The following is a 144,179-nucleotide window of genomic DNA, read 5'->3' as shown; positions in this document are numbered from 1 at the left end:
GGTGGAGTCTGCACTGAGGAAGGAGAACGCTCACATCAGGTTGGATGTTTTTGAAATTAATGGACCAGTGTGTAGGATTTAGTGGCATCTAGTGGTGAGTTTGCAGATTGGAACCAACTTGTCTCATCCTCCCCTTCCAAGCTTGTAGGGGAATTTGTGGTGGCCACAAAAATGTGAAAGGCCCTCTCTAGAGGCAGAGTTTGGTTCGTCTCAAGTGTGAACCAACTGTGATGTCACCGTAACATGGTTTATAGACTACCGCTTTGAAGCCTTGAGTTTGGCATTATATCATCTTGGTGTTTTGTGCAACCAGAGCATGCGCAGCAAAGTTGAGAGCATGGAGCTGGTGGGTGACATGCTGCAACTTGTTCGGCCTTTGGTTTTGGATCATCCAATTAGCTGGAAATAATTGATGCCTGCCTGGCAACAAAGTTTCTTGTATTACAGCTAAACAGTGCACTAAAATATGTTTCTGAAAACATTTTAGGTGAGGAATAGGCAATAAAGTAACAGAGTCTTGATTAATTTTGATGCACTCACAGAGTTTTTTGAGCCCTGAGAAATGACATGTCAGTCACACATTAGCCCCGCCCGAAAGCGTACCTTGCTTTGTCATCAGTTTTACTCTAAATGGAACCATAATTTACAAAATGAAGATCATGCTGTATTGAAGAAGACTTGAAACTAGCAATTGAAACCCTAAAGTCCTGAGGAAGTTATTTACTGAGGTCATGAAAAGTGAGTAGTAGGGCCATTTTGCCATAAGGGTATGGACAATCTGACGTCTTGTTGCAACCAGTTGCTCCCTGCTAACCATAAGACAGAATACAAGTTTAAGCCACTTCTGCATTGACTTCAGACTTTTCAGACCAGACATTCTATGGTTTGCCCACTCTGGTCTACTGTAGAAACATGGAGTTGCAACATGGTGGACACCATGGAAGAGGTTTGAGTTTTGAGCCCAATTCAAACTCTCAAGTCTCAACTCACAGTGTAGGCTCATTCTAAAACCAAAACTGCACTTTCACACTGCAAGTACAAGAGGGTCAGTGTGACCTAAATGTTGTCTTCAGAGTGTGTGTGTGTAGGCATGTGGATTTGCCCATGGTTTGCCCAGGCGTCCACTACGCAACAACAAGTTACAGAATACTGTCTGTGCATGTGTGGAACACGTCCTCCAAGACGAATCCAGAATGTAGCATAAACAAAACTGCTAGGTTCAGGGACTACCAAGGTGTCCAAAGCTGTTCGTGTACACGCCCATTCAGGAGTATATTCAGTGAATAACTTAACATAACAAGAACATGATTCTTATTTCCGGTGATTATACACTAATGAAAACACAATTATGAATTTTATATTCCATGTTTGTCATATTCTGCCAATAGATCCCTCTAAATCTTACACACTGGATCTTTAAAGTTCATTGGATGATGTTTGGATATAAGAATGGATTGATATTATTATCATTGGATGATCTCCATCAGGAGGCGGGCGGAGGAGGCCAGGGAGGCTCTGAGCTTGGGGCTACAGAGGGTACGGACGATCCAGGAGCAGGCTCAGTCTGTGCCGCACCTCCAGTCGAGGATCAGCCAGCTGGAGACTGAGCTGCACCAGTACAGGTACAAACACCATGTGTGGTCCAGAGTGGAGGAGAGCGCACGGGCATGTTTGTGCATCCATTTACACATGATTTGCCTCTGTGCTCTGCTGATTTGAAATTCAATGCACTAAAGCCAACAGCTAAAGTTACACTGAATCAACGTGTTGGGTAAAAGTAGATGGGTTAACATTGAACAAACACCACTGCATTAATGTTTAACAAAGACTCTCTCAAACTCTCCACAATGACTGGATTGTACTGAGATTCATTTCATTCTCACCCACAATGCATTAGAGATGGATCATGAAATGCGAAATGTGAAATGTGAAAGGTGTCACTTGTATTGACAAACCCTCAGAGAAGTATCACGTCTTCAGTTCCCCTCATCTCTGCAGCCTGTTATGGACGTCTTTCAGCTCATAGTTTTTATTATACTGCTGCCTTACTGCTCTCATCAGCTGTGTTTCCAGCAGCTGGGGGCAACTATCTGAAACCACTCTATACTACCTGCCCAAAACTAAACAGTGAAAACAATAGTGGAGCATTTAGCAGCTAAAGACTCAGATATTCCCCTCAGGAGAGGGTGGGGACCAAAGCAGAGCTGACAGGAGAGCGAGTGTTGTACTCATCATGTCTGCTGGATGTGCAAACAGGCAAATTTTTGCTAACACTTTATATGGTGATAATATATCAGTTTTGTGTTGAACATTGGTTCCAGGGACATGCACAGACATTTTAGGGGGGCAGGTGCTCAAGTAACATAAAGGGCATCTCTCTCATAATTATTTCTAAAAAATCATATTGATTTCGATACTCACAAACACTCAGTCAGATCTTTAATAGACGGTCTTTACCTTTCACTGTTTCTACATTTGTCATTGAAATGGGCAGTGACAAAGAAAACAGTGCCACATTGCTCATGGTTAGTGGTCTATGAAATAAGCAGTAAAGGTCAACAAATCTTCACTCAAAATTGAAAAAAGGCAGTTCTCTAAATAAATAAAATAATAAACCAGCCAACCAACCAACCTGCCCTCAAAACTACAAAGTAAGCCTAAGTTCAGTTACAACAATTTACACTGTAACACACTTTTAATGGAGAATTGATGCAATGGGCCACATTTAAAAACTAAAATATAAAATTCAAAAAGAAATAGTACAAAAATTTCTTTGCAAAAACAGCACCTATAAGTGCTTGAGCACCACCTGAGGTCTATCTGTGCCAGTACCAGACTCGTTTTGAACGGCCCCAAGTGGCCAGACACCCACTGAATTTGTATAACTCTGATGGCTGAAACTTCAGAATAACTTGAAAGTATTGCTTTGCCAAAACCAGAACTGTGGATTTTGTCCCCCAACTTTGAAGTAAGTCTCTCAGGGAAGGCAGAGATCTTTTAACTGTCAGTATGAACGATATGAAAGAATACAGAAAGCTAAAACTGTTTCAGTGTTCGTGTGGGCATCTGACTTAAGTTTCAAGATATATTTGAAAAATTTCGAATGTATCCTTTAAGGCCAGGTTTGAGTGCAATCTTTGTACTTCAGATCAGGACCTAATGACGTTAGCAGGTACATGCTAATGTGCAAAAGACAACACAGCTGCCTCCTCCCAACTACGTCAAGGACTCCTCATACTTCCCTGATGGAAAGGCTGGCACGTCATAATTTTTTGCCCTCTTGCACCAGGGGTTGACAGTGTCTAGAACATGCTGTAACACTTCAGACACCACGGTTGTTGATTTACGTGATCCCAGAAGTCTTTCTACGGCCTCTCCTATCTGATCATCTTTACACGTCATACAAACCCTGAAACACTGCAAGCTGTAACTGGTAAGAGGTTCCACATGTAGTCTGACATGTTTCTCAGTCAAGTCATTGTGTCACGACCATATAAATTTGATTTAGTGACCATCTCGGAAGACTTAAATGCCTTGTAGTTTGGTCCCAACATATCCCTGCTGCACTTTGATCTGAAGATCCATGTGACAGGCAGCTGGCAGAAAGAATAAAGCCGCGATGAGTTGTATAAAAACCTTTAGTCTGTGCTTGCAGAGTGGTAAGAGGAAAGCTTTCATCAGACAGGTCTAAGCCAGTGAAAAAATGCATAGCTGTTTCAATAACCCAAATACAAATGCACAAATGAGGGAACTTCTGTCCACAGTAGTGGCTGCTGGTATATTTGAGGTATGTTCTCTACCTTTACCACCCTCAGATCCCGCTGCACCTGCTTCTCTGACCCCACCCATCAACAAATGTACCCAGTGGGAGCAGAGGACGCCTGCAGCAAGACAGGTGAGTGATCACTGAGCAATCAGTTTTCCCTCAAATGATAAACAACATTTTGCAGCAGTGTTGTCAAGGGTTGGTGATATATTCAAAGCTTAGCAACAGACCTTTGTCGTGGCAGACATTCTCACCCCACCTGGCATTAAGAATGATTCTTGACACGGGATGACTAATGATTGGTTCTCATTTCCCTGCTCTACATGCAAATAAAGTCAAACGCAAAGTCATTTCCATTTGCAAAGACCAAGTACATTGTTGTTTTAACCTAAATATGATGATATGATTACTGCTCATCAGACCACAAATGAAACAAGAATTTGGTTGGAAAAACCATACAGTCTTTCTTGGGGCCAGGCTTTATTGATTGCTGTACAAAAAAACAACTTTATAACTTTACTTAGTGATTTTGGTGAAACTTGATAATATTTTATGCAGAAAATATTTTCCATTTTCCCTGATTTGCTCTGACTACGTCTTTTTACAGTTTCCTGATGGACTGATAGCTTTATTTGTTGCAAATGCTTAAGTAACTGTTAACTGATGCCAACTATAGCTGCTTTTAGCTAGATCACTCAATTAACCTTGCAGCCAGCAGTCCTATTAGCCTTAAAGCTGAAATAAAGTTTTATTAGCTTTATTAAGCAGCAGTCAGCTACTAATAGGACCACTAGTTGCATGGCTAATGAGCTAACAAGCTAACGGTGGCTACAGTTAGCAGCACATAGCAGCACACTTGCACTGGTATGCAAGTACATACTTCCACTCAAACAGAAGATGTCAATTAAAGGGGCCCAGGGGACATTAGCTTTTACACTACAAACAATATGTGGTCACATGTGTCCCTGACCACTTCAGCAAGTGGTTTTAGTAATGGGATCACTATGCATCTTGGTGGCCGTTTCCACTTGTATTTAGCACTGTTGGTTTGTGATCTGATATCATCCAAGACACATGTTAATGCCAGGTGTAAATAGGGTCTTTGGTTTAGCAGGAAAAACACAGGTGACAAAAAAAATATATTATTAATGGCTCAGTTCTATCAAGCGTATCAGTAATTATGACAGTGAGCAAATCTGTACAATACCAGGACCCTGGAAAGAGCTCACCTGAATGGAATGCAGTTGTTAATATTATCAGTCACACCTGTGAACACACAGACCATTATTCATTCACTAGTGCATTACAGAAAGTTAAAGATAACACAATTTTTAAAAAGCAAAATACCAATCTACACTGGTGCACATGTGTGGAGTCTTTACTGCTGACATGTCATTGTGCAAGTAAAGGAACTCCTTGTCCTGTTTGCAGATGCAGAGTGTCTGCAGAGAGCAGTGGAGGGGAAAGCTGCCTCTGATGAAGAGGAGGAGGACAGGGCCACAAGGGAGGAAGGACAGTGCAGCTTGCTGGAGGCGAAGAATAAGCACGTCAGCAGACTGCACAGCTGTGGCAAAGGGTTAGTTTGCATCCAACACACACACACCACCACCACTGTGTACACGTTTTCCCACTGCAAATGTCTACATATGTCACTCATTCTTCTTCCAGATGTCAGAACCATTCGGCCCATCAACTTCCCTCTCAGAGTCACCTGCAGGATAAAAACTTCATCAGCACTTTGAAGGACAGCAGGGGCTTCTGCAGCTGGAAGGGACAAAACCCAGAGCAGCTGGAAGGAAGCAGGGGGTCTGAAAAAGAAAAGGTAGGAGAGAAAGAGAGATGATAATGAGAAACTTAGAGAAGAATTAATCGTCAGGGAATCATTAACCACATGGGCCTGCTGCCAGTGTGGAAAGTGTCCACATTCGAGAAAAAGTACAGAAACTCAAATTTCCAGAAAATCTGAGACACTGGTTAGGCACATTGTACAACCCAAAAAGTTACACATTGTGTAAAAAGTAAAGTGATTGCATTTTCGGACTTGGGGTTGTAGTTTAGGAGCATGATTGAATTAATTTGTTCTTCCTCCTGTTTGCCAGAGGCCTGAGGAAGAGGAAGAGCAGAAAAGTCGTGAGGAGAAAGAAAAGACACGTCTCTCTATGCTGGAGGACAAACTGACAGATGCCCTCACACTGCTGCTGCAGCTACGCAACAAGGTTCACACACAACACACTCACACACCCTTCACCTCATACACACCTCTTCAGTGCCATCTAGTGGTTATCCATGTTGGATGTGCACTGTTTTAGTGTAGATAGCACATCACAGTGTTAATGTGGAGACAGAACAATCTGATTTTAGTTACCTTTTCTCTTGCAAAATGTTGTAAAACATCAAAAAGTTACTTATGATGAATACTGCCACCAGATTTAGCCAGTTAGTGCCTCATAATTGGAGCAACATTAGTGATAACGGTAGGCTTTAGGCCTCACAGCAGCCATGTTGACATGAAATAGTTGGGTAAACAGATGTTATCAGTGATGCTAATCAAGGTTCTGTTCCATTCAGGTCAAACAGAGTCATGGTGCTGCTTTTGTGCATGTTGGCTTATTGGAAAGTGTTAGATGGAACAGACTATAATAATCATTAGCATCATTTTTAACACAGTGACTAACCTCTTTAGCCTCTGAGCCTTAGCTTTACAAGGTGATGCTACCTATCTAGCCAGCTAGCTAGCTCAGCTAAACTTAGATTATTACCAAATATCAGAGGCAGTGTTAGCATTATTAGCTAGCACTGTTGCCTTTGTTCCTTTCACACCATTTCACTTTGATGCTGAGCCCCAAACCAGGCTTATAAACTAGTTAACCAGCTAGTTAGCTGTGCAGCCCTATTGAGTAAGTAAAATGTTTCTGTGACTGTATTGTGTTTATTTACAGTAGGAGCTAGATAGCTGATTCAGAATGACTTTAATGTTGTTGTTGCTCTAGATAACAGAAGCTAACTGGCTAAATTGAGTAGTAATGTAGTTGTGTTTGTCATGAAAAGTGATGCATTTTGGGATACTTTCAGTCCACTATGTAGGGTAATTAACTGCATGTGTTTTACAGTTTGTTGATGTTTCTTTCTAAAAAAAAAAAAAAAAAAAAAACATCAAAAAGTAGAGTAAAATATATTCCTTGCTTTCCAGAACGTGTCCCGCAGAGCCCTGGGGAAGATTGTGATGGACACTCTGGATGTGTGCAGCAGGAGCGGAGATGGTGGGTCTGTTCTACATCTTCCAGTTGTCCAAGTTTTCAGGTGTTAATGGTCTTTCTCGTCTGTGAAATTTACCTTGGTACTTCGCATTTTGCTCATCCAGGTCCGTCTCAGGTGCTGCAGGTAGCTGACGCCCTCTGTCTCCGGCTGTCGTCCAGGGATCTCCTTGGAAACGCAGGGGACGATGAAGCAGGAGAGAAACTCCTGATTCCATCTCCAGGGTGTCAAACCAGCAGCATCAACCCTCTGCTCATCTCCTGTTAAATAAACTACTACTGTGGTACTTAATGCCTTAATAGATCCTTTTCCTCTATTTTATCTTTGGCGTGTTTGCACCCATGTATGTTTCCTAGTTGTTTATCTCAGATTTAAAGCAGATTCAGTGTATTTAAAGATTAACTTTATTTACTTTATTCAATCTCTTTGAGTTATATTTTGTATCTATTTAATTTTAATGATTAAATATTTTTATCCAAACCCTTTGTTCCCTGTGTAAGACTTCATACAGAGAGCTCTGACATGATGAAACATAGTCTTGTGTTACTGATGAAGGTCAAACTTATATTTCACAAACAGGAGACTGAGCATAATCCGATGTTTGAAAAGCCATTTACTACTGGGTCTGGAAAGGAATTAATACGTGTTGCATTAGCCAAGGGGTGTCAAACTCAATCACAGAAGGGGCCAAAATTTAAAACACAGTCTAAGTTGCGGGCCAAACAGGATTAACACTCATTAAAATGTCTAAAGCTGACTATGTTTTATTCAGAAATATGAATTTGAACAGCCAGACTGCAACAACTTTTTCCTCAATAAAATAAATAAGATTTAAAATAAGTTTTTTTCTTCAACAATAACAAAGGAAAACGAGAATATTTCAGCTCAGAATATTTAAGCTCACATATCCAGGTGGGGGTTACATTTGAAAATGCTTATCACACACTTTAATCATGCAAACCCTCAATAGCACTGCATTTGACATAAAAATATGCTCATATAATAATATTACAAACCCATCAGTCCATCAGGTACAGATGAACATATTGACCTGCTCAATTTAACATTAGGGCCAAAACACACTGAAAACTTCAATAGAAAAGTCAACTGCAGGTGGAGCTGATATTAGATTAAAGAAATACTACTTTTGTCCAGGGGTGCCTCCAAAATCAACAAAATATTTTTTGTAGTACCTTTAACTTTCTTAGTCTTGAAATTTGGTGGAACATGATTTTAAGTTAAAGGGATAGTTCACCCAAAAATGAAAATTCTGTCATAATGTGCTCACTCTCATGCTAATTGAAGGTCTGGTTTAGTTTTTTAGTTCACAAAACACTGCTGGAGTTTCACAGGAAAAGTGTCTCTCAAACAATGGAAGTGAACCGTGACCAGTTTTCAAACATAAAAAAGACCCAACAGAAAAACATGCCTCCATACTGCTCGTCTGGTGTAATCCAAGTCTCCTAAAGCCCCAACATGCTAAGTTGACAAAAAATGTGATTTACATCATGTTTTGTAGCCTGAATCTTCACTATAGATCCTTAGACTGGAGCCACGTTCATGTGCACACACACACACTGTGTGAACTTGTGTGTTGTGACGGTGTGCAAACGGCATGTCAGGGAACAAAATAAACCCAACTCTCAGTCGGCATGGGGGTGAGTAGATAATGACTGACTTTTCATTTCTGTGTGAACTATCCCTTTTAACCATGATTCAATCATTTGAATCAGTTTAAAAATGAATCCCTGTGGGTGCACCCCAGCCAAAGTTGTAAAAGAAAAATATAGTTCAGTTTCATTTCTTCTAACTGTGGCTAAAACTTTACTATTAAAAAATATTCTGATTTAAAAAAGGAAAAATGAAACTAAGGCCAGGCTACAGCGAAGAGACAGTGAAGCAAACCATATATAGTTACCATAACCCTGATCACTGCAAGTATATTTTATTAAAAGCTCAAAAAGGAAGGTGTGTTTGTGGATGTGCTTTGTAGAGTTGAAATTAGTTTGTGCTTCTTTCCTGCTTCTGACCAGCAACATCTGTGCTCAGAAAAAATGACACATTTACAGTAAAAGCCGACAAAAACAGACAATTTAAGACGGAGGAATGGTATGAAATAATATAGTCCTTTATTTCCAGCAATTTACAAAGTCCTGCAGGGAGAAAAACGCCTTCCTCCAGCCTCACAGAGGGAGGGCTTTAAGAAGAACACACAGAGAACGCAAAGATCCCGGCCGCGGTAAGACTGTACACAATTTTTAAATCAGTTTCTCAAAGCTGACAGCCGAATCAAAGGCTCGATCTTGTTGCGGGCGCTGGCGGCCTGAGGATCAGTGTGGTTCCCTGTGAGTTCAGGGGTTTGAGGGTTTGAAGCACTGAGGTTAACAAGGCAGTAGGTGGGTGAAGGGTTTTAAAGGCCGGGTATTTTATTACACAGGGAGAAACATCTGGAATCAGGAGGAAGGAAGTGCATTTTGCCATGATGCACTGGTGTGTTTGGGGGTTCAGATCTCACTTCTTGACTCCAGATCTTTCAGATGCCCCCGTACCTCCAGCCTATTCCTTATTTTTGCAGATTCAAGTGACCAAAAGCTTCTAACTGCTGCTACCAGCCCTCCTCTCCACTGCTGCATCATATAAAGTCATTATTACATTACATTACACATCATAAATCAACTTACTGTACATCTTTTATTAATCAAAGCTAATTAAAGAGACGCTACTCTGTGGCGAACCTAGCTCCTGATTGGTTACTCTGAGTCGAGCTTGGCTCTGATAGGTTAAGGCCATTCATTCTATGTCTTATAAGTATGCTTTCCCCGCGTGAGACAGGGGTGTGTGCGCATGTGCGTGAGGTGTGTAAAGACTGGTAGTAGGCACTGTGCTAGTCATTAGCCTCACCGCCCTTCTATTGCGGCATGCACCAAAATAAAAGCTCTACTGGCCTTTTTTTTTGCAAAAAAGAAAAGAACATGAAAGAGAAGAGGAAAAAAATGACATCAACATGGTGACAACGAAACGGAGCCAAAATGAAATGACAAAATAAACAACCTTATATATAGAATAAATATAGTATGTACAATTTGCTTTGTGTGCTTCTAAAAATAAATAGACAAAGCATTACTTGCCCCCTTATAGAAGTATTCACAACTTTCCATTGACACAGAGGCAGAACGCTGGCACCTGCTCAGTACGAGAGTGGAGGACACGGACTGGAGGTGGACACATGGAAGGACGCAACTTTTACAACAAGTCAAACGCTGTAGAAAAGACGACAAAATCAATGTCACTGCGGTCGGACGCGCGTGGGTCTGAATTCAGAGGGACACACTGAGAAGATATACAGTTAAGAGAATCCCTGCGGTGCCCCCTGGTGTCCGTTTTTGCAGATTACAGTACTCTGTGCATTTGACCAGCGTGGAGAAGTTGCTTCATCTTTTACAGTGGTTGTGTTGTTCTGACGAAAATTCATGACACAAAACAATAATCGAGAAGAGTTAAAAAGATTAGGGAAAGGAGGAAAGGAATAGAAAATCACAATTTTAAACGTAATTGACATATTCTTAAAAATCAGTCAGACCCAAAATGAAACAAAAGAGAAAAAAAAACATTTTAACAGATAAAATAATCAAGTTTTTGCACATTCACACTTTGTGCCCTGCACATGCATTCTGCTGGCCCCTTCGAAACAGCACAGAAGTCTTACAATCGCCGGATAAGTCAAGCATCACATGCAAGTTTCTCCTAAGACACTGGGCTTTGCCTCTGGGCCGATGTCTGTACTCGGTACAGTCTGTCAAAATGGCTCACGACTTCCTTTTGCATTCTCCTCGACACCTGTAAGCCCTCAAAGAAAAAGAGTCAGCTCATGTTGGCTGAGTCTAAAGTCTGGTGGCAGTGTGTGTGTGTGTGTGTGTGTGTGTGTGTGTGTGTGTGTATGCACTAAGGTTAAAGCAACGTATGACTAAGATTTTGCCCTTTGATTAAAAAACTGTCCAGTCATTCAATTCTCCAAAGGTCAGGTTTTCCTTGACCAGAGAGATTATTATTAGTCATTCTATAATTTTTATGTGTGACAAGAGGAAAAAATACATTTTTTCCCAGGATTTTACTCGAACCAGCTCTACAGAATCAGACAAAAACAAGACAAAACAAACTGTAGGGAAATCTTCCACATTGCCTGCTCACACCAGACCCTCTGAGTTTCTTTCTATTTTCTCTGAACTGTCCCTCTTACTCCCCCAGGAATTTTGTTCTAAGGTTGTATCATTTGACTCAATAAAGATTTCTGAAGGGGGATAAAAGTTCTTCAAGCTAACGACACTCGCTAACTGACAGTAAGCTTGTTAGCTTAGAGAATGTTTGGTTTTGAAAGCCATGTACGTAAGGTTCTGCGTGGCGTAAAGTTTGTCATCAGATGGTGTTTGCGTAAGCTCTGTGTGGTCCGTGAGATACGACGCTACAACAAGCGACGGAACACCATCTGCACATGTGTGGAACATGTCGTCCCAGCGGACAGTAAACAGATAAACGAAACTACTATGCATCTGTATTGTCCACACCTGTCTGTGTACGTGTTGGTTTGAGAGTATATTCATGTTCCACAAATGTGCAGAAGATATTCCGTTGCTTGCTGTGTGTACTGGCCTCGTGAACAAGTCTGTGTTCAACAACAGGTTGAAGGCATGCAGATGTTTCCACAGAGCCTACGTGAACTCCCTCTGCTGACGACGCTTACGTAACATGGACCCTCCCTTGGGTCCCTTGACCCTCACTTCCGAAAGTATAATTTTGGCTTTATTGGACAATGTGTTCACAGAGTTAATATAAAAGATGTATCACTATTATCCGCTCCTGTATCACAGCTGTCTACAAATCATTCTTCTGTGGAACAGTTTATACAACACAGCTAATAAGCTACAAGCTCACATGAGTTGAACTCCACTGACCATGGTTCCACTGAAGTTAGGTAATTTAGCCACTAAATTTGACTGTTTTGTAAGCTGGTGTGAGCGGGCCTTTCTCAGCGCTGGTTTGACTGAACCGTCAGACAGCTTTATGAACTACCCTGACCGTCTAGTCTGAGTCTTAATCTTAAGACTACAGAATGAAAACTAAAAACCAACACTAAGATAAACATAAGCCGAGGACAGCTCTGCTTACAATTATTATTCTTTAATGCTGTTATCTCAACATCAAAAGTTAATAACTTCATTATCTCAAGAAAACAACTTGTGTTATCTCGGGATAACAAGATAATCAACCCCACGTCACACACCTGTTGATACTAAGAATGTTAATAAAAGTTTAAAAGTTTAAATACACTGTGCTGAAAACAGTTTAGCAAATATATCTGGCTAGTTGCTGTCAGTGAGTTTGACTAATTTTTAGTCCAACCGCACAAACCTACTACGAAAAAAGCTGTTTTTTAATTTTACTGTCAGATGTGAAAATGTCCCTTTTATTTTCTTGATTTAATGAGATAAATGAACCTCTTATCACAAAAACAGGCTTTGTTATTTTGAGATAATAAAAAGTTGCTTTCTCCTAATAAATCATGTTGTTATCTCAAGAAATTGGTCATTTGTTGTCTTGGGATAACAAGATAAATTAAACCATTAGCATGAGAAAGCAAGCATTGTTATCTCAAGATAACAAAATAATGAACCCGTTATCAAGAGCTTTTTTGTCTAGATAACAAAAGTTGTTTTCTGGTCATACATTTTTGCATAATCTCAAGAAATTGCCCTTTTGTTTTCTCAAAATAATGAGATAACTTAACCCATTATCATGAGAAAACAAGATCATGAAATAAGGTGTGATTTCAACAGCATTAAAAAAAAATAACTGCAAGCATAGCTGCTCTAGTCTTCCATAAAAATATTTAAAAAACGTTTGCCACGACTTCCTGTAGCCACTGTGACCTAACCGTTAAACTTCACTGGTCTGTCTTTCATCGATTCAGTGCTCCAACTACTTTGTTGGAATCAAAATGGTCAAATTACAGATCTAAAGATATCAAACATCCACATAAAATATCAGCAATCAGTATCTTTCATCTAGTATCGCACTGCGCCGGCTGACACCGGCTGGCGAGCACATCCCGGCTAAAGCAACTTGACGCACTTTCACACTCTGTACCATGTGTGAAGACGACGCTGTTCAGTTGGACGAGCTCTGCAGGCAGTGCGCTGCAGCATGTTGAGCCTCTTGTCACTTACTGTAAGCCTGACTCGGGTAACACAACAACAACAGCCAGCCTGCTCCAGTAGAGAGTTGGCAGATGGTTTCAGACAGGGGGACTGGTGCTATTCTCACCTGGAACAGCTCACTACACCTCTCTAACCTTTTGGCATCCGCACAAAAAACAAAACAAAAAAAAAAAACATTGTGGGCTGCAACACACAGCGAGGTGTGTGTTTTTGTGTGACACATTCCTAACTGACAGGTGCGCTGCCATTTTCCACATACTGTTTCCCACTGTTTCTCTGTGCTTGCTTAAACAAAGAAGAATCTGACTCAGGACATATTGCATAATGGCAGTTTTTAGTAGATTTGGCCCAAAATATTAAGTATTAAATACAGGCTATTGCGTGAGCGAACACACAATTCTCAACCTTTTAAAGAGGAATTAATTAGGACATTCTCACCCGCTAACAAAATCAAAGGTAAATCCGATCTGCTGGTGGCTGATGTAAGCGTTTGCTGGACTGTGAGCTGATCTGATATCACCGATTCACCAGCCAAGAATTGAGGGGAAGTAAGGGCAGGAATTACGATCCTGACTCAAATTAAGCCGTCCGCTGACGGGAGCGACGCCAAAAAAGGGATTTAGCTTGTTACGTTTGTGGTCCAGTCCCCTGTGGTAAAACTCCCCCAACCCTGTTCCCTACTGTCACAAGGCCAAAGCAAAACACAGAACAGCTAACCCTATGCACCCTACCACACTAAAATAGAGATGAGACACGTTAGATTCCCATTTTAAATAATATTCATTCTGCATGTGACGTAGCACTTGGTGAGTAAGCATTCTAGGCTTTTTTGGATAATTTTTTTTTTGCTGTGTTTTGTCATCTTCAAGTGTTAGAACTTGGATCTTTAAAAACGGGAGGTCCCCATTGAAAATAATGAGAACTGGCCCTGCACATAGATTCATATCAAATGCATTATTTAACAACAACAATAATCATTGTCAATAATAGCAAAAGTAGTAGGACTCAGTTATTAAGTAAAATACAGGAGGAATAGTGTAGTCTGTGGGGCTGGATCCATCAGGTGGAGTTTTGCTGAATGGCTGAGGTGGAGATACGTGTTTCCACAGATACTGTCTGTCTTGATATCCTGAAGATGAGACGCTACCACCCTACAAGTGCACTAAACCATCAGTCAGAGCCCTATAGAGATTAGCCCTTTCATCGTAGACAAAGTCCACTGTCAGATAAAGTTCAGGCATTCGGGTGATGTTCCTCGCTGTCCGTGCGTGAGTGCGTGCGCGCGAGCGTACAGTATGTGATTTTTTCTTTTCTTTTTTTTTTTCCTTCTTTTTGTTTGCGGTGTGCGTGTGTCCGTGCGTGCATTCAGTTGCCCGTGTTAGTGTCTCTGTCCCCGATGAACCAGCGCATGTGGAAGCATAGGGCGAGGAAGCCGGTCCCCAGCAGGTCACCCAGAGCGGTCAGGTAGGGGATGGAGAAGTTGTCGGGGTCCATGCCTCGGCCCCACATCCAGTGGACCATCCAGTCGGCCAGGTAGAGGAGGATCATCACCTGAAGACCAAGAAGAAATTAACCTTTTATTTTACAGAAACCACAGAGGCTTTAGTCTCAAAAAGCAACTACAGAATGTAGATTTTATTGACAGAATTAATTGTCTGAAGATGACTGAGCTGTTTATTAGCTTTTTTTTTAATAATTTGCATTTGGTGGCCTGGTGGCTCAGTTAGTAGAGCATTTGCCCCATGTGCTGAGGCTGAGTCCTCTGAAGCAGCCTACAGCTTTTTGCTGCATGTCATTCCCTCACTCTCTCTCCTCCTTTCCTGTCATACCTTCAGTGGTCCGATCAATTAAAGACATAAAAATCTCATTTCCTACTCCATTCTCTCGTCTCAAGTTGCTAACTGGACTGTTGACAATGACCAACACATGGAAGAGGAAGTCTTAGTCCAGATGTCAGTTAACCAGTTAACCGACTGGTTCCAAATCGGAGGTTTACTAAATTTTAGTTCTTCCTGAAATTCATGATCTTGCAATGACAAAAAGTTATGAAAATTCAGCCAAGTCCATAAAACGTACAGCATTTGTAGGATTTCTCTGCCATATTTCCACATAAACTCGTCAAACTGGAAGTTTGAACTGGAAGTTCCATTACTATTTGACAAGCTCCATGAACCAGCCCTACATGACATAGTAGGAAGCACTGAAGTTTAGGGCTAACTTCCCTATAAAATGTCAGAAAATGGTGAAAAATATTAATCAGGGTTTTCCAAAGTCCAAAATGACATCCTCAAATGTCTTGTTTTGTCCCCAAATCAAAAATATTCAGTTTACTGTCAGAGAGGAGTAATGAAACCAGAAAATATTCACAACTAAGAAGCTAAAATCAGAGAACTCTGACTGCAGATTTTTGCTTAATATTTTGGAGAAGCCACTGCAAAATCACTGCAACATTAGAAATCAGGCAAGATAACAAGACGGACTCCTGAAGACCTTCTGTGACACATTATTTAATGGTGTGGTCTGCTGGGGCAGCAGCATCTCGAGGCCTGATAGGAGGAGACTTGACACACTGATTGAGGAGATGCCCCCTCGATCTGGTGGAGGTTAGTGGGAGACAGACGGATGATGGCTGAGCTGTCATCCGTGATGGAGAATGATTCCCACTCCCTTCAGGACAATATCACAGCAGTGATGAGCTCCTCCAGTGACTCCACCAGCACTGCTCCCAGCAGAACACTTTTTTTTTTATATATATATATTTATATTATTTATCTATATTCATATATTTTTCTATATCCTCCTATCTGTATTGCTTGGTATTGGTAATATCTTATCTTAAATAATAAATGACTAAGTTATCCTGGGCAAAAAACAAAACCAAACAAAGAAAGAAAATCTGCATGTTCCTGGAGAGACTGATTTCTCATTTTAGCTCTGCTGGATGTTTATGACATGATGCGTGTGGCCACAGCTCTAACCAAAAGAAAAGAAAAACATGCTGGTGTTTATTCATAACGTAGCTATTTTCATAAAATCTAGCTTATTGTTTGCATGTGTGCGTCAGGACTGCCCATTGTGCCAACAGCCCATAATTCAAAACCCTATAAAAATGTCACATTGGACCGGAAACCCATTTGTCCAACAGACGGTGTTGTGCAAGTTCACAGTTAAAAAGAACCAGCTCAAAGTTAAGTTCATGCAGGGTAAAGTGAACTAGTTCACACTCATAGTTCACAATTTTGAATTCTGAAAAGTTCACAGTTCCAAAAATGGTTCATGTTCCTCTCTTTTCTTGAATCTAATTTTAAGTAGAACCTCCTCCTACCAGGGACACTGGAGTCTTTATTATGATGCCACACTAAGTGGTGCATTATATTCATATTTTAATTTGAAGTCCCACTATTACTCATATCTATAGTTACCAACAACAATTCACAACAGTTTGAGAATGTTTTACACCACAGCAAACTTGAACACCAACATATTTCCTACTAGGAACTCGAAATTCTGACTTTCCAGTGCAAGTTTGAACGCCCCATAACACACGCCCCATGAGAACTGCATGAAGATGAAGCGACAGATGAAGAGTGAATATAACATGGATCTATTGGTCTGGTTCTCGCTGTAACACAATCTCCACTCTTCAATGTTGTTAATACAACTCAGGCTGCAAGATCAACCAAACCTCCTTTCTGCAGGTCTGCTGTTCTGAAAATACACGCTGTCCCTGCACTTAAGAGTATGGTTAGGTTAGGGTTAACGCTCATTATTTGTAAGGGCAGAAAAATGGCCTATTAGGGGCAAAAAGGAAAACAGGCTGTCAAAAAAACAGGGAAATGGGCTTTTGGTCCAATAGGAGAGCTTTCATACTGTTGGAGTTTTGGAATAATGGACCATTAGAACAGCGTCATGACATTGGCACAATACTGGATGAATATGGACACACATACTAATAATACACTTGCATGTATTTGTGAAAATGTTAATGACTGTCTTGATTAAATGAGTATTCCACTGTTATTGTTACACCAACTAGAAGCAGCTACTTGATCCTACACACCTATAATAACTGGTTTTATCAAAGTTTAGCTCAGCAGACACCTGAAGAAATGTAGAAACAGAGAAAACTCAATTCTTGAACCTGTTCACCTCAGGGGCAGGATGGGTCCACATGACATGATGGAGAGATTTCGAGGTATGTGCTGTCATTTAGGCTTGCTAGGGTGTGTTTTGTATGTGTACCTGTAGTAGTGCAGCAGCCAGGTAGAAGGTGATGAAGATGGGTGTCAGGGTGGTGTGTCCGCCCCTCAGAGAGTTGATGGTGTAGAGGAAGACGAGGTGACCCGGGGCGACCAGGAGGAAGAGCACACGGGCCGACCGAGAGTTCACAGCTGGAGGAGAGAGAGAGGGGCAGAATTTAGGACAGGGTGGACCTCTACCAAACCCTGGTGACGACCCGTGATGGAAAGGTTTTTTTCTGTTTTCATGAGATAAAAAGCAGCGGAGAAACAGTGGAACGTTCCACGGCCGCCCGTCGACTTACAGGAGCCGAAGAAGGAGGTGCAGGGTGTGGGGCACTTCCTGGGCGTGGGGTTGGGATCCCCCATGGGCAGACCGTTCATGTGCAGATAGGTGGAGATTCGACTGGCCTGAACCGCCACCAGGTTACCTCCCACACCTGATAACACACACACACACACACACACACACACACACACACACACACACACACACACACACAAACATACAGGGTGGAAACAGAAAAAACAAGCTTAATATTAATCTGATAAGCCTGATATGAAAACAGATATAAAAAATAACAAAGTAATAAGGAAATAAATGTGGTAATAAATAAAATAATAAATAAATGTGTGCATATAAAGACAAATAAAAAAAAATATAAATGAATAATTCTAAGCATTTTCCTTTATTTTTCCATTTATTTGTTTGGCCCCAGAGCAGGATTCATATGTGCAGGATTTGAGCCTGAGCAGGAAGACCCGCCCAAAGCCACCTGATTGACAGCTTGGCCCTTCAAAGAACAGCAAAAGCAATAAAGAAAAGAATAGGAATAAGGAGTAAAAATAAATCTATTATATTATATAAAGATATTATAAATAAAATAAATATATGAATAAATATATTCAGATATAAATTAACAAATAAGTATGAAAATAATTATTCTTTTAGATTTTTTTGTCTTCATATATCCACTTTGATTTCTTCTTTTATTTATTCCTCTTCATATTTCCACATTTATTTTCTTATTCTGTTACAGATTAATTGTTTTTTGTGGCACTCCTATCTTATTTTTTTTAATATGAAACATGTCTAATATCATGTTTTTGTGTGACACCAACAGATTTACACACGTTTCAGTGCTAAACAGGTTTTTCTATATTTGTCCTCCATCTTTACCACTGCTTGCTTGTTGTTTTATTTAGTACCGTATTGTCTGTTGTTCTCTACCCCACCACTCGTCTTCATCTGTCTCTAGTTTAGTAACTTTCACCCTTTAGCTGTCATGACTCCTCACCGTTGATGACCGGCGTGAAGACCGCCATGCCGGCAAAGTTTGGGTTGGTGACGGTCTTGTCGAGGATCAAACCGCCAACACTGAAAAGGCACATGGACAGAAAAAAAGTCAAATACACAGAAAATGCTGGCTGCAAAACTAAAAACATTTTTTAAAAATCTGATTTACTGTAACTGTGATAATCTGACAGGCATGAAAATGCATGAATCACATGAATTGATGTGTGTGTTCTGTACCTGCTGATGGCCATGGCGATGATGACGGGCTCCCAGCCGGAGTAGAGCAGTTCTCTGGTGGAGGGGATCCTCCTGGCTATCAGCACCCATAGGGGGCACATGGCCACAAACACCGCACACACCAGCGGGTTGGCATAGTCGTTGTACTCTGTGTGAGAGGAAGAGAAGAGAACTTATACTGTATGTCTCGTATCTAACTATTAGACATTTTTTTTCAGTTTTTTAGTCAATACAGCAGTAAATCACAGTATTTTGCATGGAAATATTGTATCAATACACAGAGGTCAAGTTTTTTCTTTCTTATTTTACCTTTTTTTAAACCAGGTAAGTCATTAAGGGGAAATTCTTATTTATAATGGTGGCCTGGTAAGTTGAATTGCTGCATGAATAATAAAATCAGTTGCTCTTTCAGTCCACTAGATGGTGCTGAGTTTTTTTTTCTGCTGAGGTCAACAGAGGTCAGAGCAAAGGATTGTTGGGTTTGTATGAGAGTGTTAGTCAGTCTGACTGCTTGATAATCCCATTGTGCTGCAACAGAAACAACTGATGTGAGATGAACAAATGGAAAACTTGATCTTATTAGATAAAATATGAAAATATGCCTTGGCAAAATTTTCTGAGGGGGACATAATTTCACATTGAAAAAGGGTAATAATTAGGAATATATGTTGCTGTTTTTTTTTTTTTAAGTGATATTAAAGGCCAAAATTTTGCCATAAAATAAACATGTTAAGACATTTCTTAGGACATTGGCAATATATGTTCTTCTAATATTCAGCATATTACAAAATGTTTAAAATTTCTTAAATACTTACTGGTGTAATATAATATAAAATAATATTATATTATATTAAATCTAATAGTATGTAAATATATTATACTATATATACATACATGAGTTAATAGAGGAGAAGTGAGGGTTAGGGAAGGATAACTTTAACTGCTACCAACTTTTTTTTTTTCAAAATTTGTCTTGTTTTTATATGTTTTTTTTTTTATCTTATGTTTGAAATAAAGTCATTAATTAAACCATTCATTCAATATCTTCTTGTGACTTAAGTATCACAATAATATCAAATCCTAGGGGCTCTTGTGATTCTTACCCTCAGTTTTTCCAGTGTTTTATTTTCAGTAATACTATACCATTTGTAGTATTTTTAATGTATTCATATTTTAGTACCTGAAACAAGTTTTTGTTAAGAATAAAGTGAAAACATGGTGTTATTCACTGCAGGATGAAATGTGGAATATTATTGCAAAACAAAACAGCTGGTGTCCAGTGAGGTTTAGGTTAGGTTAGTTGTACTAATTTCTAAAGATTGTTAAATAAAACTTGCTGTTATGACTGTTATTAAAAGCATCTTAGACTTGAAAATACAACCCAGATCACAAAGTCATAGTTTTTGTAAAATGGCTTACATTAGATTATATTTAAATCAAATATTAAAGTAATAGCTACAAGTCAATTCAATCAGTTTCGATGATAATAAAAGAAAAAGTGAGTTTGACATTTAACTGATGAATAGAACAGAGCAGAAGATATTAAATACTGAGCCTGTGAGGATTATATCTGGAGGATTAGATCTGACAGGACAGGAAGTACTCGGTGTCGTCTCTAGGAGGCAGTGTTGATACTAAACTGACACTACAGGACGCAACACAACCACCACAAACACAACATTTAAGTAGACAGACCACCACTTACGTACACAAGGCCCAGACACCGGCTGTGTTTTTGTGCGTTTGAACCAAAATAACCCAAATAATCTCAGCACAGTGCCTGACTGCGGTATTTAAATTGTGTAAGACTCAGACGAGTTATGGGATTACACCACACTCTGGTCAGGACGGTTTTCTCTGCTCCTGTGTGTGTCAGTGTCTGTCTGTCTGTCTGTCAGCGGTGAAGACAGACACCATCACAGAGCTAACAATAGAGCCAAATAGCTGTGGAGTTTCTCGCCCTAAAAACACAGCGAGGTTAGGCGTGGGCGGCTTTCATCCTTATTTACAGCACGCAGCCAGACGCAGACTCACATTTCACACATTTCCACACACGCTGCTCCCCTCTATCATAACATCTTCAAAGGTAACACAGGCTTTTGATGTTGTATCACAACTTCACAACTGTGATGACGACATCAGTGAAATATCAGATCTGTAGAAATGATTCTGCTCCTTAGACTCGATTGGGAGTTACTTTTAGCACGTCATCACAGGATTGATTGTTGTGTGTTTTCTGTTTTTGACTGATTGATTTCCAACGTGGCCCCAAGGTTTTAGAAGACACATAAAACACAAAGCAAAGATATTCTATATAAATACTACACAACACAATATATATGATCTCTTAATAAAGCTGCAGGAGCTGCAGCATTTTGTACTGATTTCCCTTAAATTATTTAAAATTATATTTTTACATTCCATCTTCTCTGCATTTTTCTTGCTCACACTTGTCTCAGTAAAGTCTGCACTGTACACAAGGAGCAAACAAGTGAAGAGTACACTATGAAACAACAAACATGTTTAAAAACATTTTTAAAATTTTGCCTTTGGAGAAGAAAGCTGAGACGCCAAGAATAAGGTTGAAATGTGAAGAAGAAAGTCAAAAAGTTAAGAATAAAGTTGAGTTGTTGACGATATAGTCAAAAAGTTGAGAATAAAGTTGTTGACAGTACAGTTGACTTTTTGAGAAATGTTGAGAATAAAGTCAAAATGTTTGGAAAAACATTGAAATGTTGAAAATCAAAACGTTGAGAATAAATTTGTAATGCTGAGAGTCAAAATGTTGAGAATAAAGTTGAAATATTTAGAATAAAGTCAGAAACTTGAGAATAAAGTTGAAATTTTGAGTAATGTTTAGAATAAAGTCAAAATGTTTAGAAAAACGTTGAAATGTTGAAAATAAAGTTAAGATACTGACAATAAAGTTGAAAAGTTGAGAAAGAAGTCGGAATGACGAGAACAATGTCTAAATGTTGAAAATAAAATTGAAATGCTGAGAATTTTTGAGAATACAGTTAAAATGTTGAGAATAACATTGAAATATTGAGACTAATGTTGAAGAGTTGAGAAAAAAAACCCTCAAATGTTGTCTTTACTCTCGAAATCTCCCTCCACTGATTTATTTTCTTCTTCTTCTGCCTGGGGCTAATACAGTTATACTTTATTTTTGACATTTTAACTTTATTTTAAAAGTGCAAAATTTAAATAACACTCTTCCACAGAATAACCTCTGAAGTCCAAAGACATCTCATAGATTGGGACGTGTGACTCAGATGTGAGCACTGAGAAGCACCATTAACTGAACGTTTATATTATTAAACGTATCAGATGCACTATGTGACCCTTGTGTGTATTCATTACCTAGTTCCTTGTACAGTCCTGTCGAGACGCCTGCCAGCAGGGACAGGGTGATCAGGTCTCCCAGGCTAGCAGCGATGGGCGTGGCCACGTTGTCGGGGTTGATGCCAACTTTCCTGGACGCGATGATCACACCGATCATGATGAGCCCTGTGGGGGGGTTAGAGGTCAGAGATGTCACAACATGGAAGACATCTAATGCCACCGTCACACACAGCTTCACATGCTGATGTATATTGTTCTGATTAATAATGATGACGTTCAGTGTAACCATATGTCATCAGGGTTCTGGGCTCTTATTGGCTGCTTCATACAAGTGTGAGGAGCGAAAACAGAGTAGAACATGTTGACTTTAAGGGTGTAGTTTTTTTTTCCAGGAGTTTGATTTGGGATTCTGTTTTCCATCGGGACAGCTGATACTGGCAAAAACAAAACCTGAATGTTGGGTTAAAAACACAAAATGAGAAGATCTGCAGCATTAAAGAACTTATGAGAGAAACTGGTTTAAAAGGAATAGACCAGTTTAAACTAATTCAACAAAGCAAGATTAAACAGGGTGATCTCATGGCAAGGACAGTTAAGAATATGTCTTCTCTCATTGGACAGAGATCAAGTGGTAGAAGATTTAAGCCCCACCCCTTTTTTGCTCTGTCCTCCAGTAACAGTTGAGCAAGCTTGGTAGCCAGCAGAACCTTGAGCAACTTACTCTTTCCTGTTTCCTGTATTTATGTATGCTATGTGCTGGGCTTGCCTATGTTGAAAAGAAAGACAGATTTTTAAGTCGTTGTAAAATGCTAGCTAAGTAGTTAGCTAACCTACATAAATCATTAACTAGCCAGGTGGGTCCCTCAGCAACGCCACCTTCAAAAAGTGTTTTTCTTTTCAACATAGACGAGCCTAGCATATCTAAGTTCAGGAAACAAAAGAAGAAACTGACAGATGTGCTCAAAGGGGCGGGACTCTTAACTTTTCTTTTTTTGACACATCACTAGGTGAAATTTAATTGTGCAGTACTTTTGGTTTATTATTTTGGTTAATCACATATTCCTGCAGCTATAGCTCTAGTCTGTTTTATGCCAGTTAGCATGCTTACATGCTAAACTATGATGATGGACATAGTAAACATTCCCTGTTAAACATTAGCATATTAGTTTTGTCGTTGTGGACATGCTAGCTTGCTTTTGTTAGCATTTAGCTTTAGCTGCCTGAAAGTGCAGCAACGTCTTAATCTAATAAAAATTCACTTTGGACCATTTTTACATTGAAATTTAACACTGAAGCTAATGAGAAAACAACTGTGTTTGTGGCTAAAAGTAAATGTATCTAATTATTTAAGAGTAATATAGCTTTGATATTCACATAGCTAGTTGAATGCCACTTAATCTAACCTAGCTGTCTAAACATTCATGAGTTCAGTCAGTTACATAAACTAGCTTAGGTGGTATTTAGCGGAAACAGTAGTTGAGAATAGAACTTCACCACTGGCAAGGGCGTCTAATGTGACCCAGACATGCCTGATGATGAGTAGCTGTTTACTGTTCACTGTATATATAGATTGGACACATGACAGCGCCACAGACGTCTCAGTTTCCCCCTGGTGGCTGTATATGTATAGGTCATAAACCCCACCGCCTCCATATTGGCAGATATGACATGGGCCGAACTAAAACCTTACACAGTACACATCAAATACATTTTTCCCAAAGATGTTACCTGTCATTTTAAGTAGTTCTTATAGTATGACAATGCTTGTTCAAGTGTTCAAGTGAGATTTTTATTTTTTTATTTAGTTATCTCATGCCATTGGGTTTGCAGCTCCACATCTGATCACTGCTGCACAGATCTGGCTCCAGCAGCGCAAGATGGCAACACTGGTCGCCGTGATATTTTGGCCTCGTTTTTGTTCAATTGGGGGAAGATGCGGCATCCATTTTTGGTCACAGTCTATGGTTTACACTGTGAATATCCCTCATACCCTGTGTGCTGGTCATACCTAGCAGCAGAGAGGCGATGAAGGCCGTCGCCACGCTGGAGGCACACAGCAGCACGGCGTGGCCCAGCCTGAAGTGCCCCTCTGGGATCCAACCGAAGATCACAGCAGCTATGGAGGCCAGAAACCCGACCACCGTGGCCTGGACCTGAACACACGCACGTACACGTACACATTAAAATGGCTAATGTAGCTATCAATGGCAGTTATGTAAACTCCTGATGTATGTGAGACTATCTCATTACATGTGAGCGGCTTCCAGAATCTGCACACTGGCATTCAAACATACAGAGTCACAACTACCAAAATAAGTAAGAGATGAATCTCCAATTTAACTTGTTAATGGGGCACCATTGTGACCCAGTGTGAGTGCACAATGACCCTGTATATGAGGTTGTGTCAGCACCCGTCTGGCACCGCGTTCCAAGAACTATGGACTCGCCAAATATTACATAACTACAAGGCAACAAATGGCAGGAGAGGTGACTGACTCACGGACCAAATGTAGAGTTCATCTTGGAAAACACTGTTCAATATTTTCAGTATTTTATCTCTTCAATTCTCTTCAATTATTCTGGAAAAGTATATTTTAAAAGATCAAACTCTTGGCTATGAAACTTTGTAACAGGCCAACCTCATAGTGATTTTTTTATATTAAATGTAGACGTCAACTTGAGTTGACATCTGACAAAGTTGACATGTTAAATGTTTTCATTTCACTGCATAGTCGTAGTGAGCAGCCATTTTATTTTTTAAAGTTGCTCAGAGTTCTCTTCATGTTAATCAAAAGACACATTTTTTAACCATAATTATTATTTAGCTTTGATTTAGAAGGACTACGGAGTTGACATGTTAGTCAGTTAGTAATATTATTTATTGACTTTGTCAAAAAACAGAAAGTTTAGCAGTGCTTGAGCAGTATTCCTGCCGTTTTTAAACCAGGAAGTGAGACAGGGGTCCATAGGGTATAGCTAACCCTTTTTATGCCTGATTAAATCATGTTTTGTAAAAGGTGGATGGAGTTGACAGAAATCTGGGGGTTTAAAGGGCCAACATTTTCATTAAAAAATATATTTTAAAACAAAACTCATTATAATAACACATTTTTATACCTATGTTATCATTCAGTAGAGAGTTTTATATTTATAAAATATTATAAAAATATATCTGCATATGTCCAGTTTGACAGGGGTTGACATCTCAGTATATAAATATTGTTTGTTTACATTAGGGCCGCACAATGTGGTACAAAAAGTTATATTGTGATTATTTTGACTGAAATTGTGATTGTAATGAGCAATACCATTAGTAGGACTTTTGGCATGTTCCTGAGGACTAAATTCCCTGTTGATTAAATGCAAAATTTAATTTAGACTAGTTGACCAGTCTAACAGTAAATAAACACTCAGGACGCAGTTAAACTTGAGCAAAATTATTAATTGATAATGTTAGACACTGCCCGCAAAAATACTGTGTGCTATTAAGAGCCATTTGAAGCCGTTCATCGCAGTCTACAAATACCAAATCATATTTTAAATGAAATGCCCGCTACTTTGTGCTGTGCAATAAAAACATTGGATGTTAACCTACAACATATGGCAACTCACTGAATGCTTCAACCTTTCAGACCAAAGAGGATGACAGTGTCTGTGTGTGAACGACCTGGAGCTGACGTTTGCTGCCAGCCTGCTACACAGTGTGGCTAACGTTTGCAGTGCTAACAGCAGCAGCTGCTCTCCTGGGCACATGGTGCTCCAGTCAAGTGATTATATACCAGGGTTGGGGGCAGCCCTGACTGGTGGTGAGCGGCTGCATAACATCTTAAAGGCAGCAGGTAACTGGCATTGTGCATGAATAAAATATTGCTAAATAGTTGAACTGACTAGTGTTTCTGGTGCAGACTGGCGAGGATGGCAATGTTTAATCGTGTAGTCGACTAATCTAGCAGGAATGATCCTTTTTACATTACATTCCATTTTTTATTTTTATTGAATAAATGAATACAATAAAATCATGATTATGTGACAATCCAACATGTTTTCTTTCATCTGGCAAACAAGATTTTTAGGCCACATGTACGCAGCATTACAGTATTTCATTATAAGGCTGTTTTCTCATTTCTCATTCACGTTTTTCCCCAAAACATTGTGATTTGGTTCTGGTACTGCAATTTGGATATTGCACTTGGCCATATTTATTTATTTTTTAGGTCGTCGTTTAAGTACATTAATTTACATACTGGTTAATTTACAAGTTGTGGAATGCTGTCATTGTCACAATAGCTCTTGCAGTCCATAGTGACACACAGTTTGAATGAAAGCAGTCGTTCCACACCACTGCTACACCTGCACAGTGTGTTTCCACGTGTCTGATCTGACCATGCGCTCAGAATGAATGAAAGTTGTAAGACGTCCCGCCCTAACAGGTGCAACAAAACTGCCTGGAGAGTCACAGAGACGTCAGTCCAGCACGGTCTGAAAATAACTTGTGTCCTGGGGCAGAGAGCAGGTGGCACAGGGAGCAGCACGTGATTTCCATCGTACAGTACAAAAGTGTTGCTGGTGTGCCCCTGTAATGGTCAGAGACTGTGTTTACTCTACACACAGTGCACTTATGTAACCAGATTTTTCCCAGGTTTGGTAATACAGTGGAAACCGCTTAGTGATCACTGTTACAGCTCGTATGGATCGAAAAGCTTGGGACAGAATCATTCCTATATAAAGACTTTAAACGATTTACTTATAGCTCCCTAATCAAGTAGTGTTAAGGCTGATATTAGCCTTTCATGTACAGGCCCACTGCTCTTTTGTTTTTTTGTATTTTTTTTTTTTTACAGAACACACTTTTTTCTATTTGTGTTTTTTATTTAAAATTATTTATAATTATTTAAAAACATCAGTGAAACTTTACTGCTTTAGTGCCCTGATGCCATTAAAATAATAAAATAAAGTAATAGTAAGGTATAAGAATATTGGTATCTGCATTGGCCCCAAATATCCAGTATCAGTCAGGCTCAAATTTTCATGACAACATATAGAAAAAGTTGTGAAAAGCTGCAGTATTTATTAATTTTTTAAACTTTACTTCCATGTTTACATGGACTTTGTTTGTGAGTAACCCATCTGTTCCTGGCTGCTGCCTGAGGATTGTGAAAATCATGAAATCATGACAAGAAAAAGAAAGTCAGCAAGTCAGAAACTGCTATGAATGCAGCTGCTAGAGGGTTCATTTAGCATTTTAGATGTTAACTTAGCAGCTAACAACATTAGCTTTAGCATAGCTCACTTCAGAGCATTTTTTGCTTGAATGGAAATTTTGGTACTTTTATGTGGATGTCCACTCAATGCTGATGGTAAATGTGAAGCAATAAATACCTCAGTGTGTGATATATTGACCAAGCAAGCTGAGCTCTAATGCTGCAAAATCTGTAGTTCTTCCTGCACCCAGTGACGTCACTGGATGCAGGAAGAACTACAGGCTAGCCATGCTAGATGAGTATTTTTGTCACCAAATGCTATCTTGTGGCCAAGTTATAGCTAAATGGTTAAAGCGAAATTAATACGGTAAAAGATGGCAACATGGGTGTCGGAGTCAGAAGCTCGCCTGCAGTGCTTCAAGGAGAAAGAGAAGAATTCATTTTTCTTTGTCAATATAGCAGCACTGAGGAATTGAATGCTTCAGCTGACCACATTTACCAACAACACTGACCAGAAATCCACTTCAAAAGTGCCAAATCTTCCCTTTAATGTCAATTTACACAATGTTTGTGGTGTTTGGTGGTTTCTGACCATTTTAAGTATGGCTACTTAAATCATTTTTTGTTTGCTTGTCGTGTGCTCCACTCTTCAGAACACTACACAGTGTATGAAACAGTTTATAGAGTCTCCACTGTTATTTGATCCCTAGAAAGTCATCAGAAACTGGGTTTCCTTATTTGTGTCAGTTTAGGTTGAGAAAACCTGATTATTTGTTCATGAGAAACAGTAATCAGGTTTTTAAAGTGTTACCAAACGAAAGGAAACATCATTAGTAGTCGCTGTGCATCTCTAAAATCTTTGTCTGTCTCCTCTCTGCAGCGTCAGTCAAATTCAATTCAAAGTTTAAAAAAGGAAGAAAAAAAACGGCGTAGAGGAGAAATCTGATTACGGAGTAACTGCATGCAAACCCAGTTTTAGAGCGATCTTGCTTTAACTGGATTTTGCCCTGTAACCAGGTTTGTTAAGTGGATGTAAACATGGTCAGAGATGCTCCGTGGAGTCGGCAGATGTTTCATTTACCTGGATGAGGGCCAAGTTCCCCATGATCATCTTCCACATGTCCTTGGCTGTGTCCATCTGACCAATATTAGCCTGAAAAAGACAGACAAGAGTACACAAGCTCAATACATTATCGTGTGTGTGTGTGTGTGTGTGTGTGTGTGTGTGTGTGTGTGTGTGTGTGTGTGGGCGTACAGCGTGTGTGCATGCTGTTGCCTCTTGGTCCCATCAGAACAATCAGATGTCAGTTCTCAGGACAAAGACACTCTGATCGGATCCCCCACCCTGTGGCCGACTCCACTTATCTCATCTCCCCTCTATCTCTCTTCACACACACACACACACGCACACACAGACACACACACTGATGGTCTCAAGTGTCAAGTGGCTGTGGCTACAGTGGGCCACTGTGTGTCCAGAGCAATGATCCTAATGCTCATCCACAGTGAGAGGACACAAACAGAGGATCTCCTCTTCCTCCTGCTCCTCCAACATTTACATAATGCAGAGGGAAGGGAAACATCTGGAGACATCAAAACACATACAAGTCTGCTGTGAGAGTATCCGCTTCGTGTTTGGTTTGAATACAAACAAGACAGAGAGGAGGTGTTTCAGAGTTTATTTAGACAAAACTTTTGTCTTATTCTCCTAGTTTCAGCCATCATTTTTATCAGTCATGACAGCATTATACTAATCAGTTTTACAGCCTTTAGATGAAATAAAGCTTTTGTTACAACATGAGAGACAGTTTGACTGTGATTGCGTGTAGCTCCAGTTTGAGTTGGAGAGAGTTGGACTGCATTCTTCTTGGCTAGCTGCTAGCACTTTCTTAGCATGGATAGCTTCACAGCAGCAGTCAGCAGACTACATAGTAGGACTAATGATTATCTTCATCATCAATTAATCTGTTGATTACTTTCTGGAATAACTGATTATTAATCAGTTTGTGGTTTGGTCCATAAAATTTCAGAAATGGTGAAAAATGTTGATCACTGTTTTCCAAAGCCCAAGCTGACTTCTTCAAATGTCTTTTTTTGTCCAAAACACAAAATTTGACAAGCTGAAATCAGAGAATTTGGACATTTCTTAATTAGAAAATGACTCAAAATGGTCAATCAATTATTAAAATAGATGCTGATTAATTTAATAGTTGATTAACAGTTGATTAGTCAATTACTCATTGCAGCTCTACCAAATAGCAGACTTTATTTTTGCCACATTAATTGAATGTAAACATGTGCCACACTGATAGGTCACTACCAACCCTGGTAAAGACTTTGAACTTCTTTTTAGCAATGTCACTATGTTAGTAACACACTCGGTGAGCATGATCTTATGACTATTGATAGGAATGACTACCAAAAATAAGTAATAAGTCTCTATGCTAACAGCTATCCAAAAAGCTTGTTTAGAAAAAGTTAGATCTGCATTAATCAATATTTTGATATTGATATAAATAGTAATATAAAATCAAATTCATTATTGACAAAATTACTGCTAATTAACACCCAACTCATCAGCTTCTTTGTCTTGTTTTGTTTTTATGGATGTAAATTTATCATTTTGCCCTAAGAGAGCTCTAAACCTGCAGTACGCTGTGCAGCCCCAGACAGAAAGTTAGCAACTGGCTGGTGAAGAACATCAAACCTCGAGTACAGAGTCAAACATGTTTCTCAGGAGTTCTTGGTGAGAAAGAGTGTGATTAAGAAAAAGGAGAATGTGAATACTCCAAGCTGAATACATGTCTCCAAAGAAATGCTTATATTGCTCTGTGTCTGCAAACACATTGCAGCTGTGCATCTATTAGCTTGTATTGATTAATGCAGCTTTAATGAATCTCCCCTAAAATTCTGACCCCTATCAATTTTAATTTACTTATTTTTGAAGGATTTTGATTCTTTTTTCATCCACAGTGAAAAATGCAAATAATACAAAAACAACAAAATGATCAGAGACACTAAGTTAGGATAAAACAAAAAAGCTAAGCAGTGAAAAAAGCATGATTGAGGCTAGAACATGAGGTTTTTAAATGCTGACACAGCCTGGCAATAAGTTTACCTTAAAAGTATTTACATGTATAAAAAACTCCAGAGGTTACAGAACTGATTAATATCAAAGAACAGCCTCGATGTAGCAGCGACTGGCTGTTCATATTAGTTTTTTCTGATGGTGTGTGTGTGTGTGTGTGTGTGTGTGTGGCTTTTCTCTCCCTCTCAAATTTCTCACAATCTAGCACCATCCCTGCTCGCCGAACATATCTGGCAGCCTGACAGGGAAAACTCACAAGCCTGACTGACGTGACGATTATGTGTGTGGGACCGCATGTCATTATGACTTGTGTATCCGCCAGATTACAACCACGCAAACACGGTCCTCCTCACCCATCACCTCCATGTGAACCTGCGCCCGGACGCCTGTCGCTCAGAGGGGGCAGACCGCCACAAGCACTGCTAAGACGGTCTAAGGCGGAAAGAGACAAGAAAGCCTAACATCTGTGCAGAGCTTCGTAAAGTCACAGTGACCTCCATAAGCAAAGAAACGCTTCAGACAGAATTATTAGATAAGGAGCCTAATTTTTCTACAGTTTGAAAGCTTTTGCAGCTTCATTTTAGAACAACAAAATGCAAACTAATACGGTTCACAGATGAGACTCAGAAATTCGCAGAAGCGTCGCCTGGTGTTATGTTATGATTCGTGATGATGATGCCAAATCTTCAGTTTTGGCCGTGTGTGTGTGTGTGTGTGTGTGTGTGTGACCAGCTGGATTAGTGATGTTTGGATCATAGATCAGAGATGGAGCACGGCGGATGTTGTGAAAATGATTCATGGATGACATAACGGGCATGAGGTGCTGAAATACCCTGCATTTCAAAAGCACCTCTACATTTTACAGCTGAGTAACAATAATACCATTCATTTTCTACACAATAACTACAGAGGAAAGATTTTGTTTACAAGGTTGGAACCTGGACATACATGCAAAGAGTGTTGAAACATCTAATACACATAAAATGAGGATAAAGTGGGCTTTTGTAGTGGTTGTAATCTCTGATTATTGAGTGGTCAATGTTTTTTTGCAACTCGGAAACAATGTAGGTGCTGCCAAGTTCCAGTAATCCACCAAATATCATTATCCAAATACCCACGATCAATTAGGCTCAATAACATGAGAGGGGCTGAGACGGAACTGAGAGAAAAAGTGCTTACAATCCAAGAAATAAGGCTTCCAAAAGGGTTCTTCCTGAAGGATTGAGGTTCATCTGCTTCTGAGGAACTGAGAGAAGTTTGTCAAGGGTTCTTTGTAAGACTAAAGGTTCCATTAAGAAGCCTTTTTCATCCAAATAACCCTTGGTGCAAGAAAGATTCTTCAAGGATTGTTGAAATCCTGAAGAACTCTTTGGTCAAGGGTTATTTGCACCATAATATAAAAGGGTTCGTTATAGAACTTTGTGGATGGGCTCTAGATAAAACCCTTATAATATGAAAAGGTTCTCAATAAAACGCTTTGGGTGGGTTCTTGTTAGCACCCTTATAAGGTGGAATGGTTTCAGCTAGAACCGTCAGAGAGGTTTATTGGTGGAACCATTACACCATAGAAGGCCTCTGCATGTAGAACTATTTGCATCTGAAGAACCCCATTTTGAGGAAAGGGTTTGTCAAAGGTTCTTTGTAAGAGCAAAGCTTCCATTCAGAACCCTTTTCATCTAAATAACTCTTTTTGGAAGAAAGAGTTCTTCAGGGATTGTTGAAATCCTTGAGGAACTCTTTCATCAAGGGTTCTTTTAACTACAATATAAAAAAAATGTTGGTAAAATCCCATGGGTGGGTTCTAGATAAAAACTTTGTAATATAAAAAAGGTCCTCTGTAGAACCAACTCAGTGTGTGTGTTCTCAGTAAAACCCTTAAAATTTTAAAAGATTCTCAGTAGAACCCCCTAGGTCTGTTCTAGATAAAACTCTTGGTAGATAAACAAACATTGTCGATTCAAGGGTTCTTGATTGATTGAAAAGGTTCCCAGTGGAACCCTGTTGGCACCCTTAGAAGTTGGAAACATTCTGATTAGAGGTTCCTGGGTGGGACCATAGGGGGTTCTGAGTGTAACCTTTCACAGATGGTTTCAAGTATAACCCTTTATGCTGGGTTCTAGATACTACTCTCTGAAAGGGCTCCAAGTGGAACCTTTCTAAAAGGTTCTACCAGGAACGAAAAGGGTTCTCCTGTGGGGAAAAGCCAAAGAAGTCTTTACTGTTCCAGTTACTACCTTTATATCTAAGAGTGTAGAAGACAGGCAGCTGCTTGGTCACATAAGCAATGGTGAGAAAGTAGAAAGACGAGCCTCATTTCAGTGAGATATTCAAAGACAAAGTGGTTATGAAGACCAAAGAGAAAAAAATCAAAAAGGAAACACGGTCATGTGAACTGTAAACTCTTACAGCCAGCCAGTACGAGGGATTACATTATTTTTTTCAGTAATAAGCGCATTAGGAAACTTACAGTGGTCTTAATCTGCTCATAATTAGCGGCGGTGTGGAAAGAAACGTGGTCCTGCTGGGGCCAGCCAGCAGAGAGCTAACAGTAATGTCTCAGGACAAGCACCAGACTCTGGCCTACTTTGTGATGATGGATGTAAGAATCTTTTCATGCTCAACTGAAAACTGTGCAGACTGACAAATGGGACCAATGTAAGAAAATCTTTTAATATTTAAAATTCACTCTACTGCTGTAAGTCTTGAAATCTAATAATCCTGAAACACAAGTTGGGTCAAACAGTCCCATGTAAAACGAATTTGTATCATAATTTCTATGAGGTAGTTCTGTAATATATTTACTGTAATAAATCACAAAATGACCACAGTATATCATCAGAGATCAAGGAAACATGTTAAGTTGAAATACTTCTTCTGACAACAATACTCCAGCTGGGTTGTCCTGAGGCGTAATAACTGTTTGTTTGCCTATTTCACGTTAATTAGAGTTCAAACTGATGCTGAATGTTCAGCATGTGTCCGACATGTGTCTTTTTGTGTGGTGTAATAAAATTAAGTTAATAATTAAGTTAATAATCTTGCAGAGGGAGTAGCTCCTTAATTAATGGAGTCTGGCAGGCAGCGAGGCAGATAGTCACAGAGCACAGTGGGCAGGATTTCAAGGTAGGCTGATAAAACAAATTTTTAGCTAGCTATATTTTTAATAAGTTGTGAGCATGGTTTTAAGCTCATTTTACTGTAATTGGTCTGGCTAACTAGCTATAGCAATTTTTTTTTTACCAGACTCTAACTAGCTAACTTCAACAACTGCTTGTTAGCTAACAACCAGCCTATATACCAGGCTAGCTAGCTACAGTGTATCCATATATCCATATCCGCTACGTGATGTCACCGAATTAAGTGGGTTGCAGGGTGAAACATAAATTTAAAAATGCTTAGTCACTGTCGACACTTAACACTGAAGGGAAGCTCAATGTCCTGTATGTGTTTGTGTGGAGTGGTAACGGGTTAAGTGGTAAAACCCAACACTTACAGTAGGTCAAACCAGCCCAGTGCATGTTCAGTCCCATTACATGATCAGTGGTTGGATTAAGGTTGGGTTATTTTTTAAATCAGCTGTTTTTTTTGTATCCAGTACCGTTTCAGGATACTTAAAAAAGAGCCACACATTATTTCAGTTTTCCATAACATCTTAGCCAAACACCAACAACCATTGATAGCTTGTTTAATCATTGCTGGCTGGTGAAACATTGCTGAATCAACTTCCCAATTTAACACTGATTAACCATCATATCTACACTCTGAATTCACATGAAACAACATGAAAAGTTAAACAAAACACTAAAAAATCAACAGTAGTGACTACTGCACCATCTCCAGCAGTTTGTGAAATAGACAAAAAATTAAATCTATCAGATCTGTGTATATGGATGCAGTTTTTCAGTTTCTTTGTGACATTCAGCATGACTTTCAAACAATTTTATTATCCAGCATCATTCTCATGAATTCAGTAGTCAAGCTGATAATAATAAATATGCAACATCTGGTCACACTTGCAACATAAAGCAGTTTGGTGTGGTGTAGTCACCAAAACCGTGGTTTAGGAAATCATCATGGTTTGGGTTAAAATAAGAGCTTTTCTTAAAACAATCAACACTGACTGTGGGTCAGACACAGAATCCAAACCTGATCTCCTATGTGAAGTACTGAGTTTGACCCACCTGTCCATCCTATCCTCCCTATGAGGACAGTTTATACAATGTTCATCCAACTACAAATTACATTTTGTGTTGAACTGCTGTAATATGTAACAGCTGATCTATCTATCGATCTTTGCTCTACTTTGTTTGCAAAATGTCAAAAGTACCAGACAGTGGGAAGTACCAGCTGACTAAGGCAACTTAAGGGACTTAGGGGACTTAAGGCAAGACGGCTGCAAAAGGAACTATCCTTTTGCAACCGTCTCTCCTTAACCACATATTCCTTTGTTCTTTGACTTAATATCCTGGGCTGCTTAACAAATATTAAACTTGGGTGTGCGCAGACATAAAAGGGAGTATTCCATCATTAAATACATTACCATGAAGGTATTAGGTGGTGCTTATTTGTCCCAACAAAAGCTAACTTGGCTAGCCTTGACAAAGAGCTAAGATTACAACCGTACAGTTTTTCCTCACAACTCGTCTGTTGACATTAGCTACAGTTGTTGGGGTGAGTGTGGGAATATTTGATACTTGGCAACTAAAACTTAATGAACCAACTTTCTAAGCATTTGCTTTCTTGAAAGTAAGGGTAAGAGCTAAAGAGCTAATGATAAAGTTCAAAAGAAGTGCTCTAACATTACAAATATTAAGCATCATTTCTCATATCTTCTCATATCTTGTCAGAAGTTTATTAACCGGTGGGGAAATTTCCTTGCTGTAGCATTCCTACTACTGGCCATGACCAAATAATAAAAGTTTGTCATAATTACTGTACTATTACTAGATGTAATTCATTCTATAGGGGTAAAGAAAATTAGTGACAAATGTAGACTTGTGGTTGCTTGTAACAAGATTAGCGGACAACAGAAATTTTCTAAAACAAATTTGGGAAAACATAAATGCGCAGCACATGATCTTTGTTTGAAAACTGTCAGACTTATTCTAAATGTCTTGTAGAAAAGATTATTTTTGTAATGTGACTGACTTGAGCTTTCCATGCTAGGTGGGCCCCTGCTAGCTATGCTAATCAGCTTCGTCACGTTTCCCATATTTCAGTGGAAAGAATGTGAGGATTGGTGTGCTTAAGTTAAGAGCAATACTGGCCTAATTCTCTATGCCTTCATATCTGTAGTGTGTGCTGCTAACCTCTGGTTAGCAATACTGCTAGGTCATTGACCCAATCACACTATACAATGGACAATGTTAGCTCAGAGAGCAGCATTATAGTCAAGAGCTCAGCAGAGCTATAAGCCACACACAATAAATGTACTTTTAGCATCAAATGCTACTTGTAGAAACCCTGCAGCCAGACCAAAACAGCATTTAACTGTCTGAAATGTTAATATAGATAGACAGCACAATAGCTAGCTATAATTATGCACCATAATACAGACTTTTTTATTATTAAAAAAAAGCCAGTTAAAACATTTCAGGCCTATTATTGTATTTTCTATACATGTATGTATTGTCTTTTCAGCTGCATTCTGTTTAAATTGTTTTGTGCTGTGATGAAAAACTCCAGACAGGTGCTTTTAGTTCAGCTATAAACAGTGAACCCACCTGTGTGTCCAGGTGAACAGGCTGGGCAGGGTCAATGAAAAGGTCAAAAAACAGGGAATGGAGACAGGAATGTTGCTATCAGTTCATCCGAAACCCAGGTCCCGTTTGGCAACATGACCTCTGACTCCAAGAACAATCAGTTTTAATGGGTCTGACAGCGGTTGCCAGGCAATGAGACAGATTGGGCAAGTTTTGAGCAGGAAACCCTTCACACAACCATTATCAACTGACAGTTCTCCAGGCTAATATAAGACAATGTTACAGAATCAAAGAACGACAAAGAACCCAAGACACGGCTACTTTAAAGATAAGTAAACACTTAAAAATAAGGGTGCCTCCTGAATGGTCGAGGTTCTAGCCAGAAACATTTCTTCCGAAGAACCCTTTTTTGAAGAAAGGCTTCTTTCTAAGACTAAGGGTTGTATTAAGAACCCTTTCATTCAAAGAATCCTTTTTGGAAGAAAGAGTTCTTCAAGAATTGTTGAAATTCTTGAAGAACTTTTTGGACAAGGGTTCTTTGTACCATAACATGAAAGGGTTTCTGGTAGAACTCCCTGAACGGGTGCTAGATTAAATCATTTGAGTACAATAAGGTTCCCGGTAGAACCCACTGGGTTTTTTCTAGATAAAACCCCTCGCATATAAAAATGTTCCCAGTAGACCCCCCCGGGTGTGTTCATGATAAACCCCTTGGAAAATAAAAGGTTTCTTGGTAGGACCTCCCATGTGTGTTGTAGATAAAATCCTTGGAGAACATAAATGGTCCCAGTAGAATCCTCCGAACATGTTCTAGATAAAATGTGGAAACTTGGAATATAAAATGGTTCTCAGTAGAACCCCTTGAGTGTATTTTAGATAAAACCCTTGGAAAATAAAAAGGTTCTCAATAGAACCCTTTAGCTGGGTGCTTGTTAGCACCCTTAGAAGGTGGAAACATTCTGGATAAAACCCTCAGAGAGTGTTCTAGGTGGAAACATTACATCATAGAAGGGTTCTCTGTAGAACCTCTCACAGGGGGCTCAGGGTAAAGCCTTTTACAGATGCTTCTAAGTATCACCCTTTATGTTGGGTTCTAGGTAGAACTGAAAGGGTTCCAAGTGGAACCTTCATAAAAGATTCTATCATGAACCAAAAAGGGTTCTCCTATGGGAACAGGCCGAAGAACCCTTTATGGTTCTAGTTAGCACTTAAATTTGGTACTTCAGGATTACTAAAGTATTTATGATAAAAGTAACAACTCACCAAAACACACACTCACACACTCACACAAACACACAAAAGTCTTACCGCTGTGGACAGTCTAGAGGCCAGCGTCATCTCCAGGTTGCCTTTGAGCCCCAGCAGTGCTGGAACCAGGATGAACACCTCCGACACCTCCGTGAACACCGTCCAGTGCTGCAACGACCACCATGTAACATCAGTAACTCGTCATAATGAACACAGTGGACATATCAGAATTACAAATGACACGACACAATGTCACCTACACAGATAGAATTTGTCCTCCGCTGGGAACAGAATGTCTCTGTGACCTTGTTCTTTAATATTGATTTAGTGGTGAAACTGGAGCCGTATAAAGGACCAGATCGTGTGTCTGCACAGACCCTTTACACTCTGTATCATATCAGCTCACTGCTCTCCTTTACAAGAACAAGGTCACTGGGACTTTATGCTGAAATGATTTATCGTCCTCCTCTTTTGGCTTCCATTCTCCCTGTTCCCTTGTGACTCCACGCTCACCTTTACTCACCGATCTTAATCTGCTGCAGCTTAAACACAGCAAGACTGGGTTGCCTTATATCTCTATATCAGCAAAATGGTGCATTACAAATTACCAGCTGGGACAGGCGCATTATAATAGTCTTATTACTAATGGAAACACTAATATTTCTGTCAATACACATGGACAATTCACGCTAAACTCTACCTACATAAGTACAACTCAAATTTATACATCATGGCATTCCAAAAAGGAGGAATCTTTCATGTTAACGTAAAAATAAGTTAATGTCATGTATTGTTTTAGAGTATACTGCGCACCAATTTATATCTATCTATGCACCCATCCGTGACATCAGATGGGTGCATAGTCTTGTGTACCCGACCATTTAAGGCTGTACCAAGCTTTTCTAATACTGGTATCAGTATTGGAACAGCCCTTGTTTCTGGCATGATTCCAGAACTCTGTATTGCTGCTCACGCATTTAATATGTTCAGTGATTCAACAGTTTGGTGTTGTACCAGAAAGTCCAAAACATTGTATGGCTGTTTCCCCAACTAATCACAGACAACGAAACTTTAAGCTTTAAAAATGGGGACATCATCTTCCTACCTAGCTAGCTCACTGTCTTGAGACGGACGGAAATGCACATTTAGACATCTTTGGCATCATCTGTCTTTATCTATCGTTGGTTGCAGCGTTTTGGAGATATCAGCTGAAAAGATGTCTTCCTTCTATCGAATATAATGGAACAGGATGGTGCTTAGGTTGTAAGTTCTCAAAGCGCAAAAAAGATACATTTGAAAAACTCAACAGCAATGTTGCTTTCTAGAAATCATGACCTCAAGATAATCCACAGACCATGTTGTGGGCAGTTTCATGTATGAACTATTTTCTCTCTACCGAACTACACCTGCCTGGCAACCATGGCACTGTGCAGAATTAAGTGTGCATCTACTCATGGATGAGAGGCTTATGGTCATGATAGCACATGATGTAAACATTCAAAGCATCACATTAGTGGTGCTAATATGCTGTCGCATTAGCACCACTGAGCTAGCTAGTGTGGTGGAATGGGGGTGTATCTATCATGTTGTTCCATTATATACAGGTAAGAGGAAAAATATGCATTTTTGATTTTGGGGTGAACTGTCCATTTAAGTTAACTACTCCTAGCCACCACTACGGCAGCTCCTGTGTTGACTGGACGCCCCGCTCTCCAAAACAGAATTGAATCTCAGGCTGAATGAAGGAGGTGAAATGAAATGGCACGATGGTGTCACCATGGCAGAGAATCCAATATCATACCAGGTACCATGCTGGAAATAAAATAGCAAGTAACACTTTACTGGTAGGTAATTCAAAGCCTCAGAGCTAAGCACTACACCCACAACCAAAAAGACCTAGTGTGAAACGACGTCAGCCAGGAGCCTGACCAGCTGAATCTAAAGGCCAACTTGATCAGGTGATGAGCTTGCTTGAGAGAATCACAAATCGTGTTTAGCACATGCAAGAGAACGTGTCTGCTCGTCTGTGCAACCAGTTCCTCGAAGATGGCCTGCAATGAAATTTGTAGTTGCCATAATGAGACCTGACCCTCGATAACCTCCTTCCTGGCTGCCAGCCAGCCCTTGAGAAGTGGGTTCCCTGCGAGTCCCTAGGCCTGTCACTGTGGAAGTGGAGTGCCTCTCTCTCTCTCTCTCTCTCTCTCTCTCTCTCTCTCTCTCTCTCTCTCTCTCTGCTGTGCCTCCATTAGAGTTCATGCAGTGATAGCAGGTTTGTGGTCCACTGTGGCCAGAGACAGAGCTATTGCTGAGGCTGAGGCCATCGATCTATCTCCAGTAAAAGTGCTTATCTTAGGAGCCAGCCCCACAGGCCCCCCAGCACTTACAGTCCAGCCTGCCCAGAGCTGAATCAATATTCACCAAGGCTGACACAGAAAAGAAAAGAGGAGAGGAGAAAATAGACGAGGGGAGGAAAACAGAGGAGTAGCCGACGTTGAAGCTACATACAAACACTGTTGGCCCACATTTCTCACACTAAGCTTGTGTTTCTGTTTCACTGTGCGGCTCCCACTGCGCATCCAGATGTACAGCTCTGATAAGGGGGTGTCATCCACACTTCAGTTTGGGTTGTATCAGTAGGCGTGGCACCAAAACTTCAGTGTGGGTTAAACTTCTTCGGTCTATCCCCTTGCTGTCATCGAGCCAAGCAGAGCTCCTTTCCAACAGCCAGCCCCTGAGCTTGGCTCACTGCCGTCTGCCAACCCAGCAGCCTTGTGAGCACCTCTGTGAGCACTCCTCTCTTCTTTCACAGCCGCATGTTTTCAAGCTTTCTCCCTCTCTCCCTCTACTTCTGTCTCACTCCCCTATCTCCCTCTTTGCCTCCCCTGTGGTGATATATGTTGTTGTCTCCATGGAACACTGGCTCGGAGCCAAACAAGCCCTCCCTCCTCATGGCCACCTCCCCGGTTCTAGGAACTCTACTGGACGACTCCAGTACCTCAGTGCACAGACCTATAGGAGCTCTGGTATGCAAGCCCCACAAGGGTCGGGTTGCCCAGTTGAGTAACATGGCCCCATTTTATTTGTGATCACTGTACTTGCTGTACTGACCGGGAAGCTGAACCTGATGGTATGCAATGTCAACGCAACTCCGGCAGCGTCACAGAGCGTCACATCAGTTGGTGTCTGTTTCACTTTTATGGTTCTGCAGCATGGATGGTACACTGGCTTTGGCCTCATGTGCAAACACATGACATGGAGGGTAAAATTAACATAACTGCGGCCACAATTATTGGACATACTGGAGTTAAACCTTAAAGATTAGCTATGCAGCAAGACCTTACTGACATTAAATGGATAAGGGTTCCACATGATATTTAGCTTTGATTTCTGGGTTCGTAGCAATTTTTGTGTTTTATAGATATATATATGGTTTTGAAGCTTTGTTTTTTAGCATTGATACTAAGATTCTTGATGGTTTTTAGCATTGATACCTGGGTTCTTAATAATTTTTAGCATTGACTCATGCGTTCTGAACTATTTTTAGTGTTGATATCTGGGTTCTGAACAATTTATAGCATAGATACTGAGGTTCTAGATTGTTTTTCAGCATTGATATCTGGGTTCTTGATGACTTTTAGTGCTGCTATCTGATATCTGTTAATGTTAATATCTGTGTTCTTAGCCATTTTTGGCATTGATATCTGGGTCATTTGTGATTTTTCATGTTTATATCTGGGTTTTGACCAGTCTGGGTTCTTGATCATTTTATAACAAAGAAGAACCAGATTCAAGTGGAATTTCATCATGTGAAAACTGCTAAAGAGTACAGATCTTCCAAGCCATTTTTTCCTTCCTAATACCGATTACGATACCTGAACTTTGTGTGTTTTTCAGACAATACTGAATACCAATCCAAAACCAGTACCATTTGGTAGAGTTATATGATTACTGTCATTCTTGTCAGATTAAGTAGCGTACAAAACACTGCTGGGAAATAGAAGGGTCCCATTTTGGGGCTAATAAATTACATGATATCATATCAGAGCATAGTCTTCATCACATGAGGCTGTGTCAGAGGCATTTCCAAGTCTGGTATCAGAATCAGAACAACCCATCAAAGAGTTTTAAGGCACAAAGTTACAGTCATAATAAGAACTGAAGCTCCCACGTATGTACAAAAAAAAGCATGATCAGGCTTTAAGCTACGTCTGAAAGACTCCCGATATGTAGACTGTTGTCGTCCAAAGACCAGATGAAGGTGGACAGAGCCTGAACTGACCAGAGTGAGTGCAAATAAGCAACCTGGGACCTAGATTCCTGAGGATCCTGGACAGAGTGAAAGATTAGCCAAGGTTTGTGGCAACACAAAAGCATTCTAACCTACTAATCCTTTCAATCTCTATCACTCACATCCTAGCCAAGTAACTGTCTGGGGTATTGTCAGGTGTTAATAGCTGCAAGCTGATATGTTGTTAATGATTCTCTGGACATAGCATCTTTGGCTGACGGAAATGACTGACCAATATGAATAGAAATAAGCAGTCAAACAGTGCAAATAGAAATGTGAATCATGGGACACAACTGAAAGTTTACAAAAATGCACTTGACCCTTAGATCATAGGCTATCTTTTCTTTTTTTGTGCCATTATTCAGGAAAGTCCTGGAAGGAATGGAATACTGATGACGCATACATCAACTCCGTCCACTGACTGAAGCCGAGGTTGGAAGCCAGGAGTAGAAATGATGATTCAGTTTGAGGGAATAAGCCCACGCTCTGGTTTCCCGGCGGCTCCTGTGTGAAAACCAGGCAAGTGGATGTGGTTGGACCAAAATGGTGTCTGGTGGGCAGCGGGAGCTTGGCTGGTGTTAAACCATTGTGTTGACTACGATTTCCTGTTTACTGGTGCCTGTATTTTTAGACTGTTTGTTTTTGAGGCTCAAGCTGTGTCCCACTTCTTTGCTTTATTTTGCTGTATATGTCTTCAGACGCCACGGCGCAGGACAGATGGCTAGACACAGAGGCAGACATACACACACACATGATAGTGGCAATTTAAAATTTTTTTTTTTTTTGCAGCCTTCATTTGTAGTTTGTGCAGAGAAAAGAAACGTAGGTTTTTGTTTTTACTATGAGTGTTGTGATCATGGCCATTTATGTTTTAAAAAGGGAGCATGGCAGGAAAATTTTTATTTAATGTAAATGTGAAAGTGCCATTTCTTGCATTATAGAGTCTTCAATCATGATGATCATGATTCAACCATAATCAGTTGCTCTTTCATGATAAATTCCAGTTTATATTGCACTATTATATAATATAACTAATTAGTTTAGCAGTGAGTGATATGTAAATACACTCAAAGAGCAGCCATTTACTGCATACTGTTGTTAGATACTGATACATACTGAATCCTGATAATTAGCATGATCAGTCACCATCAGTAATCAATACACACATTATTAAACATTAATCAAACCAATAAGTAATGGTAGTTATCATCAGACAACCTTATTATTCTTTATCAGTTATCTTGTGTTTCTGTAATGGTGGCAAACCATTAAAAACATGCATGAAAGCAGTCTGAATTAAAGTAAAACTCTGCGCTCTCCAGGGAAAATATTATGCCAAACTCCCTTTAAAGGAGTAGTTCACCTACATATGAAAATTCAGTCATTATCTACTCTGGATCAGACACACGCTTGACACTGACAAGTTTTTTTTTTCAGTCATTAAAAAAAGAAACTACCTGGTTTGTTGAATTCCTGTTTGGGGCTGGAGAGAATGCACCCAACTTCAGACAATATCAGACATGTTTGATTTTATTCAAACATCAAGACATGAAAATGACTGACTTAAGACAAGTGAGACTGAGTTTTATGAGCACCTGTTTTTTTGGGGGGTGATTTTTTTTTTTGCTGTCTTTGCCATAAGATACATACATTTACAACCATACATTTCTTCTCCCATGTCTAATAGTGAGGGTGCAGCTGCACTGTTTGCTCCATTGCTCAGGCGCCTATGGTTACGACTTAAAAAAATGTGGGACAGGGGAGTAAAGTGGAGGGGCCAGTGCCCTACTTCCGCCACCATTGGTTTTAGTACATGGAACTGTGTCTTGTGATAGCAATTCACCCATTCCGCCTTTGACACTGGCATCCCCAGAAAAACTAGAACGACCTGACCTTTACAAACCATGTGCAACCTTTAGTCTAAGAGAGCTGGTCATCCTCAGAGTCCTAAGTTTCTGGCCCTGGTTGTGAGAGACTGACGGTTTTAGGTCATTCTGCTGCCAAGTCACTAAGCAAAACTATGCAGACGTCTCACTCCTCTATACCAGCCTGGACAGTCCTTTCTGGGCCAACCTCGAGTGGGAATGAGGCCATAAGCTCTGAGTGTGTGCGTAGGCTGTACATGGTCAAAGTAACAGACGTTAAAGAGGTCACATTTCAAAGAAGCCTTATAAAGAGTCACGCGAAAAGCCAAGTCGAGCCGCAACTTCTAAAGTCAGGCTGGGCAGACACATCATCTAAAGGTTATAGTTTTCAAGCATACTTTTAGCAGAGAGCTGCTTCAGTCTGACTAAACCAGAGAGAGAGAAAGAGAGACTGAGAGAGAGTTAGACAATTACCTTCCTGCAAGGGCAGGAGGGATTAGCTGAGTTAGCATTTCACGGTGTCATGGAGGGGGGAATTAGACAGCAAGACAACCTGCTAGATGCTCAGCTGAATTCAACATAGCGGCCGTTTAAGACTGACGATCAGGCCTCACACCTTGCATTTCACCGTGAGCGTTTCGTTAAGGTTTGGCAACTAGAAGGGAAAGATATACACCCTAGCTGTACCTTCCACTGTATGTCTCCTCTTTCCCAGCCTCACCTCTGAAGGAATGGTGCTCTGAGTGTTTTGGAAACTAGAGAGACCGCAGCAGCATGGTGCCTAAGTTGAGGCAGCATGAAAACTTTTTGACCTCAGACTTCTGCATTCCTGGTTTAGTGAGGATACCTAACCGCACGGTAATGGAGGCTTTGACGTTGTGTTTTGTTTTCACTCCGACTCGAGCCTCGACTGGAGTGCGCTGCCATTTCAGGTGCTCAAAGAAATGTATGCTTCCTCTTCCCCCTGCCTCTTCCCCTTCCTCTCTGTGCCGAGTTCCCGAGGTCCACCATGTTGGCATCAGTATGCGTGTACACAATGTGCCCGGACTGGTCTCCTGGCAGCCTGACACATCCAAGCTCTATCTGCATCACAAGCTGACTTTAAAGAAATATATGACCTGTCAGCATGACTTCGGCCTGCATTTCTACACTGCACATGCACAGTCAGAGCAACTACAGTGAGTCAACAGGAAAAGAAGGATGGAGAGTCATTATAAATTGAGTTATATCTTTTCTTGGGGGCAGAGTTGATCCAGCAACTCTCTGGTTACACACTGTACTGACTTCTATTCTTGTCTCTATTCTGAAGATTTCAAATAGAAGGGTATGTGACAGGTCATTAGATATACCCTGTCATATCTAGAAGGGAACCCCAGCCCATGAAAGATGTCGTGAGAGTGCCTAACCCTAAAAAAATGCTTTTTGTCTCTTAACCTAACCAAATTTTTACCACAGTGCTGTCACCTTCGAAATCATAATTAGCTTGCAGCCCCAACCCCAACCCTAACCCTAACAGACACAGGGTTTACCAGTTTGTGCCAGCCTTGGGGCCAGGCACGCAGGCCTTCGACCTTAGTAAAAGGTTATGTAAATACCCCCATGGAGTGACACGAATGCCTCGTCCACCCATCCTCAAAGCATGCCACCAGATAGGCCAGCAGCACAATGACAGACACATGCCAAGGCCAACAGGGCTCGCTAAACCAGTTCCAGTTCATTCAAATGCTTCAGGGGCAGGCCCAGCCCAGAGAGTGACTCAGAACACATGGTTTTGTCTGGAGCAGCAGGCCCTGCTCAGAAAAACAACTATGAAACTTTAAATTAACTTAACTGGGCTTTTGAATAAGACGGAGCTCCTGTTTCACAGATGACAGGATGGTAAGAAAAAGGACTAAAGTGGAGTCTGGTGTTCTGTTAGAAACCAGACTATAGTATGTGATCCTGATCCAGTCTTTTTGGACATTCGAACATTTCTGGACAGGCACTTCCATGGTGTTATTTTCCAAAAAAAGATTAAAGTATGCTGGCACAAATTTGGTTTATTCCCCATTTGCCACCATCTTCCAAAGTACCTAAAACAGTTAACTTCACACTACTGTTTCCAAACAAGTTCTTTAGGCTTTTGTAACAGTAGAACCCCATTTGTTGCAATTAACTTTTTCTGCATAGGGCAGACAAGAGAATTAATCACACATAACCAGTTTATTATACAAATCTTACTGAAACAAACACGTTTAATTTTTCGAATCCATCTCCTCCATCAAGTTGACTGATTTTCTGTTTCTCAATTGAAAAATGACCAATGACTGCAGCAAGGGGAATTGTCATTAGCTAATCAGCACCACAGGGTGGGAATAATGCCGACGTCAAGCTGTTGTTAAGGGTCATCAAGCTATGCACCAGTACCAAAGACGAGTAATAGCAACAACGCCACTATGGATAAGATTGTTGCTGCTATCAAGCATGTTTTAAGTCGACTTAAGAAGAGGAGTGTGCAGATAAACTCAGATTGCAGCATAATAGTTACCGAAAATGTGTTGTGTTTCCTGCCACAGAAACTAAATAAAAAGCTCCTACATATTCATGCAAAAGCAGAGCAACCTAATTAGCAGCAACAAGCAGAGATGGGGACTTCAGTCTGCAACTTGCACACATGAACAAGCTTTTATTTCATTTTTGGTGCAGAAACATTTAGGCAACAATGAGCGATGTGAATTTCCTCCTTTTATTATCACACATAACCTCACAGATGTAGTGCACAGGGACACAGATGACTGTATGCTGCAGCAACAACACATGGCGAGCTCACCTCCAGCTGCTGTGCCACTTATCACATCCTTTGGCTGTAATAACTTCACACAAAGGAACCACCAAATGCAACGTTTGCAGGGATTAAGGATGCTGGATCGACCACATCAAACTATATCCAGCACTTGAAGACACACCCAGATAGGTGAGTCACTTTGTAAATTCATCTAAATCTGTTAAGCTCAGCATCAGCCCCACCAAAAGAAAACTATATCAATCATCTGATCGCATTTGTTGCTCTACCCATGGCTTACAGCTCCACAGCTCTGAAGAGCTGAAGAACTGAAGAGCAGATGCTGTAGAAACATTACAGGGACTTGTTATTTCTTTTCTGTGGCAGCAAACATGACAGCTTATCTACACACTTTATGGCTGACTTAAATAATGAAACCATCCCCCCAAGGAAAATGGTTATAGCAGAGGCAATGCCAAGTGCTGATAATTTAGTCTGATATCAGGAAAAAATGTATGTAGTGTGTACATGCACAGTACAGAATATGTTGTGATCACTCACCTGGACGATGTCCAGCACCATTCCCGCTGCCACTGTCCCGAACCCGGCCAGCAGGAAGGGGAAGACCACCTGCAGGCCAATGGTGAAGGAGGTCTCCTTGAGGGGTGCCGGTGGCTCTGGGCTCTGGTCGGTGCTGGTGTCGTCGCTCTCGTTGCTCTGACTCGCGTTCTCCAAGAGAGCATCCTCCTCCCGCTGACCTTTGGCGTTGGCCCGGCAGTCCAACGCCACCACAATCTCCGACCTCTCCTCATCCTCCCCGGTCTCGCCGGCCCTCTCTGTGAAGGATGTGACCTCTGTGAGCTCGAACTCGCCCCCGGTGCCCGGGCTCACCTCCTCTGGGCCCTTGGTGAGGATCACCGGGGGAGCGGAGCAGTTGGAGTTGAGGAAGGCCGGGGTCAGGGGGCCTCCCTCCTTCTTCATCTCAATGGCCCCGGAGGACATGTCGATGTCGGGGAGTTTGTCTTGTTCTTTCGACCAAAGTACCATGCGGAAGCCTTTGGAAGACAGTGGGCTCGACAAGAAAAGGTGAGGTTGCCTCAGCCTAACAGTTCTGGGGAAGTCAGAATGGAATCGACCACCTGATCTGGTTTTGAACCTGATCAGTCCAACTGATTTATCCCATTAAAGAGGCTTACAGGGAGTGGGGGTCGCTATTAAAGACCAGGAGAAGACTGCTCTGTAGGAAAAAACCTGCAGCAAGGCACATGCAGCCGTGTGTCTGCAGAGCCCGTGTTCCTGTCGGTGCTTCGGGAGCAGAACCAGTATGTTCTCCATTCACTGCAAGGTGCTCAGGGTAGGCCGGCCAAAAAAAGAAGAAAGCATTACTGGTTCAAAACAGAAGAGGGAGGAAAACAACAGGCTTGGGGACTCACCACAGAAATCCCCTGCAGTCACTCGTAAACAGTCCTTTACTTTCAGTATGAGCCGAAGGAAAAATCAAATCAGAGGTGTGCAGTGGCCAGATCGCAGCGCAGACTGGTCATGCTCTCAGCCCACTGATCAGTGAGACTGTACCGGGCTGGGAATGTCTCACCTTACACCACGTGGTTGCTGGCAGGTTTTCACGGGAGATATTTAAAGATCTGCAGTATGAGGATTGAATTACCAGCTGCAAAAAAGTACCTCCACCCAGAGTGGATCGTCACCTGGGAAAAGAGCAAATTCAATGATTAGTCAGTTTTAAAAGTAAATATTCTCTAGTCCCATCCCAGGTTTATTTTCAAATTCAATCCTTTTTGTATAGGGCCTAATCATTGCATATTTCTCATATCATACTTCGCATTTAGAGCAGGCCTAGACCATAGGCTTTATAAACCTAACAGTTCCCACAAAGAGCAAGCACTGAGGCAACTGTGGTGTGGAAAAACTTCCTTTTCACAGGCAAAAATCTTGATTCAGACAGAAATATAAGTAGCAAGTAGACACAGGCTAAGAAATAGTGAGAAAACAACAAAATCACTTTTCATTCAGCTCTAAAGAGACATATTTTTGCTCTTACCTGTAGTTTTATCTAGATTTAACCCTCTAGATAGTTTTGATTGAGATACCGTCCATAGAGATGCCTGCCCTCCCTCCTGAACAGCAATGTCTCTTTCCAGAAATCATGACCCACTAAACCTTAATGGCGTCCTCATTACCTGAGCTGTAACCTCTCATCCATAAGTAGATGCACACTTGGTGGGTGTAGAAAGAAAACAGTCCCTATATGGAACTTCTCACAACAAGGTTTGTGGATTATCTTAAGTAACCATGTCATTATTTCTGAAAAGAGTCATTCAAATGTATTTTTTGGCGCTTTGAGCACCCCAAGCTTACTGCCATCTGGTTACATTTTATTGGAGAGAAGGCAGACATCCCTTTGGCTGATATCTCCAAAACTCTGCATCTCACACCAAAACTGTCTGGATGGATAAACAGCACTACAGGTATGAGGAAAAATATTTTTTTAATTGTGGGGTGAACAGTCCCTTTAAGAGCTGAAAAGTACGGTGGTATTCAAGCTTCCATCTTCAGAAAAATACTTGATTTTTTGAATTTTAATTATGAGCCAATTTCCCTTTCCAACAAAACAACAATTCTAAATAAATGTAGGTGAATGTTCACATTTACACAAAACAAAGAGCGTCTGAATGTTGTAGAAATATTATATAAATGAATTATATAAATGTAAAATACCAAATAAATATATAGTATAAACAAGGGCTGGCCAATATGGACAAAATCAAATATGATATTTTTTAACAAATAGCTCAATTTCAATATTTATTAATATTGCAACAAACTAAATCAACTAAATATTAACATGATGAGATTTTTGATAATGACAAGTAATGTCAATATAATGACTAAGTGGGTAAAGGCTACTGATGGACAAGCTAGAGAAACTCAACATGACATCACTTTACTGCAAAGCAGCCTTTAAAACAAGGAAAAGACAAGACTTATGACATGTCACAATATAATACAATTACTAGTCTCATATAAGAATATTGATAGAGTATTGATACACTGCCCAGCCCTAGTATAAACTTACCACCATCACAAAATTATAATTGAACTGCTAAAAACAAACACTCAATGGATGATAAAATGTCCATAAGAATCAAATTAGAAAAGTTTATCCCCAGCGCTCTTCCTTGCACTGACTTTTATAATATTTCAGCACAGCAAACACTTGACTCTGCACTGACGTTATGACAGCAGTGAGGAGAGACCAGCAGTGAGTTTAAAAACAGTTTCATCCAGCGCCAAATTTCCTCCCGGCGGCTAAAAATATTCTACCATTAACTGAGGTGCAGCATGCGTACATCCTCTGGAAACCGACTGTCACACCACCGTCAAGCTCGACCCAGTGCAAAAACACTTCCTGTCACACCTTTCAAAGTAAACACCCCCCACCCTAACATGAGTATAACATCTTCTTCAGTCTGAGTAAACCTCTCACTCTCAAATTAAAAGGAACAATATAAACAGAAAGAGTTAAGAGAGAGTTTCTTCACATATTATAATGTAATGAGAAAAAATAAAAAAGCTCCAACATTAGAAACATTTGAGAGACAGTTCAGAAGCAGGACTGTCAGATGAAGGATAATGTTTCACCTTGTCATGGGAAAACACGTGGAAATGCTTCATTTCATGCATCTTTCTTTGCGTTCATTCATAAGCTGTTAAAATAACGCAGCTGTTCACCACAAAACCCATGAATCTTATATCAACAGTTTGCTGATGAGAGGAGCTACAATTTACAAAATATTTAGAAATTGGAATTAGTCTAGTTGATCTGTAAAGATCCTGTAAACCTAAGTCAATATAAAGAGGAACTTTCTCAAAATGACTCAATATGTCAAAAATAAAGAGAAACTTAACTGAAACAACCTCTTAGAAACTAAGTCATTATTTTAAAAATACCAAGTCATTACTTCTGCAAAGTTTCTCATCATATAACTCATTAATTTGAGATAGTAGATCATTTTTTTTTAGATTTTTTTTTAAGTTTTGTTGTTATTTTACATATCAGCTCAGTTTTTAAAACAATTCTATGCCATTATTTCTTGATGTCTGTCATTATTTTAAATACTAACCTATTATTTTAGACACTAAATCATTATTTCTAGAAGTTTCTCGGTATTCTGATATACTATCATGATTTTGAAATACTAGGTCATTGTGTTTAGAAAGTTTCTTGTTATTTTAGATACCAGGTCATTATTTTGAGATGTTAAGTCATTATTTCAAGATAAGTTGCTCTTTAAAGGATTTTTTTCAATCACACTGTGGTCACAGCTACAAGATCAAATTCAAACTCAATAAACTCTGGTAATTCCCCCATACACGTTAATTGCCTGACAACAAACAGCTGACACAGACACGAGCTTACATTTGCCCAATAATGACACAACTAAATAATAAACACTTTTATTTTGAAGGCCGGTCTACTGTCTTCCCATCTAATCGCCGCTGTCTTGACGCAGCTTTCCTCCGCCTGCATGTTGCGACATCCGCACACAGACTTTGGCTTTCCCCGCTGAAACAATCCTCTGTTTAGTAGTCAGGACCAATACCACCCGAACCCAACATGGCAAAGGCGTAAATTAGTGCTCCCCTGGTCAGGACTGAATAGACTAGCCCTCCTTTTCTATTCTACTGCTCATTTAAACAAGGGCAGAGGGCTTTCTGTTCCAGCACCGGGCTGGAGCCCATGTCACTGCCACTATCACCACGAGTATTTAACTCAGGAAAATGAACGCAAAAGGCACCACAAACGTCCATCATCACCGCGCACACACACCTAGGAGTGGAAGCTTTTGCAGTTTGAGTCTCCACTAAGTGACACATTCCGTTAGATAAAAAGGCTTCACTTTCTCACAGCCTGTTAAATGAATAAAAAGCAGCTGAAACGTCCAGCAGGTAGTCAGATAAAAAAAAAAAAAAAGCTCCTCGGTGGTTACCTTACAGTGTCAGCGGTCCGGACGGAGAGCAGAAGCGGAGTGATGACCAGTGAGAGCACACGGACTCGTGTGGCTGGTTGGATGTATCCTCCACCTCCTGGTAACGCGCTCAAGCTGAGGCGTGGACGCCGGTGCGCACGCCTTATGTACGGTACCGGCTCCGCACAGCACAGCTGCCTTAATGGTTAATGGTGGTTAATGGTTAAACCCGCCCTCCCGCGCGGTTAAAGGCTGTGTCCCAGTCTCTCCCGACCCCGTCACATTGCACCCGTCCACTGGCCCCCGCCGCCCGGCTGCAGCTTGGATGCGCATCTATAATACACCCGTCCGGTGCAGGGGGCCAGGAAGCCACAAGGCGGGCCCTCCCTCCACACTCTGAGCTAACGATACTGACCCCCCTCTCCCCTCCCCGCAAGCGCAAGCACGTCCCCTCCCCTCCTCCCTCCACCCCCCGTGTGTGGAAATTTGTGCCCGTGCGGTGCCAGTCTCCTCCACAAGCCTACTAATTTACTACCAGGAGGCTGAGATAGAAGTTTTAATTTAACAATAGGCCTAGATTCCTGAATGAATGGGTGCGCACGCATGCCAGTACAGTCTAACTGAGCTGGCGTGGATTTTAGTCACTGATCCACCAACACGCAGAATGGATAGATGCAAGTGTTATATAAGTTTTGTCCCTTCAAAACTTTTACTTATGTAAGACTTGCATTACTACAGTGACACGACAGAAACAGGGATTCTGAATAGAAACTGTCACAATAATTTTAAACATTACTACAATATTCCTCTCTGGACGTATACTGTATCTCTATATTTGATCTAAGACAGCCTTTCCCAAAGACTGGGTTGGGTCTCACAGGTGGATCACAGGAAATTTAATTTGGGTCCTCCAAAAAAAATAAACCACTATGAAGGAAATTCTGAACATTTAAGGTTTATATCTGGAATACGCCTATTAAAATGTGTATATCATTTTACCGATGGGAGGAATAAACAAAAGACTGTTAATTCTGCCTAAAAGTGCTTATTTTGTCTGATTAAAGAAGAAGGCTAATTTATGCATGAATGAACTGTTCCCAAAGCATGTTGAGAAAACTTATTGTGACCTAAAAAAGTGGGTCCCTGGAAAAAAAAAAAGTTTGTGAAACGCTGATCTAAGAGACTCATAGTTACTTGATTTATTACCTCTGCCAAGTTTAAGCCTGGGGGAAACCAATCAATGCAACTGCAATACGGTAGTATATGTAATACATTGCCTGACTTATTACACTATGTTCTGTTTTCTTGTTCTTTTAATATTATTTCCCATAAATATCATATACAGACTTTTTGTCCCAAATAAATGGGTACCCTGCATATCAGTACAGTGCATAGATTTTGGTTACCATCCACCAACACGCAGAATGGATAGATGCATGTGTTATATAAGTTTTGTCATTTCCAAACTTTTACTAACATAAGACTTACATTACTACAGTGACACAAGAGAAAAACAAGCATTTCAAATAGAATTTGTCAAAGTAAGAAAGACTCAGTGAAAATAATCTGAATATTACTACAATATATTTTTTTGGATGTATATGTGTGCTTCTATATTCAGCAGTGAGCTAAGAGATTCATTGTTCCCTTACCTGATTTATTATCTCAGCCAGGCTTTAGCTTGAGGGAGACCAAGGAATGCAACTGAAATCCATTAGTTACTTTGAAAAAAACTGTAATAAATTGCCTGACTTATTACATGTTCCATTTTCTTGTTCTCTTAATTCCCATAATAATGATATACAGACATTGTGTTGCATCTGGTTACAGTGGGTTTATAGAACTACCTGTGGAGTTCCCCAAGGCTCAGTTCTTGTTCCTCTTTTTTTCCTGAATCAGTGGGTACATGTGCACATTAGATCAATCTAACTAAACTGGCGTGGATTTTAGTCACTGATCCACCAACATGGAGAATAGATAAATGTAAGGTTTATATAATTAAAGAGTAATTAAGTGATTTTCAAACTTTTGCTTATGTAAGACTTGCATTGCTGAAGTAACCTTAAACCACAAGAGAGTTTTTAAAATGGCAAAATATTCACATATTACAGCATGTTCTGTTTTCTTGTTCTCTTAATTCTCATAATAATCATGTAAGGACTTTGTGTTCTATCGGTGTGGTTACAGTGGGTTTATAGAGCTACCTGTGGAGTTCCCCAAGGCTCAGGTCTTGGTCTTCTTGTTTTTTCCTGAATCAATGGGTACACGGAGAACAGATAAATGTAAGTCTTACATAAGTTTAAAAAAATGCAATTTTAAAACTTTTAGATATGTAAGAATTGAAGTACTAAAGTGACTTTAAAACACAATAGAGATTTAGAGATTTTGCACAGAATTTAGTTTTTAAAATGACACTATTCATACTCAAAGGGAGAAAGCAATCTACTGAAATTTATTTTAATATTACTACAGTAGTTAATTCTGGATATGTACTGTATCTCTATATTCAGCAATGAGTTTATCCAAGAGATCATAGCGACCTTACCTGACATATTACAGCATGTTTTGTTCTATAATAATCATATCAGTCATTTTTCGTTGCGTCTGTGTGATAAAAGTTGGTTTACAGACCTACCTGTGGAGTTCCCCAAGGCTCCATTCTTGGTCCTCTTATTTAACACCGACATGCTTCCATTAGGTCAACTTTACCATTAGGTAAATCGGAATTAAGCACAACAGTCACGTCAACCTTGCTCTGTTATCAAGCCACTACAGTCCTGTAGATTTTCTCCACAGGTGTGCTGAACAAATCAGTGAATGGAAAGTGAAATGGCAATCTTTGGCACAGAATGACTGAGGCTGAGGGTAAATGCTCTTCTCAAGACTGTCCATGGAAATCAAAACCAAACTAGAAATGTTGATCTAATCATTGACTCAAGAGTTAAAATATAAACCTGATTTAATTTAGTTTTCGGCACGGTCTCACCAAAACGACTAACTTACCAATATCTTAAGTCATTTTGTGAGCATATGCATAGGAGGTGAGGAGGTGAGATCAATGGATGGGTCAAACCAACGAAGGACTTTCACCAAGGAGACTGCAGAAAACCAAGACTCAGTGTTTAACTTTAGTTTGCAAGTTAGTTAACTTATGTCACATATGTGACGTACTTAATGTGACTTATATATGCACTTATCTTACGTACGTAACTTAAATTATATAAGTAAAGTGCTTATTTCAACTCAAACCATGATCTTTTACCAAATCGAACCAATAGTTTTGGTGCCTAAACCTAAGCAAAGTGTGACAGTTTCACAATATTAACCACGTCGAAGATCACCACGATGACAAAATTCACCTGACTATTGTTACCACGTCTAAAACTCCTAAAATGCGCAGACTAAACATTGTTAACTGAGATTTGAAAAGCATAAAATGAGTAAATGTGCATATGAAATGATGAAGTACTGTGCTATTTATATGCTGTCCCATGAGATCACATTAAATGTTTTGGGCACTTGGGGGCAGTGGAGCTGTAAACACAGTATTTAATGTGCTAATGTGTTTAATGTTCTAGCAAAGAGTTACCATTAACACATTTGAGTTATGTGCCTTAGGACCTGAAGAATGCAAGTCCACTATTCACTCTCTTTTTAGGGCTACTTGGTTCTCCTGAGAAAAATATCTGACTCTCCTGTCCACCAGTTAGTTAACTGTGTTTGCATGCCATGTGGTGCTGGGTAGCCGTACGGTGGGTTTTGTTAGAGGTATTTTGCCGAAAACAACTTCTTACTGCTTAATGAGAGTCAAGTCATGTCAAATTATACAGCTCAATATCACACATCACAAATTTTCCTCTAGGGACTTCACAGTCTGCACAGCATACGACACCTTTAATCCTTTTGAGAGCTGGTGACACTGAACCAAAACATGGAAGCTGGTGGTGTTCATAGCACCAAAAAGTACATATCAGTACCAGCGTCTCTTTCCAAAAATCATGACAAGGTTACATCAGATTATCCACACACCTTGTTGTGAGCAGTTTCATGTAGGAACTATTTTCTTTCCAGTAGAGAGAAAGCAATTCCATTAGATTCTAATGAAATTCCAGTAGACTTTGCTGCAGAAAGAAAGCAGTTCTTCCATGAAACTGCTCACAACAAGGTGTGTTGATTATATTGGGTAATCGGGTCATGGGTTTTGGAAAGAGACGCTAGTTTTGAATTTTTGAATTTATTTTTTAATTGTGTTTTTGGTGTTTTCAGCACCACAAGCCGAGTGCCATTTATTCCCCTTATACTGGAGAGAAGGCAGACATCTCTACGGCACATCTAGATGAATAAATAGCACTACAGGCCAGAGGAAAAATATGGATTTTTGTGAAATGTCCCTTTATGCTCCCATTATTTTCATCTTGCATTTATATTTTGACCTACATTATTGTGGGCCCTGATTAGCTGTAATATTTGCATAATGTTATGTTCTATAGGAATACTGGAGCTGCTTTTATCAAGGGATTGCAGAGTATGTGTGTACGTTTTGTGTGTTATCTGACAGATAAATTGTATGCTGCCTCGGCCTCCCAATGCTGTTCCTAGGAGAGCAGCAGCTCTAACAACGTCCCCAGAGGACCTGCAGCTTTGTTGTGCTGTTTGCCTGTTGCTATACAGCCGCTCGGCTCAGTATCAGCAGCCCCAGCATCGCTCCGAGAGCAGAGGCTACGATCAATCCACACACACACACACACACACGCACACACACACACCCCTCCATGCTGGCAAAGTGGCAAGCCGGGCCAGTTTGCACACAGCGTAAACATCCAGTAATGACAGGGGAATGGGAGTCGGTCACACTGTGGTCTCTGGGTGGGTGGGTTTGTTTGGTGCCTTCACCCAGACTTGTAGGTGAAACGGGAAATTGTGATTTGCTCGCGCTCTGTGGCTGAATTACTCATACTGCAATCAGGCATTTATGATTTTGAGTATTTCTCTGACTAAGTGAAGTGAGAGTAAACAGTGTGGAAGAGGATGCGCTGCTGCAGCAGGTTGAGTGCAGTGTTTTACTCAGGGACTTTTACATATTGATGGATGTATCCTGTTGCTAATGCAGAGAGTGAGCACGGCATGTATCTTTCTTGTTAGTGACTATTCTGTGCAACTAACAGGGATCAAAAGATTTATTTCACTCATTACTGAAAATTTGAACAACTGTATTTTGTGGGCGTTCTGATTTTTACCCTTCAATTTTGCTGGGAAAAATATATTTGAAAAAACTCTTGGAGTTGATAAATTGTTACTTTTTTCATTTCTTTTTCAAAAGTTGCTCAGAGTTCTCTTAACGCTGATCAAAATACACATTTTTAAACCATCATTCTTATTTAATTTTGATTTAGAAGGGCTACAGAGTTGGCATGTCACGGCTAAGACATATCTGAAAGCAATCATGAATTTGTCAAAAATTTTACCAGTTCTTGAGCAGTGTTCCCGCCTTTTTAAAACCAGGAATTGAGACGGGGGTCCCTCGGATATAGCTAACCCTTTTTATTCCTGATTAAATCATGTTTTTGTAAAAAGAGTTGACAGAAATCTGGGACTCAACTGAACTGGGCCAACATTGCCATAAAAAATGTATTTTAAAAGTAAGATGATTATATTAACACATTTTATACCTTTCTTATTTTATTTTATAGTTTGAAGGCTTTTAACACATTTTTAAACAGTTTGAAGTGAATACTTGTCTTGTCATGTTTTCTGGCACAAATAAAGTTTAGAAAGTCAAAAAAAAAAATGAAAGCAAACCAAAACATTTCATAAATTACTTATATTTCATATATATCCTTAAAGAATACATTTTCACCAAAAAGTTGGAATTAGAGTGTTGGTACCAAGTTTTTTTTTTTAATAGTAGGACTTGATTTGTGCCACTTCTCAAGACTGGTTGATCTCCATTTGAATTTAAAGAAATACTTTGACATATTATGCAATATGCTTGATCGCCCTGTCTTTATGGTAAATATGAAACTACTATCAGAGGGCTGTACTACGGAGGAAACTCAACTCAGCCAGGCTTTCTTTGTATGAGCTGGCTTGACAAAACTTAAAACTTGAATAGAGATAACGGTGGTTATCAACTTTCTTTGTTAACACCCGGGCTTTCCTCTTCAGACATACGCTGCGTCATTTGACTTTTCTTCTGTTCGCGAGACATCTCTACAGCAGATATCTCCAAAACTCTGCAACTCTCGCCAAAGAAATCTAGGTGGATAAACAGCACCACAGGCCAGGAGGAAAACATGTATTTTTGATTTGGAGGTGAACTGTCCCTTTGAAGCCACTGTTCATATTAATATTTACTCTTGTTCCTTCCAAGACATAAGACAGAAAAGTCTGACTGTCTGTGAATTTATCGGGGCTTCTTTTCTCTGCAGCAGCCTGTTCCAAGAAGTATTTTTTTTCAGTTATCTGATCAGCTTTGAAGTCTGCAAAGCAGAGCAGCTCTTTATGTGTGAGTGGTTTAGATTTTTGAAGGGGGCTGCCCTGAGTTTGAACCACCAAAGACTTTCCAGATAACTCTTGCAACTTGCTTCCTGGAACAGATCTCTGTTTGCACGGTTCGTTAACAAATCATATCACAAATTCATTCAATCTTTTACTGTCAATCAAGCAGTTATAGGCCATGTAAAGTTTGTACATAAAGGACATAACTGATCAAAGTTGTTAGATTTATCATTTTCTCAGCTTCATGCTTTCTGTGGAGAACAACATGAGAGTCGAGATAAGACATACTGCAGTAAAAATATTTTTTATTTCAACCAGTAGCTAAAGATCTCATGGTTAAGGCTGTAGATTGACCTGTCTGTAATCTCATACACAATGTTACAATACACTGTAAAAATAACCTTATCTTAAAGTTAGGGGCTGGACTGCCTTAAAAATTAAAGTTGATCTCTTTTTTCTTTTTCTTTTTTTATGTTTAGTTCTTCCTTCCTCTCTTTAATTAATTATTTTCTCCTTCTTCTCACTCAAAATAAAAAGAGAGATTGAATCTGTAGAAGATGCTTATGTTTTGGCAGGTTCTTTGTCCTAATTTGAGTTATTTTACACAATGATATGAACTTGCAGCACAGTGAGCAAACTAGGTGCTTAAATGAAATATGTAAAGAAACAAAAAGCATTTAAAAAATTATGTTGACTGGTAATTTTGTAATGATTCAAAACAAATAAAACTTTTCTAGTCAAATAAACTTGAGATTTATTCAGTTGTACTTGAGCTTAAACAACCCTTCAGTCAAAGTGACGAACATTTATAACATTTAACATTCATTACAGTTTATTAACTATTGGTGAGTGAAGAGAAGAGAAGAAGCATCTCTTCCAGTTCAGCAGCTTTATCGAGGTTCATGGTCTCCAGAGAGTTTGAACCCTCAAATAATGCATGCTGGGAAATCTGCTGATACGCTGCAGAGCATGTTTCATTCAACTCATCATTTCAAGTCAAAAAACTTTGAGTTAGAAGAACTCATGTTTATAAATTCTGAAGAAGAAATAGAAATTTTTAGTTTAACTAATTTGAACAAAATAAAACTGAATATTTATGCATCTTTTCATTTTTCATGTTCAAAAGCAGATTAGAATTAAAAGAACAATAAACCATCATCCAGGTTAAAATCAGATTATAATCCCTGTGGTAAGGATCTAAGAATAGCAAAGATATTTCAACAATGTCTCTGTCTGTCTGTCTCTCCCTGTGTCTCTCTCATACACACACACACACACACACACACACACACACACACACACACACACACACACACACACACACACACACACAATCATTAAAGAAATATAAATGAAAAGTCACAGACACATCAGAGCTGAACAGCTCTGTCAATCATTGATGGGACAGGATACGGTTTTGACAGCATATCAGCTAAAATGTATTATTTAACCAAAATGTACATACTGTACTGTCCATCCACTGGCACTGATTCAAAGTCTAACTGCAGTTTAATGTCTTTTTAAAGTTTCCTTTCAAAACAGCAGTGGAACAGAACCACAGATGTGATCTGTCAAACTGCAGGTGGTATCTGTTATATTATATGTGCAAGATGATTTAAAGCAGTTCAGTTTCACTTTATTGTCTGTTCAGTTTATTACAGACTCAAAGTCCAGATAAAAAACAAGACATTTGTTATGAATTGCAAATAATAGATACAATAAAAGGTTGCGATTTCAAAGAGGTAAATAGGATGGGACTGTTAAAAAGTGGTGAATCCTGCAGATGCAAACATTTCACTTGCACCGTAACATCTCGTCTTTTGAGTCGTACTCTCCTTACATCATTACACACTACCTGAAGTCTCTGTTAGCTTTTTTTGCAGTTTGAGCACAAGCGTGCAGAATATAGTGGTGCACAACATGCTCTGAACAGAGACATCTTTAGTCCAGCTCTACTACGTCTATGCGATACGGTAAAAAAAAAAAAAAAAAAAAAAAAAAGGTAATAGAGCGATAATTTTAACCTGAGATTGTGATATGTGATACGATTAGTGGGAATGATGATTTTAGCATCACAATTTTTATTTTTACCAAATAAATTTAAAAAAAATAAAGTTGTGATGATGTGATATTTGTCTGTCTTTCATCTGGAGATAACAAGATTTTTGTGATTCATTGTGCAGCCCTAACATGAACACATATTGAACTTGCATGAGAGAATGTTTACTTGTGTGTACATATATCTATTAAATGTCTATTTAATCTGATATAATATAAAAATAATAAAAACCGTTACATGTGATGTGTGTGTTTCCTGTTGTGATGCTGATGTTTCTCTTATGCACACTCATGTTTGTTTTGTATCTTCTGTGGATCTGTAGGAATCCAGAACAAATATCCCAACAGGGACATTAAAATATCTTCTCTGTCTAAAACCAATGATAAATAACAATGATATTTATAGGCAGTGCTGCAACATTAGCCGAGTATTCAGCAGCTAAAGCGCCAGATATTTTTGTCCTGTGAGTTGCAGAGTTTTGGAGATATCAGCCGTGGAGATGTCTGCCTTCTCTCCAGTATAATGGGACTAAATGACACTCTGCTTGTTGTGCTCCGAGCAACAAAAAAATACATTTGAAAAATTCAAAAGCAGTTTCTTTTCCCAAAAATCATGATCTGATTAGTCAACATAATCCACAGACCTTGTGGTCAGCAGATTCACGTAGGAACTACTTTTTTTTCCTCCTAGACTGAAAGTAGTTCTGGTAGATTTTACTGCAGAAAGAAAATCTGTTGATTATCTTGAGTAGTCGGGGTCATGATTTCTGGGAAGACATGTTGCTGTTGAGTTTTTTAAAGTATTTTTTTGAGCTTTGAGCACCACAAGAGTGCACAAGAAAGTCCAATTATATTGGAGAGAAGGCAGAAATCTCTGGGGCTGATATCTCTAAAAATTACTAACTCACACCAAGACAGATGAATACGAGGAAAAATATTTACTTTTGATTTGGGGGTTAACTGCCCCTTTAAGACTAGACACTGTCAAAATTTAGAGTAGAAGGTGGCGAGCCATAGACGTAGACACAAGACACAAATTTTATTTGATGAAATAATAATTTTATTTACTTATTTATTATTATTTTTTAATTATTGTATAGGCTGCATATTTTTTTTTACAATTAGAGAATTTAATAATTTAATGAGAGGAGTATTTAACAGGACCTGCAGCAGACTGTAAGCCTTGTTTTTAGCCTAGCAGTTGTTAATGACTTTTCAAAAAGTATTATGCTGGTGGGTCCAGAAGTATGAGAGATTAGCCGCAGACAAACATCACACACTCTCTCACACTCACACATCACACTCCAGGCTCTCACTCGGTGGAGATAATGACTCTGTGACAGTGAGAGCAGTTTGCACAATGCCAGGACCCTGAAAGTGAAGCAGCTATTTTTAGCTGTTTAAACCTGTGCTCTTCATATTGTGACATGTCAGAATGTCCTTCTCACTTTGATAATGTCATTGCATGATTCCTGAGTAGAGACATCATTTGAAATTTCAGACATCAAGATTCAAACATCTTGTTGATACTTTATGCTGTAAGAAGAGGCAGCAAATGTACACACATTCTGTATTCGAGTAGAAGTACAGATACTTGTGTAAAAAAAAAAAAAAACTAAATGTACTCAAGTATAAAAGTAAAAACTACCGGCTACCAGCTTTTTCTGAGCAGAGCTAACTGAACCTCACTTTTTTTCCACAGTCAAGACTCCGTCTCTGCCTATTTTGCCTTTGTCATTGTTTTCGTCCTCTTATGTCTTCTTATGTCTTTTATGTCATTTTCATCTTGTTACATCTTTTATGTCATTTTTGTCTTTTTCATCTTTTTATGTCTGTTATGTAGTTTTCATCTTGTTACATCTTAAACATAATTTTTGTCTCATTATATCTTTTTCATTGTTATTGTCTTTTACACCATTTTTGTCTCGTTACATCTTTTATGTCATCTTTGTCTTTTTACATCTTTTTTTCGTTTTGTCATATCCTTTTCATTTTTTTACATGTAGTTTTTTCTTTGGTTTTGTCTTTTATTTCATTTTTGTCTTATGTCTTTTACGTTGTTGTTTTTCTTGCTCTGTCTTCTATGTTGTTTTCATCTTGATACATCTTTTTTAATCTTGTTACATATTTTTCATTGTTACTGTCTTTTGTCTTTCATGTCATTTTTGTCTTGTCACATCTTTCACATAATTTTGCATTATGTCTTTTACATAATTTTAATTTTGTTACATTTACTTGTCATTTTAGTCTTGTTACTTTGTTTTTCTTTCATTGTTACATCTTTTGTAAGGCTTTAGTCTGGTTAATTCCTCTACGTTGGTTTCGTCTTATTACATCTTATAGTTCATTTTGTCTTTTTATGTCATTTACACATTTACATTACATTGTGTTGATATACACTGAGGGATACAAAAAATGAAATTGGTCAGGATGTTGGGAAGGCAGCACGCAATGATGCAAAATAAAAGTAATCAATAATTCCCCTCAAATGCATTAAAACTAAAGAAGTCTGTTTTGAAAACATAATGTATACAAAGCACAGATATTTGTTTTGAAAAGTAGGAAAATGTTGTCAGAAAAATAAATACTCAGTATACTGTATGTTACTTCCTGTCTCTGACTGTTAATATGGAATTTCTCAGAGTGTTCCTGACTAAACAAAGTAAAATTGTTTTATTATGAAAGCAGCATGAAAGCATGAAACTTCTACCTTAATCACTTAATGGTCTTTGAGGAGTTGTTGTATTTGCATGTGATTTCTTCTGCTGATGTGATTTCAGGTGCCACCATGGCTCGGTGCTGCACGCTGACTGAGGTCCTGCAGGAATGCAGGCAGGCAGAGTGGAAACTCACGGGTTGTCCTTAAGAGGATTCAGGAGCTAAGAGGATTCATTCTCAGATTCAGTACACATGATACGGTATTTCATCAACGATAATACCAATAACATATTCTTTATATCTAGAGAGTGAGTAAGTGTCCTACAATGTGGTTCACTATAAATATAATAAGGGTTTTCAGTCAATTCTTGTGCTTGTGTGTACACATGGACTCAGCCCTGCACATTTTGTTGTGGCTCTGGCTCTGTTCATGGAGGTTAAACAGTTTCCAAAACAGCTAAAGAATCCTTGGACAATGCTCATTTCCAGTTCAAAGCATGAAAACTGGGCAGTTTAGTGTTTTTCAAAGATTTCCTGGGACACCACTCGGACAGCTGCCTACAAACCCGGGCAAAATAAAACAGTTTGAAGGGTTTCAGTGTAATCTATCAGTGACATTTCAGTGGAACTCAGACTGAATTTAGATTTAAAAGTATTGTAGCTATTGAGAAAACACATTGAATTTTCCTGGATGAGAGGTGGAAATTGGGTACATTTTACAAGTGGTCTCATTGGCACTTACTAAACTCGTGCAGCACACTCTTCTTTTTTTTTTTTTTCATTTTTTCCCTCCCCGTTTTTGGTTTTGTCTTTTAACCGCACGTTGCTACAGCTGCCTATAGTGAATACAAGTCAAAAGCCTCAGCCCCAGTCAGTTCAGACAGCCTGCTATGTCTGTCTCTTTAGTGCAGTACTGACTGCATTACCGTGTTTACAACTAGCTCACTTTGTGTTGCACATTTGCATGAGCTTGATGTTTCTATGGTGACAAAATTCAACAGGACTGATGGTTATCAATATGATAGAGGGAGGTTATTCTTCACAAATAATCACAACCAGCTGATTTTTGCTTTGTTGATCTGATTTATACATATGAATTAAATTGAAGTAATTTTTCACCAAATTATAATACCATAATTTATTGATGATTTTGAGTAATCAGCTTGTTACACAATAATAAGTCAATATCACTGTGTGCAATAGTGTAACTTCTGAGTCTCCACTGTGACTTTGGATAAAAAGATGTTGTATTAAGACCGTTACTCTGATGTGATGATTGCTGTCCCATAAACAAAATTAAAATTCTTCGATACAGCTTATAAGCTGAAAACATGCCTGTTTTGTCTGAGTTCGAGAAAACTTGACATTTTGGAAATAAGTGGTTTTCATCGGACAGCTATGATAGCTAGCGTTGTGAACACATAGTAAAACGCAAATACCGCAAAATGTTCTCACTCCCAACTCAACTAATGAAGTCCAGGTAGACTTTCAAGATGGAGACACAAAAACTACTTGGGTAGGTTTTGGGAAAAGAATGTAGTTTGGGTTAAAATAAATTTGTTACTTAGGTGAGTTTACTTACAAAATGTAATGTAGGCAAAAAAAAAAAAAAAAGTCAGTGTTGACTCGTTGTTTAATACGGGACATGAACCCCAGTTTCCCGGGTAAAAGTTTGGATTAGATTTTCAAAATAAAGACACAAAAACTACTACTAGGGCTGGTTTGAAAAAAAAAAACATGGTTTGTGTTTCATAATTTCATGTATATGTATACATAAGTTAGGTAACATCTTAAAAAGAAGTCAATGTTGATTATAGGTTTCAGATGGGACACAAACCCCTGGTTTCCTGGGTGAAAGTCTGGGTAGACTTTCAAAATAAAGGCACAAAAATTACTTACTCTTACTTACTTACTCTTAGTTTATGTATGTAATGTAATATACGTAAGTTACTATTCTATTATTTTTGTGTTTGTTTGACCCATCCATCCATCCATCCCACCTCTTCCATATGCAGAATTTATATATATATATATATATATATATATATATATATATATATATACATATATATGTATATATATGTATATGTATATATATATATACATATATGTATATATATATAGCACAGGACATTCATCCTGGAGACTGAGGTTTGTGACCCATGTAAAACCAAGGTACACAAAATGTGTCACATGACTATATATACATATATACATATATATGTATGTGTGTATATATATATATATATATATACATATATATATATATATATATATATATATATATATATATATATATATATATATATATATATATACATATATATATATGTATGTACATATATATATATATATATATATATATATATATATATATATATATATATATATATGTATATATATATATATATATATATATATATATATATATATATATATATATATATATATATGTATCACTAGACATTAATGCTAGAGGGGTACCACCAGACATGCCACTACCAGGGAACATACAGCACCAGAGCTTGAAGCACAGGGTGACTGACCTAACTGCTATATTTGATGCACTGACAGAAAGAACATGCTGAATATCAACACATTGTGAGCACTCAACATGGTTTTTATAATCAGCACACTGTCATCCCAACTACTGGCTGTAGCTGACGTGCCATTTTTAACGTGATTAACATGTTAAACTACTTGGTTGGATTTTGGATGTAGGCTTTGGGACCATGTTGAGGGTTACCATAACTATGTTACATTAGGTATGTAACTGAAGCAACTTGCAAATCTCACAACATAAAAGTCATGTGACACATTTTGTGTACCTTGGTTTTACATGGGTCACAAACCTCAGTCTCCAGGATGAATGTCCTGTGCTTGTTTGAGCCATCCATCCAGTTCACCTCCTCCATGTGTGGACTTCTCCCTCTTTATACTTCTACAGCACAGGGCGGGTCTATAGCCACGGATGGTTTGCACTTAAGTCTCTTGATAAGCCTGGTGTGTTAGTTTTAACCGAGAACAGGGATCATCTGCATCTAAGTTGTCGAGGGGTGGTGACAACACATCAGCATCTGACAAGTTGGGAGTGAGACCCATCACAATGCATGAAAACTGATCTAACTAACACTGATATCTAAATATCAGTCAGTCTTTGCGAGACTGCTGCAGAAGGAGAATTTTTTATTGTCTTCTTGTTCTGTTAGTCATTATTTTGTAAAACTGCTCAGGTATGATAAAATGTACATGCAAGGTGATCATAAATAAAAAATGTCAATCTGCTCACTGCAGACAGAAATATAAAGCAACTGAGCCGAAGCACTTCCTTTTTAGTGGAAACCCATAGCTCCACCAGTCCACACATCAAAGTGTCCCCAGGTCTTCACATGATGAGAAATTTGTCCCTGACTCACCGTGAGGTCTGGCGCAGAGAGGCAAAGCACAGCGCTAGAACCACTACATCCTGTCTGCCTGGTATACAAACAGCTGAGCTACCTTAAGTGCTGGATTTTACCTAAGTTCCTAAACTATATGGTTCACAAATCTTACAGCCCAATCTGACTGTTCGCATTTCGCCATGTGTTACGTTTACAAGCAAGATTGTAGTCTGGTTTTAATATTGTGTTGTAGAGTTTGGGGAACCCTGAAACACTTTTCTTCAGTCATATCTTGAAAGGAACCCTTGATTTGCAAAACTCTCACGAGCTTCTTGTAGGTTGCTCCTTCATTGTGACGTTGCACAAACGTTAAAATGATCGCTCTCGCGAGATGTTCCTCGGGTCTGGGGCTCCCTTCAGGACTCTGCCTTCAGTCTCTATCTCCTCTGCTTGTGTCACTTCCACACATCTGTGGTCTCTTCTGGCTGTGCCGTCACATACAGCTGTTATCTCATTGGTTGCGCTTTGAAAGGTCAGTGGCAAATAAAGTCAGACTTCAAATATTTTTAACTTTGAACACAGCGGTCAGTGGCAGATTCAAGTGGTGCGCCACACCGACGGTAGCAGTGTCGCTTAGTCGAGGCCACTGCTCTCTCCACAGGAAAACAATGGGTCAGCCAGCACAGAGTGTTTTTACCACCGATCATGTGTTGGGGCTTTAAGTTGCTCCTGGGGGATGGCTGATGACAGGGCAGTGCCTGTTACTACCGCTGTGTGTTTGAATGGGAGGCAAAATTGTTAGGCACTCTGTCTGTTAGGTAGACTTCTATTTACTTTAAGATCAATATGATAGTATTCATCCAATGAGAAGACATTCTGTGACATGTTTGATGTTATGTAAGCTGGTGAAACAGCACATGGAACCTTGTGAACCTGCTCATTTGTCAACTGGTCTGTGTAACAGCCTCAGATATGAATGATCTTTTCATTAGGTTAAGAAATCTACCTGACGACAATACTGGATGGCTGTTTGCTTTAGAGTGAAAAAAGGAAAACCTGTGCCACTGAGTGAAGACAGAAGTAGTTCACTGAATGAAGATTTGTCTTGAGGTCTGTTACATGTGGACATACAGCAAAGTATAGTATGGCGTCCTTCTGGTGGCTAATGATCCTCCAGCCTCATTTTCCAAACCAGGAAGTGAGGTGAGAACGGAAGACAAAACAGCATTGGGCCCCAGCAACGCCTCGGCAGAGTGGCTGTCCCTGGCAACGTCGAGGCGGTCTGTGCCAGTTTTGGGCCACTTCTGTCCCGGGGCTTCTTTGAGCCCAGAAGAATGTCAGGGGGGAGATTTGGAAACCTTCCCTCAGCTCAGGATGAATGGCTGTCCACCGAACACACTCCCCCGCTCAGTCTCTCTCCCATCCCCTCCAAACCTCTCTGCTCTACACACAGAGAAGCTGAAAACTGCGACAAGCCTGGGTTTGAGTGTTCACTTCTTCTTCAGAGAGTCATTACATCCCCTGGTGAGAGTGCTGTCACCAACACCATCCAATCACTTCATTCCTTCAGATAAATTAACTTTCTTAGGGTCTTATTTTTGTGGTTTGATCCCCAACTCAACAACTTAATTACTGAGAAGCAAAGCAAAATCACTAAAAGAAGTCAAGAAATACAGGAAATAAGACGATCAGTCAAGCTCCAAAAAAAAACTGTTCTGTACAGCGGCTTGCTCGGTGTCCCTAAATGCATCAAAATTTGACACTCTACCATGTGCTGTTGAAGTCAGGTGATGTAATATAAAGAGCGCAAAAGTCAACATATGGAGGGGTGGATGGATTCGTCAAGCAAACACAGAACTTTTACCCAGGAGACCAGGGTTTTTTATTGTTGTCAACTCAACAGTGTGAAGTTTGCATGTTCTTCCTGTGCTTTGTGCCACCATCAAAAATATGTAAACTACTGAGCAAGGTGTTGGCTAGGATGGGTTAAATGCAGAGACCGAATCTGACTGTATAACTGCACTCTTTATGATTGTATATGTCACAAACATAAAGTTTAGGATGAAATTGATATCTCTTTAGCAAATGACCTGTGCCCCCAATGTAAAGTAACATATTTGGGACATGATGATATATATTTTGGTGGGATGTTGACTTGCTACAAACGGATTGATGAATCAAAATTCCTTTGATAACTTTGGATCAGCAAAGTCTGCCGATGATACTGACTCATTTTCAGGAAAACTGGCCCAATGGATTAAGATGAAATCGCAAAAATAGGTTTTTGAGAAATATGAGATAAAGTCATAGAAGCTGACATGTTTAAAGCAGAAAACTAAGTGAGAAAACATGCAGATTAACTGAATGATTAAAATGGTTAAAGATTTTTTTAGGTAAAAGTGTAAACTTGTTTGTTACAGCACCACCTTGAGGTCAATGAGTGTCATTTTTTTAACATGAGTAACGGGTGGAATTCGCAACCCACCTGCCAATTTTGTTAGTTTTTGTTTTGAAGTTTTTGCTGCACAAACACTTTTAGCAGAGGAAAAAGAAGAAGAAGAAGAAGAAGGATAATCAGAACAAAAACAACAGATCTGCAGTGAGCAACGCTGCTTGGACCTCTAAAAATGTTTGAACTTTACTCTTAACAAGAACAATTTTTTTCAACTTTTCCTGTATAGTCTTACTTTTTTTCCCCTAACATATATTTTCACAACACAAATAGCATAGCTAGCTGGCAAGGGTGCCGAAAATAGCGCACCAATGTCTTCGTTTGTCTCTGTATGTTACGTGACCCTCACCTTGAAGGTCATGGGAAATTCTCTTCTGCTATGAGAGTCACATAACTGATGATGACAGCTGAAGGCATCAGTAGGCTAATTTCTGATAGCTTTGCTAGCTTGTCTGTTTTGTCTGCTCAGGTTGTAGCAATCCATTGAGTCACCTCTCTGAACTTAAATGTGCAGTGGATTATTAGCAACATTTTGGGTGTGCTTACTTTTGCTGTGCTAACTCTGAGTCGACCTTTGCTCAAGTTTATTTATTATGTCCATCTTCATATTGGGATTTATAGGATTTAGTGGAATTTAGCATGTTGTTGTAGATTACAGCCAACTGAATGCCACTCACCTCACCCTCCCCTTCCAAGAGTGTAGTAAAAGCTACGATAACTGCGTCAAACTTGCAAAAAACACAAACGTCATTTGGTTTGTTCATTTTTAGGTGATTATAAACTAATGAATGAATATTATACTCAGCCATGTTCTGTCAACAGATCCACCTAAATCTTACACACTGGACCTTCTTTAACTTCAGATAAAAAGTGGATGTCCTGACCTGTGACCCCAGGCTCTTGTGATGAATGAGCTATGACCTTTCAGTTGGCTCCACCTACAAATACAACACACTGCCAATGTTCCAGGAAGAAAGTTTCTGTCAAACATGGCATTGTGATGATTAAAATAGTTACTTATTCAGACAGAAACTCTGTGACATGGAGAACACACTGTAAATGGAAGAAAATTCATCTTGTGCGGCGTTAGGGAATAACCAACAGCTTTACCGATTAACTGCCTTGTCCTCATAGTGGAAGCTGTGCTGGAAGAATTGTGTGAGTGTGTGTGTGTGTGTGTGTGTGTGTGTGTGTGTGTGTGTGTGTGTGTGTGTGTGTGTGTGTGTATTTGGATGGGTGGGTGAAGAGTAACCTCCCGCAGGCAGCCCATGGTTCACCCATTAAAGGAAAACAGACATCATCATCACATTATGGAGGGATGGAAAATTGGAGAATGGAGGAAAAAATAGTTTGTTTCTGGTCAGAGAGGAGTGTGAAACAGGACCAGACCAGTATTTTAGCCTGTTGCCCAATTGCTACAGATCCTGTATACCTGTAGACTTGAGGAACCATTGCTTTTCATTAAAGATACTGTAAAGCAACAATAAATGTGTGTTCTGAGTTTGTCACAACACACAATTGTGTCATTAACCACCCTGCCAAATTTGAATGATTAAAAAATTACTAAGTATCCATCTAGCAGCTTTATTGGACATGTCCAGACATGTTTGAGCCACCAGAGCCAGAGGACAGTGACAGGACGGCTTTTTTTACTCTTCCGTGTTGGGCTGTTGGAACTGAAGTGAGCTGAAATGAACTGCTGGGCTGATTTGGACTGAGAGAGTGACTGAAATTGTTTGTAACTGACTATTATAGAGGTCGAGGGGAGAGGGACCATGGCTCCGGCATGTCACCAAGCCGTGTTTCAGGTTCTCCCAAAATTCCCGAAAAATAGTATAACAGTCTTACTCCACAATTCAGTACTACAACTATTTTCTAACATGTATAAATGCCCCTTTTCCTTTACATAGACTTAAATTCAATAACAGTAAGAAAACCTATATGCAAGGGCTTGCTTGGGTCAGGTTCTCCATAACAAATGTCATGCCTGCTTTTGTTATTTGGTTTTGTATAGTAGTACAACAGTACATGCAGCCTGATTTACGTGGTGCAAGTGCAAGAGTGAAGTTTGAAGTCACAGAACAGTGGAAATGGTTGCATGTAATGCAAACAAGACTATTTGAATGATGGCTGGAAGGAATGTAAATTTGCAAAAACATGACAAGAATCACTTAATAATATCAATACCTGGAGGCTGATGAAAGGGTGGAGGACAACATTACATCCTGCTGGGCATAGGTGTGTGCATACATGTGACTATACCTTATTTATTTTTGTGCATGTGTCTTTCCTCAGACTAGTCCATTTCCTCCAACAAAAGACGACAAATGTTTGCAGTCAGTCTGGTGTCTTTTGTTTAGGAAATCCTCTTTTCTGTCTTTATCATCTGTCTTCATATGCCAGAGGTGGAAAGTGACTACTGCAAGTAGATTTACTGGAGTACTGTACTGTCCATTTTTTGTTGCTTGGCTTTTTGCTGCAGAAAATGCTTCTGATGGAGCCTACAATGCTGGTATCAGTACAAGAGTCTCTGCACATAATTAATCAGTGCCAAAACAGGGCTTCCCAGCAGTGTTCCATACCCCACTCTTTTTTTTTTTTTTTTTTTTTTTTTTTGTACCTCTAACCAGGCCATACAACATGTCACATTCATACAGGGTTAGTGGTATACAGTCTTTGTCAAAATGTGACATGTCTTCACATTCCATTGAAATCTTTGTTATTTTTTCATTTTTTCAACTAATCTATTACACCTTGTGTAAGATTTTGACTAGAAATACAATATTTTTAAAGGCAAATAATGCTACTTCTATTTGAGCAAAGAATTTGCTGTGTTTGTATCTTCAGTTGTTCCGTGTGGGCAGGATGTTCTCGACTTGTGTTTGTCAAAAAAAACAAAAAAAAACAAAACAAAAACAAAACAATCACTGAAGTTATGAGCTGTCACAACATCTGTGAAGTGAGGTGCTCAGATATATATTAATAAATTATTACAAGTAATGTTACAAGTGCATTGAGTCTCGCTAGGTTCCAGCATTCACTGTGTACTTTGACCAGACAGGATACTTTCCGTTCCCCTGACGCCCACCACCATGCACCCATCCACACACACACACACACACACACACACACACACACACACACACACACACACACACACACACAGACTGGGACTTTTCTGCTAAAGGGAAAAAACTTTTGAATGTGTAAATACACCCACGAATTATGTAACACGTTGGGACAGCAAATATGACCTGTTAGCAGACAACCACATCACAATGAGTCACGACACCAGTCTGGACCGGAGCACTTCATCCCTCCCTGTGTGCTCCATGAAACTCACAGTAACGCACGCAGGTGTGTAACAGATACTCAGAGGTGACCTGAAGCAGGGACTGCAGTTATGTAAAGACTGGAGTGTCCAAGAAAACACAAAAAGACATGTAAGAACACTTATTACATATTATATTATATTATACATATTAACACAAAGCATTCTACCAATAATTATGTTTACTGATTGTTATTCACTAGGCTGGTAATCTTTAATGTAACAACCATTTATTGATATTTTGACTAACCTGACTACTTTACTTTCCTCAGTGTCATTTACTGTGCGTCAGGAGCAATACATTTTAATTTAGTTTAGAGTTTGATGCAAACAGGCAAATACTTCTGACTTGCTCATATTTGAAACATCCTCTGGTTATAGTCTGGAAGCATCTCATTTTTTTACTTCACACATTAATTGTAGTTTTTCTGTGCAATAAAGCAGTTGATTTAGATATTTTTGCCTGTTGGTTTTGGCAAAGTTTGCGGTCTGTAAGGATTCCCGAAAGACTCTTTCTATTTCGTGATTATTTATCATAATTTGTATTTAAATATTCATTTTTTGACATCAAGTTTTACATTTTGTTTTATTTAAAGTTAATGTTAACTTATTAATATCAAAGCATCATTTTAAAGTTTTAAATTTAGTTTCTACTGTATCCAGACTCTGCTACAAAACTTTAAGTAATAAAGTTGTATCATCAGCAAATAACTTTAGTGACTTAGAAACGTTGCAAATATCATTTACATACAATACAAACAACATGTGACTCTCAGCAATTCAGATTTGTGATAATCTGTGTGAACATACTGATACCAATTATTAAGATAGTTGCTGATTCATGAACGTCCTACCTCTCTAACACCACAACTCTAACCATAAATGCCTTTTTTACATTCTTTATTTTCTATTGATGTGGATATTTCTTCTAATAGTTCCATCACTACCATTGCAGTGGATCTATTGCATCTAAAACCATACTGATGGTCACTCAAGTTTTGTTTTTCCATGAAGTTGTCTAGTCTTTGAACAAAAGGTTTTTCCAAAATTTTTGAGAGCTGAGCAAGGAGATGATGATTCTCAAACTGTGGAGCATGTACCACTGATGTTACGCGAGCTCCCTCTAGTGGTACACAGAAGAATGTCAGAAACATTATTTTGATATAAATTCGTTTAAAAACACATAACACTAACAAAATAAAACAACATTTCAAATGAAAATATATTAAACACGAGATCACTGAAATGTAATTTAAAATAAGTTTGGTCTGTATTTTTGTTTCAATGTCAGCCTGCTATGTACTAGTGATAATATAGTGTTTACATTTGCCATCCATGATGAAGCTGAACTGTGATGGCAAGGTAGTAGAGGTAAAGTGAAGCACAATCGAGTAGCCATGTTAAAAATTAAGAAGATGACAGTAAATCAAGCACAAGTGCTCCTAGCAGCACCTGCGAGCATCACACAACATAAAACAGTAAGATGGTACTTGGAGAGTTTAATATTTCCTAAGGTGGTACACGATATAAAAAGTTTGAGAAACACTGCTCTGTAATGTTAATTACTAAAGTCATGTCAGTATCATTGATATGATAGCAGCAGTGTGACAGCAGCAGGTATGATCATAGGCCTCACTGTTTAAATCATGTGCTATCTTTCTCTTTTTAGATCAGTTTTTCCCATTGGAGGCAAAGACACCAAAGATAGATTGATTTTCTGTTTGTAAAAGTGAAAGTCATGCGCTGTACTTATCCTCCTGCTGTACCTGAACGCAAGTGTTACCAGTTCAGCCTAATAAGCGTCTCCCAGTGTGTCTCTCCGCTGCTTTGTCGAGGCAATTACTTTAAACGAGTTAATGTGGAAAAAACACAGAGAGGAATACAGCGGCCACAGAGAGCGGCCACAAACACGCAGCCACCGTCACTTGAATGCAATCAACCCGTTTTAGACTGGGTGATGTCTAAAACGAGTATGTGTGTGTGTGTGTGTGTGTGTGTGGGGCATGAGTCATTTACAGAGCAAATTTCGATCCTTAGTGGGCAGCGGAGAAAGCCTCGCAGAGGAAACCAGCAGAGGCAGTGAATAAGCATTACCCAGCAGCCATTACTAAAGCTGGTAGCAACATTGTGAGTGCAGCGGTTATTGCTATATTACATTACATAAAAACATTAGTGTATCAATCACTTGTGATGGTCAAGGACCTTTTAGTGTCAATTAACATTCAGGCTTTTCAGCATTTTTCCAGATATCTATCACAGATATAAATATGACACATTACCTTTCAAAATAAAATCCTTGTCCTAGAGAGATTTACAATTTGCAAAGAATTAATTTGCACTTGGAGAAAGTGGGTAGGAAACAGATTAACATGTCGTTATAGTAGCTCATATGTTGACATTTTCAGTGAATGGTGGAGGCAGAAAGTACAAATCATTTTGCTGATTTGTATCATTTTGATCAGTTCAGTTCAAAAGCTAAATAATTGCATCATTTAACACGTCCAGAATGTGTCTTGACATTGAAATAAGCGGGGACGTCTCTAAAAAAGATGCAGCATATGTTGCTTCAAAACCTGTATGTATCTTTCAGCATTAATGGAGCCTTCACAGGTCTGACAGTTACCCATGATGCCATGGGCACTAACACACAACACAGATGGCTTTTAAAGTTAGCGCTGGTAACAATTTTTAGCCTGGAGGACACAACATCTATGATTTCTAAAAACAATTAGTACTAAATCCAACACATTTTCACTGTTGCTTTAATTATCATGTACTCATTTTTTGTTTAAAAAAGTTGAACTTGTAGTTCTTACCTGTCACTTTGCCATGTGAATAGAACCTGGAGGCATTTTATTTTTGGGTTGTCCGCCTCTCTGTCCATTCGTCCATCTGTTTTATGAACACAGTATCTCAGGGTTGCCTCCTGGGAATTTTCTTCAAACTTGGTGTAGCATCCACTTGGATTCAAGGAAGAACTGATTAGATTTTTGGTGGTCAAAGGTCAAAGTCACTGTGACCTCACAAAACATGTTTTGGGCCATAACTGAAGAATACACGCTGCAATTACGACAAAATTTCACACAAATATCTAACAGGATGAAATGATGAAGTGATAACATTTTATATCCTACAGGTCAAAGGTCACTCTGACAGCATAATCGTCTACAAAAACACTTTTCTGGCCAATGCCATGACTCAGGAACAGAAAGGGAAGATTGAGCCCATTTGGTTGGACACTGATCATGAAGTGCAATGTTTGTAATATTCATTAAACATCCATGAACATACAGTAAATGTGTCAGTTGTTTGACCATGAACCTTATTAAAATCCAGGACTCTGACCAGACCACGATATGCTAACAGCTAAGCTAACAGGCTGCACATTTGGCTTGGGATGTTGAATATTTTACCATGCATTTATTTCGCAATGTGCAGTTTACTTCACAAAACTATTCCTCTCGCTGATATCTCCACAATATAAGAAAGCAAGAAAATAAGACCACACTCTCTAAATCTAATCTTCTGCAAGACATTATCTTTTTAGCTACTTATACAAACACAAGTACAAATTTCAGAAAGTAATAATTTATGCATTTTCATTCTCTTTCCCTATCTTATTATTGCTTATCATACTGTATTGTAAGTTTATAAATGCTTAAATTCAGCTAAAAAACTGTCATTTATTAAATAAAATGATCTCACTTGGAAAACATACCTGTAACAATATGCTGTCACTTTACTGTATCCTCCTCCACTGTTCAGGATCTATGACTGTATAATGAATCACTGGAGGCTTGTGTGGCTTCATGTGTGAAGTCACTGCCACCTAGTGGAAAATAAGGGCATAACAAACAATAAATCCAATTTATTCCACTGAACACGACTACTCATATGCTCAATCAATCATGGCACGATTGAGCGTGGGACACGTCAGAGATCGATCATGTTGTGGGATGAAATCAAACCAATTTCAAACACAATGGAATATTTCACAGCTTAGTCGCCTGTTGCACAACAGCCTGAGCCAAAGAGACAAGAGTTTGGCTTTGAAATGTACTTCCAGTCAGTAGATCATCTCACAAAAACAGATCTGCAACATCACAGCCTGAGTGAGGTGTTATTAACTGATGGTAATTACAGCACAGCACATGTTGCACAAATGAAACAGATAAAAAGAGAGGAGCTCGTATTGCTGCAGGAATAAAACGTGTACAGTCTCTCAAACTGGATCCATTTCTTTGCGTACAACAGCAGTCTGATAATCATTTAAACAAACACTATATTGTCATTTAATACAGTTCCTTTTCATATTTTCTGCAACGTTAAAAATCATATCTATGATCATACACACAAATGTGCACTGTTACAGCATAGAAGAGTGATAGCACAGCATTCTCAGTGTAATTACTACCAAACATTACACTAGAAATTATTGATGGTAAAATCCACTCCCACTTAGTGTTAATTGCTTCAGTGCAAATTTTGTTACAGTACAGTTTAACAAACATTACCCACCTTCCAGTGAGGGTTTTTTTTTGCTAGATGATATTAAACTATATTAATATTGCACTCATGTCAAACTAAATTAAAATCTATCTACAAATGCTCACTTGTTACCAAGCTGCACACAAATTAACAGACATAAAACCAGACATGAAATGCATAAATGCCATCAAACAGGTCATCCATATATTTTTTTGTCTACATTACTAGACATATAAGCTACAAAAGTTCTTCTCCATGTATGCACTACAACGTACAACGCAGAAGTGTCACGTACTGTACTAAAAGTATCAAGAAACAGAAGTCGGTAGAAAGAAAGAGCCAGCTCCTCCATTGTGCGCGTGTGTGCTTACGTGTGGGTCTCAGTGTCAGTAACGGCCAGCAGGGGGCAGTGTTATCTGTTACATCACATAACAAAGTCGGGGCCTTTCACTCCAGGCTCCATCTCTCTGTGTTTTCAATGCTTTCCTACATATTGCACCACAGTCTCATTGAGGAGGGTTGTACAGAGAGGAGGAAGTGGAATCACTGATGTGCTGCATTCATCTGGTGTCAGTTACAGCAGGCTACAGATACTCTTCTTCTTTTACATACAGGATCTCGTGAGCTGAGCTGGGAACCTGGGAGAACAGAGGGAGAAGCACAGAAAAGATTAGTAGTCAAAGTTTGTCCATACTGAAATTCAATTCATTACTGATACCTTTAACATACTACAAGGTATTTGAACAGATTATAAAACTGATAGTGCTGATAGTGCTTAGAGACGGCTCTTATTTCCCATGATGCATTGCAGAGAGTTTGCTACTTTATGTTACAAATGCAACTGTTACTGTTTTTGTCGGTGCTTGTGTTGCGTTTGCTCACAACAGGGTGGTTTATGGTGGTAATTGTCATTTTTGTGCTGGTTTATTGTACCATGAGTGGATAGTACATTTCCTCAGCCCAGCCATATTTTTAAGGTGGAACTTGAAACACAATTTCCTTGTATTATATGCTAATGTAACAGATACAAAGAACATTGTTTATCTCTCATTTTGCACTGCTTAGCAAAGTTTTACAAATAGAAAGTAGGTAAGATTGTGGGATTTATATCAGAACACAGACCGGTGACGTAAGTCTGAGATTAGATGAATGGCTTGCGTCAATATTGGGCCCCGATACTATTACTGGATCAAATTTGGTCCCATCTATAGCTGTAACCAGGTCAGATTCTCCTTGAAATCAGATGAAATGAGCCTGTATTTACATTTTCCCAGGCAAAATTACAGTGTGTACTACATTAGTCAGTTAAAAGGAAGGAGATTTTTATTCAGATAATTTTATTTTTGATGTTATATTTTGTGGTTGTTATGATGGAAATCATAAATCATCATTTAGAAAGAGTGTCTGTTTTTCTCCTCTCATAAGTGGGGATGATAAAAGAATGATGATGATGATGATGATGATGATGATAATGATGATGATGAATTAAAGAATGTTCAGTATTATTAGATATGAAGCACCTTTTTAAAAATGGCTCAGGCACAACCTTCAGCAGGCTACAGATTGTCCACAAGGTGGAGCTGTTCAGTCTCTGGTCAGTTTTACCAATTTTGTTACCAATTTTACAGGCAAGGAAAGTTTAGCAATGCAGGTTAACTTTCTTTGTCTTAACTTTTGTTAGCTTCTTTTTTGTGTACATGTTTTGAGATTTAACATTGTTGTGTCACACTGAGCTTAAATGAATATGAAAGACCCTGACAACATATTTTCTCAGGCAGTTTGTGACTATGAGCTCTATGGAATGAACTGAATCAAAATGTGATGACAGTTGTGTGGTGTTGTCAGGCTGCTGTCAATTAAATTTGATGGAATCACACTCACACCATCCTGATGAGGTAGATAAGCTGAGTTTTTGACTTTTAGACTCAATAAATAATTAAATATCTATATATAATAATAAAATATCTTATACAATGTTTTTTTCTAACTTTTTTCTTTAACTTTTCATGTTACTTATTAAACAGAACAATTAACAATTAAATGAAGTTTTAATCAGGCTTTAACTGATCAAATAATACAATCCTGCTTGACAGTGTGAAGCACCACGTGAAAATGTGTTAATGAATTTATCTTTAATTTCTCATAAAAAAAAATCTTGTTCTTGATTGATTCATGAAGTATGAACATCTGTAGTTTCTTGGCAACTGTGCAAACTCAGTCTTCTAATGAGTTTTTAAATGATATATAATTGATCTCAGTAAGAGCTGAACTTATAGTTCAAATGTTCAAAACACAGAATGTAGTCTAATTAAACTACACATTTTTTACCAAATCTGTTTTTGGTTGTTGATGGCACAAATCTGCTCCTCTACATATGCACCACTGCTGCTCTCGCTTTTCTTCCAGGTGGATCAGATTTGACCAGAGCTACAGGTCTAAACTAAAACTAATTTTACATTTCACTCATTGCTTTATCATAACTAATTACATTATGTGTAAAATCCTCACATTTGAATTCTGAGTACTTCTCCTGTGGATGATCAAGGTTAATTATGATAAGAACTAATTGTGTGTATGGAGGTGGATACAGCCTTTAGGTAATTCATATTAAATGTGATATTCACTAATGTTAAGAACAGCCATGTCTTACTTTTATACTTGGCAGAGAAGGAATCTCCACCATTTTTTGACTGACAGGAGAGTTGTGGTGACAGCATGCAAAGCAAAGTAGTCCAGATGTTCATTTGCCCAGCAACATTTTCCAGCTCCTCCTCGGGGATCCGAAAGTGTTCCCACACCAGATGAGAAATATAATCATTCCAGTGTGGTCTGGGTCTACCCTGGGATCTCCTACCAGTTGGACATGCCCAGAAAACTAAAGCTCAAGGCCATCGGTGAGGGTTTGAACTTAGATCTACTAATAAATCATAAGCTTTGCCTTCCGGCTCAGCTCCCGCCTCACCACAATGGCCCGGTACAACAGCCGCGTTGGTGCTGACGCCACAGCATCCCGCTTGTCATTCTTATGCTCCATTTCTCTCATTCAAAAACAAGATGAATAAGAATATGAACAGGATCCCAAGATGCTTGAACTCCTTCGCTTGGGGCAGCAACTCACCACTGTTCTAAAGTCCCCCTTCCAATGACTGTGCCTTGAGATCCTATCTATGAAAATCACAAACAGAATAAGTTCAGAGGAACAACCCTGACTGAGCTAAACAATCACTGAAAACATGTCTGACTTCCTACCAACTGGATGGCTTGCAGCAGTGGCTCCGGTGCATCATAGTCTCACACAACCCCCCCACAAGACACAGTCGACCCAGTCGTAAGCATTTTCAAAGTCCATAAAACACATGTAGAATGGATGAACAAACTACCATGACCCATCTAGTAACCCTACAAAGGTAAAGAGCTGGCCCCCTGTGTCAAAACCAGGACAGAATACGCAATGCTGAGCGAGCCTTCTTTCCAGCAACCTGACGAAAACTTTTCCAGGGAGGAAGAGCAGCACGATACCCCGATAACTGGAGCCCACCCTTTTGTCCCTCTTTTTAAAAACGGGAACCATAACCCCGGCCTGGCATTCCACAGGCACCATGACAGACTTCCACATGAAATTGAAGAGGCCTGCCAACCAAGACAGCCCAACAAGGTCTAGAGCAACTCAGGACAAATCTCATCCACACCTGGTGCCTTGCTGCTGAGGAGCTTCTTAATTACCTCAGAGACCTCTGCCAGGGATATGGCTGAGGCTTCTCTCAAGTCTTCAAACTGCCTCCATCACAGTGGTGATGTCAGTGGGGTTCAGGAGTTCCTCTAAGTGCGAGAATTCCTTTTCCATAGCCTCCCCAAACCCCTCCCACTCCCAAGTTTTGCTTCAGCATCACCAAAACCACAGCTGCTTCAAGAGACCCCTGCTTCAACAAAACTGGAAAGGTACCCTTGGACTCCCTCATCACTTCTGCTCACCAGTGGACTCTAAGGTTGCTACCACGGCGACCTTCTGACCATAATGCGAACAGCCATTCCACAAAGGAGGCTTTGATACAACCAACTTGGATTCTATGTCCCCAACCTCCTAAAGCCTGCATTATAAATTCTTCTGTAGGTGGGAGTTAAAGGTCCTTTGGACAGGAGCCAGAGCTGGACATTCCAAGTACACTTCACTACATGTTTTGGTTTACCACATCTGTCCAGCAGTCTCCGCGGACACTGATCCAACCCAACAGTTCAGGTGACAGCTCCTCTTTTTCCTCAAGTGTCATAGACACATGGCTGCAGAGCTGATGATACAACCACACACAACACCATCAGTCTTGGCCCAAGTTGTTCTCAAGTACACTAATGAATCACCATAATGCTTGAACATGGTGTTTGTTATGGCTAATGAATAACTAGCACGGAAGTCCAATAAAAAAAGCACCACTCCAGTCCTGATCAGGCCAACCATCTTCCCCAATCAGCTGGCTTCAGCTTCCTTCCCAGGTCTGGCTTCAGAAGGAGGCTGGAGTTTCCATGTTCTGGGAGGAGTGCTGCAGCTCCTTCTGGGTAGATTCTTGGTTGGGTTTTTGGATCACTCTCAGACTGGCCCCTCCCCTAAGACTGACCTCCCTTGGAGACCCTAGCAGAAGCTATAGCCCCCAACAACAAGACAGGGTCTTGGGGGTCAGAAGACCATGATAGAATGGCGATTCTCAAAAGAGGGCAAGGGATCTGATCTGAGTTATTGCTGCTATTGTCTGAAGGTTTTAATACAATTGTATTAAGTATAATAGAAATGTTTTCACTCCTTAACCAAGTACTGTTTTAGAAACATTAAGCCTCTTAGGTCTTTCAAAGGTTTTGTTGTAACACTGAAGCTTGAATTGGTCACTTTGACACAGTTTGGAGCTGTAATTACTACAAAAGATTGTGGAGTATTTCATGACACTATTCATTACTGGGAACTGACACACATTACTGTCTAACACTGTCATATGCAGTGTGTAAGTTACGGACAGATCTGCGTAGGCGTGATCCTGATGAGCAGACTCGCAGTGAGCGGGTAGTCAGACAAACACAATCCTACTTACTAGCTCCTCATCAGAGAGCAAAATCACACGAGGCAAGGGGATGAATAAATTTGGTAAACTTTGGAACACACTTTTAACAGTGAGATGGAAACATCTGTCATCATGGATATTAATAGATGTCTTGCTTGTTCTGCTGCTGAGCCCCTGAAATGAACATTTACAGTTAAATTTAGCAACAAATGTACCTGGTTGACCCCACCCACCACCAGGAGGCGGTCTCTGATGACGATGGACGAAGTGGAGCAACGGGGGAATGTCATGGGAGCCAACCTCTCCCACTTCTTTTTCTGAGGATGAAAGGCCTCCACTGTGTCCAGGGCTGAGGGCTCATGACCTGGAGAACATACGCACACCCAAATATATGAGTTATAATGAAGGCTGTGAATATTCCCCAGGTTTTTCTTCTGACTGGCATACAGGGCATGCCATACAGCAGTGCAGCCAATCATTGTTTCGGACAGCAGATTGTTTCAGAATGCATTAATTTATGATCACGAGGCTGTTCTGTTTGTTTTTTCCAAATTGTTCTGACATGCATTATTTAGAATGAATGCAGCAAAATGCAATCAATACAAGTTGCCGTGTCAAAGCCGCAAACAGAAAGTTTAGTTTACAATGCACCTCTTACCAAGTCCTCCAGCTACTATCATTCGGCCACGCAGGAAAGCAGCAGCAAAGTCAGCCCTCTTTGTTTTCATCGCCACCATTTCCTCCGACTTCAACCAGGCTCCTGCAGAAGAGGAAGAAACGACAGCTGATGTGAGCGGATGTGTGTGTGTGCTTGTGTGTGCACAAGCTTATGAAGGTGAAGTCAGTGGCGCTGTAGTCCTCCTTTGGCCGGACAGGATGCTGCTGAGCTTGTTTTCAGACTGTGACCTGCACAAACAGGTCACCCACAAGCCAGCTGCAGCCAGGACATGTGCGGTACACACACACACACACACACATACGCCTGGCAAGGACACTCAAAGGTTATAACAAACAGACTACAAACAGACATGGAGAGGGGACGGGAAGGTTGGAGTCAGGGTCAGACTGCTACCAGGGAGAGAAAGTGGGGGTACTATTGTCAGGCTGTTTTAATCTATTGCTGGGATTGCTTCCTGTGTAGCAAGAAAAGATACGGACATGGCGTGGGCCGTGGATCCAAGATGGCTTCTCTGACCTCTGAAGTTTCACAAAGTCTGCACAACAAAGTCAGCTGGCCATCTCCAAGCTGTTATTAATAATAGTGCAATAATTCAACTTTACATGACTGACTTGATATGACAGCAATTCAGTAATTCAACACAACAACAAAAAAGAGCATTATTATTCACATTATTATACATTGTAGCTAGATACACATTCGTGCACATAATTCTTAACATTTCTTATTTTCTATTTCTTCTACTTTTTATCTATCTATCTATCTATCTATCTATCTATCTATCTATCTATCTATCTGGATGTATTGCATTTCATGTGTATATATACACACATTTGCTGCTACAAATTGAAGAAAAATGCATATTTCGTTTTATATACTTATGTGTATATATTTCTGTTATACTATTGTTATATTATCTTTGTTATATATTGTATTTTCTCTTCTGTACTCATCTGTAACTTGAGCAGTTTCCCCCTGGGGATCAATTAAGTATTTATTGATCCTGATAATCTGAAAACCTTCAGTATATTTCTTACAGTCAGAATGTAGCAGTAAATATGATGTAATATAGCATTTGTATTACTTTACCTGGTAAGGTACACATGCATTGCTCTGTTTTTTTTCTTTAAATTTGATGCTAAGTTACTTTAAACAAGGATAAATTGAAGCCATGGTTATTTTTACTTTTTTCTCTATTTTTATGCATGGATCTGTTAATTAGAAGAGCAGTCTGTTGAGGCATGTGTGGCAGAGCTGCTGATGGAGGTTATACTGTTGCCATGTCTGATGCCTTGCAATTAAATGGTGGCAATTCAAAAATCTGGCACTTCAATAAAGCGTGGCTTGATAGTGTATATGAAAAAATGAACAAATAGTGAAATACTCCTACTGAAAAGCCAAATCCGTTTTGACATGACAGTATTTTGAGTGGAGCACAGCCCTGTTGTTTACCCCCAATCGTCGTGACCAAAGATAAAATATTTGCTGGCATTATAACTTTCCAGTTATAAAATCCCGTCTCTGAGCATCATAAACAGTTCTGCAGTTTTATGGTGTCTGATAAGCCTTTCAAGCCATTAATCTGTTACTCCAAATAGACTTCCTGGTTCGTATTTCATTGTCCCACTGGTACCTAAACGACGTGCCCCGTCCGATGCAGCCCCCTGTGCTGATTTAAGGCTGTTTTGGGTCTGCATTTGCTCTAACTCACACACTTGTTCTCACTCTTCGCTCAGATCCCGCCCCTCTGCATAGATATCTTGAACAAACAGTAGGAACTGCTACCACAGTGAGACACGCACATGACCCCTCAACAGGCCCCCACCCATAACACTGCTACTGCAGAGATCGAAGCCCCCCAGCTGGGAATTGAACCCTTTCCAGTGGTGAGTAAGTGCTTTTTTTTTTTTTTTAACCTACCACCAAAACAGCTATTGGCGACTTTAATGCTGAAATTTTGAAAATTGAAAAATCTAGTAGCAAATGTGGAAGGCATCACAATTTTAATTAAATTTTAACACTTAAGACCTAAAAAAAATGAAGGCAGTTTTTAACAAACCATGCACAAGAGGTGACATTTCCTTCACACTGAAAGCTGCAGCACTCCAGATAATAAAAAGTGTACTTGAAAGTGGTGGGAATGAAAACATAGCCATCAAAATTATCCGTGTCTTTCCCCAGCAGGTTCTGCAGAAGTTTTCTTTTTTTCTTTTTTCGTTTTTTTACTTTTAGGGTTTGTTCCTGCCAAGACTTGTTTATCTGAAAGGAAAACCCAGACTGGAGAGAATCGTGACAGAGGGAGAAAGATAACTTCATTAGGGAGCGAGGGAGGGTGAGTAGAAAGGAAGAAAGAAACTGAACAAGACAAAAAAGTAGAATGCCTTGCTCTTTATCGTTGTTTATCCTCTGCTTCTTTTTCTGGGTCTCTTATCTTTTCTCATACTTTATTTTTTCTTCTATATGCATTCTCTTCCTCATTCTATCATTGTCTTTGTATTCTCTTTTCACCCTCTTCCTCTCTTTCCCTTTACCTTGGCATTCTCCTTATCTTTCTCGTTTAATCTCAATCTTTTTCTTAAACAAGAGCCACAGACAACAAGGTTGAGAGAAACAAATAGAGGCAGAGAGAATGAAAGAGAGATAAGTAGCCAGATGGTGAGGCCTCCTGCATGTTGCAGCAGTGTGTAATGAAGAGCTGTGTTTTCCTTTCCAGCCTGGTTAAATTACATGAGAGAACAGAATAGAGATCACAGCTGGCTGTCCTCTCTGCTCTGTTCTCTCAGAGGAGAATCCTCCTGTCAGATATTTCACACTGGTATGCAGCACGAACCTGAGATGCTGAATAAATTCAAGCAGTTACGCTGTGGTCAAGAATAAGACTCTACTGATCAAAATGTGTCTGGAGCATCGTGTCTCAAAAACTGTGATGTACTGAAAGTTGACAGCGAATGCATGCTTTTTCCCCCACTTTTTTGCCAAATGAATAAAGGATTGTGTATTACAACATATTTATATTCCTCAAAGTAAGTACGGTATCAAATGTGAGGTGAACTGTGTGGTAGGGCCTTTTTGAGATATTAATAATTACGAGGTAGTTTCAAACTTGTGATTTCCTAAATTGGGTTGCACTTTAAAAACTTAATTTAGGTCTTGAGCGATCAACTATGCAAGCAGGACATCAGCGCAACATCACCAAGCCCAGAGGAACAGTGTTTGGTTAAGAGGAAGCGTAAACCCCCCTTCACCCACTGGTCTGTGGACCAGACCAGTGACAGATCGGACTGGTCTGTGTACCGTTTTGAAGCCTTGAGTTGGGCATCACGGCCGTCACCGTCTTGGTTTCTTGGAGACAGAAGTGTAGAGGTGGCAGCAATTGTAAATTCTCAGATACATTGTGATGCAAACATGGATTTCGATTCAAAAATTGATTTTCTAAATGTCAATTATCATGATGTTGACAGAGCGAAAAAGGCGGAACTCAGCTGCGAGGGCGATGCAGCACCCAGACAGTCTACAGCGCGCGCACGCTACAGTTATCAGCACAGAGATGTACTTCATCTTCTGAAAGGCATTGATCCCAAGCATGGTTTAATTTAATGTCTAACTTGCATTTTGCAAGGCGAACATGACATGCTTTGTGGATACTTTTTACTCCATCACCCTGAGACAAGATGATAAGACATTAACGGAGTGAAGCAGCGATCAGATGTAACAAACAAGAGCAACTGAGTGACACACACTGCAGTATTAAACAATGTCAGCCAACACTGAGGTGAAAACAATCAGTCTGTTCACTCTGCTCTGCATCTTGGACGGCGACGTCTTTCCTCAGAGCCCACGGTGCAGCAGAGAGGCTGCTCTCCGCTGCTGGAGACGTAACGTTAACACAGCAGGTCACTCCGCCTCCACCTCACTTGTTATTCTCATGCAGGCAGGAGACAGTATGATGCTTTCAAATTGATTAATCCGTTAATTAATGCAGCTAACCTAAAATAAAAAGGCTGTGAAGCATTTTAATTGGTAGTTATGTTTCATATTGTATTCCAGGGAAACTGGAGTGAGAGACTGAAAATTGTGCCCCCTTTTCCAACTCTTACATGCAGCATTTGCATCATGTTTACTTCTAGACTAGGCTACTAGTTTTGCCGGGGATGGTTCAGCTGCGGATGGATACACTCCCTGGCTTAAAAGCCTAACATTTTGTCACATCAAGATGCACTGTGAATTGTTTCATGATCGAATCGTAGCCCTCTGCATTAGAATTGAATCGAGTCCTGAGGTACCAAGAGATTCCCACCCCTAGCCAGAAGTGACCATATTTGGTCGAGAGGAGGAGCTAAGGAAGACATGCATTGCTATGCCTCTATCCTGATTAACTTGAAACTAGGATTTGAGATCATAAACTTATGAGGAAACTGTTTACTCAGGTCATAAAACAAGTGAGAAGCAGCATCATTTTCTCATAAGACTCAATACAACTGGACTTCTTTTTGCAACCAGTGAAGCTGCCCCCTGTTGGCCATTACAAAGAATGCAGGTTTAAGGCACTTCCACATCCTCTATACAGCTATTGGATGGGTTGCCAATGAATTTGTTCCCCACAGACTGAATCATTTAACTTTGGTGATCCCCTGACCTTCCACCCAGTGTCACCAGCACGTCAGAATTTCAGTTTGTCCAGTACCTGCAGGCCTGACATTCCCATCGGCCTCAGCTGTACTTTGTGTTTGGTCTAATTAGCAAATATTAGCATGCTAATACTAAACTGAGAGGGTGAACATGGCAAACATTATGGCTGCCAAGCATTAGCATGTTAGCATTGGCAGTGTGACATTTAGCTCAAAGCTGTGCCTCATAGTACAGCCTCAAAGAGCTGCTAGCATGACTGTAGCCTCTTGGTTGTGCTTTTTGTTTTGCATGCCAGCAAAGGACAGCAAAAAGTGTTAAAAATTCATAACCTCACACACATTTCCTGTAGCTGCATTGCATTCTGGTGAATTGAGGCTACCGCTGATTGAGACATTGGACTATTGTTCTTTACTGTAATGGATTTATCTGTTAATGTATGCATTGGTACAAAACAGTGGATCCACAAAATCCTGTAAACCTGAAGCCCCCATTGCATTCTGTCTTATTTTGTCTTTGTACTGGACACTGGAGACATACAGTGATGTCATCTATTTTTTATGGATGCAGAATGCACGCTACAACATTTATAATTCTTTTCTAAACAGTGCTTACAGTGTTACCGGCCGGATTTTCCTCTTTAAATGACAGTTGTGTCAACACATCACTATACAGACTTATGGTCCAATCCTCTGAGGCTCAGTTTCAACTGCAGACCTTATTCCTATTTGCTTTGGAAGGATTACACAAGTCTTCGTGCCAAGGCTTTCTTTATGGGATGCAGGGAAAACACCAGCATGCATTATTCTCCTCTGGAGGGAGACGGCAGAGGAGAATAAAGAGATGGAAAGACAGAGAAAACACAGAGCGGGAGAATATAGACAGAGAGAGAGCGCGACAATAGAATGAGGGATATGAGGCGATTCTCTGAAGACTGGGCTTTGTAGTCCACGTGCGAGTAATTTCGTCCACAGCTCTCCTCTGTAATTGTCCGTCGTGATTAAAACTAGAAAAGGATGGTGATTGGTTCTCGCTCTTTGATGGATTCTCTCTGTCTGTGTGAAATCTCAGACCACACAGATGATTTTTTTTGGACAGAATCTCACCATTATATTGTTTTTAATAACTACATACTGGTTCACAGTGATGGCCTAAACAAGACCTCATTTCAGCTTCACTCCTGCTTTGTAGTCTTTTGGGGGTTTTTTTTACCGTCTCATGAAGGACAAAAATCAAATATAGACAACATGGAATACATTTGTTACTAGTTGGCCCCGGGGGGACTGCATCATTTATGTTTTTTTGTTACTGTTGCCTGAGCTCCACATGCTTCACAGAGGCTTCTGATGAAAGTGGTTCTTTGTTGGACGTAGTAAAAGCAGGAGAATTCATTATTCTGGTTGAATATCAGTGACAGAGAAGCAATTGAATGGGAAATTCTAAAGGGTCCATTCACCTTATCACAAAAAGATTTTTTCTTTATAGACAAAATAGTTCCAGGTGTGCAGGAGCCACAGGATATAAAGTCAGGCATTAAATCAGGAACTAAGAGTGCCCTTTTTGCATTCCCGTTTGATTTCTCACGGTGTGAGAAAAACCCTGAAGATGAGGCAAATTAGTCCAACAACAGATTAAAAAAGCAAATGCATTGAGATGCAATTTTCACACATGGATACTATTTCTGCCTTAGTAGGCAAAGGGATAATTTCCACATTCCAGATGAGAGAATACAGAAGTTGATAAAAATACACACACGTCTGATTTGCCTTCAGTTATTACCATGAGAGCAGCGATGAAGCTTTATGAGCAGCAGCGAGTGATTTGTGGTTGCTTTTGCCCCACTTTTCGTCTGTCAGGAAACATAAATCGGTGAAGGTTGTTGGAGCTGTATGTAATAATTTCATTTAGGATTTTATTTACAATTGATATTCTCCTAAAAAGAAGTGAATACAGGGTTACCACATACATACACAACATTTATTATTTCTATTCATATTTTTATGAAACATACTAGTTAATACTAAGTTAGTATGTAAACAATGACTCAAACAACAAATGAAGTTTTCTTTCTCTTTTTAACTCTTTAACTCTCTTTGTTCTCTCAACTGAGACATCAAATTCTGTCTCTTGCTTGTGCTCTTCCTTGTTTAACACGCTCTCTTCCATTGTCTTGATTTTAGACCTTTCAGAAAGTCAAAGTAAGACTTTCAGAGGCCACAACTGTATTCAAGTCTGAAGTCCTAAACTTTGAGTTTTGAATCTTAAACAAGTCATATGACATGTTGATGGATGCAGTGGACTTATTGTTGCAATTTGTTTTTTATTAACCACCAAAAAAATCATCTTTTGTATCATTTAGTACCTGACAGATTGGTTCAAACAAAGTGGATCTGAGGAATTAAGTGTGAGCTGGCTGAGAATGAATAGTTTTAACATTAGTTGATTCAGGAAATGAAGGGAGATGAATCGATTCATGGACTCATACTTTTTAAATAACAGACTTTTAAATGTTTGGGTTTTGGAGTGAGGTATCAAGTATTTTCAAGTCAAAAGGCTCAAGTGCAAGTGAAGTCACAAATCACTGGTGTTAAAGTTCAAGTCGAGATGCACGTTTCTTTTGATTTTGTCAAACCTAAGAGTCCAAGTCATGTGACTCTAGTCCACACCTCTGATAAACATTACAAGAAATCATGACACTGACAGTAGAGGCACAACAAAAGTTCCTGGGACTTTAGAAAGTATGACCCCAGAACAGGGTACAGCAGAAGAACTGAATTCAGACACTGGTTCTTTAACGTATGTAAGGGTCCTGTGTTCTTAAAAATAGTTCCAGGGCTCCTGGAAAAGTTGCTGCAGTAGAAATACGCAACATCCAGCCAAGCAGATAATTTTGGTTTTATTTATCCAAGTTTAGCCTGGTTTTGACATATCCGTCTCTTAGGCTTCTACCTCCATCACAATATTTCATGATGAGAAAAGCTTCCATTACTTTTGGGGGGCACATGCAGACCTCATGTATTTTATTTTTAAGTGATAGAAAATGTGCAATAGTGAAGTTTTTGGTTTAGAAGTAGCTTCATGTTAGAAGTGCAGATAGACAGCAACAGCAACTTCCAAGCTAGCAACTTGCATGCTAAAAATGGCATATTACCCCGTAGGCTGCCAACATTACGAACAACAAGCTAGCAGCTGTTACGTTTTGCAGTGATTTAGACATTTTAATGCCAGAGGTCGCCTCGTGACCTGCAAATGTTCGACACTGCCTCTGACACTGAGCGCCGTGGAGAGACGTCTGTCTATGTGAGGCTAATATTATAGTGATCCATGGCTGCAGCAGCCACAGAGCCGTGAACTGCGACATGTCAAAGCTCAGGCATGTCAAAGCTGACCAATCAAAGCAGGCTGAGACGGGGGAAAGAGCTATACACTTAAAAAAAAACATAGTTGAGATGACTTAAAACTTAAATTTTTCAATGCACTACAATAGATTACAATGTTTTGAGTTTCTAAGATTCAAAGCTTTAAGTTTATCTAATGAAGAAAAGTTAATTACCTCAACAAAAGATCAGTAGTTGGTAAGACTTTTCAAAAGTTAAGAATATACGAATAGATGTGCTGTAGTTATGATGGACAGTATGAGCAGACTAATGTGTTTTTTGAACATTAAAGCATGTAAACCTATCATAGTAGAGCCATCAAATATAAGTATGAATATGAAAATAAGCACAATATTTTCCCTTTTACAAGTTGCTGTGGTGGGAACTGGCAGCGTCCAGTCAGGCAGATAGTTTTGATTTAATTTATTCTGGTTTTGAGATGTCCGTCTCCAAGACTTCTGCCTCCCCCACAATACAACAGAGGTGAATTGAATTTTGTTTGCGGTGCTCACAGCATTGAAATCTCCATTGTATTGTGGTGGAAGCAGAAATGTCAGACTGATACCCCAAAACTATCTGCATGACTGCATGCCACACATGGAGGGAAGTGAAAAAATATTTTTTTGTAATTTGGATGAACTGACCTTTTTGGTTTTTCATTCTCTGTGTAAATTTCCTTTCACAGCTCCACTCTTTGTGCTTTCAGTCTTACTTGTTGCAGCTTGCCTACAATGCCGAAACGGCACCTAACAGGCGTGCGTCTTAATACTGGCGATATAGAATGGAACAGTAATAGAATATCACTGTGTGACGGCAGATTGCATGACCGTGTGTGTGTGTGTGTGTGTGTGCAGAGATATTGCTGCAGATGGATAATAAAGCAATCTGTTTCTGGATCTTGTAATTTAAAGCACTCCTCATCCCCCAGCCCTCCCTCCGCAGCTCATCTCCCATCTCATCTTCGCCAAAATTAGATTGGAGAAACGGGGTACGGCTGCCTCCCCACTATGTGTGTGCATGAGCGCGCGGATATGCATCAGCGCATGCACATGAACACCCGTGTTTGTGTGTGTTGGAAGGCGTTTTTCTTTCGTTCTTTCTCCCTCTATCTCTCACACGCAAGGCAAACTTTCTCCCCATTATCATACATTAACATTATCACTCCCCTGTTCTGCTTTATTTGGCTTTCATCCGACCAATCCCGATGTGTGACCGTATATCCAGCTGTCTAAAATGACTTATCGATTTTTGCTCTCCCATTTCTCCTTCCGGTCCCTCCTCAATTTGTTCACCTGTTACACTGGGGTGTCTTTGCGGGATAGAGGGATAAGTCATTTCGCTGTGTTACGGGACGTGGGGTGTGCACAGAATTAAGAGAGGAATGAGCCTGTTTGAGTGGAAAACCATTTCTCTTCATGGTGAGGTTGATGGTAATGGATGCTTCGTGTGACAGTTGAGTCAAAATGAAGATGGATACTCTCACAGATAACAGAGATGATGAGACATTTGGTGGTACCAAAAATAAAATCTGTGTGGGATACCCATCATCTGTGTGATGAAAATCTCAATTAACTCTCTGACATCATGATTATGAATGCAGATGTGATAGCCAGGTCTTTTATCAATTCAAAAATGCTAAAGAAATTGTTTAAATGTTGGGAAACATGCACATTATTTATGAGAGTGAGATGAGAAGATCGATGTATATCTCATTAACTATGGAGCTGAGGTCAGGAGGCTTTAGCCCTGCATAGCATAAAGACTGGACACGGTGAAATATCTTTCCTTGTTGACTAACTGTAAATCTGTCTGTTTAAAAGAACACTTCACCAATTTAGTGTTGCATTCCTGTAACTCACAATGAACGGTGTAAAAGAAACTATCAAAATCAATGCAGCATAACCAAGCACTCTGTTTCTTCTGTCAAAACCTAGCTTCTACATTACTCACAAGCAACTGGACACTTCAATCAATAGCGTGCTACAGAGATCTGGTAAACTCACTTCATCCTACCGTCACATCCCCAGATTTTGTTTTGCTGTTTCCTCCTGCCTCCACTCTACATGCTAAGCTAAGCTAACCAAGACTACTTTTGTTGAACTCAAGTATCATGATGATAAAGTTCAAATTGTGAGAACTATTCCTTTAAAACCTACACAATTCCAACCACCCAACAAAACTGATCACGTTAACACAGAAATATATCTCGTCAGTGGTACAATTCATCTCATATGTGGATGAGACCTGGGAAGTTTGGGTGACCGGCAGAAGATTTTCAGATTTTAAAGTTGAGCCAATGACAATCTTGAATGTGGGAACAGCTGATTTATCGTGTTTACACTATTATTACACAGAGCCTCATATGTAGTACATACCTGGAAAAGTTGGTACATGTATACATACTACATTTCTGTAGTATGTATACATGCTTTTCCCCAGGCATTCTGAATATTTTGTCCTCATTCTAACTCCTTACTGAAGTTACATCCTGCTCTATTTTTTTCTGTATCTGCAGCTGCAACTGGGTTGTTTCATACATATTTCAGTGCAATTAATCCTGACACACTTGGCAGCTTCGAAAACTTAAAGTTTAAAATAAGAGTTTGCACAACCCATTGACACATAAGCTGTGCTGAATGTGCACCAGTATGTGTTCTAATTCATGAATTATGGCTCAACAGGGGGAGGAGTGGCAGGGTTAAAACTTTTATCTGACCTCTAAAAGGCTGCCCACAGCGAGAACTATAACTATAACTATGAAAAATAAAGTTATAAAATCATGTGGACGGTGGTGTCCAGACTGCAGCTTTATAGTTGTGGTGTGTCATCCAATTGAGTTAGAACAATAATAGAGCTATATTTTTGTGGTTACAGTTATAAATCTTAGTGTGGACGGCCTTTACTCCATGCGCAAGACCACTAAGGTTTATAACCAAAATAAAAAACTGTTCCAGTGGAAATAGACAACTGTTCTTTCTCTAATTCATCATTATCAACTAAATGTAGATTGTGCAGAGTAGTGGCTACAGAATAATGAAACCATCTACGTTTACACTGGTTTCCCATAAGTCTCGCTTTTATGATGAGCATCATTTTTCCCAGGGAAAAGTCTCCATTATAGACTGAATCAATGAACAAATAAACTCTTTTTCTCCTAATATTATCTTCTAATGTTACTCTCCCCTCCACACCAACACCTCACTGTTGCAAAGCAATAACTTAACTCAAACTTTGTTATTAATATGAAATGCATAGTAAGCCTGTTTCCAAATTCAATATAAAATTGTGGCAATTTCAATTTGCCTCTTCAGTAAAAATGCTTCTTTCTTCTCTCTTATATTCAAAGTGGTGTTGATCATATGGTCACAGAGCTAGCCTCAGTCCCATGAAACAGGAAGCGATCTGGTGTTGTGTTGAAGTGTGTTCCCATGTCAGATAGTGTTTTCTGTAGTGGTGGCCTCTACAATTGAGGAAAGGTTATGCTTAAGATGTGTTTCCATACCTTGGTTGGTGTCAAAAATGTTGACATTCTTGGTGAACTTGGAGCTCTGGTGTCCTCCTCCCTGCCGCAGTCCTCCGAGCAGACACAGCCTCCCGGTCGTGTCCCATATCACGCCCCCATACGAGCGTTTACAAGGCATCATGGGCAGCGTAGTCCAAGAACGTGTCTCTGCGTCGTACACCTCGAAGGCCTTCACTGGCCGCTTACACTGACGACCGCCTGAAAGTTTATATTAAAAAAGAATAATTGTATTGATTCTAATAGAGTGTGTATTGAAATTGTGAGAGATAATCATTGTTTTTTTTCACACACAGAGACAGTGAAACTGTTGTAGTACAAACGCCCACACAGGCCTGCGTGTACCTGCCACGTAGAGCTTGTTGGCCAGCAGATGAGTGTTGGCGTCATAGCGCGGGGTCGGCATTGGAGGAAGGAGCGCCCACACGTCCTTTCGAAGGTCGTACTGCTGCAGGATGCTACGAGGGAGCAGGTCAGCACCCATTCCCCCCACAGCCAGAGCCCGGCCATCTACACACACACACACACACACACACACACACACACACACACACACACACACACACACACACACACACACACACACAAATGGAGCCAGAGTTTCCATCTGAGTGCTTTCATGTATTTATAATGTTGTGAGGCTACAATTTTCATCAACATCACAACCTTCTGAAAATATTCAACATTAGTCATGCTTAACCTTTGTGCATCACTTGACTATTTTAATGCACATGGGATCAATTTTCCCAAGGATTTTTATTTTTTAATTTTGAAATTTCAACCCCAGCTCCTACAGTAGGTCTGTAATATACTGTATATACAAAATAGCAGTGGTTCTCAACCTTTTTTCTGTGGTAGCCCCCCCACACACACACACACTTGTATCTAAGGAAAGCTGAGCCCCCTCCCCAAACAAATAAGTGATTTATTCCAAAGCTTTGCTGTCCAAAATACACATCAATTAAATTGTTTCCATCCTTGGAACATTTATCTTTAGTGATATCTTTTTTTAAGGCTTAACAACCCAACAGAGCAGCTTATACACACTCATCCTCACCAAAAGAACAATAATGATTCTTTGAGAGGTCACAGAGCTGTGGTCTACTAAGTAGCCTATTATATTTAATTGAGGACAAAGAAATGTGTCTCTAAAATAGTTTTGAATACAGACTTCTGGATAATTAATTTTGAGGACCTCGGAGCAAACGAGGTCTTGGTGACCCCCTGTGATTTCCGGCGGTTGGGAACCAATGCTTTGAAGGACAAAAAAATCCCATTAAAACCCATTAAAATGGCAATTTTTGATTCCCCTGCCAAAATATGAAGCATGTATGCATCCATTTGTTTTAGGCTATCATTCTGGACCCCTGGCTTCAAAATTCAATTCAAATGTTTTTACTATTTTCCACCAGACTGAGGCCATTTCCATGTATTTGGCCTAAGGGGAAAAAAACAATGCAGCATTTCTTAGTCTTGCTTCTACTGTATTATGAAGCACAGCAGGCTGCACAAAAAAGGCATAATGCATCAATGTTGTTGCTAATCAGTGACATACCCCAGACTGTGATACCCCCACTACCACCATTACCACCAAAAAATACAGAAAATAATATGATTTTTTTTGTTTTTTTCATTTAAAACAGGATTTAAATCATGAAAATGAATGTATACTTGATATTTAATATCAGAACTGATGTTGGTGAAAAAAATAACAAACTGAAAATGGAAAATAATATTACACCAGCGCGAGTTTTTCAAAGTAATGCACAAGGGTTACTAATAATCCGTTTGTGAAAGCTCAATCCCAGCTGATGGAAACGCCTCACTGGCGCTTTATTTTATGAAGTGCTAAAAATCTGCAAAGCTGGAGAGTTGGATGAGAAGTTTGTGACGAGGCGGGAGACTGTGACAGACATGGAGAGGACAGGGAGTACAGCAGCAGAATAAAAAGTCCACGTCTGGCACTTTGGCATGACACCTCCAGCATAAGAATGGAAGTGGGTGAGAGTGTTGACACGAGGGAGAATACAGCCTGAACAGTCAGAGTGAAGAGAGAAAAAAGAGCTGCAGGGGCAACAATCTGCATTTTTATTGTTTTCCTTAATTCATTTTTCAAGTAGTCCACGTATGTAAAGCATTCAAATTCTAGCCTCAATGCATCTATATTATATAAAAAACAAAAAAGTTTCCCAAACACTTTATATTCATTTCGGGGAGTAGAAAAACTCATTACCTGAAGTTCATTATCTTATATCTGGAAAATAACGATTGTAGAAATGTCAATGAAAATGGCATCACCTAGTCAATTCTATGACTGACTATCCATTTAAAAATAGCATATTTGTTTTAATTTGGCCCTATCGATCATTTTGTCAGATTATTTGTCTTTTTTTCAGCTGCGGGGGATGAGTTTGGGGATGGGACTGCAGGCAAAGGGCTGCGGATTGAAGATTGGTCAGGGAGATGGAGAGGGCAGCATGATGAAGCCTATACTCCGCCAATAAGTCTGTGTGTATACAGCATCTATCTGTGTTCCAGCAGACACTGACGGATGCACCGCTGGTCTGAGCACAAACTCATCCACGGCTGAAGAGATGCTCTCTGAAAAGACTGTTTATTTATGGAGATTGCTGGACTCGTCCCAAAATATGAGAATAAATCTGAGTGTCACAGCGCAAAAATTGTTCCATTGACATCAAAAGAGAAAACTTACCAAAGTTGTTCAGAGTTCTCTTAATGTTAATCAAAATACACATGTTTAAACCGTAATTCTTATTTAGCTTTGTTTTAGAAAGGCTACAGAGTTGACATGTTATGGTTGAGACACATCTGAGAGCAATATTATTTAATAAATATGTTGAAAAATAGAACTGAGCAGTATTCTTTCCTTTTTTTAAACCAGGAAGTGAGACAGGGGGCCTTTACAGTATAGCTAACCCTTTTAATGCCTAATTAAATCATGGTTTTGTAAAGATTTGATGGAGTTGACAGAAACCTGGGACACAACTAAACAGGTCTAAAGAAATCGATATGAAAACAAGGTTTTTATAATAGCACATTTTTATACCTATGTTATCAGTAGATATTGTTAGTTTTAGATTTTGAAGGCTTTTAACACATTTTTAAATTGTTTGAAGTTGTGAATTCTTGTCTGGGATGAGAGTTTTTCCTGGCACAGAGTAAGCTTAGAAACTAACAAAATTAAAGGAAACCAAAGAATTTCATAAATGATATATCTTTCATATACACATACAATGTATATATACATGTATCTGTTTTTCACTATTCATCCTACAAAGTTTGAGCAATCATCACCAAATTTTTTGAACCAAGTTGGAAAAAGTTACTGTGTTGGGTTTTTGATATTCCATATAGTCTCTCTAAAGCTGGCTTTAAAAACGTGTTAAAATGTAAAAAAAAGAAAAAGTCAAATGTCCTCAACACTACTGAGCTATTACAATAACATCTGGTGGACATTTGTAGATATGAAGTCTGAATGTCCACGACAAATTTGATGTCATTCGGCCTACAGGTGATGCTGCACTAGCATTGTAACCATAAAGAAAGGAATCTCTTTCCATCTGTCTGTACATATGTATGTGTGTGTGGCTGTCCCTCACAGACCTCCATTAGTGTCTGTCTGATCGACTTCATACTTAGTGGGTGTATTGCGGAGGACCCAAGGGAGTGCAGTGTCGAGTATGAAATCGGTTTGGATAAATGGTTCTTGAGAATGCTGCAAGCTGCAAGCAGCGCTTCCAATGCAAGCACTCGGCCCAAGTACTGCACTAGTATTTTCAAATGAAGACATTATTACATGTAGTTGAAGTCTGACAGTGGAGAAGAATCAGAGCTCAAAGACAGACGACAAGTTCCCAAGCAACATTTTAACAACTTGAAGGCTGAGGTGGGAAATATTTTCTAGTACAAATTCTAAGTCTGTTGTCTTTGTTATATAACCTCATTGCACCATACGCTACATGCTGCGTTCACGCTGAGACCAAACTGACTGACATGTCACTGTTTGAATGTAATCAGAAGATTAAAGCTGTGCTCTAATTGCACACTAAATACTGACTCTTACTGTGTTTTGGCCACGTCATGCCTTCATACTGGAAAAATCACATTGTGTCAGATCAAAGCTGGTTGTACGCAGAATAACACTGCTTGATTTTTGTGTGTGCTGCTGATGGATACTCTAGTTTTACAATGTCATGTTTTGATTTGTTGTGAGGCTTTTTAATTGATCATTGGCAGCAGCTTTGTTCCAAACTTGCATTTTGATTGACATCATTTGTTGCATGGAAGATTAGTGTATACTTTGTAGTACACACACTACTATACTAGTGTTTTGTATTAGTGTGCAGACTTCATATTATAATCCACAGTACAGCCTGTAGTTGTAACTGGGTGTAGTGACCTTGATGTGGATGTGTTATCAATATTTTGCCTATTCTGTACAGCTTTGACTGCAGCAGCACCTGTGATGGACTGCTGGCAGACAAATCTGTTTCCCACAGAGACTCTGGACAGAACACAGTCTGACAATACTTACAGCATAATATTATGATGATATCATATGAGAAAATATCATAAACTAAATGCTGAGCAGCTGCAGATAATATACATTGTTCAGCCACAACATTAAAACCACCTGCCTAATATTGTAGTATTGTGTAGGTGCCTCTAACAGCCAAAACAGCTTTGAGCTGTTGAGGTATGGACTCCACAAGACACTTGAAGGTGTTTTGTAGAGTCTCACAGCAAGATATTTGCAGCAGACCCTGTGCTTTGCCAGGCAGGCCCTTCACGGATCAGACTTGCTGTTCAAGGACATCCTGCAGATGCTTGATCTGACTGAGATCTGGAGAATTAGGCAGCCAAGTTGACACTGTGTCAAAACCAGGCCACCTTCTTCCATTTCTCCATGGTCCAGTTTTTGGGGCTCACACGCCCATTTGAGCGGTGGACAGGGGTCAGCATCGGCACACACTACACACAGCGAGCTGTGATTCACCGTGTGTTCTGACACCTTTCTGTTATAGCCAGCATTAACTTTTCATCAGTTTGTGCTACAGTAGCTCTTCTGTGAGACTGGAACAGACAGTCTTCACCCCCTACAAGTATCAGTGAGCCTTGGGCACGCATGACCCTGTTGCTAGTTCACAAGTTGTCCATCCTTGGACAACTTTTGGTAGGTATTAAATACTGCATATCAGGAACATCCCACAAGACCTGCTCATTTCAAGATGCTCTGATCCAGTCGCCTACCCATCATGATTTGAACCGTGAAGCTTTCTATTTTTCTGGTTTCCAACACATCAACTTGAAGAACTGACTATTTACTTGTTGCCTAATATATCCCACCCAGAGAATGTGTTTTGGAATCAGCACCCTGAAAGCTTATCAAAAGTGAAACCAAAACATCTCCATCGCCGCTGGTGGTTGGCTGCAGAACAGGTCATAAATCCTGCCTCCTCAATGCTAATTGGAGATGGGCCAAGCTAAAACATCAAACTGTGTGTCAAATACATTTGTCCCAAAGATGTTTCTTCAAGTGTCCATTTTTCTCATCAGTTTGGTTTTAATTAGTTTTTTGATGATATAAAAACATGGTTTCATGCCATGACTGATGGCTGAGGTCTACTTGCAATCGATTTGGAAATCAAAAGCACGGCTACAACACTCGTCACTACAACGCAGACTCTGGTTCCCAATGACGTCACCAGCGCAAGATGGCAGCGCTCATTTTGTACAGTAGGAGGAGGTGGAGCGACATCGTCCATCTTTTATTTAAGTCAGTGATCCCACCCCTTGATAGGTGCCAAGAAGATGATTGATGTCATTCACTTCTATATTGATGTTCAAACTAATTCAGCCCAGTGCAAAGTCACTAAATCTAATAGATAAGTGTTAAGACCCTGTAGGGATATTATGGTCACATTATTCAGGGATTTATATGATAACAGGGTTAGCTAATGCTCTCGATTTTTGATGTTTCAGTACTTGTTTGCCTCCAACAAACTGCTTTCACATTTCATGCAGTCCTGCTGAATTATAATACATCTACTGCTGCATTCATGAAACACATTTGGCAGAAGCAGTGACACTTTTTATGTTCAGGCTTGATCTTTCCATGCACATGAAATTGGAATTGATTTAACAAGTAACTTAATAAAATGAGATACTATGACTCGATAGTGGAAACATTTCCTTATTCTATGATGACTGAGAGTTTCTCCTCTGGCTTCTATCTGGAGCTGCAGATAAATAATAGTTTTTCTGAAAATGCATTATTTCCAGTGGGGAAATGTAATTTTACAGTCCACAGTTCTTATGTTTAAAGAGAAGCACTGTTAAACTGATATGAGATTTAACCCACACAGCTAATTATTTTTCATCAGTCACACATTTTTAATGTCATTATTGCCAGCTCTGCACACACCACCAGACCACACTGCAGTAAAACTAGAGGCCTATATGTGTTAGTAAGTAGTAAGTTAATAAGTAGTAAGCACTGTTGACATGACTTACAGTAGAAACCCTGGGTTATGTCAGATTTCTTGCAGCACTAACCGGAGCCTGGAGAGGACCATGTGATCACCTGCGTGTGTCTGTTTTCGCGTGTGTGCGTCACCAACGGACGTGCAGTTTGTCCGGAGCTAATCTCTATGGCTGCCCCCTCATAGTCCACTTAACTGTTAGTCAGTGCCAAGAGTCTTATGGGGTTTTTCCATTATCACTTTTGGCTGCGCTGAGTCAAACTGCGCTGTGCTGATTTGCATTTCCTATTACCACTTTTAACACACTGAGCTGTGCCGAGTCACACGCAGACCTCGTCTGCAGTTGGGCCAAAGTGCGTTCAGCTCTCAGCTCTTTAGAAGATAATCTCCGTGGTTTGAAGTCTAGTTTCCCTTCTGTCTCTGCATGTACTCATGTATCTACCTACTTACTTTCTCATGTTCGCTTTGAGCTGTACAGCAGTCATGTCAACTTACTGCTGATGAAAAGCAGCATTTCCTGATTTTGCGGCTTCATAATAAAACCTTTTAATTAGCAAAATAATGGACCTTTAGTGTGAACAATTTGTAGGAAATAATGTGTATATCCACCTGTTTGTAGCTGCTCGACTTGAGTTAGTTTTCAATCAATGGAGGCCAGCTTGACAGGGAATACACCTCCTGAGAATATTTAATGATACAGCAGCTTCAACCAGACACTGACTCATGAGATGGTGAAGACATGGCGGGGTCAGGAAGCAACAGGAGGCGTGAAGTGGTTGAGGAGCGGGTTTGTAACTTAGCAACTTAATTTGTAAGTACACTTTATCTGTAGTGTTGATAAGTTAGCAAGGTTTGGACTCCTGTGTTTTAAACATCAAGGCTTGTTTGAGGTAATACTGTGTTGAAATAACAAAATGTTCTCCTCCTGTTCTCCCAATGGTTGTTCCAATACCTTCAGAGTCATTATCCTTTGTGCTATTAGCATTTAACAGGAAACTCATTTAGTGGTAATTTAATTTATAATCATAAACATTCAATGACTAGTTGACTAATGGCTTGAACTGACAGCCACTAGTCAGCTAAGAAAATCAAATCAGTCGGAGCCGCCCTGCTAATCTCGCATACCACTAAATCCACTGGCCTCATTTTCTGGTGCACTTTCATGACTGTATGCTGAAGGGCCTCTGCGATTCACAACTTTTGAAATAAACATGAAAATCCTTTTTTCTACGGCCGGGACCACAGGCATTATGTTTTCAGGTCGTCTCATTCTTGTCAATGCAATATTTCAAGAACACCTTGAGGGAATTAAGACCAGAATTTTTAACTTGCCACAAGTGACCAGTCAGGGTCAAGGATGAACTGATTCAATTTTGGTGGTCAAAGGTCAGAGGTCACTGTGACCTCACTGAACATGTTTTTGGTCATAACTCAAGAATTCATTCACTAATTATGACAGAATTTCACACAAATGTCTAATGGGATACAAACAGTGCTGGAAAGAAACTACTAATTATAAACTGCATTTTATTGTAATTTGTCACAATTACTGGGAAAATGTGTAATGAAATTACAGTTACTAATCAAAATGTTGATGATTACAAAGGGGTTACATCTAAATATTCTTACTTGGCAGAATTCTGCATTCTACTGAGTGACCTCTTGCAGTTTCAGTGTTACTATTTGTTATGTGATTTCTGTACCTTTCACAGTGATGGATACGCCCATCAAAGCCTCCCGCAGAGCGCTCCTCTTCCTCCACCTCCCCTCCTCTGTGTTGTACATCTCCACAACCTTCAGGGGGCTCTGGTCCTCTCCCACTCCTCCCACCACCAGGATTTGTTTTCCCAGCACCGCCACGGCTGCACCGGCACGAGAGGTGGGCATGGGGGGCAGGGATATCCACCGGTCCCCCTGCGAACAGGGACAAGAAATTAAAGACAAACTCACAAACAAATGAACAGGTTATATTACCAAGCACAGCTTATATTCCAGATCTCACATGCGACACACTTTAATAAGCTGATGGAAAGCAGGACAGAGTGTTGAGGCTAAATAGTTAATACTAACAAAACCAAAGAGAAGTTTTCAAACACATGTCATATATGTCCGAGAACATTGCAGCTGTAGTTCCAGCACAGCCACCTACGTCTTCTTTGTTTAGAGGCTGAACTTCTCCTCACTTTCAGTTTTCCATCTTTCTCTTTTTCCATCTCGTATCTGGGACTCCTGCTGAGTGTTGGGGTTTTTTGAGGTACATACACAGCTAGTTTATTTCCAATTTAAATCAACTGATTTGTGACAGCGTCTTCAGGGGGATTTACATAAATCATGATATATTCACGCAGTGGAAACTGCAGCTACTGCACAGATAGTACTTTGCTGTTGGAAAAAATGACATATCATGCTTACAATCTGACACGTGTGTGAATGCTGGATGAGACTTTTTTTGCTATATTTTTTATATGTATACATAATAGAAATTGTTTCTTAAAAATGAAAAAAGGTAACATAATTACTGTAATAAATCATAAAATTATTATGATATGTTATCAGAGATCAAGTAAACATGCTTGTAAATACCTGCTTCTCTGACAATTTCTATTTAGGTCCAAAACTTGTGTTATTCTTTAACAAATTAATGCTGAATGTTAGCAGAAGTAATTTAAGTCTGCTTATGAGTCAAACTCATAAAACTACTGATCAAGTCTGAGGAGGAGCGGGAACCAACTCGCACCAACCACAGACGTTATATTTAATAGGATTTCAACCTATTCAATATACAGTGTATGACACACAATTGTTGTATACTGCTCCTTTTAACTGTTTTTGCAATTTGCACATTTTGTGCATTTTCCTTAACTAATAGTTGAAAACATTAACAATCAATAACTGTCTGATCATTAATAATTAACTATTAATTTTAAATAATTTTTCTCATTTTAAGTTTTACATAAACAACAATTCTAGTGGCACATTAGTATTGTGAACATTAATTCATATGGCACAAACAATTTGAAAGTACAGGATGATTGCTCAAAATGTCAAATGTCAAATTCTTATTTAACAAATGTCATCGCCAAACAAAACAATCTCAAACGGGGCAGAGTTTCTTCCACTTCTAGACTAACAAGGCAAATCAAACCAGACCATGAGAAAACCCTGGAGCTCTGTAGAGATGGTACATAAGGCATGCATTATTGGTTAACACATTTTTAATCAGTTAAATTGTTAACTCTGATTAATCTATTAGCGATTAAGGGTTTTTTACCTCAGGGGAGTAGAGCTCCAGGGCCGGACAAGGCCTCCCTGCGGCGTCGCAGCCCCCCAGCATGTACATCTGCCCCCCCACCTCAGACAGGGTGTGGTAGACGCGGCCGCTGGGCAGTCGTGCCAGGCTCTGCCAGTGAAACTCGTGGGCTGAAGGTACCGCCATGGCTCACCGAGGCAGGGATGGGGGAGGACGGAGGAGGGCCAGAGTCGGGGAAGATTTGGTGGAGGATTGATCAGTGGGGAGCTGAGAAGATGGAGGTGTGGGAGAGCTGGGAGACTGGAGTCAGGGCCCCAGGGTGAGGGGGAGGATGCTTATTGGAGAGGTGAAGCGGAGTTGAGCGGTGGGAGTGTCGGATCAGTTAAAGGCCAGGCTTGAACTCTCGTCTCCTGGGGATGCTCCGCCGCCTCACGCAGCGCCCTGCAGAAGACGTGAAATGAAAACGGATTGAGCAACAAACAGCAGAGCAGCATGAATATAATCTTCAGAGAAGAGCAGTGTGTGCACTTTCTGTTGAGTTACAGGAGTGAACATTTACAGTAGACTACAAGACATTAACACTCACACAGTAAAGCAAAGATTAGGATGTTTTAGAGTGCATTAGTCAGAGGAAGCATTTCATCAGCAAAATCAATGTAAATGAGTACTTATGTGCAGGTGTATTTATATTTTATGCTTCTTAAACTTCTACTGAACTTCATTTCACAGGGAAATATCTTACAGTTTACTGCACTACAATTATCAGACAGTAGTGCTGCAACAATTCAATCAATCAATCCATGCACCTCCTTCTCTGTTTTGTGTCATAGCAAATTGATTATCTTTGGGTTTTGGACAATTTATTGAACAAAACAAGCACCTCAGTGTGACTTTAGACTCTGGGGAAATATGATGGGTATTCCTTTTAATTTTCTGACATTCATAAAACCAAAAGTTGAATCAATTTATTGAAAAAATAATTGGCAGATTATTTGATAATGAAAATAACTGTTAGCTGCAGCCCTGTGTGATGGCTACAATTAATAGCTGCTCTGCTGGTTAAGACTGTGCATACAGCACAATATACATACAATGAGCACATGAAATTATAGCTAAAATGTTTATTTTTATAGATGCATGCATATAGCATAAAGCTACATACCACAGCTGGTTTAAAATACCTGTCCCCAGAGACATTATGCAACGAGAAAATGCAAACAAAACCCAAGCAGTCATACAATAAAATGATCATGAACCTCAACTGCAAAGAACAAAATTTTCATTACTACATTGACAAAAGCACACCTCACATCACTGACATGCTAATGCCTTGGTCATGACGTCAGTCGTCAGCTCGCTGTAATGTTCACACTACACAACTTTCTGTCTTATGATTGTAAGTCTTGAGGTTGTTGTGGTTTGCGCACTGCATGACTTGGCATCGTCTTCTGAAATAAGCAAGGACATCCCGCAAAAAGATCAGAATACAATCTGAATACAATTCGAAAAGGATTTTACATAACATCCCAACGTTTTTGGAATTGGGGTTTTTACCTTGTGTAGCGACACCTGCGCACTAGTTCAAACAGTCAACTCCAGCTGCACCACAATCACATTGATATGCCTCACTCTCTGTAGTACAAACCAAACACACCCTTCCAATCTGGCAGTCTATCTAAACTCCTAAAATCTCCCATCTCTCCCTCTGCCTGTCAATGCCATTGCTACTTTGCAACAGCGTCACTGCCTGTTCATTCAGCCTCACCACCACCCCAGCGTCCACCTGCAGGCTCCGACAGGGGGTCCAAAACATGTGTTCATCACAAAACAGGAACTTGTGGACTAACTGTGGACTAAACTATCAAACAGTTTACAAACTATTAAAAATCACCTCCACCCTGACCAGCAACAGCAGTAAAACACTACTGACATACAGTAATAATGCTGTACTTACAATTTGTTGATAATACTCTGTACTTTACATTAAATGTTGATAATTGAAAATTTACAAAAAGACTGACAAAAGACATGCAACACAAGTCCTCAGCCTGATTCAGATCAACTATGTTAAATGGCATGGTACATGTCCTAGACCTCTGGGTAACAAGGGTACGTAGGTAAAGGCTCTGTATAATTCTTCCACAACACAACGTGTAGGCAGGAATACTAATGAGAGTATACTGTAAACACACTCGAGCTGCTTTGCAGAACAGATGCTGCCTACTAGTTTAGCAACACTCCTTTAATTAAACTCAAATCATATAAATATCAATGTGACGCATGCTAAATGTGAGCAGAAGGCTATTTAAAGGAATACACCCACTCATGTTACTCACTGAAGGCAGTGATTTCATTCATTCTGTGGCTAAAGATTCATAATTGTAGAAGGAAAATCTCCATCAACATTGTGATTAGTATCCAGTACAAATCAGAAGCTCAAGGAAACTTTGGCTTTCATTTCCAACTTTAACCTGACATGTATATCATTAGGTGTGTTTCCATCCAAATGTATCACACATTTTGACCAAATATGAAGTGATTCTGCAACAGAAAATGCAAATGTATGGTTGTTTTCATCCATTACTGTTCAGTTATTATTAGGAGTTGGTGCATTGAGATGGCAGGAGGTGGAGCCAATTCTCCTAACAGAAAACCACTGGGCCTGTACCACTGCAGAAGAAGAGGGCACAACAAGATGACAAAATTAAAAGAGCGCCAGTCAAATTTCGAATGATGAAAAACAATGTAGAAAACACAATGGAAATATTTGTTTCGTGGATTAATGTGAGTGAGGTCAAATCTGTGTTGGAGAAAGGAGCATAAGAAAATATCAATACACCTGTATACTGTATTATTTTAAAAAGACTCGTTCATTTACGTTTCTTTTCAACTCAAGATTCGGTATACCGTGGTGTGTTATTTATACTATGACAGTTTTCTGAAAATTAGATTAAAAAATGGCAATTTCAGTCAGACAACTCATGTTTTAGAATGTTTATTCAGCAGCAGAACATGACTTCAGTTTGGCATATAGGCTCCGACTTCATCACAGTTACATACAGATATAAGGGGAGTGATGAGTGAATTCTTGAAACCCCTCGTCGGAGCCTACAGGTGGATGCTGGGGTGGAGGTGGAGTAAAAAGAGCAGGCAGCGACACTGTTGTCAAACCTTATTCCAAAAAAGTTAAATTTCATTTCTATGCTGAAGTTTTTATAGGTGTTTCTATAGACTTTGTGTAGCAGAGTGGTTCTACAAGCAGGTCAGTGCATCATTAGGTGGATTCAGAGAGTTACAAGGTTCTGTAAATGCATTGTGAAAACAATACAGCATGTATTGATATTAGAAAATGTACTTTGTAATTTGCACTTTTGAATACTTAAGTATTTTTAAAAGCAAGTACTCTGGTATTTTAATTCGTGTAAAATTTTGACTGAGCAGCTTTCACTTGTAATGAGTCATATTTGACCAGGAGTATCTATACTTTGACTCAAGTACTGTTGAGTATTTTGTCCATCACTGTCTGGAGAACAAGATTTTAAGGCCAGGTCGTCTATGCAGCACTACAGTACCTCAATTACGATTTAGTTCTGTCTCTGTGATGTGGATATTGCATTTGGCCATATTGCAATTTTATTGCAGTTCCCATTAATTGTGCAGCCCTACTGGCTGTGTCCAATATTTCAGTGTTAAGTTTGATATTTACAAATTTAGATTTTGAAGTAATCCAAAGGACTACGTAACTAATTACTAAAACTGCCAAGTAATTTGTATTCAGTAACTGACTACATTTCAAAATAATGTGAACCAACTCTGATGATCACTGACAATAAGCTCCAGTTTACCCACCTTTCCCTTTAACACTACATCAATTTGCCTGTGTGTAACTGTGAATCAAAACATCCTCCTCTTACACGCTCTGCTCAGATGAGTAGCAGCTGTATTCTAGTGGAACTGAACTGATGGCGCGTCTCTCATATTGAAGTTTCCTTCCTCGTCGCTGTGATGTCGGCCACTGCTGTCGTTTTTTTTTCCTGTGTCATCCCTCAGGAGCTTTCTGTTTCCTGCGTGTAACCCACTTCTCCCTGCCCACGTACGGTTTCCAGCGAGGAACGGGGGAGGAAGTCTGTCACCGACGTGGGAGGAAGCATCCAGAATAAACCCACGGTGCACTGCAAGCCTAACTCAGACTGCATCACCTCAAATGCACCCTGTATCACAACCTTAGGTATCAGACGGGGAGGAATAACACCAGCCATTACTGTCAGTCAGGTGTGTTTAGAGGAGGTCACAGGGAGGAGATTTAAGTGAAAATGTAGCTGCTGTTAAATTACCCAGATGTGATTTAACACAGTATCTGAGCAGTTTATCCTTTAAAGCTTCACATCTCTTTTTAACACCCGTCCTTTCAAACCCCCCCCCCCCCCCCCCCCCCCGACCACCTCCCTCCCTTTTACTGCCACGTTTTATCTACCTGCCACACCTTTGATCATCTCACAGACGGATGAATAAAGGACAAAGGGGGGGAGATAAAGAGAAAACTGTCCTTCAAAATAAAATCTCCCCCACTTTGCTGTGCGCGGGGAGGTTGCCATAGCAACAGTTCGGCTTTTCCCAAGGGCCGCCGCTTTTGTTTTTTCATTTCTTTTGCACTTGATTGCTTATCGCTTGGTTTGCTGTTAATAAAGGCTTATGAAAAAGGATGAAAAACAAATAAAAGCACTTGCTTTCCTATAGGCTGACCCTGGCAGGCGTGCGCTCGCTAACGAGGCAGGGTAGTTCTCTCCCGGCCCGGCTCGCAGAGTGCATTAATTGCAATCTGTAACCGATTTGGTTCGCCACGTCGTTTTTTTTAATTAACTGCTTGAACAGCTTGAGATCAACAGTAAGCCCACCAGCATCATCTGAAGTCATTTACAATCAGCGTGCCTCCAACTTGAAACTTTTAATTAGGTAGCATAGTCGCTCCCTCCCTCAGCTCCCTCCGTGTAGGGACCGTCTCTAAATGTAAAGCCACACAAAGCTTCATTCATTAAATGAAGTATAATGAAGTGCATGTTAATTTCATATCATGTCTCATCATTGATTAGCGTCTGATCAACCTTCCACCCGAGTTTGAATGACAATAAACATCACTTATGATAAACAGGTTGCAGTGGAGAGGAGGAACATCTGAACTCAGTCTGCTGGTTGTTCTGCTCATGGACGTGAGACGCATCAATATGCAAATGGTGAGATTGCAAAAGCTAACCTGAAGCCAAGGCACAAATCCAGCCAGTAATAACATTTGATACAACAAATTGGAATATTTGAGATGACTAAACTGGATCCGAGCGCACCGCCACGCGAGTTAATCCCTTATTAATCAGACCTGGAAGGGAGAAATCCAGCATTACTCTTCCTCAGGAAAGTCTCACATTTGGGAATCAGATTGAATTAACTCTCACGCTTATGGTCTCACGGTATTAATTTTTCATGATGTTGTTTTCAGATGTATCATGAATAACAAATAAATATAATAAAATTTAATTGAATTAGTTCAATTGAAAGAATTAGAAGATAAAACTGCTTATGGGTTTTACACTTCAAATGCTACAAACTCCCCTGACTGGGTGGATTTCAGTGATTCTTTAGCAGTGAGAGCCAATCAGAGCCAAGTCTAGTTTTGTGACGCATTAGCAGTTGTTAAAGGGGAACCCCACCCATTTTGCACACCAAAGTCTGTTTATAAGTGTTGAGGGCATTTAAGTGTTGGGGAGTACTACTACATATAAATCTGAGTATGAAGTCGTCTGTGGCTCCAGAAGAAGCTGTGTGAAATTTCCTCAAGTGATGCAACTTGGAAAGACCAAAAACCCTGGAATTAAAAAAAGACAATATATCTAATTCTGCTGCATCAATATTTAACTTTTTTTAAAAAACAAAATAAATAATGTTACAAGACAAATTTTAGATTAATCCTGTGCAGATAATTCTGATCTAGATTAAAAGTCGGCGATCATCAAAGAGGACATCAGTAAAAACCAAACAAACTTCAGAGACCCCGTCAGCACAAGTATGTCTCAGATGAAATTAGGTCCTAGCCGTCTACTTCTATTGTTCAAAACACTCTGAACTGAAAGTTATCCCTCTGCCCTCTGATATTCTGCGCCACCGCCGTGATTGTTGTAGCTTTGCTTTGCTTTTTTGACTTGAGTTGAATGATTTTTAAAACAATATATTTAAAGTTAATGTTGTAGTTATCGTTCTTGGTGTGTACTAGGGTTGAAACTATAAGTGGTTTCAAAATAAACTGCCATAAAATTCCCAACAGTTACTATCACCATGTCAAATTTTAACAATGACAATGATAACCATGATATTTTTTAGTCACTATGATATGGTGATGATATGAACATTTCCTACAGTTTCATCTCAAGTGTGAAGGGCTCTTAAAAGTGAGGAGGAAGTGTCAGGTTACAATGGGGACTTTGTAGACCTGTGTAAATATGATTGGACCTTACAAGCCAGGTAGAGCCAATCAGCTGTTGAGTGAGCCACTGATTGCAAAGCATGACTGAAGCAGCTGATTCCTGATCAGTTTAATGCATGCTTGACTTCAGTGTTCAGCCTGAACTAACACTATTAAAGCGTCCGGCAACATCAAAGTTCTGCATTTTGAATCAGCAGGGCACAACCCTGCCGCCTCCAATTCTGCCAGCCTGTACACCCACAGTCTGCTGCTATCCACCGAGTACACTCTCATCACGCAGCGAAATGGAGCAGAATGTACAAAAGAAAGGGGAAATGGTTAGCAATATGACATGATCAATATAGCAAACTTTGCTGAGCTGTATCATAAACGTTGTTTCAATAAACTCTGAAGCTGATATTGCTCCAGTACAATTTTAATTTCTTTCCCTTCCATCATAAAAACAGAATGGAAAAGAGCTGTTCGTGTTCGTAATGCGTGTCAATATTGGATTACAATGAAGTGTCAGGTCTGGAGGCTTTGCAGCCATTTTGGCATCAGTTTGTTGACACTTGCACAAATCTTGCTGACAAATTGCAGATACAGAATTGTATCTGTCAAGAATTTCCCACATCTCCTGCTTGATATTGCAATTAGTCGGCTGACAGGAAGTTTTATTTTTACCCACTTGGTTGCTCACAGTTCTGTCAACATTACATAAACATGATGCAAGTATGAAATTGCCTAGAAAGAACAAAGTCTAGTGTGTTAAGATTTAAAGGCAGGATTGTGAGGATTACTTTAAAATGTATTCAGATACAGTTACTAATTACCTGTTAAAAATGTAGTCAATAACCTAATCTAAGTATCACAACATTAATGTAACCAGATTACTGTTATCTTTTGGATTACCTCAACACTAAATATATTTAAATTGTTTAGCCTGGTATGTTTGTTAAGTTTGTTGATTGCATATTCCTTCATAATGCACAAATACGTGAATGGATTCAAAGCAATAATTGTATGCATTTAAATGTTCTTTGTTGAGTTTGCTGTTCACATGTCACACTCAAACTTAAAGTAATCTGCCATGAACTTATTCAGGAGCTTTTGTTTTTATTGAGTCTTGGAAGCTTTGTGATGCAGCGATGGAAGATTCTGAATCAAAAAGCAGTTTTTCACTGGAGGCCAAGATAATGAATTGGCAACTGTTCACTGAGCCCAGAGTGGTGTTTCAGTGCAGTCATTCCCAGAGACCCTGACTAACCCTAACCCACACAAGAGATTTTATTTGGGTCTCTGAAAAAAATAAAAGACAACAGAAAAAATTCTGAAAACTTAAGGTTTATATCTGCAGTATTAAAGCATTTAAATGTTTATATTGTTTTACTGACGGGATGAAAAATAGGTCTGTTAATTCCACCTAAAAGCACTTACGTTGTCTTTTACTTTTATGAAGCAGGCCAAAATGTCCTGTACTGTTTTCCTGGTAAGAGGCAATAAAAACAATAAGATGGCCTGTTAATGCAAGGTAAAGGCAATATAGAAAAATAAAAATAGTCAGTAGAAATGGTCAGGAACATTCATTCATGTACAGATGATCTCTTCCCAAGATTTACTGATTGTAATGTGTGCTCACTGGGCATGGTAGTATATCTTTAAAATGTATTTTAAGATTGTAATCCTGCTAATAATCTCCATTTTTACTAAATGTAACTGTGATCTAATCTCTTTTTTGTGTAACTGTAATGAAATATAATCTATTTTTTTGTATCCTGATTACTTGTAATCCATTACACCCCAAGCCTATTCTCGTTAACTTTCACTATTGCATATCGCAATTTCAGTCAAAATATTTGCAATATGACTTTTTACCATATTGTACAGCCCTGCTGTCTACGCCATCAGCCACAGACTAGTGTTAACAGAGCGGAACAAACCACGCTGGCTGACCAACACACACTGCAGCATGAAACAATGTAAACCAACTCTGTGGCAGAGAAAACAACTGTCTCATCAGTTTGTTTCAACTCAAAAACTCTGTGTCCACTTTGTGTCCTGGACAGTGGTGGCAGCGTACATTGCCGCTCGCAACTGCTTATGATGATGTCCAAAGTGAAACATCGCCAATGGACGACGGCATCGACCATCAACCCAGCCCTGCTGGAGACACAACATCAACACAGCTGAGCATCCCACCTCACCCTCTTTTTGTCATTCTCTTACAGGCAGGAGACTAAGATGCTTTCAAAGTAATTAAACTCTTAATTCATGCAAGGCTGCAGGCCTTTTTATTGTCAACTAACTAAGTGGAACTGGAGCAGGAGACAACTGTGGCCACTTGTCTCTTAATTTAATAAAGAATCAATTCTGAATCGAACTGGATACCAAAGACTGAATCGAAATGAAACATAAGAGATACTCAAAGGTTCCCACCCCTAAATCATGCTAATGTGAAGTATGGATAACAGGGTTGCAACTAACGATTATTTTCATCATCAGTTAATCTGTTGATTATTTTCAATGTGAAAAGTGTTGATCATTGTATTCCAAAGCCCAAGTTCTCAAATGTTTTGTTTTGTCCAAAACACAAAGATATTGAGTTTACTGCCGGGCAGGACTAAGGAAACCAGAAAATATTCACATTTGAGAGGCTGAAATCAGAGAATTTTGATTTTTTTTAATTAAAAAAATGACTTGAAAATGACAAATGATTGATAATCAATTAATCATTGCAGCTCTAACTGATAATAAATAATAATGATACCAGGTGTCTTTTGAAAATGAGACCTCATGTCTCTGTGAGTCCAAATAAAGGATAATTTAATACAAAACAGTAAAATATAATTCCTGGAGATGTGCCTCAGTCTGGGCACTCAATCCCATTTGAAACCTCCCTTGCATCACTTGCCACACAACAACAAGAACCTTAATAGCCACAGTGCAGGTAGCTGGCCAGCATCGCAGCCCAAAACACGAGGGAAAAAAACAGAGCATCAATCTTCACTGATGTTCAGTGGAGGACACCTGGCAACCGTGGCAACGTGTCGCCGTGACACAGAGGACACATTTCCATCTAGATGGCGGCTCGTTGTTTTCACTCTATGTTGGAAAATCACACCACCAGTTAGCATACATGCACACATCTAGGTCGTTACCACAGCAACCAATGCAGATACTTAAAAGATGCCTGGAAGACCATATCTGACGTGATCACGCACAAAACCCCGGAGAGGCAGGCCTATATGTTGGAAACAGTGAGGAGGCACGCTCACCCTGTTGATGTTGGCACCGGTTTAGAGACTACAAATACATAACAGAAGGTCTGTGTTAGAAAATGGGGGTGTACAGTTTAAGACACATGGGTGCTTGCAGAAAGATGCTATTGAGTTGCACTGTGGTAAATGTAGGATCCAGCATTTTGGACATTATAAGTCAGGAAATCTTTCAATTTTCAACTTTATGAATGCAAAATATTAAAACACTTGAATACAATTTACTGTAAATGTGGACAACTTCAACATAAAGCATATCATTCCTGCTGATAGAGGTCCCACATTAAAACAATAACAAAAGATGTAGTTTGAAGACACTGTGAGCTGAGGACATGAAAGTGGGGACATGAGAGTTGTTGTCTTCCTTGCTAAACAACAGGGCTGGGTATTGATTCCACAGGAGAAAAGACATATCCTGTAGTAAAAGATCAGTTTTTGGATTCTATGAATCAATTTGAATCAGTTAATCAATTATAGTAGGGGGTGTCTCTCAAAATCCACACTCTAATTTGACTTTCAATTTTAAGATTTAACTTGATTTTAGATTTGAACATGTAAACATTCTTTTAGTACTCACAGCTATCCCATATCGAGTCTTGATTTGTAAAGTTCCACAGATCATTGGTTTTATGTCCTGACAACTGTCACTGACATTTTCAAATTCTTCTTTAAAAATATTACCAGCAGAAACACTGAGCTAGGTGCCAGATAACCTTATCGAAGGTCACGGGTCAATCAAAGAATTGGATACATGTCCGACTGTCAGCGAAAACCTGATATTGATTGATTGATTATTAATGACATACTTTCAAATCATGTTCACATACGAGGTAATGCATTAAAGTTTTATTCATGCTAGTTTTAGTTGTGTTCACACTTTGTTCCTCACTCTCTGATGTATCCTGTGCTTTCACACAAGTTATAGCAACAGGCAACAAAATGAAACACACTATTACCCTCAATAAAATGGATTTTTCTGAGTTTGAACGTTGGAAACACTTGGGATAATGTAAGCGCACAGCTCAACAAAATATATAACATCGGTGAGGACGTTTTAGACATTTTAATGCAGAAATGGTATACTTAGAAAATTTTCTCGAAGGGAAATATAAAAAACTCCACACACCGCACAAAAAAAGCTTTTGGGGATTTTCTAAAGACCTGTGAGGGCACTACTGCCAACAGCATCCAAAGCACTGCTGTTTGCACTTCGGTTTGGTCTGAGTATGTGTAAACCCAATGTGATGCCAAACCTGCTCCTGTGTCTGATCTGCATGTTTGTTTCACCTTGTTTTTACAGGATAATCTGCGAGTGAAAATCTTGCCAAGGGGTAAAAAAAAAACACGGTAATGATGGACATCAGAATAGACTGAGGTTTGAAATTAAGGATTAAGCTACTGCTTTGAACATGACATTATAGCTTGAAATACAGCTGCAATCTTTAACCTGCTGTTTGGTTTGATTTTCTTTTTTTTTAAACAGCCTCGTTCTCTGAGCCTCCCTTTAATCCTCCTTTCAAGTGTGGGTTACAGGTTGGGCTGTGATCTGGGGGAAAAGCACCTCCTACACCAGGTTGTTTTTAGCGCAGTAACCTATTTTTCATTATTTAGAGGTCAGATAAAACGCCTGGTGTGCTTTATTCTGCTCTACAGCTGATCCTCTCTGTGCTCTCTCTCTCTCTCTCTCTCTGGGTGCAGGCCGTTCAGCGAGGGATCATTTATTGACTTGTATTTAATTAGTCTGCAGTATTCAAATAGCGCATCTGCGCTGCAGTCTGCAGCTGACCTCAGTACGCTGACAAAGTTGCCAAAATTTGTTAGGGCGTGCATACGTGCATGGAAATGTGTGTGCACTTATCTGGCTGTGTGTGTATGTGTGTAAGTGTATAAAAATGCTGGAGAAGGTGACTGAGCTTTATCAGACTAACAGCTTTTCACACCGGCCTGGTTTTAACAATGCTCAATTCGTCCCCCACAGCTCCAATAGCAGTTCCACCTCTCTGGGTCTGATACAATCACTACTGTTTTGGCTCAAACAAGCCTTATCTGGCAAAGTTCAGCACAGGCCAGCTACTACTGATACAGATCCATTTAATTTTTAGGAGCAAGAAAAAAGTCTTTGCAAAGTAAAGATAGATACAGGAAAGTGAAGACACAGCAGTTCTTGTTTATTACTACAGGCCAATGAATAAATAACCTGAGGCGTTCTCATATAAATAAATGGGTTTCGTTACTTTCTTCTGTTCACTGACACAACTGAGGTTCAGCCTGTTGAAGCTGTGCAGCGAGCTCACCTGAGCTCTGCCAGAGAGACACAGTAGTAAAATAAGGGAGATATCTGTACGTGATGACTTGGTAGTTTTAAGGGTGCTGACCACATTATGTTGGTACTAGTCTGACTCACCGGATGCACACTGTGGGAGTAAGCCTGCAATTTGTTGCTTGCTTTCAGGCAGCATTGTGGCACCCACTATCTACGTTTTCAAGGTCCCCTGGAAACAACAACAACCACCGAGCTGCAACCTTCACGCCGAAAATGACAAATTAGCACCTTGGACGCTAATGGTGCGAAAATAAACAAGCTAGCAGCTGTAACCTTTTCTTTTGGGGTGATTTAGCCACTTTAATGACAGAGTTTGCCTCCTGATGTGCAAGTGTTCCAAGAAAACAAGCTCCCTCTCAACACTGTGTCACAACAGCACCATCGCTGCGTCCTGAGTTTAGCTCCGCCCAAGATGTCTGTGATTGGTTTAAAACCAGCATGCAAAACCTGCATGTGTGCTGAATGCTGTGTAGAGCCGCAACAATTAATCGATTATTAGTCAGTTATTAAATTAATCGACAACTGTTTTCATAATCGATTAATCTGTAATTTTCAAAGAAAAAAGTCAAAATTCTTTGATTCCATCTTCTTAAATGTGAATATTTTTTGGTTTCTTTACTCCGCCCTGTCAGTAAACTGAATATGTTTGGGTTGTGGACACAACAAGACATTTGAGGACGTCATCTGTCTCTGTCATTACTCTCTCACCCTGATACACTCACACACACAGCGATAACGTGAATCTGTACTCGGTGGAACCAACATAGTTTCACATAGCCTGCAGTCTCTCCACAGAAGGGCTGCAACTAATGACTATTTTCACTGCAAATTAATCGGTTTATTTTTTTCTTCATTAATCGATTAATAGTTGTTTGGTCGATAAGACGTCGGAAAATAGTGAAAATTGATAAACAGTGTTTCCCAAAGCCAAAGATGATGTCTTCAGTTTACTGTCATATAGAAGCAAAGAAACCAGAAAATATTCACATTTAAGCAGATCATTTTTATTTTTTTACTCAACCAATTAACTGATTATCAAAATACATGCAGATTAATTAAATAATCACTTAATAATCAATTAATCGTTGCAGCTCTAGCACAAAGGTATAAAACAAAAGATATTTCTCAAGTCTATTCCTCACACTGCCATGGTAATTTAAAAAAGGAAACTAAACTACGCAGTAAATACATAGCTGTTGTCATTAACTTGCGTTTTTGTTCATTTTGTCGGACAATCGATGTTGACAAAAAGTAAATAATGATTTTATCTGCAGCTCAGCAGCTTGGTAATAACTGCTTGTCAACATCGTGTTTATGAGCTGTGGACAAATTTCACACTCCTACAGTTATCTGACAACAGAAACAGAAAGAAAAAGTCAATAAAAGCAAGTGTTTTGTGAATATGGCTGCATTAAAACACAGCCTAGATCATCACAGAGAGCAGGAGGAGACTGAACAGAGGTACAGGCTGCTTCTCCTGCTTATGTGTGAAGATAAAGTTGGCTACAAATGATGTGCAGAGGGATGGGTCGATCCCATTCTCAGTATCGATATCTGTCTGATACTGGCCAAAATCACTGGATCAGACGTCGGAAAAACAACAAAGTATGGACGGTCCAGTAGCTCAGTTTGTAGATGGTCGTGTACAGAGGCTATCAGTGTGGCCTTTTGCTATATGTCCTCCTCCCCTCTCTCTCCCACTTTCCTGTCTATCTAAAGCAGTCCTGCCAATAAAGATTAAAATGCCCCAAAAATCTTAATAAAACTATAACAAAAAGTATAATCTGATACGATCCATTAGATTAAACTAAATGCTTAACTAAACAGCAGCGCTGTCATTGTGTCAAGTTATTTTAAAGGAAGACAAAAGTAAAACAGCGGACTGCAATTTTACATTAATGAAACTCATTAATTTCATTATGAATGTGTGAAATGTTTGAAAATCTGCTAAAAGTTCTCTGTGTGAAGAAGTTTAAATAAAAAGAAGCCGCAGTATTGATACCTGAGTCATGTTGTGGGTTGTGTATTTCCTTCTGTAGGGGAGTAGAGTATTTGTTTCACAGTTTAATGTTTTTTTTTAGATACTCGTTTAAGAACAGTGCATCCATACAAATGTATTATTAACAGCTCAGTTGTTTAAGAGAGGGAGACAGACTGTACTGGATAGCTATCATATCATCAGATACTCAAGCTGCAGTATCTGTATCAGTATCTGACTGGAAAAAGTGGTATTAAGACATCCATAGAAAAGCATCATTTAAAGTTGTATTAAAGTCAACTGCCAATAGACTGTATATCACTGATTCTCGAGAATTGAAACAAACAGGTTTTGATTTTTACAGATGGAAAGTTGATTTCTTATGGTGTTGACAAAATGTTACATGTTTTTATTTCACAGCAGAGTCGTTGTTGCTCAGAGTTCTCTTAACGCTAATCAAAACACAAATTCTTAAACCATAATTATTATTTAGCTTTTGATTTAGAAGGGCTACGGATTTGACATGTTATGGTTGGGACACATCTGATCACAATATTATTTCATGAATTTGTCAAAACGTAGAAAGTTTACCAGACCTCATTAAACCATTTTATGCCTGATTAAATCATGTTTTTGTCTGTCTCTGAGTCGGACAGAGTTGATGAAATCTGGGACACAACTTTACAGGGCCAACATGTTCATAAAAAATATACTTCAAAACAAAGTTGATTATAACAGCACATTTTATACCTGTGCTATCACTGTCTATTGTTAGTTTTAGATTTTGAAGACTTTTAACCTTTTTTTAAATTGTCTGAAGTTGTAAATTCCTGTCTGGGACAAGGATGTTTTCTGGCACAGAGCAAGTTTAAAAACTAAAATGATTAAAACAAATCAAAACATTTCATAAATTACACATATTTCATATATATGTAAAGTCTTTAACAATAAATATTATAAAATATTGTAAGTACTGTGTGGATATTAATAATTGTTATGTTTTTTTGTTTTTTTTTGTAGGACATGATTTGTATCACTTCTCAAGAATGGGTGATATTTATATATACACATACATACATCCATATATATACATTCACAAATGAGTTTCACACCTCAGAGACAAGCTGCTCTGCCAAAAATAGACCCAGAGCATAAAGATAGTGGAGTGGGAAAAGAGCCACACTTATGATGCTGGTGGACACGCACACACACACACACACACACACACACACACACACACACAAGCCATGAAAGAATCCACACATGACTGGTGGATGCTGTGTACACTGGCCATCATTTGTCTCCAGTGGTCTTCCCCACTACAGTGCTTATATTTTTTTTAAATCCATAAATCTCTCTCGTGTTAATAAAAACAAATAAAAACTAAAGCAAGTCTGGCTCTGATACTCCTCTATGTGTGCAGGTTTTCTCACAAAACAAGCGTCTGATATGGTGGACATTTACTTTGACAAGATGTCACATGAAAAAAGCTTCCCCAGCAATCGGTATTTATGCATTTAAGCCACTTTCAAACACGCACATCTTTATGTGAATGTGATGCTAATTTAACACGTCGGTCTCATGTCTAATAAATGTCAGAGTGTCAGAGCTACGTGTATGTAAAAGTCACAATGGACGTAGTAACATTTCACTGTCAACAGAGCACAAGTCTGACCTGAATGCTGTCAGATGAACATAAAAGGCTGCAGCAGCACAAGGTTAACCATGCACTCAGAGATTAAATGCATCTTATTCAATGTAAAGAGTTCTATGAATGATCATTCAATCATCATCTTCTTTACATACAATGTCAGATCAGTTAATAAGATTTTTTTTCAGTGTGAGGACAAAAAGTACCACCCTTGTTCAGCCACAGTATGACACTGTGGCTGAACGAGGGTGGTACTTTCTGCAGCTTTCTCCTTACTTATATTTTTTAATTTTTAATCAAGTCAGCTGAATGGATGAATGAATATCCAGAAAAATGCTTCACATGTAGAATACAAGTAAATGGAAAGTAAAGCAGAATCCCAACTTCACCTCTTGTTATTCTATGCTTATTCACTGTCTGACATTATTACATTATTATTTGTATAACAGACCGTTGTTATGAAGGACAGACCGTTGCTATGGACACAGTTCTGATCATAGGCTCTGGAGGAACAATAAAATTATAGTTAAATCACTTAAATCATTCTGACATGAATATTTAGTGTCAAATTATTGGTATTTTTTGGTACATAACCAGGAAACAAGCAGGATAATGTACAGTGAGGAGGTCAGTATTGTGAAATAAAGCCATAAAATCATTTTAAAATGATTATTTTGTGTCCCATAAATGTGTGCCAATGTTTTTTTTCTAAGTAACCATGTAATAAGCAGGATAATGTACGACAGTGAGCAGGTCGTTCATCATCCTATTGGGATTTATTTCACATTATGAAGCAAGCAGCAGAATTTTCTGCCAAATAGGAGATGAAATTGATAGGAAACTGTACTGGGGAATTCACTGTGAGTGTCCCTTCCAACCACAGTGGTAATGAATACAAGCTTCAATGGCAAAAATAATTCTTCAAATTGATCAGTGACACAGCCTGTCAGAGAACAGAAAACATTCTTGCTCCTTCATATAATTAATTCCACTGTTTCTACAACACTGCTCTCTGTGCTCCGTCTCACACACAAGATGCCAAATATCACATGAGCATCATCTCTTTCTGTAAATGTTATGTTTGTCTGAATATGGAACATTTACTATCAGTAACAGCTTGATGAAGCAAGCAATGTTAGGTATAAGGAAGGGACTGATACGATTTTATTGATACCGATTATCAATTTTGCTTATTGTTCCCGTATTGATTCGTGAGCTGACTGTAGCCTGAGAGCTGTAGCAGCAGTCTCTCTGTCATCACCTAAGAGGGATAAAATGAGAGATTATTTGTGAGGGGTTTTTATTCAGGGTTTCAAAGAAACAATCCACTAAGCCTGACAGTGTGGCACTAATGCTATTACAACACAGGATATTCATCCTCAGTAACGGACGTGCTTCTCAGTCTCAAATGAGGACTTAGATTTTCTTTTTTATAGCTGCTTTTGATACTATAATTAACAGATATTGTATTGGTTTTACATGAGGAACTGAAAACATATCAATACTTCTATATTTCTGACAATTTCTGATAATTTTACAGACATTACAACTAGCACTATTGTGATCTTTCTTTGTGAAATGAGGCCACGCTTCTTCTTCTTCCTCCTCACCATGACTTCTTCCTGTTGCAAGTTTCCAGCAGGTCATTGTTTTGCAGGGTCCATCTGCCAGAAAAACATGCAGGCACGCAGTACGGTCGGGTGACACATAAAAAAATGTTCCAACCAGCCTCCATCAGCCCATCAACCAGTAGTTGCTGTTCGTGCATGATTTGCCTTTTACCAAACAAGACCCCTTGTTAACACGGCAGACAAACTAAATAAATCTCACCGAAATGGTCTTGGTAAGACTCCACTTTTCCAACAATCAGCAGCCTTGGTTTGGTCAAAACTGGGTCCAAAATTAACACCCACTAAGCACCAGATGCAGGTACATCTTTTAGGTGGTGTGTAACTTTGATAGGTAGTACTGGCTACTGAATTTGGTACCTTTAAAAGTACCAACTGAATCTTGTTGGCACTATCAAGTACCAGTTAACACTAAATTAATCTGTGCCAGAGTTTGATACCTGGGAGCGGTGAGAGAGTGTCATATATTATTGGGAAAATTTGTAAGTGCAAACCAAAAACGGTCACAAGCGTGGTTAATCTTTTCAAAACTCACTGCAGTGTATGTAATGTGAAATGCAAAAGTGCTGAGAGCAACATGTCTAACAAACTCAGAATACAGTGTAATTAAAACCTGCACTGTTTTCATAGCCTGAAAGCTAATTCCCCCCACAGCAGCTGCAGCTAATGTTAGCTTGCATACAGCCAGCATCCAAACAAAAATGCTCTAAATAAATAAGAAAATATTCAAAATACAAAACGTTGCTGAAATTGATATGTCAAACTGTTTTTTATCAAAAGAAATTAGTTTTTTGTTATTAAAGAGAGAGTGAAGTACTGCAGAAAGGTACCATTGTACCTGTACTGAGTTCCAGTTTGGCATCATCTATTTGGCTGGTGAGCTAAGAAGTTAATTTGGACCCCGGGTCAAAATAAACCCATAAATCCATGCATGATGTGACGGCCTTTAGAGTCTGGCTCTACAGGCCGTCCTCTCTCTCAGTGGGTGTGTAGTGTGCTGCTGGATGAGAGTGCGTTACTGATCAGCGTCTCTCACTGTGCAGACCATTAAATAAGCAAAATAAAATGACAAAAATTGCCCTAAAAAACAACGGGCGATGGCCCATAGCCAATACATTTGTCCAAAAGCCCAACCCTACTTTGGAGGCACGTGATTGCAATGGATTGGACAATCTAAAACCAGATTCCCATCCCTGATTAGGTATCCAGTATCATTTAAGTTCAGCACTTCATCCAGCCTTGAAAAGCTTCTACACTGAAATTATTATTCCAAAGATTTTGTGTTAGGTCAGGCTTTCCTGAAGCACAGAAACTCGTTTCTGGCAGTGAGAGCTACCACGGATGAACAGAGCAACAAGTAAAGAAGCTCAAACTTTATGTGAAGTACTGCCCACACAGTTCTATTGACAGGTGATTTCTGGAAAGTGCAGAGGAGAGACTCCAGCAAAGAGAGCCAAACACTAAAGATAGAGGCGAAGTAAAGGAGGAACTCGTAGTTGACTCTTGGAGGGGATTCTCAGGACAGCAGGCCTCATTTTCTCTGCTTTGCTTCAGACCAACACAGTAAAGCATACATGACATTTACACAGCCTTTTAGCAGTAATACCTCAGGGCTCTTCTTCACCATGCGTACATACAGCACATTCCAGCGTGAACACATTCAGCCTCTCTGGCCGGCAGATCCACAGCTCTCAGCCAGCTGAATCACCGCCTTGTTTCCAGCTGTGGCTGCAGACATCCTGCCGCCGGTCGGCTCCCAGATTAAATGAAGCTCCGTGTTACCTGGCTGCCCGGCTCGGACTGATCTAATGGTCCGGACAGGATTAGGTGAATATGCTGCCTTAACGGAGCGGGGCAGAAAGCTAAAGTCTGAAGGTTTGTGGGCTGCAGAGAGTCGCTCAACCAAGACTCTCCTCTGAGTCGGAACTGACCTCTGGATCAATAGGCCAGAAGGAGAGACGGCATCCCTCAGCCTCTGGAGAGCAAATGGAGCCAATGGCTGCTCTCCCTGCTAATCTTATCTCCCCTGTGTGTGCACACATAAACACACTGGGTGCTATCTGTAATAAATCACCCTCAACAGACTCTATGGTGAGAAGTAACAATGCAGCATAATAATGTTGCAGGAAAATTACCTGCTGCTGCCACTGGAGCCTCCCTTAGCTCTGCCACCGCCGTGGCTGGCCACCTCGCTGTGAATGTTGTCATTTACATATTTTACACAAGATTGAAATGGCAAAACGCTCCAGCCCAGCTGTTGCTGTGTCCATGTTGCCACTGATGAAGTGAATTAGCGGGCTGAATCTGGCAGCGCGGGCTCCAGGTCCTGTAATGAGGGAGCTGAGACTAAATCAGTTGTGGCTGATTGTTGGCCGGGGCTGTCGCGGAGCAGTTGGCGTTTCTCTTATCTGCCTTTAAACGACAAACAGCTCACTCTGTTTCTCTCACCCTGGCTTGGCGCAGCCGTCCTTATGTGTTTTTGTGTATCTTTTATTTGTGTGTGTGTGAGTGTACGTGCATGTGTCTGCCTTCAGCTGACAGACGCTGTAAAAGTGAGCACGCTGTCACCGTAGCAACTCAAGTGTGCCTTCGTGTTTAAGAGGGATGAATGGAGCACCTGTTTCTTTCTCCTCTGGTTTTCATGCTGCTCTGTCAGCTCAGTACACAAACACACTGACCAACTATCAGCCAATAAAAACAGGTTTGAGATTAAAAGTCTAATCCTTACTTGTTTACTGAAACCAGAGGATGTGACACTTTTGGATGGCAGGTGTGAAACTTCTATTGAAGGGATAGTTCACCCAAAAATGAAAATTATCATTGTCATTATCGACTCACCCTCATGCCAACTGAAGGTCAGGTTTAGCTTTTTAGTCCACAAAACATTGCTGGAGTTTCACAGGGAAACAGTGTTGCAGTTTTCAATCGTAAAAAAAAAAAACAGACAAAAAAAATGAAATGCCTCCATGCTGCTCGTCGTCGTAATCCAAGTCTCCTAAAGTCCCAACTGACTAAATTGACTAAAACATTTTATTTACACCATGTTTTTAGCCTGAATCTACTCTGTAGATGCTTATTTTGGAGCCATGTGTGTGTGGTGTGACAGTGAGCTTTAGGAGACTTGATATGAACAGATATTATACCAGACAAGCAGTATGGAGACATTTTATGTTTTTTTCCAGGTCCTTTATAGGTTTCAACACTGTTGGGGGGGGGTTGGGGGTTTGAGCACCACAAGCTGAGTGCCATTTAGTTCCATCACCACAGCGGATGTCTCCAAAACCCTGCAATTCACACCAAAACAGTTTAGATGGATATACAGCACTACAAGCCAAGGGGAAAATATGTGTTTTTGATTTTGGGGTGGAATGCCCCTTTCAGAGGTATGCATAGTAAGTTGTAAGTGTATTTTTAATGTGTTTGTTTTGATGTGATATGTTGTTTTTTTTAATGTACTTTGCTTACATGTCTGCACAAGTAAATTTTTGCCATTTGCACACACAAATGGTAGACAATAAAGTATTTTCAGTTCTATTCTATTGTATTCCATTCAAAGTTACTGCATGTGGGGACAGGGTCTTTTAAAGCTGCATTAACACAAGTTTTCACACTTTTTTTTAACATTTTAACACCTGCTATCCAAAAGTGTCACATCCTAATTAACCCTTTTTTTTTCATTTTCACTCCCCTTATCTCCTGGCTTGTGGCACAATCACATCTCTAGTTAGGCATATCATATATTATTATTTTCAAACTGACACAGTTTAGTTTTTCATTACAAAACAAATATCTTGGACATTTGTTGTCAATATTTGAAGAATGTGCTCCAGAGATATAAAAACCATGCAGATAGTACATTTTATGCTTTAGTAACGTCGACAAATATATCATACTTCACTTTCACTTGTATTGTTTTCCGTTTTTCATTTAGGATCATATTTTGGCTATGGGTGATGTAAAACAGAACATGTAATGTTGCCATGGAGTCACTGAGTTCACTGGGCACTTCATAGACTATAGAAAAATCTTGGTTGTGGGCAGAAGTAAACAAGCCACCATTATTTCAGTGGCATCACTTGTAAACCAGAGTAACCATGTAATATATGCAACTTCTTACTTCTTCTTTTACATGTTGAAAATAATGTTAACATAAAGGTTACATGCATAATATCTCTCGGGGTTCAAATGCACATCCTGATTATGATCTGATTTTTTAAAACTACCTTGATTTTCTGTTGTACATGTGAACCAGGGGTCGCATTAACCGAATATTTTCTGTCGTTGACCATTTTTTTAAAACGGTGACGGAAAAATCTGTCATTTTGACAGGTTGCAATTCACACTCCTGACCACTTGGTGGCGAGTGAGCATATTAATTAGCTATTAGGTTCATTCGAGATGAACTGCGCCTGGAGAGTAGACGAGATCAGGCGGCCGCAGCAGGAGGTGGAGACAAAAAGCTGCAGTCAAGTCGGACAGTTTTCAGTAGACTTACGAGAGAGTAGAGGAAGAGACGTGAACATCCTGTTAGATCACCTGTAGGTTACCTGTAGTCTGCAGATCATGTTCATAGCTGAAGAAATAAAGTGCGTTCTTGATCGCTGATTGAAGCAAAAATAGAAGAGTTCCTCCTTTTGACGCATGTAACATCTGTTCTTTTATCTGCCTTGTAAAGCACTAAAATGTTCTTTTGATAAATCATATATATAACCTTTATTATTATCAGACACAAAATATCTGCTTGCTGACAGATTAAAACGTCATTGCACAACAGAAGATCGATATGTCCAGCTTTAAATATTACAATTAAACAGAAAATTTGTATTTTATACAACATGTGGTGTTTGTTGTCAAAATTATGAGCCAATCAGAGCCTGTCAGCTTGTCAATCAGGTGACAGCCAGGCGTTTGCAGTCAGTGGAGAGCAGCTGCAGCACCTGGCTCTACAAACGGCGGCCGCCTCGATCTCGTGAGGTTATCGTTGCCCACATGTGCATGACGTCAGAGCAAGTCGGGATCAAGTCGGACACAAATCTAACCGGCATGCACTATGCGGCAATCACCGCTGATCAATTCTGGGCAGGCCTGGATCATCTCAAACGCACCTAGTGTCACAGCTGAGTGTCAGCAGCTGAAGTTTCTTCAAAAAGCCCAATAATGATGATGGTGTTGATAAAAGAGGTACGGTGTGGATTCTCTGTTCAGCTTGTTTGGACTGAATATTAATTAAAAATGACTGAAAAGTAAATGCTATTGAATATGTAATTATTATCATTTTAAAAATTAAAGTGACAGGTAAAAATAGATTATGATGGGATTTTTATGACCCTGTCAGTCAAAATGACAGACAATGAAAAAGTCTAGCGCAACCTCTGATGTAAACATAATTATTCTGGTTTCATAAACTTGGCTATGCTACCTGGAATACTCTGATAGAAACCAGGGACTGTGGAATAGAGACACTTTATCCAGGTTTCTGAACATCCAATATTCACTCTCTTTTAGCTCTGCATGTCTCTACCAACTTCTGAATGACACATATGGCTCTCTAGCTGCTAAATACTCCCCTATTTTCAACTGCTAGTTGCTATCATCTGTCTGTCTGGTCTGGGCACTGACCTTTGGTACTTTTATGGCACTGATCAAATAGCTTTGATCATATTAAGTATTGAAATATGCATTGCCATTTGGTCCCTACAGAGTAAATCTAATCAGTGTCAGTGGGGCTTTAAGCACACAGTATGCTTGTACCAGAACTGGCTGACAATACATGTCATTGAGGCATGCAGGAAAATACTGTTTTTGTATTGTTTGTTTGTTTTGTACGCCCTGCTACTGAAGTAACTAAGTGAACTTCGTGCAACTTGTTAGCTAGCCGGTGCAGCTAACTTGTTAGCTCATTGGTGAGTCAGTTCACCTTACTGTCTACTCGGATGAAAGCCCCGGTGCATCCTCTCCTCACCACTGTGGGGAAACATGGAGCTGAGGCAGGGAGCATTTCTGACAGCAAGCATAGTGTTGCTTACAGACAACAGGTAAAAGGAGACAAAAACCTAAAGCTCACATTCAGACCTGGGCTTGCTGGTAAAGTAAGAAGTCTCATGTTTAGGACATACTGGTATCAAGGAACTGGTATCACAGTCAAGGTATTGGTATTGTAGTTTTGCCCAGTCCAAGTCTGCTGTTCGGTGACGAGCGTACAGTGGGTTTTTAGAGCTATACTCTCAGAAAAACAATGCTGTGAAAACAGTGAGAGTAAACCTAAACAATAAAGTTTCAACTGGACAGCTAAGCAATGAGCTGACACGTTCTATAAACGTCACATCACATGCAACACTTCACTGGTGAGACGACAGGGGCCCTGGACAAGAAACTGAAGAAGCAGAAACAGACAACATCAGCTATCAGTGAACACCAAACCAAAACCGCTCACAGCATCATCTGGAAAGGGGGTCAAAGGTCATCGAGCAGGAGTCAGTGGACGGTGAGAGAGAATCCATCACATCAGTCACCAGAGATCAGGAGTCTGCATCTCCCCGATCACTGCACCACCGCCAAAACTCAACAGTACGTACCTACACAAACATGCACATTTGCACGACACACACTCTTGCTCTTTGGTGCGCAGATGCACAAACATCTTAATGAGTTTTCATGTGAGAGTTGGAAGCAGTTGAAGCCGTAGAGGAGCTATTTAAAAGACGTGGCCGCATTTTGCATGTCGCTGTGCCAGGAGCCATGGAGACGAGACGGAAATAGATACAGGCGCTTAGGAAAAAGAAAACATTAGTGGAGCTGAGAAAAATAAGCTTGATGTATGCACGGACGTGACGTGCCTGCACCAGAGAACATGCTCGGTTACGTAAGGACAATGTATATTCAGGTTCCAGCACTGCTGTATTGTTTCCCTGAAGCACAGCCTCCCTCCTCCCCAGCTCAGCCACTCGTATATATTCAGGGCATAGTGGCTCTGCTCCCTTTCACTGACTGCTGTGTAGGAGTCAAATTAGAGTGAGCTGATCCAGTGTGGCAGTGCTGTGAAGGCTTGAGTGGAGAAAAGAGCAGGGGAGGAAGAAGCGTAAGGAAAGGCAGCAGGGAAGATGGAGGAGAGGCAGAGAGAGGAGGGGGAGGCACAGTGAGGAGTGGGAGAAGTGGGCCAAGTTAATGGATGGAGGATATTACATGGAGGGCATAATGAGAGGGAGGGACAACTTAATGAGGGGGGTGATAGAGACTGGGTAGCAAAGCTACCGGGTTATATGGAGCACAAGCTCTATTACAGAGGGGAGTTAGGGACATCATAATCCCTGTGGCCTTATAAGTAATTACTATGTGATAGAGAGGGAGAATGGTGAGACCTATCTACTGTCAGCAGAATTGGAATTAACTCCCTGACGGTTCTTTCACTGCACCATGCTTTTATGTGTGTGTGTGTGTGTGTGTGTGTGTGTGTGTGTGTGTGTGTGTGTGTGTGTGTGATAGCTGTACTTCCACCCTTTTAAGATTTGAGTGGTTCACTTTCAGAGCGAGGCATTTCTGCATAGCGAGGGTGTTAGTTCAGGGTTAGGAGGTGTGTTTCTAGAAAATATAAAATGCACATTTACCTCCTCTGTGTGTGGATCATAAGACGGTAACAGCAGGAGGTCTGGACAGTGTATACTGCAGGCAGGCTGCCTTTTATCTACCTGCTCTACAAAACACAGTAACCAGGCTGCTCGCCTCCAGTGTGAACATAAACACTGGCATTATGTGTCCCTTTAGATCAGCAGCTCTGGTGCTGCATGCTAACGCTTCAGCACACAAAGTGTTGAGTAAAGGCAGGCCAGCTAGGACTATCTGAACTACGCTGGCTGACCTGAAGCAATTAAAGTTTGTTGATTATTTTTGTTATTAGCTGTGGCTGATCTAGTCAGACCTATTTTTGGACCTGCTGAGCAAACAAGAATTCAGCAGAGCTCTTTAGCTGCACCCAGACTCCAACCTTTCACTTCAGTTCTCTGTAAAATTAAGGAAAGTAGTCTCTGGTAGAACAAAAATTTAAATTACATTATATTTTCCACATGTGTATTATAGTCTGAGCAAAGGAAAGGGGGAGTTGTCTTCTAAACACATTATATATAATAGAAAATAGCTGCTGAAAACATGAAAATACTGAAAATTATGTAGTACTGAATTGTGGAGTTAAACATGGTACTGAACTGTTGTTCATGATTTCTGTGTTCAGGATGTTTTTGGGCAGAGCTGAAAAATGGCTCGGTGATGTGCCAGAGTCATGGTCCCCTAAGTCCCACAACCCGGCACATAAACTGCCTCCCCTCACCCTCCCTAACAGTCAGTTACCAATGTACATTCAGTGACTCTCTCAGTCCAGATCAACCCAGCAGTTCACTTCAGCTCACTTCAGTTCCAACAAACTGACACTGACAAAAAAACATCCTGTCAACTGTCCTCTGGACATGTCCAATAAAGTGGCTAGATGGAGTGTCCATGTGTCAGGTTATTTTCAGGTTGTAGTGGTGTTTGAGACTAACTTTACATATTCTTCGGCAGTCCATGAACCCCAGTCTCCTGGGCTTAAATCCTGTGTTTGTTTGACTCGTCCATCCATTAATTATTTCAATATATACTGTATTTTTGGGGCATGAAGCGAGCTGCCTGTTAAATGCTGACGTCAAAATGTCAGTAATCACCAATGATTCTTAATTTATGGGAACAACCAGCAGCAGACTAAACATTTAGTTAGTTGTTTCAACACAGTATAAATTCACACAACTATCTTCCGTGCCTGAACCTGCTGTGTCTTCATCGTCCACAAAGTCAAAGCCCAGTAACGTAGAACCGCCTTGGGTGCTGCATTCCCTGTCCATCTCAGAGGCTGTATCCCTTACTAATGGCAGCTACAGCGCCGTTAGCACCAGAAAAAAAGGTCTGTGTTGCAACGTTTCTCCAACAAGGTGCAGCTCCCGAATTGAATTTGGTTCTTTTTTTTTCCCTGCGACTAACAAATAAATAAAAACATGGTTGACTAAAACTCTTGGCACCAACTAAAAATTTAAGTCGACTATTTGGGGGCAGTCCTATATTTTTGTATAACACAAGCTAATTCAACACACTTAATAATTTAATAATGCACTAAGTAGCTGCCACACTTTCTGCTAATGTATGCAGTGCACTTTGCTCAGTATGTATTCAATAAATGAATGTCATTTGTGTTACAAAGTCAGCGCCACCAGTTGTCAATCAAATTGTGACTTTGGAGGCCTGCTGCCAATTCAAAAAATGAAAATGTCACTCACCTTGTCAGAGGGAGATGGCCCATCATCTCAGCAGCACTGGCTGACAGACATACGCTCTATCAGTTTTTAAGTCTGACAGGATGGAGCTCCATCCAGTTTGTCTTGAGAGCCAATGAGCAGGCTAACGTTACGGAGGCCGGAATCGAACCACATTGATTCAACGTGACTGTGCTGCACACCACGAATAGCAATTGACTGAAATTGTAATTATGACTGTGTAAGGAAGGAAGAAATCAATGCTCGCTGGAACAAGAAAAAATGAGGACACGCAGAAAAGACAACAATTGGGGACGGAAAGGAAAGTGTTTGGAGAGGAGGTGAGACTCTTCAACTAGAAGAAAATCAATGACGCTGTTTTACCTTCAGGTTGGAATCCCACGGGAGGAAACCCTGGACCCTCTCAGCGCTGCGATTCAGCTACCTGTGAAGTTAAAAAAGATGACACCATGAACTGTCCAGCACAGAGGATCTACAGAGCTTTTCAGCCTCTTTTGGTGAATGCTTTTGGTTTTCTGTTCATCTTACTGCTCTCAGCCAAGGCTGGGTATCACACCTCAATTCTTTCTTTTCAATTCAAAATGTGTCTGCAGCACTGAATATCAAAATGTATCAAGCAGAGCTGCTACTGAATCTGTTCTCACATTTTTTTATTATTTCTTTTTCTCTGTTCTATTTTTGATTTAAAGTTATGTTATGTTATGTAACATTTCCACATTTAAATTCCTTAAAGTCTAGAGCTATTCTTTCAAAACAGGAAATAAACTTTAAATAATTACCTCATCTGTGAACATGATGTCACTTCAGACAGATAGATTAGCAAAGGAGGTTGTTTGACAATGAAGACAACAACTCCCATGATCCCACGTTTCTTCACATTATCATCAAACTACGTCTTTTGTCATTGTTTTGATGGAAGTGACCCCTATCAGCAGAAATTATATACTTTGCATTTAGGATTTTGTCAGTTTTAGACTGTTAGACAACAATAAAAAAGTTCCTTTGTATAAGACACTGTTTATATTTCTCAGAATATAATATCAAATAAATAAATATTTGATAAATAATATCAAAAGTATTGTTTTGGTATTGTGCCAAAATTCAGGTGTCAGATTGGCACTACAATTGAAAAATTTAAATGCTACCTAGAGGCAATGCTAATGTTGCTGTTTGTCTGGTGTATGTATAAGCATGCATTTGTCTGCTTACATGTTAACCACTACAGCAGGTTGTGTGTCTGTCACCTTCACTAAGCCCCTCCCACCAAATGATGCCCCAGTGTGTGCGCATTTTGCTGGACTTTAAGTGGAACATCAAGGTTGTGAACTAGTTTTGTCTGATTCAGAGATAAACATTCTTGAACTGCCGGACGTCTAGTAGGCTCTCTTTGTCCTCACCCTGTCATAGCTCCAAATACAAGCCAGTTTTACACTAATGTTTATGAATACAAGTTAAAACTTATGCCCTTAAAGTGCACCTAAAACTCAGTTTAGCTCCTACAGACTGCTACTCCTTGTATCCTTTGTTTCTTTGTTTGTTTATAGGCCTGTAAAAAAGTTGCATAGTGCACCTTTAAAGGAAATAGGCTAAATATTGTTAGTGACATGCTATGGTCAATGTTAATTATTTTAACCAAAATTATCATGATATTATAATATCTACTGCAGTTTTAAGGGACAGTTCAAAACAAAAAGTACATATTTTTTTCTTCTGGCCTGCAGTGCTGTTTATCCATCTATAAAGTTTTAGTGTGAGTTGCAGAGTTTTGGAGATATCGACCGTAGAGATGTCTGCCTTTTCTCCAATAAATTAGAACTACATGCCACTAGTCCTGCGGTTCTCAAAGCACCACGAAAACACATTTGAAAAGCCCAACAGCAGTGCCTCTTTCCAGAAATCATGACTCAGTTACTCAAGGTAATCCACAGACCTTGCTGTGAGCTGTTTCCTGGAGGAACTACTTTCCTTTTGCAGTAGAATCTACCAGGAGTACTTTGTTTGTCATAGGAAGAAAGTGCTTTGAGCAGCACAAGCTGAGAACCATTTAGACCCATTATTTTGGAGAGAAGGCAGACATCTCTACAGCCAAAATCTCCAAAACTCAGTAACTCACACCAAAACTTTATACATCGATAAATAGCACTACAGGCCAGAAAATAAATGCGTATTTTTGAATTTGGGGCCCTTTAAATTATAAAACTTCATTTAGCTACTTTAAGTCTGCACTATAGTTAGTTAACTTTACCAGCTGTACAATTGAAACACAAGTTTACTTTGAGCAAAGTTGAGTCCATTTCTCTCCTCTGGAGTTTCTGATTGGCACCACTGGAGTTCAAAGGTCTACCTTATTGTTATGCAACTTTAACTTAAGTTCAGAATTTCCAACTTTGGAGCAAAGTGTGAAAGTAGAAGAGAGTGACAATCTCCCTGAGGGAGAAGGGAAGAGAAAGAAATGTCATTCTTCCTCCTGTACATCTGTGCTGAGACGAACTGAAGACAGACAATGTGGTGAATATTGAGTAAGTGACCTTTCAGATAAGGCCTGGATGGTCTTTATATTCACTGTCATCATTGTCATGAGGAGAGTAACAATAGATCCATCATCATCAATCATCATTTCATGAGCTGGGGAAGAGGTTTAAAAACCTATTGAGCTATGACAAATGATGTCAACAATCCAGTAATATTCAAACAGGGACTTCAACTCAGTTGCCATCGCCGGTTTATGAGGTAGACGCAGCTAAAAATAATGCAATCTAATGCAACAGTCCTGCAATAAATCCTGGCTAAGTGAAGGTTATAATGTTCAGTTTTTGTTTAAACTGTTTTATAGAGGTGTTAATTCAACTTTATGGAAGCCAAAATTCACTTGGAATTGTATAGTGGTTTTCTAAAAGGTGTTTCAAATATTTTGACCACCAAATTTATTGCAGTGAGAGCAGAGTAAATACTAGAAACACCTTAAAACAGTTACTAATCAAAAATTAAACATTAGAACCTTCATGAAACGTATTTATTGCAGGGCTTTTGTAGAAGTCTGTATTGGTTTTAGCTTGGTGTACCTGATAAACTTTAAAATGAGTAGGATCTGCAATGACCATATACCCAACTTACCCAGTATGTTACTGCTACATTATTGCTTTTGTGTGTGGGGGGTACCAGGGCAATTGTACCAGGGGGCAATTTTAACACACTCAATCCTACGACAAGGGCCAAGCTAGAGTGATGACACTTACTCTGCACGTGCTTAATAGGATCCTCTCTCTGTCTGTGGAAAAGGAGCAGCAATAGTTCATCTCTGCATTAGTTTTCAATTCAAAGAAATTAACATTAAAAATGAACATGACATGAACAACCTTTGCTAATATAGGTGTTGCTAGCTGGCAGACAAGATTTTATCATGGCTGCAACATATGTGCCACTGACATTACAATGGCCTCTTGTTTGTCTGTGCTGACATATTTTTTTTCTGTGAAAAAATAAACATATTATGCTAAATTTAACTGTAAAATTGCTTTTAGTTGAAATTATTTAAATCTAGTTAACAACAGAATAGCTGCCTAGTCTTCTGCAAAAATAGAAATAGACTTTTCTTGAATGCCTATAATGTCTGATATATGTAGAAAAAATCATCTTAAGTAACATATACTACAGATTCTACTGCAGTAATATGATTACTTTGAGTTGTGTTTTCATTTGAGGTACAGCTGGTTAAAATGATTTTTTTTTCCAGTGGTACAATTGCCCCTGACCACTGTTACAATTGACCCCACCAATGGGGTGATAGACCTTTTTCATGGTGGCCATTTTAACATGAAATAGTAGCATAAACACAGGTGGGTGTGACCAATTATACTAAATAAGTTTCCATTCCATTCAGGTCAAACAGAGTCAGGGAGGTGCTGTTGAGCATGTTGGCTCACTAGAAAGGCTCTGCAACACTAAATGGAACGGTACCTCAAGTAGTAACATTAACCCCTATGTTTATTCTGCCACTTAATATCAACATGGCTGCAGGTCATTGTAACACACTTTAGCCTCCTCCATGAATGAGACAAAACAAGTGCATTCAAATGGATTTAAAAAGTAACAATGGTACAAATGACCCCAGTCTCCCCTACTCAGTAATGAGTGTCACTCACTGGCACTTTGTGGTCACTAATAATGATAAAGTATTAATCTCCCTCACTCTGAATTGTTTGTTTTAATTACCATGGGTCCCTGCTCTTTACTGTGGGAGGACCCATTCAGACTCTTGCATGTTGTTGTTTAGCTTAACATTTGTAATGGAGGCTTTTAGGCGGCTAATTATCACAGAGTCACACACAAAGCCAATTACAGGAGCTACATTTACATCGCATTATATCCCTGCTGAAGTGGCTGGACTCATAAAGGCTTAGTGTAATGAACTAATACACTTTAATTAAAATTACAGCTAGCAATAAGGCAAAAATAAAGTGTTACATGCTTTCAAAATAGTTTTAGTATTAGCTTTAGCCGTTTGCAATAAAAAATCAACTTTCTTGAGGTTTCCTGCCGCCAAATGTAACGAGTAACGAAATACTGCTAGCTAAAGTACTGGCATTACTTTTGAACTGAGCCAGGAGTCATGTAAACCCTCTCCAGTGACTCTCCTCTCAGGAAGAGCGGTTACATTTCCATTAATTCCCCCTCTCCAGCTACTTACTTTTCCCCTTTCCGTCGCCCCTCTCTCTCGGTGCCTGTGTGCCGCTTCTCTTTCCTCTCCTCTCCTCTCCTCTCCTCCGCTCCTCCTCTCCTCTTCCTGGAAGCGAGATGGAGAGAGGAGTCGGATCCAGGCGGAGGAAGATGGGAGGCGAGGCGAGGTGCGCCGCTAATAGCTCCCACCGCACCGGGAGCGCTCGGCGGAGGAGCGGGCTGTAACACGACAGTGCTCCGCTTACCGAGCCTCATATATCGCCATTATGTGGGTCACAGATGAAGTATTCATCTCCAGCTTTCATCGCACAAGTTAAATTCATCCCTGCGATGGTACAATCCGGAGAGAGAGGGAGAGGAGAGCCTGTGGTGTTGTGATGATAACCTATATTTGGTAAAGAGGAGCCCACTGACACCATTTCACCTATTACAATGGAAACAGATATTTGATGAAGTGGGTTTATATCTCTCAGTTCATGTGAGGTAATGGTGTAAATATTTTATAGATTAAAGGGTTTTAAGGAGTTGGTGATGACATAGTTTTCATGATCCTGGTGATAAAGAAGCAAGCTCAGTATTTTCTGGTTTTACTGTAGTTCAATGTACAGCTACTTAGTCAGGGATTTAGTTTGGTGCCCCAGGCCAGACATGGTCCCTCACTGATTCAAAGAATATTATTTCATCATAATATTAATACACTGCCTGGCAAAGTCACACTAATATTTCGTTGGACCACCTTTAGCTTTGATTATAGCACACATTGGTCATGGCATTGTTTCATTATTTCAAGAGATGGCGAGTCACGTGATTGGCTCCTCATTTCCATAAAGTTGGGGCAAAGCTACTTCATGCAAATCGGGGCATCAAGTGGACTAGTCGCCTCTGGAAGCCTCCGATAAACATTTAAACCGACCTCCAACGGCTAATGTTACCTATACAGACCAACCACTAACATTAGCTTCACAGCTCAACTGCTAATGTTAGCTACACAGACCAGCTGTTAATGTTGGCTACATTAGCTACAGAGTCCGACCACTAATGCTACACAGACCAACCACTAACATTAGCTTCACATAAATCCAGTTATAGCTAGCTAACCTGTCAATACTACTACTTGCACTAACTACTCTGGCAAGTTAACTTGTGTGTGAAGTGTGAATAGCATACTTTAAATTTGCAGTACATTTAATTTCTGCAATTAATCTGAACTTGCATTCACACCAAGAAGGAATGGCTGGACCATTAATAAAGCTAGCAACGAACATAAAACATCATATTTGGCTAAACAATTTCACCATATTTGGTACTGAGGTAATCCTTCCAACCCGCAGACATTTCAACAACTAAAACAGAAATAAAACAGGAAAAGCACAAAGGCTGCATTCCATTTAAGTGAGCCAGGTCCTGGGTTTGGTGTCATACATGCTGGCTTACGGGAGAGGCTCTTTGAGACACTTGATTTAAAGGGACAGTTCCCCCCAAATCACCATAAAATACAGTCGAAAAAACACATTTTGAAAATTCAAAACCAATCTCTCTTTCCAAAAATCATGACGATTACTCAAGATAATTCACCGACCTTGTTTTGAGCAGTCTATTTTCTATTACAAAGAAACTAGTTATGGTAGATTCTGAAGTATTTTTGGTAGATTCCTCTGCAGAAAGAAAATAGTTCCTATGTGAAACTGCTCACAAAATGGTCTGTGGACTATTTTGAGTAACAAGGTCGTGATTTCTGAAAAGAGACATTGCTTTTTGGTTTTGAGCACCACAAGACTAGTGCCATCTAGTTCCATTATACTGGAGAGAAGGGAGACATTTGTACGGCCAGTATCTCCAAAACTCTGCACCTCACACCAAAATGGAAAAGATAGTTAAATAGCACTACAGGTTGGAGGAATGCATTTTTGATTTGGGGGTGGACTGTCCCTTTAAGTGAGCCTTTGTTAATTTAAGTAGGTCCATCTGTTATTTTCCTGACGCGATTATTCATACTCACAGATAACGTATATATAATAGGTTACTCATATATCTGTATGATTCATACACAGCTCTGGAAGCATGACAGTGACAATGAGCGTGAGTCCTTGAATGTCAGCCTGCTGACTCCTCTCACCATCAGGTGTATGTAATTCAATGTGAGCAGCAGGCTTATTTGACAAGCAAACAAAGTCATTATTAGACCCTGTTCAGACCTGGTATTAAAGGGACAGTTCACCCTAACATCAAAATACATATTTTCCCCCTGGCCTGTAGTGCTGTTTATCCATATAGAGTTTCTGGTGTGAGTTGCAGAGTTTTGAAGATATCAGCTGTAGATATGTCTGCTGCCTTCTCTCCAGTATAATGGGACTAAATGGCACTCTGCTTGTTTTGCCAAAAGCACCATAAAATACATTAGAAAAATTCAAAATGAATGTCTCTTTCCAGGAATCACAACCCGGTTACTCAAGATAATCCGCAGACATTGTTTTGAGCAGTTTCATGTAGGAACTATTTTCTTTCCAGTATCAGTATGTCATCATTGGTACACTTGGCCGCATGTGTTGATCAGAGTTGTCATTAAAGTTTGAGTTGGCCGCAGAAGATTTTCAGATTTCAAACTGGGCCGTAGCATTCTCAACTTTGGGAATCGCTACCTTCAAAGTTATTTCTTTCCATGTAAAAATCCATCGTGTTGCTGTGAAGAGCAGACAAGAGAGAGGCTCCGTAGTGTACTGGGACTTGCACTTACTTTCTCTGACTCGGGTATTAATGCCTTTCTTCATCATTTGTGACATGAAACATCACATTTCCACAGAAAACATAAAAGAGTGTGTAGTTGTGTGCAGCTGTGTTATGAAATCCCAGCACTTCGCCTCTCCTGCCAGGCTCCACCTGCTGACAGCACAGATAAAAGATATGAGGCACATATGAACTGATAAAGGCGTTTAGTGTGGCACTGAGCTAAAAAATAGTAAAATCTTCATGGTTAACAGCCAAATGGACATTTAACTTACAAAGTCGCCTTAGTGTTTACATGCATAGAGAGCAGGAAAATGAGATCTGATGACAAGTGGTCACTCAAAACACATATGGAGTGGGTTGCATTACTAAGTCTGGCCTTAACTGTTAAGTCGGTCTTAGTTAAGACCAGTCTTTAGAGTGGACTTTACATTGGTTGCGCCAGCCAGACTTAAGTTTAGTTTTAACTATGCCCAGTCTTAGCAGTGCGCGTTCATGTGAATGCCCACAAGACTATGGCTGTTACCTATCAGTGTGCATTGCTGTGATACACTGTCAACAATATTTCAGCTGTCTTACTGATTTATAGCCAGTCATGTCTACTTTGTAACAAAATTATGGAGGATCAAAGATAAAGAAAAGGCAATTTCAGCTCACACTGAGGGAAGAAACTTACTAGAGCTGTACAAGAAAACACTGACTGCCGAGCAGTCCAACAAGATAACAATAAAAAGCAGTCGACTTTGAGAAAAATAACTGAAGGCATAAGTAATTGTTCAGATAAAACAGATGGACAGGTGAGCACACTGTTTCAACTGATTTCACAGTTGAACTAGTAAAATCGCCAAACTTTGGGAGTTGTTTAGTGAAGGGAAACACTGATTTAAAATAGGGACAGTGCAAATTTATGAACATTTACATGTAAATATGTAAGATTATACTTTCCATCTGTAGTGTCTTGGCAAACCTCAAAAATTACAACTGTACATAAACTTCACAACAACAGACAATTAGTAAAACAAGAAACAGAAAATTAGCAATAACAAAAACTGTACTGTAATTGACAAAGACACACAAGCAATAGTACAATAAGTGATTATGAGATGTAGCTCAAGACAAACCAAGAGAAAAGGAGACCACAGGAGTTAAAGTGCTTACAAAAGTGTAAGTGTTAAAGTGACATGTGCTAGTGTTATTGCACATTATTTATTGTAAAGTGCTGGTGTATATTGCACATTGCCCTATTGCACAAGGATTGCATGCACAGATGTCTGTATGCACTTACTATTGCACAAGATTAGCAAACATAGATGTCTGTATGTGCACACAATGGACAATAGATGTAAGTCAGTGCTGCAACCGGACCCTGGGAACTCATTGTACCTGTGAACTCACATTCTCAGAACTATCCATTGGTGATCGGATCACCCAAGACGCACGTTAATAACAGGTCTGAACAGGACCTTACTGTGAAAGACTTAAAATTAGACTTGATGTCTAAAATTGCAACATTCAGGTTGTTTTTCCTCTTTTGTGCCCTTCCAGCTGGTGGCGTGTCCATGCTTAAGACTGCCATGTACTCAGTGCAGATGGGGCTTACAGACCTTATGCAGCCTTCTCATTTTTTCATCTGTTCCATCATCTCTTAGTTTCTGGCTGCTGTTGCTGTCTACAGTAAACACAAGTCGAAAGTCATATCTCAAAGGGACACGTTAACTTTTTTGAGGAAGTAATATGGCTGGACACCACCATGTCGGCCATAGATATCAGATTAAAAACATGATTTTGTGTTGCAGTAGCTGTTTCTATCTAAATAATATATCTATAATACGCTGTATAAAGGTCAGTGGTGTCAGGACATTTCTTTGGTTCTTCTCTAATAACCACTGCGTTTCTCTGACCCTCTGTTTTGGTTTCTGTTCCCACATGCCTCCAAGCTGTTTGAGTTTCACTTTCTAGCGCTTTTCTTTTTCTTTCTGTCTGTCTTTCTTCGTGTTGTCTGTCCTCCTCCAGGTCTCCATGGTGGAGGGGAGGTCGTACGGCTCAGTTCTTGTTTGGTGGCACCTGAGTTTGTTCACTGTGTGCCTTCACATTCTTCAAATACATTTTATACTCTACATGTATCAAAATTTTTGTCATTAAAATTTGTACTTAATATGATTTTTTTACCTGAATCAAAGGCCTCAGGACAGAGTGTTGTACACTGCACAGACTTTAAAGTCCCCTGAGGCAAATTGTAATTTGTGATCTTGGGCTATATTTATCCAGGTCTACTTGCCTTGACTTGACTTGGTAGAGTCTGACAGGTTGGAGGTGTTCAAGTTCAATCAACACGTATGAGTCCAACATTCATGTCCTGGGTTAGCATACATAGGCACATACAGCACATAAAAGCAATCAGTATTTCTCTTTGAATTGATAAAACATCTAAAATGATCCTGATTAATTGACTGAAACTGACTGGGATTGATAAAATAGGTCTTTATTTAGTGCTAATCTACAAAATTATTAGTAAATGTACAAAGAAAACACATTTTATTACAAAGTTTACAAGTTCTGCTATGTTCAGTTACAAACTGCCACCACAGATCAAATTACTTTGCACTAAAAATGCATGTGCTAAGTGCATGCTTTGTTAAAATTGAGTTAAGGCTATGATGTGACATTTACTGACACGTTTTGTCATGTTAAACGCAATGCCATGGAAATGAGTCAAAAAACAGCATGTCAAATTTAAAGGTGGAATCTGTTGGATTTGTCCGAGCTGTTCCTGAACGCATCAGGATCGTTTTGGGCTGGTGAAACATCCCGAACACAACAAAACAATGAAAATAAAGGAAATACAGGTAGAGGGCAGCCTCTGTGCAAATGCACCACACACTAACAGTGGATTTAAAGTGATGATTGAAAGGGATTGTATGAGTCTGTACAGTTTTCTTTAGGAAAAGGTTGCAGATTGTACCTTTAACTAGACCTGAGGTAAAATCAAAGTGCAGTGACTGTGCTAGTTAAGACTAGCTGGTGAGATAGCCATAAAACGCCCACTTTCTCCTGTTTCCCTTAATCAAAAAATCCATTTTATGCTCCAACATCATAGAAATTGAGTTTGTTATACCACATACATAATGGCAGTAACTAAATCTAGTTATAATGTTGGAAAAAATGGAATTCACACAGCTTGATGATGTAAGCTCCCTTTAAATCACACATTTAAATCTATTTAGTATAAAAATGAGTTTATTAAAGGAAAAGTGTGTAGTATTTAGTTGCCATTATTATGCAATTATTAATTGAAAATAGCCAAAAATGTGAAAGTTGGTATCTAGAGCCAGTGTTTGGTTTGTCCCTTTGTCCCCTGTAGAACCACGGTGGAGGACTCTGGAAGAGTATCCATACCCTCTGAAGATACAAAGGCTCATTCTAAGGTAACAAAAACGCAACAATTATTTTCATGTGATTATACACTAATGAAAATATACGTCTGAATTATATTTGATGTCTGCCGTATAGACACCTCTCTATCGGTAAAGATTGAGTTTTTTGGGGGCGGAGCTTAGGTGAAGGCAAAACAATTCCCAAAACACATCAGCTAATATTAGTTAGCAAGTTTTTTGAATTGGCCGAATATATCGTCGAGACCATCACTGATTGTTTTTTTGGGGAGGCGATTTCTTTGTCATTTAATTTTGGTAATTCAGTGTTCTGCATGAGTGACAGGCACTGCTCAGCCTGTAGAACCAGACTGATTTCACATCTACGTTTGGTGAATTAAGGATTTATTTTGGACAAACCAGAGTTTCTAATGATTATGAAAGTGGAAAGACTGACCACGATGGTTTTTGGTGAATTTTGTTTTGTTTCTGTCAGACGAGTTTAAATGAAGTGTGTTTCATGGAGCTTAGAATGGTGAAAGAGCAAAACTTGAATTCAGAAAGTTTTGTTTTCCTATTTCATGAGGAAAAAAGGTGAGAATATTTCCCTTCTTGACATTTTGTGAGTTCATTTTGTTTATTTTGTTGCAGCTTGCACACACCTCCCAGCTTTCGTCCTATCACATTTAACTACAGTTGTCTGGCAGTGGCAGCTGGTATGCGATAAAACTTCAATTTTGAGCCATTACTGCTTGGATTCTGGCACCCAACAACACAGCAAGATTACATTTTCGCTTGGTTATGCGGTATATTACTCTGAGGTGATTCATGTTTGCCTCCAGTTTTTCTTTGTTTGAACAATCAGCTCTAAAGCCCTGAAAATCTTACACACTGATCTTTTAAGGCATCAAGGTCATTTATTTGTTATAAAATATAGGGTTGCACAATGAAATAAAAGTTGTAGTCCCTTCATGCTACACATACAACATACATACAGACACAGGCGCCATCTGCAGAGGGCCTTTGGGCTTTATGCCTCCCCCAGAGTTGAAGTTGGGGGTGCAGTGACCCCACAATCTTGAGGCAAAGGAGGACAAAATGCAGTTTTAAAATTGTGACAGACCAATAAATTGAATTGGCATTTGAAAGGACCACAAATAAAGTCATAGCATGTTGCTATATTATTCTTAAGATTTAATTTTCATGCAGGATAGTGTGTGTTTTGTTGCTCTTATTTGTTACCAACTGAGCACGCCGCTTTAATTAACTGGTTAACAAGCACAAAGCACCATGAATTCAAACACCTCTGATCATTATTGCACTCATTACAGTATGTTGTGGCTCTACCACTTGAATTAGACACACAACACAATGTTGGCCACCAGATTTGTGTGGAAATACTTCAAAAGATTAAACACTGAGGATGCAAATTGTGCGCTGAGCTGGAGGGATAAAATGCGCTGAACTGAGCTTTGCTGCGACATTTGAAATGTCAGACGAAATTCCAGGTGAAGCCTAAAGCTTAAAGAACACTGGATTTATGCTTTATCCAAAAGACTTCTGGGTGAAATCCCGCAGCATATAAGGGATTTACCTTCAGTAGTTGGCGGGTGCAAAAAATGCCCCTCACTGAAGAAAGACGGCTAAAATCTCTTGAAGAATCTATCAGAAGCCTCACACCAAGTGAATGAAAGCTTTTTTAGAGTCTTTAACATTTTTGAAAACATTTTTGAACATTGCAGTGCGTACAGTGCGCCTCTGAACGCAAACAGAAAATTTAATATGTCTTAGCTCAAAATAATGACTCTGAAAACACAGAATGACTTGTTTTAACAGTTATCATTAGTATAAAATACAAATACAAATCGTAAAATATCACTTCAATGAGGCTGTTGACTCAGAGAGTTACAGATCACAGGCAATAAACTGTGGCATTTCATCTGCTGCAGAGAAGCTCAAGTAATGACGGATGAAATAATGTTGATTAATGTTGAAATGGCGTTCTTCTACCACCAGATACAACACTGAAGTGGTCAGGTTTGGAACCCATACACATCAGGATAGTGAGCTTCTGTTCGCAGGATAGAAAATGTGTTTTTTTTGTGAAAAATATGAATCCCTATTCCTCACCTTCAAACATTATGTACATTTTTTGTCCCCCCAGTGTTCAACCCAAGTCGGCGCCCAAGAATAGATAATTAAATTCAGCAAAATGCATTCAGTGTTGTTGCCGCTGTTTGACAGTGATTAATAATAAGCCTGAAAAGGCGTAAAGTTAAGGTTTTATAATTTACATACAGTACTGCACAGTTTGTTGCAGAGCCTCCGAACTTAAAACCTTTTTCTCAACTTCATTGTTTCTGTAATTACCGCTGTCTGCCTTTGTAAGAAGAAGTAATGGCCTCTATCATCCTCACACACATCATTCCCAGTCCACAATCTACACTGTGTCAATTAGGCAGTGTGATTTAGTCTGATAGACAGTCCAGCTTTTGTGTTACTGTCATTGCCTCTAGAAAATCAAGCCCCCACCCTCCTTATTTTCTCTGCCCGGGTCATTTTTATGCCTCTACATCTCCTGCCCCCCCCCCCCATCCTCCTCCTCTCTGCTATTTTTTAAAAGCCAGACAGAGGGACTGTGGCCCAGAAATCTTGCTCTGAAGATGGTTACCAACTCGCTGTCAGCACTGCTGTCTGCCCTCCTGAGACCTAGCCTGATTACAGCACCATCATTCTCTCTCTTTCAGTTCTGGACACATACACACACACACACACAGAAACACACACACACACACACACACACACACACACACACACACACACACACACACACATTTGTGGCAGTGCTCTTGATGCACATCTGTACTTTGCAGCTCATTGAATATGCCTTTTCAACTGCATTATTATTTTCTAAGAGCCTTGAGTCTGTGTGGCCTCCTGCCGCCGCGTTCTCAGGCTCTCTGAAGTCTCTGAGTCTGGGACGGAGATGGTTGTGGAGATATTGTTCCCGATGACAGCTGGCCACTCACATAATTGGCTTGTCGACATGTCACTCTCCATCACTGATGTTTCCATTGGAGCAGAACACTGGTCTGGGAGAAAGGAATCCACTGCTACATCTATAATTCAACTGAGGCTCAAACTGTCGACAGCCAGCACTTTTTACTTGGCAAAACTTGCAGCTTATAGTACTTGGCACAGGTAGGGAGGGTTTGCCAGGGACTCTTACTGTTTCATACCTGGTCAACAGGAGCCGTAATTGGGTTGAGGTGTCTTTTTTTTACACCGAGGAATATTCACAGCTTTCAAGAAAATACTCCGTCGGTCAACTTACCCGTTAAATGATGAGAAAGCAAGAACCAAAATGATCCATCCGTCCCTGGCAGATCACTCGCTGCAGTGCTGTCACTTCAGCAAACACTAGACTGAGACAGTCTGCTCCAGAAGAACTG

At 39.7% G+C, this 144,179-nt stretch overlaps 3 protein-coding genes across 5 annotated transcripts in view; 1 reads left to right on the top strand and 2 right to left on the bottom strand.

Moving 5' to 3' along the window:
* Positions 1 to 7,501, top strand: part of LOC146331128 (EF-hand and coiled-coil domain-containing protein 1) — a 10,622-nt gene extending 3,121 nt beyond the window's left edge. The window contains exons 2-9 of the mRNA XM_084727145.1: positions 1 to 39; positions 1,488 to 1,622; positions 3,816 to 3,895; positions 5,198 to 5,342; positions 5,435 to 5,588; positions 5,866 to 5,982; positions 6,957 to 7,026; positions 7,128 to 7,501. The exon at positions 1 to 39 is cut by the window's left edge and continues 406 nt beyond it. Coding sequence (XP_084583271.1) covers positions 1 to 39; positions 1,488 to 1,622; positions 3,816 to 3,895; positions 5,198 to 5,342; positions 5,435 to 5,588; positions 5,866 to 5,982; positions 6,957 to 7,026; positions 7,128 to 7,288 — 901 coding nt within the window. The 3' untranslated portion in view covers positions 7,289 to 7,501. The remainder of the gene's footprint in view (positions 40 to 1,487; positions 1,623 to 3,815; positions 3,896 to 5,197; positions 5,343 to 5,434; positions 5,589 to 5,865; positions 5,983 to 6,956; positions 7,027 to 7,127) is intronic.
* Positions 7,502 to 12,415: 4,914 nt separating this feature from the next.
* On the bottom strand, positions 12,416 to 51,868 carry slc41a1 (solute carrier family 41 member 1). Of its 2 annotated transcripts, none has more exons than XM_084727126.1 (11): positions 51,513 to 51,868; positions 47,065 to 48,209; positions 37,650 to 37,757; positions 28,633 to 28,704; positions 24,359 to 24,503; positions 22,369 to 22,515; positions 19,006 to 19,153; positions 18,770 to 18,849; positions 17,777 to 17,911; positions 17,476 to 17,624; positions 12,416 to 14,784 (listed from the first exon to the last, which is right to left on the bottom strand). In XM_084727126.1, the coding sequence occupies exons 2-11, from the start codon at positions 47,548 to 47,550 to the stop codon at positions 14,599 to 14,601; spliced, it is 1,656 nt and encodes a 551-aa protein (XP_084583252.1). In that variant the 5' UTR covers positions 47,551 to 48,209; positions 51,513 to 51,868; the 3' UTR covers positions 12,416 to 14,598. The 2 variants fall into 2 exon arrangements, with proteins under 2 accessions (XP_084583252.1, XP_084583259.1); XM_084727133.1 differs by having other exon boundaries at positions 51,518 to 51,868.
* A 23,853-nt stretch (positions 51,869 to 75,721) lies between these two features.
* klhdc8a (kelch domain containing 8A) lies at positions 75,722 to 134,965 on the bottom strand. Of its 2 annotated transcripts, XM_084727104.1 has the most exons (9): positions 134,643 to 134,965; positions 130,319 to 130,379; positions 103,378 to 103,797; positions 101,810 to 102,020; positions 93,949 to 94,113; positions 93,586 to 93,804; positions 82,060 to 82,161; positions 81,617 to 81,765; positions 75,722 to 76,994 (listed from the first exon to the last, which is right to left on the bottom strand). In XM_084727104.1, the coding sequence occupies exons 3-9, from the start codon at positions 103,540 to 103,542 to the stop codon at positions 76,941 to 76,943; spliced, it is 1,065 nt and encodes a 354-aa protein (XP_084583230.1). In that variant the 5' UTR covers positions 103,543 to 103,797; positions 130,319 to 130,379; positions 134,643 to 134,965; the 3' UTR covers positions 75,722 to 76,940. The 2 variants fall into 2 exon arrangements, with proteins under 2 accessions (XP_084583230.1, XP_084583240.1); XM_084727114.1 differs by lacking the exons at positions 130,319 to 130,379; positions 134,643 to 134,965 and adding an exon at positions 129,959 to 130,285.
* Between the last annotated feature and the right edge of the window lie 9,214 nt (positions 134,966 to 144,179).

This window comes from Lutjanus erythropterus, chromosome 2 (genome assembly GCF_056507025.1).
Source record: "Lutjanus erythropterus isolate fLutEry1 chromosome 2, fLutEry1.hap2, whole genome shotgun sequence".
Classification (NCBI taxonomy): Eukaryota; Metazoa; Chordata; class Actinopteri; order Lutjaniformes; family Lutjanidae; genus Lutjanus; species Lutjanus erythropterus.
Note: the sequence above shows the minus strand (reverse complement) of the source record. Positions and strands in the feature narration are given on the sequence as shown.

What these genes read in the sequence shown, in the direction of transcription:
- slc41a1 (XM_084727126.1), bottom strand. Translation starts at nt 47,550, where the DNA reads ATGGTACTTTGGTCGAAAGAACAAGACAAACTCCCCGACATCGACATG. An exon ending in AGGACTGTACAAGGAACTAG is followed by an intron (nt 19,154 to 22,368) that starts GTAATGAATACA and finishes CCTCTCACACAG; the next exon opens with AGTACAACGACTATGCCAAC. An exon ending in ATCGCCATGGCCATCAGCAG is followed by an intron (nt 18,850 to 19,005) that starts GTACAGAACACA and finishes GTGCCTTTTCAG; the next exon opens with TGTTGGCGGTTTGATCCTCG.
- klhdc8a (XM_084727104.1), bottom strand. Translation starts at nt 103,542, where the DNA reads ATGGCGGTACCTTCAGCCCACGAGTTTCACTGGCAGAGCCTGGCACGA. An exon ending in GATAGTAGCTGGAGGACTTG is followed by an intron (nt 81,766 to 82,059) that starts GTAAGAGGTGCA and finishes TATGTTCTCCAG; the next exon opens with GTCATGAGCCCTCAGCCCTG. An exon ending in TGGTGGGTGGGGTCAACCAG is followed by an intron (nt 76,995 to 81,616) that starts GTACATTTGTTG and finishes CTGTTCTCCCAG; the next exon opens with GTTCCCAGCTCAGCTCACGA.